The 122,881-nt window shown below is 43.2% G+C and overlaps 1 protein-coding gene across 6 annotated transcripts; it reads right to left on the reverse strand.

The window, feature by feature from the left end:
- Positions 1 to 28,254: 28,254 nt before the first annotated feature.
- BIN1 (bridging integrator 1) lies at positions 28,255 to 111,748 on the reverse strand (the record flags this gene model as incomplete). Of its 6 annotated transcripts, XM_079539096.1 has the most annotated exons (18): positions 28,255 to 28,362; positions 31,619 to 31,720; positions 32,454 to 32,564; positions 33,326 to 33,418; positions 37,303 to 37,326; positions 39,019 to 39,126; positions 41,869 to 41,997; positions 45,093 to 45,243; positions 52,096 to 52,178; positions 54,098 to 54,173; positions 55,056 to 55,141; positions 60,470 to 60,562; positions 62,677 to 62,784; positions 66,441 to 66,536; positions 68,382 to 68,476; positions 69,248 to 69,302; positions 75,331 to 75,411; positions 111,665 to 111,748. In XM_079539096.1, the coding sequence occupies 18 exons, from the start codon at positions 111,746 to 111,748 to the stop codon at positions 28,255 to 28,257; spliced, it is 1,683 nt and encodes a 560-aa protein (XP_079395222.1). The 6 variants fall into 6 exon arrangements, with proteins under 6 accessions (XP_079395222.1, XP_079395223.1, XP_079395224.1 ...); XM_079539097.1 differs by lacking the exon at positions 60,470 to 60,562; XM_079539098.1 differs by lacking the exons at positions 37,303 to 37,326; positions 39,019 to 39,126; positions 60,470 to 60,562 and adding an exon at positions 50,115 to 50,159 and having other exon boundaries at positions 33,326 to 33,405; positions 41,772 to 41,997.
- Positions 111,749 to 122,881: the final 11,133 nt, after the last annotated feature.

A 122,881-nucleotide genomic window follows, 5' to 3' on the forward strand; every position in this document is an offset into this window, starting at 1 on the left:
AACCACCATTCTTCAAGTTGAATGCCCAAATGTAACAAAGCACATCCTAAACCCTATTCATTGATACCAGATGTAGTGCTTCTCTACTATCCACCATGAAATGTCTTCCTGTCCTCAGCATCTTTCTACGTCACATCTTAAGCTCCACGGTATGTGGACCAAACAATCTTTGGACAGCATGCCCTCAATATAACACTGCTTGTCCTACACAGCATGACAATGGCCAAGCACACCTATCCCATTCTTCGCTAATTTCTAGAGATGCCAGGTCCATCTGAGCAAAAATGATATCAGCTATTCAGAGTTCTGAGAGCAGCAGGGCCACGAGTTGATGTTTTTAGCATTGACTGCCCTCTCCTTCTACACTTACTGTAGCTCTGTGACCCAAAGGAAAAGCTCAAAAGATAATTTTTTTTTCACAATCTGTTTTTGAACTCACTCAGTTTCCTGACGCTTCCAACAGTACATGTGCACAAGCAACAATGGCTGTGCAGCAAAGATAAGACCAGGAAAAAACAGCAAAGGGAAGGGGATTTAATACCTGATGCAGTACCATCATGAAAACTTGTCTTGGGAAATCAAACCTGAATGTTCCCACCTGCTTCTGAGATTTTAACAACACATTCCTCTCTAATTGTTTAACTGATTTATGTAATTAAATCAAAGTAGGACAACTGTCCCTTATGTTTATTTACCTCAAAGTTTGCAGCTTCTGTTTTAGACCTGAAGAAAAGCTGCTACGCCCACAAGCTCCTCTAACTTTTTTTTATTTTTGGCTAGGTATAGCACTTGATTTATTAATTAAAAAAATATTATCCCTGTCTCCCAATTTTTCCTGGGATATTTATGATGATTACACTACTAGGTACTATAGAGTTATTTATGTATCAATATCTGCTCACTAATATATTTGTTCATAATAATTTTTTTAATATACCTGTAAAGCTGTTTTTCCCCCCTTCATTATTTCTGCTAAGTAATAGATCTTCCCTTACGACAATGATCCCAATCACCAGAAGGAAAGAAGACTCACCCTATGAGAGCCCTAGGTTTTGAGAGCCCCTGTGAGACTAGAAGCAGGAGCAATATTTCTTTTGCCTCTACGAGCACAGTAGTTCTTATGCCTTTGTGCCTTGCTTTCGTGTCCTGTGGTGTTGACTCACTGCTGCGCTCATCCGCATCTCCTGTTGGGCATGGGGAAATCTGCCTTCCACAAGGTAGGTATAGTTCATATGGCATGACAGACTGAGGAGTTTTGGTGACTGCCCACGAGTGGCAAAACCTCCCAGAAGTGTTTGGGAGCCACTTCAGATTCATAAGGTTTAGTACAGGGAATCAAGGAAGAATTCCATGGGAGGCACTGCAAACAAAATAGTACAGATACCACTAGATTCCATTCCAACTGGCTGTGATTTCAACTTCCCACACTTAGCTGGTTACACAGCTAAAAGCAGAGTCAGGTTTGGTGCAGAAGCAAAGATGGCCCACATTCTAACTGAATTGCGAAAGCACAAACACATAACAGCTACAGAACCACATTTATACAGTTGGTCTGATATCATAGTTTATACCTTCAGACATCTAAATACCTTCATAGAGCTGTTCCATTTCCAGCAGCTGAGAGAAGCCTACCGCAGATCATCCACCGAGTACCTCAGACAGTCAGAGAAGACAGCAGTTCCCTCACAGAAAAGATCTCTTCATAAAGAAGAACTGCAAAGCAACTCCAGACTAAATAACAGAGTGGCAAAATGTCTTCATTCTCATGTATGAGGAGAAAGGCAATATGAGAACCCTATGAGAATCCACTGGGATGACACTGGAATATGTGGTAGATCCCTTCCTAGATCTACTGGGAATCTTCCCTTCTGACATAAGGCAAGTCACGCATAGTGAGATGTGGACAAACAAGATTTATGATGTCAAAAAGCATTCCTCCACTTTCACTCCTTGGTGCAATCTGTACCATGCAAGGAACTCATAGGGCACTCATAGACCATATAGAGGCCTGCGCAGAACCCTTGGTTGCAGTCTTGAAAACATGGGAGGATGGGGGGAAAATCATTCTTCCAGGTTGCCTGCATTGTGCCCAAGGCAGGTACAGATCTCTCAACTGCAGGGAGTTCTATGCTCCATTCACCCTTCTCAATTCTCAGTAGCTGGGCTGCTGGCTCTCTCCACACATCCTTTTTCCATTCCTGTTTTTTCAGCCCAGTGTGACCATTCAATTATTTTTCAGCACCCTTCCAGGCCCTGCAAACTTAGACAAGAAACAGACTTCTAAACAAATCCAGCTCGGTGAAAATACTGTCCCTTTATTTATTTTTATTTTTATGGTTTATTTATAAACCAGAAGCCCCAAAACTTATGATTTGGGTTTGCTTTCAGAGGACATTCACAAAGTGTGTAAAATGCTACCTGAATGCCAAGGTGGGGAAGAATGAGTCCATACACTGGGCAATTACCCAACTGCTAATTTCTATAAACATATCAGCTTGATTTAAAATGCACTGGAAGCAAGGAGCTGCCCACCACATTCAGCACGTAACGGAGCGGTCATCCCTTTAACTTTACAGGAGCTGCTTTATCTCAGCACCCCAGCAGCAAACAAGTGGAGGAGCCATGTCAAATGTGAAATAAAAATGAGCATTGCCTATAAAAGAGAGATATCATGAGAATCTGCCACTTGGGAATAATGAAAGGCTCAAGCAGGTTGCGCTGATTGTGCAACCTACTAGAGGCTGTCAGCTTTGATAACAATGGCAGCCATCAATTCCTGTAAAAATGGCAACAGCATGAATTGGAAATTGTGAAGCATCGGTTAGGGTCGAAATGAGATTTTCTTCAAAATGCATTTGTCTGTGTGTTCCTACTCACTTGAAAAGCTCTGAACAGATCAGAAGGAACGTCAAGTAGACAGGGTTGCAAGCTTTTTTTTTTTTTTCCCCCCCATTCCTCCTCCTCCTTCATACAAAGTATTTTTAAATGCCAAAAGCTTTCACAAAACAACAGCAGCTTCAGACCTGCCAAAGGGCAATTTGAAAGTGAAAGGTATTCTCTTTAAATTACTTTGGAAAATGATATACGTTATGAAAGGCGCTTACTTTTGAGTGTTAAAGAGATACCAAAAATCCCATTTTATTGTCACATTGCCGAGGCAGGCAGCAGAGGGGAAACAGCTGTGTAAAACTGCCTGAGCTCCTCTCTCATGAAGACCTACAGTGATGCAGCAGGCCAGACTGAAATAAAGCAGCAACTTGTTTGGAATTTTGTTGGTTTTTTTTTTTTTTTTAGAATATTCCAAAAAAAGCCAGAACTTCCACAGATGATACATATTAATAGTTGGGAAAGCATGCAGCTTTCTACAATGCTGATTGAACTTCCTATTTAGGCAACAGTCATGATTAATTTTTGTATTGTCTAAAGGAAGGCTGAGCCAGAAGAAGAAAATTAGCGAGTTTTCTGCCTTGGTTCTAGATTAGAGTATTTACAACATATTTATATGTTTTACACCCCCCAACCTTTCATTATAAGGGTCATTATAATTTTTAATATTCATTTTTCTAAACACCATCACACCTATTACTCCCCACAGGAAAGAGCAAATTGAGTCAGCCTTTAATGCGTGCCTCTTATAAATGTAAGATGGGGTGGATGGAAAATAACATAAAGGCCTTTAAAAAAAAAAAAGAGAGAGAAAATACGAGCCTGGAATCTGAATAGGATGAATGCAATCACTGTGTTCAATGTAAGGAAGGCAAACGTTGGGACTAAATTTTCTCACAAGAAGAACAATGAAATGTGAGCCAAGGAATGGGTTCGGACCTGATATACAATAATCTCTTTGTTTATAACTCCCAGTTATGCTTTCTTTCTCTTACATGGTTTTAAATCTCTTCTACCTGACAGAGAAAGAATTGGTAAAAAGGGGGCACACTAAAAATCCTAGCATGCTTACTGTCCACCAATAGAACTTTTCTATTTGAATGGGACCTCGGTGGATGACACCCTCCTGTGGTTTCCAAAGGAAAAATTCCAACTCAAATAAAACAGAGCAGACTAATCAGGCTCCCCTTGGGGTCGGATTCTCCACCCATGGATGCTGGTCCTACAACAAGCATCATATAATCAGACAAGAAGGTAGGACTGGAGAGAAGAAAGACTTTTCCATCTCTCCATTCAAACTTCTGAAAACAGAAAGCAGCAAGGCACCTCTTCCTCTCAGGAAGTGGTTCAGGCTGAACAAAATCTCAGTGCCCTTTCCCCTAGGACTGTCCCCTGCATTCCCCAGCTCTGGTCTTTTGCCTGTGCAAAGTCACAATGCCTCCTAAGAAGTTTTTAAAGCTGAAGGACCGAAGTTGTCTTTGTGATTTCTTTGAGCTCTGAGACTTGCCTTCAAGGAACAGAGACTACAATACAACTCTGTGTGAGATACTCTGTGTTCTCAGAAACCAAGATATTGCAGATAACCATTATGAATGAAATGAGCTACAGACAGCAACACTCAGCATGGTACTGTACTTGTGTTTGACAGGTTGAGTTTATACAAAATGTACTGGCATTGACAGGAGGATTTCTTACTGAATCAGAAAGACCAAAAAGAAAGATTAAAAAAAAAAGGACAAAAATAGTTTACAGTTCCCATCATTTCCTGCTTCCTTTGCTATTTGAACTCCAAAGTTCTTTCATCAAGTAGGCAGCAAATCTGAGTTTTCCAAGTATGAAGTGCACATAGTCATGCATACATATACAGAGTTGCACTCCATTGCATCTGTCAACTTCTCCTGTGCTTCTTGGAGAAGGCTGGGGACTGTTATTCTCCAGGCTGCAGAGAAGTAAACAGTGATGTAACTACGATTACAGATTCAGAATAAAGGGGTTTGTAGAATTATTTGTGAATTTGTCATGTTAAAAAGTTGTGTTAAGAGAATGGAAAGTCCAACACACCAACACCAGGCCTTATATCCTTCTCTAAAAGAAATCCTGGTTTTTGCACAGGAAATATGGACACAGTTTCTAATTCCAGGATTATGTAAAGGTCTCTTCACAGCACCCAAGTCTCAATCGATACCCAGAATGGACGGCGCTCCTGCAGAGCTCAGTAACATCTGTGCACAGATTTATACAAGTATCTTCCCACCACCAGTTCTGATTGCACCTGCTCTTTGAAAGTCAAAGTTTGCCTCATCATTACTGCAAGAGAAGTTTCCAAGGAGAAACACAGCACATTGCAGGAAAAATGACATTCCAATTCACATTAGTGGCAAAATTTCTTCAGCTTGAGGGGTAGGGGCACAGAGAGATCATTTCTTCAGGTGGGATATTAAAAAGCAATACATTTGATCATTTGTGAAAAGCATGGCTTGCCAGGGACTTTACCCATGAGGGCCCCAGGGCTCCCAGGCTCCCTGATTATTTGCTCTCCCTAGCCTGCAGCTGCAACTGTAGCAATTTCTCCCCTTCATATTTTATCTTGAGATGCTGGCTTTTCAGTCATACCATGTGTAGGTAACAGATGTTTCTCTTTGTGATGAAGAATATGTTTGCCAGGTATAGAGAGCAGCCCAGGGGAAAAGACCAGCTCCTTGTCCAACAACCAGAGCTCTTGGGAAGCATTTGGGGCCAGCTAGAGCCTTGGGTACCCCCTTTACAGGAAAGCCCAGAGAGGCCCAAGTGGCAGAGATGGATCTAGGTGTTATGTACAACTGAATGCTTTGGGCTGTAAATGGGGATTGTCAGTGCAGCAGGCATGGAAGGGCATTTGCACACTACTCTGACTGCAACTGAATACAGCAGCCCTCTCCCAGCACATCCCAATATACCCTGGGTGCCCTGTAGTGTGCTTCAGTTGTTCCTTTCACTCTCATCAGAGTGATGGAGATTCAAAATAAGCCATATATTGGTGATTCATTTCCACTAGAATCAAAGGGTTTAAGTGCTCCTCCTGCCTTTGTTTCCTTATCTGTCGGCCAGCAGTTGCACAGTGACAGTGAATGCATTAGAGGTTGGGTGATATTCACACACTCATTGGATGCAAGAGAAAGCTGGGAAAAGCTAATTTTGGTGAACTGTGAAAGAAAAGCCTTGAGAACAGCTTCAGGCTCAGTGCATGCTTGCAGAACAGCAAGGGCACATGCTACACTACTTGCCCATCTTTGATATTCCACTTCCATCATCATCACAAAGAAATAATCGATTAAAAATTAATAGCCCAGCTCCAAGGTAGCAGTATTACTTCCTAATAAGTTTCTTCCCAGCCACTGCAGGGCAGTAAATCTGACATGACATAGCCATAAGAAGAAAAATATTAAATTTCAATTTATTCTTAAGATCTGTTCAAAATTCAGCCCCGTGCTTGCAGAAGTTTGAAGGCATGCCCTTCTCTTTTAAGCAATGTAAAGATCACTAGTGAAAAATAGCTAATTGTGTTATTTGGCCCAATGAAGCCTTCTCAGTGTTTAACAGCACTCACATATAAACAGAGACCTCATTTTTTTCCCCAGGGCACTTAAGCCTGTTCACTGCATCACCATCTACCCAATGCCTGACAATTACATTTATGCTAACCCATGACAGCTTCAGAAAGCTAAATCTAAAGTGAAAAAAGATCTCATACCTGAGGTTATCAAGTAGGATTCCCATTCAACCACTCTTCTTTAAAATTTCCTTTGAAAGAGCATTCATAATCTATAACACAGCTTCATCCCTCTATTTCTCTTCCCTAAGGTCTCATCCTTCTCACAGCAAAATTATTATGGGAGATTATATGTTCTTTCCCGAAAGCATGATGTTGACAGCTACAGCAGAGTGCTTATCTCTCACTAACCCTGCACTTCCCCAAATCCAGCTTCTGCAGAGCTTGGATGGATGGACTTACCTGCTGTGCTCCCCATGACCAGAACTTGGCATCTTAAGGCCATTTGCCAAGTAGGAGCACTCTGTCCAACCAAGGACAGTTTTATCTGGAAAGGGGATTAAACAGCTGAAGGAGGAAACAGTTGCAGTCAGAAGGAGAAAATAATGAGCTGTCCATTGTGAACCGCAAAGTCTGCTAATAAGCAAAGTCCCTCTTTTCCCCAAACTACAAATCTCAGCTTTTAGGACTAACTCATAGCTAGTCAGCCTAGTTGCCTTCATCCCTCTAATATTTAACATAGGATACTAAAGCAGAAAACTATGGCCTCGGCTCTTTTTCAGGAAACACTATGAGGTCAATTATATCATAATGCAGCTCTTCATCTTTTCTCCAAGGGAAGCTTTCCCTTTTCTTTCATAAACCTTCCTGGTAAACTGGAATTGTTGATGACCTCCTACTCTCCATTGGACCAGCTTCACCATTTGCTTCCATTTCATTTTATTTTTTATTTTACCATGGCCTTTGAGCTCTGAGGTTCAGTCCTCAAAGCTCTCAAAGACCAACAAATAACTACATGTTCAATTTCTTCCTGGAGAGAAGTACTGGAGACCTTTGTTCAGCCCCAACCTCCAGGCAGAGAACAAGATAGGAAATGAGACATCATCCATGCCTCTGAGGAGAGCCCTGACCCTTGACAGTGGTTGTGCATACATACATAGTGACATTTTCCACCCAACAACAGTGGGGGCTGTTCCCTAGCTCCTGTTCCACACTGAAAAGTGGCAAAGCTGAAAGCAAAGACAACCAAGGGCAGCACAAATACCCAGCCTCCCATGCGACAGCTGGGCTGCAGCACAGCAGCACATCAAGCCCAGACCCCCCGTCACTCAGCCCTCTGCCTAAACCACAGGGCCATTAAGCTAATAGGCATTAGTGTATGATTTTTCCCACAGGAGCATTTATTTCCTTGTGTGGTTAACAGCTCCGTCTTGTATTTCTCACTGCCATTGCTGTGTTGGCATTCTGTAAACCTCCTTAATTGTTGTTCCTTGCCCTTTCCTCTTGGGTTTCTGTCTGCCTTGGGACTGAGGTAGACTGAGACATGTTTCATCTTGCCTGCTGCAGTAATGATGTTTGCCATCAGAGAAAGGGTTTGATCGGGAAAAGGAGGGGGAGGATATAGAAGGAGAAAAGTAGCAAAGAAAACATGAATGAAAAGCAGCTCAGACAGAGAGATTGAAAACGTTGATTTGACATCTGATGCTTCAGAGAAATGCTTGGCCATGTCTCCTTAACCAGGGCCTTTGTGCTCCCTCTCTAGCTGCAGCAGGAGCAGCACAGCAGCAGAGTTGTGCTGCAGAAAGTCTATAGAATCCCTTATCCTCAAAAAAAGCAAATGCTATCTTTGCACCAGAAGATAAAATGCCCTGCATGGATTTTGCAGGGTTGCAAATCCTAGAAAACTGTTTGGCTCCAGTTTACACGTTGCTACTTTTCCTTATTCTTTGGGATTTGCCTTTTTTTTTATTTCTAGCCAAAGAGACTTCAGTGCCTTGATAAAATATCCCTGCTGGTTTTTGTTAAGATGTGACTATAGGAACAAAAATCGAATCCTCACTCTGATGGAGCCTTTTCCCCCTTAGACAACACCAGGTGTGACTGCACATAGCCACAGGGTTGGAAGAAACAGGACTGGAAGAAAGCGAAGATGATCATCCAACACTATGACCATTCTGCACTGCTGACACTGCTTTATAAGCACACTGTTTCTCACCTTCATGTCTCAGGGTTGCTAACCCACTGCTCATAAAGTACATGCAATGCTCAGCAAGAGGAAAGGAGGTGACTATGGAAGTCTCTGGCTGGATGAGGAGCAGAAGTCATGATTCAAAAGCCAACTAGCTGCTTTGAGCACTGCTAAAGCCCAGGGAAACCCCATACTGCCTAGAACAAGTGGAGATGTTTTTCTTCTCAAACCAACAAAGCTTCCAGGATATTTCAGGCCTTTAATCTGTCATTGCACTGGGATAGGATATTTCCTCTAAGGCTGAAATAATCCTGAGCATCACATTACAGAGAGAAAGCACACAGGTCTATATACGTACATACACATACCATGCCAGACTGCGGGATGCCTGCAATACAACCTATTTCTACCAAGGCTGCTGAATTTTCCTACTGCCAAATTGACAGCCACTGTACATGAGGATGTGTTTAGATATATGGTTCATATACAGATACATAAATGCATTACTGCATCTCTTTATGCATCCTGAGGGCTGCCTATATTTCCACCTAGGAGCTCCTTGACAAATAGATGTATTAAACATATGGGCCACATGTTCCACGTTACTTGCACACAGTTAATCTGGTGTTCAGGGGAAAGGTGCAGCATAGGTACCTAAAGACAGATCACACTGAAAATCCAGGAAAAGTAAGAGAAATTCTGAAAATCAACCCAGATGATAATTTGTGGACAAATGAAGTGGACTGCCCTCGAAAGAAAACATGATGTCCCATGGCCTTCATCTCTATTTATACCGCTGCATGTAATTAGGTAAGAAAGTGGATTATATTACATAGATAACTAGATCTCAAAGATAATAAATTGCACAGGAAAATAAATAAAACATATTAAGCAGGCAGATTCTGCATCTGCACATCAGCTGTTTGAAGCACTGGCAGTCATTCCTAAGGGTGAAACAGCTACCAGCACACCAAAAGGCTGAATTCATACCATACCCATGTGCCACTGCCACCTCCCAGCCAGACGACGAGGAACTTGAAGTGTCCTTAAAAGGCTGAACTTTCGTTTGGGACTGGGCAGCACTAACAGTCAGTGGGATGGCATTTTACACTGCTGCCTTCCGGATGCTTCCTGCAGCAGTAACACAATTTTTCTTTCTATCAATTGTAGCAGAAATGTGTGTTGGCACATGCAGTCTCTCTGAACACAGAAAATAGGAACAGCCATCTCTTCCTACAGTGCAGTGATTTAATATTTCCAGATGTGAGCCCAAGCTCAGCCTCGCTGCAAAGTCACTTGAATTCCAACACACTGTGACTGCAGAGAGGTGCTACTGAACAGGAATTTTTTTCAGCGTGCCCTTAATTAAACCCAGCATGGCAAGGCACAGCTTTCTGCAGTTTGCATCTGAACCTTATTCGCCTGAAACCCCTGATGCTCACTCTGGGGATACAACTCCCAGTGCGTCAGCAAGAAACAGAAATCAGCCCAGGGAAAAGCTCAAACCACAAGGCAGCACTGCCACCCTCAGCTGCTCCTGCAGATCTGCAGACAGGAAAGGCAGAGCTGCTGGGCTGATAGTAAGAAATTCTTCAGCATAAGGCAACAGAATCTGTTTCCATGCTCGGGCAGCAGCTCCTGTATTAATGAAGAAAGCTGTCAAACTCCTTCTGGCTTCAGGAAGGAGTTCCTCTCCATATCACCACAGAAGCTGCAGATGTGTGGGACCCCAGGAATGATGGTTCAGTCCCCAAGCACTCACAGCAATATGGGTGCATTCAGTTCAAGTGGCCACAGTTTGCACACTGTTTGATATCTGTGTCTATGGACTGAGTTGTGTCAGAATACTGAGCAGGAAGCTCAGTCCCTGTACGTATATCTCACTCATTCAAAATCATCCCAGTGCCATGCTTCTTGTATCCACGTGGCTGATCTCCTTCACTCTAAGGGTATGTGAGCATGACTGAATATTATATCTCATCTGAATAGATCACACAGCCAAAAAGGAATGTCATTGCGCTATTAGAAGTTATTTGTCTCCAGTGATACCCAAGAGAGCTGAAGGGGAAGAGGTCTAAATCTGTTTAGAATGGGATGGACCTGACAGATCTAAGTTCTGCTTTTGTCTTGTGCCCACAAAAGTAGTATGACCACGCTTATGTTCTGTGTGAACGTACATATGTAAGAGAGTATGAAGGTGTCATCTGAATGTGGGAGACTTGAATCCTCCTTTAAGCTCATGGAACAACTCAATTTCTGCCCAGATAAGGTGCAATTTGGCACCCCCCTACCTAACCTGGCTCATCTTGTTATATCTGAGCTAACTGGCTCAATCCTTCTTCAGTCAAAAGGTATTTTAACATACAGATCCTTTTCATCTCTTCTCCATCACCCTAGACTGATAGACATAGTGTATATGCCTTCTATTACCAGTTACTAAGGTGAGTTAGATGTATCTCATTACTAAATCCCAAGTCATACATCACTACACCCATATCTTCACTACCTAGATACAGCTCTCAGGCATCAGCTTATAATGTGATAAAAAGCACAGCAATAACAGCAGAATAGCAAGATCCTCAGCTACAACAAGTGAGAATTTGCTCCAGTGCAGCAGCCATAGGCACAGAAACAAAGGAAACAAGCTACTTACCCTCAGAAGGCCTCAGGTACACAAGGATCTCCAGCAAAGCACTCTCACCCCCACTGCTTACCCTTAAATGAGGTCTGGAAGGGATGGCTCCTGGCTCCACCCCTTCCGGTCACTCAATGCATTACATGCACCTGAGTTCCCCTGGGTTGGCCCTGCCTTCCCACAGGTGCTCAATCACTGGCTCAGGCCATGACTTAGCATTTCTGCTACACAGCTGTAACTGACCCATCAATCCACACTCTCTGGTTGTTCTTCACAAGCAGAAAGCAAAGAGGAATTGGAAATTCAGTAAAGGCAATATTGCCTTGATTCCATCTATGAGGAAGGAGAACTACCTCAAGGACTGAGGGAACATCTCTGTCTGATAGTTGAAAAAAGTATGGACAGATCTGCTTAAAAAATACTCATTATTATTTCTATTGCCACAGTTCCCAGAGATCAACCATTTTCAGGAACAAGTTTAGGTCATTTTATGAAGGCAAAGCAGGGTTCTACTGAGAAGAGCTTCTCACACAAGAAGGAAGCAGGAGAATAAAATCCTTGAGGGACAAATCACAACCTGCATTCTGCAACTTCCCCTATACCAAGTTGTCTTGCTGTAGTCACACTATCCACTTCTCAAGGATGATTTTGCACACTCGCAGGGGCTGAGACATTCAGAAGGAAGAAATAAACCCTTCCATGAGTGTATCAGCAATGCGTGCAGGCTCCCTGTAAGGTGGTCCATGTTGCCACCAGGATGCCCTGCCTGCAGTACCCCACACAGTGCCCAGCATTAGGCCGAATTCAGAAGCAAAAATAATGATATCCTTCAACACTCACAGGCCACTACCATAAATTTGTCTCTTTATAGACGGTTGCTTTGATCAGCGCATTTGCTGTCTTTCATAGTGTGGCTATAAGCAGTCTCGTGGCTTTCTTTGACCACGGGGTTTTGCAAATGGACTATATTGGACCAGCGGCCCAGGCACTTTTACACAACTGAAATTTGTTTTGTCACAGAGTCCATTAAGCGGAAACGGTTCTGCACTGCAAAGCAACTCTTTTGTACCCCTGTAAAATCCTATAAATCTACCAGTCTCTCTGCCAAGAGCAACTGCAAACAGGCTAAGGGACTTCTGCGGGAAGCCAAGGCTATTAAGTGCTACCGACTGGACTTTAAAACACAGGCTGCTGCTGGTTCTCTTAAACTCTGTGTTAATGACTGCTACACACTCTCCCCAGCTCCTCGTTTCTCTCCTTTTTATTGGAAAATATGTTCTCATCTTCTATTTTTTGCTGTAAAATGAGCACAGCTATCATTATCCTATGTCCTTCATCATCCACTGGCCTGGCCACACTCCTGGGGCTGACCCAGCCTCACATAACAAAACTCTTATCCTCTAAGGAGCAGAGGACACAACTTATTTCTTTATAAGCATGAAAAACAGAAGAGGTATTACAAAGCTGGCAGCTGTAGGGTTTTATCCTAATTACAGAGCTCGTTTCCCCAGCTGAGATGAGGCCTGTTAGCTCTCCTCTAGCCTATCCCGTAGACCAGTGACACCTGCAAGACGATTTCCAGCCACAGCATGAGGCTTAGTGTAGGGAGCTGTCTTTTACAGGGGCTTCACAGCCTCCCTCCTACTCTGCTGGATTATTTTTTTCCCCTAAAAACCCAGAGCTGTGCTAAGGCACTGCAGATCTGAAAGCTCGGTAGGCTATTTGTGCTGAAGGAAGGCAACCATGACACAGCAGCAGCACCAAGATCATAACAAAAGCCCTGAACGTAGTATTGGTGAATCATATACAGGCTGCAAAGGAACTATATGTAAGCAAAGACTCATATCCATTACAGCCCAGCTCCCAATCTAGCCATGCCCATGGCTGTAGAAAGAAAAGACCACCGAATGTTGGAAGCAAGAATCAAGCCTGAAGGACCAGAAGAGGAGGACACAATTTGTCAGATAACGCTGTCTCTGGTATTGCTGAAAGACATCCTTTCTGCAGTGGCATTTACAAGAGATGCATTTTTGTCCCAGCCTGCCCTCAAAGGAAGACAAACCCCAAGGAGATTTGTGTCACATGATTTGTGACATGATCTTGTGACGAGTAGCCTGCTGAGAAAGCACTGACTATCACTTCTGGAAATTACAAATTAAAAAAAAAAAAAAAAAAAAAAAAAAGCCAATCTCATCTCAGTGAAAGCCCTTGGCTACTTACCAGTGCCAGCTGGCAGAGAGTGAAGTAACCAGCACCCACAACAGGCATCCAGCATGGTAGTGGCCATTAACATGATGTCCACGTAGATGCAAACCTCCAAAAGCATCAGTGCAAAATGCCACACAGGGCTGCTCTGCAGGTATGTAGGTATCAAGTGTGGGTTCTGTATATGTCCACTTGAGCTGAGCCCTAGCATAGGGCTGGGCAGACCTCGGGAATGAGTACATAACAGGCCGGGCTGGATGGGACCATGGGCATCCTGATCTAGTGCTTGATCCAGTAGTCGGCAACTCTGCCTACAGCAGGGGACTGGAACCATGTGATCTTTGAGGTCCCTTCCAACCTAAGCCATTCTGTGATCATAACCTGTTTAGGGGACTAAATAGGAGTGAAATACCTCTAAGCCATGCTCAGCACCTACACTGTGTGGGTTCTGGGCCTCCACAATCTCCTGTGATCACACAGCCACTCTGAGGAACTCAAATTAGCTCTCCTGAAGCTTGTTTCAGCTGAATTTTATTTCCTGATCCACCTACCCACCCTTGCAGGTGATCTCTAAGACTTTGTAGGCATCTCATCCAAATCCCTTTTCAGTGATAAGGCACACAGATTATACATTTATGTTGTTTACCTTACCTTAGCACCAAGTATTCATGTATTTGTCAGCTCTCCATGACACACAGTATATTACCAACATTTCTGGGTATAAATAGAACTTAGCCAGAAGAGATCCAGAAGCATCTCAGCAGCTCAGACACCAAAACGCCCATTGATTTCAATAAGATTTAGGTATGGGGGTTTCTCAGGCACTGTCAATCTCCTTAGGTGCCTTTATGAATCTTTCAGTACCTGGGCACCTTTGAAAACCGAATCCAAATGCCACACTGCAGCCTCCCACAAGGATGTCTGAAACGTTTCATAATAGGTATGAAAACCCAGCAGCCTCCATGCAATTATCCAGCTGACAGCTGCTTCCACTACAGCAGTGCTAACATTTGTATGACTGAGTACCAAAGTGGGACAGCTTTTGTACATCAGCACAGAAATATTTGGCCAGAAGATGACTAGGCAGCCTATGAAAGCTGATGCATGTAACAACAGAGATAACAAAAGATAGTTTCCAAGTGTGACTCAATGGATTAACTCACCTTATCTTTCCCCTATTTTCTTTGGCTTTTTTTTTTTTCTTTTTTTTTCTTTCCTATGCAAGCAACCATCTAGAGACAATCTCACACCTGAAAGGAGGCAAACCAGATGTGCTTTTGGACTGCTGTGGGACCCTGCACGAGCGTAAGAAGCAGTGCTGTCTCAGAGACTTGTCTCACTGCCTGTCCTGCAGATAAGTGCTGCTGAAATATTGGTCTCTTTGCTACTTATAACATAGGAGGTAACAGCCTTAAGTTGTGCCGAGGAAAGTTGAGGTTGGATATTAGGAAAAACTGGATATTAGGAAACAATCTCAAAAGGAGTGGTGATGCATTGGAATGGGCTGCCCGGGGAGGTGATGGAATCAATGTCCACGGAGGTATTCAGGAACCTTGTAGATGTCAGACTGAGTGATATGGTCTAGAGCAGTCACAGGCATGGGTGGATGGTTGGTCTGGATGATCTTAGTGGTCTTTCCCACTTTAATGATCGTATGATTATCATGTCAGTGTGCCCGTTTAGCCATGGAGAGCATAACTTTGACATCTACAGCTCAAGATCTTTCTGCTGAGCACATGGTTTGCACCAGCCCCGACCACAACAACAACATCAGAGTTTTAAAAATTTGACTGAGTGCACATTCCTTAAAGTCAGCAATCTTCCCTGACACAAAATCTCCATGTCCCTGATCACAGAGACTGCCGTGTCAAAGTTGCTCAGATATAAAACAAACAGCACCGTTCACAGACTTAAGCAAGACAGAAGCAGGAATGTCTTCAGTGCCATCTGTGCATGGTGAATCGCAAGTACACAGAGAGGAAGTGTTTTAATTGCTAAAGCATCCATACAGAATAATGCAGACACCATAGCCAATACTTAAAAACATTGTATTCTGCAATATACCTCTGTATAAATGATGCTGTCACAGAACGGACATTCACATTTAATAAAAGAGAGATCTGCGAAGAACCACTCATCTCCATATTCAAGTGCTTCATCTGGTCCTAAATAAGGTATTTTAAGAGTTAAAGAGCACCAAAAAGGCAGAAAATTCAAGAGGGAACGAAAAAAAGTTATTACAGATTTAACCAGCTGTGTAAAACCCCCAAAGCTTAGAATTAAAAGCTTTTAAAAAGCTTTGGCTAGATTCACCGAGTCATCAAAATTCAAAGGCAAAAATATTCCTAAGAAGATGTTACCCAGACCTTTAACTCAATAATGGAGAAAGAAGTGGGACAGGAGAGGATTTTTTTCAAAATAAAGAGAAAAAAAATCCCTTCAAAGCCACTGACAGACTTGGGCTGGTCTAGTTATTTCTAACAGTACTTATAAACGGCTGTAAATCCCACATACTCTGCAGAGCAGAGTACAAGGGATATATATATGTGCAGGGCCAACGTGCAGCTTGTCCCACACCTGGTGTTTTGATTCTGCAAGGTCTGTGGGTATGTGTTTGGGTGGGAAAGGACATAACATGCAATTCTGGGACAGTAGATGCCTTCTTAAAGCTTTATGAGGAACTGAGCGAATGAGGCTTCACCAGTCATCTACGGATGAAAGCTGAAGCATCAATTAACTAGCAGAAACAGATAGCAAAAGCAAAGCTATTGCCAGAAGGCTGCAAAAATCTATAGGGCTTTACCCTGGCACAGGAGAAGTTCAGCTACTAAGCTCCTTTAAGTTGAAGCTAGAAAAGCCACTGGGTGACCCCATAAAGTAGAAACTGACTCTCTGAAGTAGGTCCCAACGATGTGGATTTTCTGACCATCCCCCTGTTAACTGGAGATTTCCATTTTCTTGCTAATTCTTGCGTATCAGAATAATGAAGTATTAAAAATAAAACATTTTCTGTTCACGCTCCAGCTGTTAGCAAGAAAATCATTACCGAATTATTGTAGCACTTGAAACCACCTATGTGCTTAACTCCAAACCATCTGGAATGGAACAGAACCTATTATCCTTCTGATCTGGATCACATCTTTAATCCAAGGACCAAAGACTGTTGTGGTCACTGAAAGCTGAGGATAGAATAACAGCATCTCAGCATCGTAGAATCATTAAGGTTGGGAAGACCAGTAAGATCATCCAGTCCAACCATCAACCCATGCCTGTGATCACTCAAAGCCATATTCCTCAGTGCCACATCCCCTTTTCTTGAATGGCTGGCTCCAAGGATGTTGTCTCCAGCACCTCCCAGGGCAGCCTGTTCCAAAGCATCACCACTCTTTCTGAGAATAATTTTTTCCTAATATCCAACCTGAACTTCCCCTAGAGCAGCTTAAGGCCATTCCCCCTTGTCTTATCTTGTACCTAGAAGGTCTGCCCAGGATTCATGCTTCCTACTATATTAATAGCTGTATCTAGGATGCATAGAGGCTGAGGACAGGTGCAGGCTGTGGCCCTGAACACTGGCTTTCATCAGTGTCAGAACAAGTTGATCCAACAGAATAATGAAGTTTGGTATAATTTCACTAATTTTGCTGAGAATTTTGGTTGTAAAATATTACATCTATAGCATTTGGGGGGTTAACAATATATATTTCACTTCCATATTAGTATCATGTAATTAAAAGTCAGAAAACGGATGTTTATAATAAAATGAAAGAGCTGAAACAGGAAAATAAAGAGAACAGGAGTTAAGTAGTAGCAGAGTGATATTTTGTGCCAGTTCTTCCAAACCAAATTTTAACTTTTCATCTGAGTCCACATTTTCGGAAGCACCAGGCAAGCCAACAAGTAGAAAACTAAACTTCTCTGTTCTCTCCAATCCAATTCATCCCCACACTGCCTTCATCATCCAGAATTCTTTTGATCCAGACAGAAATGGCAAGGGAGGACCTCCGTTTTGAATTTTGCCTACGCTTCCACCATTAACAGACAATTACTGTGGGCTGAGAAAGTCGCGGTTCCTGCAAGGGGACTTGGAGAATATCCGTACAGCTTTCTGAGCCTGCTCCTTTGGCTTGTAATGAACCCTTGTGCAGATCCCATGAAAAGTCCATGTTAAATGATGCTTCAGCATCAATGTGAATATAATCAAGTGTCAGAGCACAGGAATCACGCTGAAGGGAGGAAGCCAGCAGGTGGAGAAGACCTTGCTGGCTGTCCGTGTGGAACTGTGTGGGATGGCTGAGTGACCCATTAGAACTCCATTTGCTTATGTGTTATTATTATTTATGATAAATGTGTGCTGCAAATCCAAGACCAGAAAAGGCTAGGCAGATGGAATATGATCCTCAGATGGCTTTTCTGGGGAGACTGAAATGTTTCTGCAGAACTAATTGCCTCATACGTAGGTTTTATTCTCCTGGCTGAAGTTAATGTCTTCTTTTAAAGTTAATAAAAAGAACTCAATTTGCTGATTGTTCTGGACTCAGTACTGGCAAAAGGAGTACTCAAGGACTCTGGAGAGGCCCAGACAATTCCTCAAAGCAGCTTGGATGCTAAGTAGTGACAAGCAAGGTGTTCCCTGCCTGCATTTTAATCTCCTTTCCAGTGGATCCTGTCACACTGCGTGTCTTGGGTACCCCCATAAATGTCTGTAGGGAAGAGATTACAATTGGCAGCCCCCTGCAGCAGGCCTTGGGGCTTGGGCAGTGAGACAGCAGAGCACATACATAAGCCAAATGAGCTATCAGCAGGAACAAGACAAGCTACAGTGCCACAGCAGAACTGAACACCCAGCCTAGCCTCACATAGCCTGGTGTGCTGCGTGCAGCCTCATCACACCTTCCATTTCACAGGTCAGCCCAAAGGCCAAGAGCAAGAGAACACACCAGCATCCCCTTCATAGTCCTGGTTATGCGAGCCACTCCTACTTCTGGTCCATAGCCTGATGTCCAGAGGGTGTGCTCCTCACAACACAAATTGCCTTTCTAGCCAGAAAGAAAATAAATCCCTTGCCCAACACATACCTGAAAGAAATCTCCAGTGAAATGACAGAAAGCAGCTCAGAGTGGGTCTTCTTCTTAGGGGATACTGGGTCAATCACCAACACTGGCTTTAGATGCCAAGATTTCACTCCAAAATAAGCATAGATAGTAGGGAATGGTGGTCCCTTAAGTTAATCTTAAATGACTGTGATAGGAAATTAAAAGCAGGATCAGTGATGATTCAGTGATGTGACAGGAGAACTTTCAATAGGCACCTGTGACTTTCCCAGCACCCCAACCCTTTGGTGCCTTTTCCCTGGGGTGCCACACAGAGCCATTCGGGTGACAATTTGCAGTGACCTTCTGTAAGAGATTATTCTGTTAACGTCTGTGTCTCAAAGCTTGCTGGGGACACAGATGGACTTGTTCAAGTCCCGAGCAAGGATTGTGAAATCCTTTGTCTGAAAGACACAGATGAACAAGTCCAGGCAAGTCCTGGGCAAAGGTTGTGAGATCCTTTGTCTGGGGGACGCAGATGGGCAAGGCCAGGGGCAACGAGAGCGAGATGAGCTGCAGCTAAATAGCTGTGAAGTGCTCCTTTGTGTGGACCTATCTCAGGATGATGGCCATCTCAGGGGGTACTCAATGACTCTTGCTCAAGGCCCATCCTTGTCAGTAGGCAGGAGAACAAGGAGGATAAAAGAGGAACTGAAAACCATGAGGATAGGTTTCTGACAACAGATTCCTCATGAAGAAGAGGAGGGATTCCTGAAGATTGAAGTGATTCCTGCATACTGTCGAACTCTCCCGAGCCTGCTGCCTGACCGCTGTTGCTGCTTCAAGAATTGGCTCCTCGACTTCCTCGTCTACCTGCCTGCTGCTCAAGGCCGGCCACGCTGCTGCTCCCCGTCTTCTGCTGCGTCTGCTCGGGACCTTCAAACGCCGTGCAACGGGACCGCTGCTGGATCCTGCTGGTGACTATCCTCGCTTTACGCAACTCCTGCTTCTTTTCCATCTTTTCTATGGCCCTCCTTCCCTTCCCCGTCTCCCTGATTAGATTTTAGTAATAAACTGGATGCAACAACATATGAACCGTTGTTTCTTAATCTCACACCGGGTATACAGATATTAAAAGAACCTCATCTCCCTCCTCTAAATTGGAGCAAGACACCTGCCTGCAGCATAGCCATGGGGTCAGAAAGACCTGGAGGCAAAGGCTAAAGCAGCAAACACAGCGTGACTGAAGCAGTGGCTGGATATGCTCCACTCCACCACTGCAGCATCCCTACACCAGCTTCAGCCAACGCACTTAAAGGACCTCTTTGATAATCAAAGTGGTGTGGAGCCTACAGCTTCATGCACAGATATCACTAGAGTAAAGCAGTGGCTTACCCACTAGGGGAAACCTTAGCAGGAGGACAAGGAAATTGTTTGAAATTTGGGCTGCTTGCAACACCACTCCGCTCCAAACATTGGAAGGGTCAATTCCTCTCCTAGTGCTGAATACAAGGAATTCAGCTCTGACGCTGAGCTTAATTAAATAGAAATATGAAGCAAGAAACAAAAGCCAATTAGATAAAAATGCAGAGTTACAGGATGTGAATGCTGATTAACCTAATAATAGACAATAATGCTAGTAAAGGAAGTTAAATGGTTTGTTTAATGGATGAGATGATCTACAATATATAATATACAAAGTATTTAACAGTAAACATTTAATTGCCAACTTCAGATGCATTTTTCTTTACTGTGCAGAAAAAAATGCATTTTGTATAAGCATTACTGGCTAGGAGCAAATTACAGCCTTGAAAAAAAATGTTTGTCATGTAAAAAAGAGCATCTGCTTTGCAGACACAACAGAAAGTCTGAGACAGCTAGCAATACTGGGAGCTGTCAGACAACGGGAGGCGAAAATGGGGAGGAACAAAACAAAATACCTGTCCTCTTGCCTGGCACATCATTTACAGGGGTGGAAATGCAGCTTTCCCTGTGCCTGCCCACAGGATGGAGGGCTTGGGAGGCAGAACATGAGCCTCAGACTTACAAGGTAGCTCCAGGGTCAAATTGCTGAGGTTTTAGGAAGGTTATGAAGCCAGCCTCTGGTGTGAGTTGTGGGGAAATCTCTTTGAAGGCTAAAAGTGTCTCTAGTTAGCATGATCCTTCCTCATAAGTGAAAAAGAAGCTACGGTCCAGTCAGTGGCTAAAATACCCTGCCTGCTCCCAGCATGGATACATCAAGTGTGAGCTTTTTTCAAATTTCTTCAAATTTTGTATGTTTAGCATCTTCATCAGACATTTGTGACGCTTTGCATTGAGGAGTAACACTCAACAGTTTTCAGGAGTGTCACTGTGTGGCTGGATTGCTGTATACTCAACCACAGCATCTCCCTCAGCAGCAAACAGCACATTCTGCAAAATCAATAGTCAGTGCTCTAATGGAAATCTCTAATAGAAATGTACAGTGGCAACTCTGAGTGTAAGAAAGGGAAGTCGCACTGGGAGGCCTGCAAATAGACAGCCCTGCTTGATCTCAACATCTGTGAACTGGAGAAATGAGAAATTACTCCAGCCCAGAACGCAACACAAGATGTTTGTGTCACTCTTGTTGCTGGTGCAGAAGCAGCACCGCTCCCATCACATTCATTTCACACTTCAGACTGTCACATTGTGCAAACAGTGTGAAGGTGTGCAATTTAACACCTTGCACTCTCGCTGGAGCTCTGCACTGCACTGCACACAGCTGGGAGGAGATCCCCTGCAAGTGGTGGGTCTTAGCCCCTGCCTTGCACGGCTGCCTGTGGACAGACTGATTCAGACCACTTAAATTTCTCAAACCAGCCTGGTTTACATGGCATCTTTATGACACTGCTCTGCCATCCCAAGGTGCCGGGCACCACAGTCCTCTAAGTCTAGAAACACAGATGGGAACTTCCAAAAACAAACAGTAGAGAGAATTGGGTGCCTGTGGTCCCCCTACGAAAAACCTTCATCAGAAGCTTAACAGCAACACATCAGAACAGCCTGCAGACCCTGCCCGCCACTCCTGGCAGCTAGCTGCCTCCCAGCCCAGGGATGAGCGATGCCAACTCCATTACCTGCACCACAGGGCCTAGGGGAGGAGGCAGCCATTAGCTGCCCATGATGAGCTAATTAATCACGGGCATTTGCTGAATTCCTGTGCTGTTATTAATGGTTGTGTGGATTGAGGAGGGCGGGTAGGGCTCCCACACCTGCTGAAGAAGCAGTGCTGCTTTGTGAAGGGCACTACTGCACCCAGGCAGCAAACAGGACATCGTGGAGAACCACCCCAACATCCCTCCATGGAATCATGGAGGGGCTTCCCGCTCCATCAAGGAGCATCTGGGCTCAAATCAAGTGCCACAGGGCTGAAGGACAGCTCTAGTAGCAATTTCTCCTCCATTCATGAGAGGAGATTCACGCGGCTGAGAGCAGCCGCACTCAGCAAGTTAGGCTACAGAGACCCCAACCTTTTTCCATGCGTTTCCATGGCAACAGCACCCAAGACCCCGCCCGCCTGCTCCCAGGCACTAAGCCTTACCTTTCTCCATCTGTAGAGGCTTCCTTCTCCAGCTGTGCTCCCAGGGCAATGCCCAGCTCTCCTGTAGCACGTTGAGGGCTCCTTGGGGCTGACCTGAGGGCTCATGAGCCTGTCTGTGCCCCATTATGCTGCCAGCGTTTGTGCAGCTGCGGCCTATACATGGCCGCCGACCACAGCAGCAGTCTCAGCCTCTTTCCCTCCGCCTGTTGCAGGATTTGGTTCAGGTCCAACCAAGGTGAGAGGCTAAAGGCACTAAACCCTTCGAGCCGTCTGGAAATGTAGGAACCACACAAGTGCTGCCTGGCCCACTCCTCGTCCTGGCTCTGCAAATGCAGTCTGGCCCCGAGGTCTGCACATACACAAGCAAACTCAGAGCCTGGCAGTTCATTCATCAAAGTACTAATTGGGACCAGTTTGCATCAGGTCATGTTCCAATCCTTGGCCAGCACTGTTTACATGCCGTGCCCTGAGTACTGCTGCATTGAGCCTGGCTGTAACAGACAGAATGGCCCCAAAACAGTTGGCTGTGAACAGTGCTTGTCCTATCAACAAAGTTGCCTTCAGGGATTAAAACTGCATCGTCCTGGGGTTACTTGCTGTTAACAAGCAACAACCTCTCATCTTTCCGTATATTCTCAGAGAGTGGACAGGCACTGGAACAGACTGCCCAGGGAGGTTGTGGAGTCCCCAGTCGTGGATGTGTTTAAGGAAAAGATATATGTAGTACTGAAGAACGTGATTTAATGGGCAATACTGGTGGTAAACGGAACGTTGAACTAGATGATCTTAGTGATCTTTTCCAACCTTAATGATTCTATTCAATGATTGCACTCATTCGGTGTCAGGTCCTTACAACACACCAAAACAGACTGCTGCTGGAATAGATTCATCTCTAGGTCCAGCATTATCTTTTCCATCCCACTAAATTGAACAAAATCCCAGCTTTAATGGCATCTGGGCAGACCAAGCTCTTTGAAGTCACTCCCCTCTCTGAGGAGAAAGAAGTACTAAATTGTTCTCAATTGTTTCAGAGGTAAGGAAAATGAGAGAAAGAAAGAGAGAGAGAGAGAGAGAGAAAAAAAGAAAAACTGACACAGGACTTAGGATGACACAAATTATATTTCTCAACATCGCCAAGAAACAAAATGGGACAAATCCATCTAGTACTTGTCACTGGAACTGGGCATCACAGCTCTGAATACAATGGGAATTGTTCAGCTTTGTTTAAACAAAACAAGAATTAAAATATTTAAAAAAAAAAAAAAAAAAAAACACAACACCCAAAAACCAAACATTTCTCAGGTCGTCATGGTTAAATCCAGAGAATGAATTAACAGAAGGAAAAGAGATTGCCAGTACATTGCCAAAGTCATTGCAATTTAATTCAGTTAAAGAGAAGCAATAAGCCCAGAAGTGCATCTGGCAAGATTCATGTAAGGACCATCTACATGAAATGCAGACTAGGGACAGGAATAGTAGAATACACTGTAAAACACATGAAGGAATTATAGCTCTGAGACACATCGAAATACAAGCTCATACAGATCAGTCTTAACAGCTGTAGTTTCTCCACTTATTTCCATAAATATAATTCCTGAAATGACCTTCTAATTCTCAGCTTCCATGTGCTGGCACCTGTGCCAGCTGTGGCAAGAAATAGCTTCCTTTGGCAGCCCAGAGAAGAAAAGCTTTTGCTAGTTTTCCTGCTATCAGCATTACCAAGCTGCACTGCACAGGATTTGCTGACAGACACGAGTTTGTGCATCTTCTAATTCTGTGCTTCAGGCTGGTGGGAAATGCCCTACCCTAACATCATCCTCATAGAGAGAAGGAAGAGGTCGGGAAGCATTCTAACTGAAGTCAAGAGGACCACGGCACCCCAATATTTGTGGTAATTTTGCTCTCATCTATTTTGTAGTGTTTCTGCCAACTGCACCTCAAGGTCAGACTATGAGTAGGGTCAACAGTAAGGGAGCAGAAGGTGCCTTGGGCCTTTTCCCTTCAAAACACCATTGCAAAACTAAACTGAGTTAACACCTGATTCCAGGCAGAAAAATGGAGCCCTTCCAATGCTCCAGGCTATAAAAGAAAGACCCCTTTGACCTGGGGCTGTTTACCTTGGCTGCAGTCTTTGGACATTTCAATAGCAAAGTGTACTGCACCTGTGAACAGGAAAAACAGAGCCAGTGACTGGCAAACAGATCACTCTGGGCACCTAGAATGAAGCCTGTACAATCCTGTTTAATGCATGACCTCCACAGTCAAGAAATGCAAAGGTGGTAAAAGCAGGCAGCTGAGGAATGCCCACGGAAAGCAACACAGAGCACGCAGGAGTCCCATGTGGAACAATACATTCATTGTTACCCTGGGACCTCCTTCCCTAACTCTATCTAGTAAATGTCTATTACTGTTGTTGCTGAAAGAGAGAAAAAAGGAGAAAGAATAATGCCTTATTTCTCTTATCACTTGGGCAAGTGAGAATTCCTGCTGCACAATCAGGTTAGGCTCAAATTGGAGAAATGTTATAAATCTAAAGTCAGAAGTCTATGTCCAAACTGAGACTGACAGAGCAAGAATGTCTAAATCAAGTTACAATACCAGTCAATGGCAAGGGCTGAAAGATGCTTTTATTGTTCACACAGTAAAACAATCCAGTGGAAGATTATTAGATGGGGAAACAGCAGCTTTGTTGGGATGAATACCAGGTAATCCTTGAAATGTGTCCAGTGTACCTGTCATTGGAGCAGTACTGAGCAATAGGCTTCTTTGGGATCTCTTCAGTGGACAATGCATTCACCGAAAACAGAAATAAGGGTTAACTGAAACTATTTGTCAGACTAAGAAAAAAGGCAAAGGCAAAAAGACTATTAACAATAAAACATTTTTCTTTCAGCATTTTCAGAACAAGTTTCACATTTGTGCCTCAAATCAACTTTTTATAGCCCAAGTCATAACGTTTTTAAAAAAAGTGAAAAAGCAACCCTAAAAATGAAATGCTTCATTTTGGTTTGAAAGGATTTTTTTTTCTTAATGTTTTGATTTTTCTGTTTTTCATTTCAATGAGAAAATGAAAACAAAATAAACTTGTCTCAGGTCACCCTTGCAGCTTCAGGCCACCCTTACAATGTTTTTCCCCAGATTTTTCAGTTCAGCCTGCAAACTGAAAAACCATTTGTGGGCACAGCCTACTTTGGGAGTTTACTGTCCTTCTTTCTATTTAAATCAGTCCTAAGACAAAGGAAAATGGGAATTTTATTTCACCAGGTAATGCTAACCAAAAATCAAAGTATTTAGCAGATTAAAAAAAAAAACAATCCTGAAAATCGGAGGAGATGTGCCTGTTTATGGGCTGAACATAACCCAGGAGACAAAGAGATGATTCCAAAGAATACTGCCATCTACAAGCTTCTTGCTATGCCACCCTACTCTCATATAAGGCAACTTACAACCTGTGGGCCCAATCCTGCATTTTTAGAATCTGTGATGGGATACTGCAAGCACAGCAAAATCTAGGTAGCTCACACTATGTGCTCTGAGCAAGGGGAGGGGGGGAGGCATGAGGGTTGTGGGTGCAAGGAAGCAAATGGAGAAAGATGCACCGTCCTCTCCACTAGCAATACTTGAGCATCAATCACGTGACCTGAAAACAACATCCCTTCTTTGCAGAGTGTTACCACTTCTGCAGGGATAATACAGTACTGGATAGTTGCTTTGCAAGCTCAATTAAAAGAAAAGGCCTTACAAGGATTTCTGTTGGGACAGTCATCTGGTTCAAACACAGCAGAAGACAACATCAACAACAGCAAAAAACCCACAATAAATTAGATATCAGCACAGCTTTCTAAGTGTTCTAGAACAATTACTTGCAAGACAAAAAAAAAAAAAAAATCACAGCTCTAGTACTTAGAATCTTGTCTTTTTTTAAAAAACAATAATCCACAGGTTTTGCATAAAAATAAACATTTTAAGCTGACGTTGTTATGTTAATTGGATCAACCCGCTTTTTTATATATATATATTTCTATGTATATTTAAATGTATATCTTTCTTCTATGAATATTCTTTAAAGGAGTAATGAGAGTCACAAATGCATAAAAATAGATACTTTGGAAAGAAAAAGTAATAATAATGACGACAACCCTGGTGAAAAAAAAACAATAATCCAAATAGCGCAGTATTCTAAAGCAATGGCTCACCATACTGCCACTTGTGGAGTCCAGTCCTTCTGTATTGCGTGCAATTACTCTTAAGTACTACTGGGGATTTAACAGCGGTGAGAAACAAAAATTCCTCAAGTTTATTTAAAAAAAAAAAAAAAAAAAAAAAGTAGTTGAGATGGAGTTGGATATACAGGGAGATTTTGATGCTTGTTATATTGCTGTAAGAGAACTAACACAAATTATCTTCAGAGGTGAAAGCAGAAAGAACTCTGGCAATTTATGCATTTACAACAATATAGTTTTGATCAAAATCTGACCCTTTGCTCTGAATTAAAGCTTAAAAAATAAACAAAAACAAAACAAAAGCATTTTTGCTCTACAATGTATTTTTGCTTTTTTTTCTGTTGTCCTACAAGTAATTTAAGCAGATGAGAAAAGGTGGGATTTTCAGTAGTGTGTGTCAGCACCCTGCACATCTCTGACAAAAGCCAGCTCCTAATAAGATTATTTCCATGAGTGATCCTGTCCCTTTACAGCAGGAGTTAACCTTACTGTTAAAAATCCCTCCAAGGCAAAAAGATTGTGGAGTAGGAAGGGTGGGAAGCCATTAGAAAAAGAAGAGATAATAGCCTGACCTGCTTGCCAGCTGCATCAGTATTCAAGTAAAGTTTAAAGTACCTTTGTTGGACTTCAGAGTCTTGGAGGGTCAGACCAGCTTACTTTAACAAGTATAATATGCACTTTGAAACAGCTTTGTCATCTGCTTGTTTAAACTAAAAAACAAAACTCAAAAACAAACAGGAGCATAGGAAAGGTCTCAGCATCAGCATTAGACTGCAGAGTGTCCTCTTGACACTGACACTTTGATATTCTTGCCTTCCTCTTCTAACGCATTAAAATATCAAGAAGTCATGCAGTCGTTTTTAAATGAGTATTTTGAGAGTCCAGTTTTCTTAGAGGTTAACTTCATCACCAGCACAGCACTGGAGAAAGCTGATCTAACAATAGTTCACTGACAGAAATCTTCAAAGGAAAGTAAAAAAAAAAATATATCATTCCACAGATAACAATGCCAATTAAAAACACAGAAAGCAAATGGTTTTTCCTCAGTGTTTTTTCTTAAGACATCCTTTCAGAAGAATATTTTTTTTAAAATTTTCTTTAAAAACACATTTTCCTTTCAGATTTGACAGCTATCTTCCATCTACATGAATTTAAACTCTTCTGAAAGTGCCTACAGGGCTTGTGGGGGCAGGGCATCATTCCCATCAGGTAGATGGCATCTGCTCATTTTGTCTTGTTTGTCCTCTTCAATTCCTCCATTCCCTTTAGCTCTCACAGGCCAATACACTACTGTGAGAATTTAGATGCTTGCAGTTGAAAGAACTTTGGACTGAGCACAGCTTGACACATTTCACCTCCATGTCATTACCACGTAGTTTCTCCTTTCTCTACACGTATAAAATTAGTTTGCATAACACTGTCTTAAAGGAAGAAAATAAAATACACACACATACATTGTATTGGTGAACACTATACACTAAATATTTTTTTCAACAGCATCACAGGAAGTTTGGCCTACTGTAGGTTGATCTCGTGGGGAAGGCTGAATTTTTCTAGTTGCCATGCAAGCCACCTTCAAGACGAAACAGGTGAACCCACCCAAGAGCAAAAGCAGCCTTTGCTCTCAAGCCAACAGACAAACGCTGCCTTTCCAGGGGTCGGACTGACATCACGCCAATTCAGTCAATGCAGCATTTAAAGAACCACACTGAGTTGCTTCTGTGTCAGTCCTCTGAATTCAAACGCTGTTAAACCAAAGGAGGAAGAGCGTAATTGGTCTGCCTTAGTAGTAGTAGTATTTATATATTTTGATAACACTTTGAATCGCAATTTACTTCTGAAACCTTGCCCTTTGAAAAGCACACACCCTTTAAGTTGACAATTTTTTCAGGCTTCTGTTCCTTTAAAATTCTCTTTGTTTTTACTGCTCTTTTTCAATTATCTACCAGAAAACTTGCTTTCTTCCAGCAGAAACGTGGCTGGCAGGCTCATGCTTTCACTGCACCCGCTCTGTGAAATTCTCTGGGAAAACCCCTCGGCATTGGTCAAGTTCCTTATGCTGGATCCAGTCAGACTCCTTCACACCCATCAGCCATCCTTCATCCTAGAGGAGAAGACAGAGATAAGACGTTGAGGGTGAGATAAGAGTGAGGATTTTTTTTTAGAGTGCAGGCCAAGGAGATGTCAAGGCACATCGAAGCCATGCTCATGGTTGGCTTGGAGAGATCCAGGTAGAGGATTGAGGAGAGGGAGATAAGTGTTTTTGTTTCCTTTTAAACAGAAAAGGCCACATTCCAAAGTCAGCACTAAAACTTGCCTGACCCAGAGCATTTGGAAGCAATGAAATGTACACAATCCACAAGTGCAATAGAAACATTTCATTATTCACATCCAGTGCAGCAGGAGACATTCTCTGGAGCAATGGGATCCAATCATCTGCCCTACCTTTCAACTACCTAAACACAATGGGTTTGATGTTCTCCATCATCAGGAAAGAAATGGGCACCTCCACAGGGCACAGGTCTTCAGAAAGACCCATTTTCTGGTGCTCTGGAAGTGCTCATCTTCTGCTCCTGTTTGAATAGCATTTGACGCAGCTTACACAACAAAATGAGTCTTGCTATAACTCAAACATGGTCTAAGAAAACTGAGAGCTGAGGAGCTCAACATCTAATCCCAAAACCCAGCAAGCTGTTGGGCTTGATGCAAAACGTGGTTGGAAAAACTCCCCATACACAAGCATCCTCCTAGCCATTAAACCCACAGACATTAAACCCAATCCTCTATAAACAGGGATGACTTTTCACTGAAGCAAAATGAGTCCTGCCTGGTAGAACCTGCTCAGGAGGAGAACCAGTCTTCCTTCCATCCCGTGCTCTCTGCAAAGCATCCAACATTGAGATTTGTACTCAATTTGAAGAACATGAGGGAAGTGAGATATTCAAGGTGAGATGGTTGCACTGTTTGTGGCTTAGGTGTGCAGCTACCCAGTTGAATGCATGCCTTGAACTACTCCCACCTCTGCATGCCACCCACCCCTGCAACCTGCAAGTGCTCATGCATGCCATTTGCAGTGGGGCAGCCTATGCATCAAGACCACAGCATGAGGCAATGGAGCTGTATGAAGGATCACTGCCTTCAAACTTAACAGCTTGCTCTGCATCTGCTGCTCTAGGCAAAGCATACACCAGGTTCATTTAGAGCTATGTCAACACATTCAGCTTCATAACTTGCCAGAGCAGAAATACTCGGGCAACCAGATGCTCTAAGCTGTGGAGAAATGGGGCATGCTTGTATGCAGTTCACACAGTTGTTCTGACTCGCTCCTGGAACCAGCAGGAGTTACCTGTGAATTTTTGCAATGACACACACTGTCTCCCTTCAAACATATTCTTTAAAAACATACCTGCACAGTGCAGGAACAATGCAGCCCACATCAGGGGTGATCCATGGGGCATGTATTGCTTTCTACTGCCACGTTATTGCTTCTGCTCTCATGCTTGTGTGTTTCCAAGTGGCAGCAGCTCAGATCAGCCGCTGTACCTGAGTTCCCTGCTCCATGCAGGCTGCATTGGGTGCCTGCAGGCTCAGACAGCCCTTGCTGCTGCCTTAGAGTTGAGCATTCAGGGGATGTCAGGGGAACGACGTGAGTCAGGAGCCCATCTGCAGAAGCCAGCTGCAGGGGCTGCAGACAGACTGACATGCCATAAATCAGGAAGACAAACTACTAGGCAGAAGGCGCTGGGCGCAAGTGCCTGGAAGGCAGCTTCCAAGCTCACAGCACAGCAAGCACAAAAGCTCATCCATTTGCATCTAGTGTATGTGCCATACAGCATGCATCACTCCCACAGCATCAGGCTTCAAAAGGATCTCCTCAGCTACAGGGATCAGACACTGGGACTAGATTGACTCCTGACTACTCTTAACATCATATGAAGTGCCAGATTAGAAGCACTGCTGCCCTCAATACCTTCTGTCAAGGGAGATGACTCCAGGCCTGCTCAATGAACACAGACACCTAAGCTGCTAGATGAGGACATGGCTCACAGTCTATTATCCTAGGCTTTCTCCACCCACGTGCACAATTCATGCACATGTTAACAGCCAAGATTTTCTGGCTGGTATGGTAAGGGTTAGGGAAATGAGCTGTAGCACGCTATACACTGTAGAGGGTTAGAGGGCTTCAGTGCAGCTACAGCATTTGTTAGCAACACTCAGAGCTCACCCTCTGCAGCCTGGAGAGTCTCGAGTTCATGGCTGTTGCACCCACATCCAGCTAGAGTGCAAACATAGGGCATTGAAAAACTCTGTTCCATAAATGCCATCTCCTACCATTGAAAGCAGAGGAGCTGCCCTTCATTTTCCATCCAAAAAGTCTTATGAGATGGAAATGCTCATAAATGCTTGTGCAGGGCAGTCCCACCCACTGGAGAGTCTTGTCTGTGGAAGGAATCACTGCTTCCCATACAACCCTTCCTCACAGAGCATTCTGCGCTGTGGGAAATACCAACGTATTACAGATCCCATTTTGCAAGCAGCAGCAAGATCTCCCTCTGTAACTCACAAAGTCAACAGCTGAGCCACATGAATCACATCATCTTTGAACTACACTGTTCCTTTACCCCTTATGAAATCCTAATCTTGTCAAAACCGAAGAGGCAGTGACTTCTGAATCAATTGGAAGAATTCCCTTCCTTTTCCAAATGAAAATCTGAGATCTGAGCTTGATTTTTACAAAATCACCACTTCTCTCAGCCAAGATAGTAAAACTGCTGCAGTCTCTATCAGCTGGAAGCCCTCAAACATAGCAAGTGAGGAGGATTTACTTGAGGCTTTTAGAAATAGCTGAGATTAAAGAAAAAAAACCTGCCAATTAAATCCAGGCCAGAGAAGGACAGGAAGCATGTTCTCTGGAGTTGGGCATCCTGCTCCAGCCTGTGGTTCTGCTGCCATCTCCTGGCCACACACTATCTTTTGGAAAACTTTGGGTGGTTCCTGCCAGTGCCACGGTCTGCACTGCAGTGGTCACAGATACTGTGCACGAAGATCAGGAGCTAAGTTTGGGCTCTGTTTGGCTCCCTGTGAAGAAAGCCATTGCCTTAGCTCAGATGTCCCGATAAGGGCAGGACACCACGGCTGCTTCGCATGCTTTATGCAGGATAATGTCTCCACTTTCCAGTCACAAGCCGTCTTCCTCTGTTGCAGGAAGACGAGGACAGGAACAACTGGCTTTGCAGCCAGCTTCCAGCCACAAACTGATGACTCTGCGTACAGCCAGACTGTTAGTGGAGGAAGAAGCAGCTCCAGAAATCCCTTTGGCTCATCCCAGCCCAGGCACACACCCAGTCTTCCCTGCTCACCTGCTCCTCAGGGTTCTCAAATGGAATCACAAGCACCACATCCCCGGCCTTCAGCTGCAACTCATCACTGTCGGTAGCTGTGTAATCATGCATAGCCTGGACCTATAGCCAAAAAAAGAGGAGAGCGACACACGCGTTAATACCGACCAGCACAGTCACAGGAGCATCCTGGTGACTCACTCAGTTATGCATCAGCACCCTCACATCCTTCCTTTAGATGGCTGTGTTCCCAGGTGTTCCCATGGTGCAGGCCTAAGATTTGCATTCACTCAAGTGGTGCCCTGTGTTCTTTCAGCATCTGGACTTCAAGAGTATTAGAGGTCATAGCCTCCCCATTCTGTCACCTATGCTTACTCTCCCTGTTTGATACAAGAGCATCAGTTTGGAACTTCAAGTGATTTTCTCCTGTTGTATTTCTCTTTCTTCCATCCCGTCTACTATCAAGATCTGTGTTATAGTCTTTCTGTTTCAAGCCAAAGCCCTTCACTTCAACTACTACAATAATATGCAACTGCTATAACAAACTATAATTCCGCCCATAATCAGTCAGAATGCAATGACCCTCCTATTGTTCTCCCAAGTTTAGCCATCCTTTTGCTTTTGGTGGATTTCCCAGAAAAAGCCGTATGAGAACATAACTGAAATAGAATAAAAAAAAAAAGATCAGACAAACAAAAAAGGAGACTGTCACTTCATGGGGCATGATGCATTTGTGATGCCTTGCTACCAAGACCCTTCAATGTGACATAGCCCATGGTCACACTTAGTGAATGTAGTTAAACTGTTACTGGAACTAAATCACCATGAACTTGGTGTCCCACCAGCATGCATTCACCTTGAACAGAAATCCTGGTGGCATGTCAGCTCTTTCAGAGGAGGCGCCTCCTTCCACGGTGCCACTGACAGTAGCAGGGAAAGTCTCCACAACGACAGCGGGCAGAGAGCTCTGGTAGGCAGCAGCCAGGGAAAAAAAAGGACCATTGAGAAAGGAGAATCCAAGATGGGCAGCTCACTGATCCATATTGAAGGATTCACATCAAAACTATCCGTAACCCAGATGGGAATACCAACTCCATCCAAGTTTCAGTGGGTTTTCTCAAGTGACAAGAACACTCCAAATGACAGTAAAGACTGCTGCCCTTCTTTGCTTATGGCTGCAAAGTTCATGGAGGATTTAGAGCATTTTTCTGGGACCACACTTGCAGCATTTTCCATTTAATGCAGTCACAAAGCAGTCCTTGTAAAGTCCATGAAGAACAAGTCACAAGTGACAATCTAGAAGAACCAAGCAGCCATAAAATGGACCTACTCCAGCCCCTAAAAACATGATAGTGTCAAAAGAGAGGAGATCTGGTTATTCAGGAGGTGTAGGCAGAGCTCAGGGAGGTAAAGTAAATGGTGGGAAAGGAGGAGCCCATCAGACGATGCAAGCTTAATATAGAAGGGGCTGTAGGCTGGCTTCATGACATGAACAAATAGAAGGTTCTTTTTAAAGATCTTCCAGCTGAGCTTATCCCTAAGCATCACACAGGGAAAATACAACAGCTAACTCTGGCCTTTGAGTAACACCAGTGCAACTGCTGAAGCGGCAAGGGTGCATTTTTCCAAGCCATTGCAAACCTCTTTTCTCAGCCTAGTTTCCCATATGTCGGCTGTATGACAAAGAGAAGTGGTGGAGAAGCAACTACTTTCTCTTGAGGTACTTACCGATCCTGAATCACCTTCAGTTTTAGATGCTTCAGCTCCAGCTGCTGCTTCAGATCCAGCTGCTTCAGCTCCTGCATGGGCTGCTTCTGTAGGCTGCAACACAGAATCCATTCGAGTGGAGTTACTCTCATTACCGTCATATCTGTGTGCAGAAAGTACAGCTCAGTCTGTCCAAGTGCTCCCTACACGGTTGATTGCTGCCATCTGCTGACAAACAGGTGAAGAACTTCAGTTCTCACTACATTTCCCAATTCTCTGCAGCCTAGAGAAACCACAGTAAAGCCTGAATCCCCTCTCAGCCACACAAGAGACAATACTGCAGAAGAAACAATGCAATCCCCAGAACCTGTATGCCTTTTCTTTTCAGGATTTAACATACTGACTTACATACACAGTATCTGTTACTACATCTAGATTTCCACTTGCATGTGAATACGCAATGTGAATGCTTACATGCCAACAGACAGGGATCAACCAATAGGCTATTTCCAAGCATCAATAGTCAGGGAACATTTGAGCCTTCATATACTCCCAGAAAAAGAAGAGCATGGTAATAACATGTCCAGATGTGGAACTTTGTGTGGACCTAGCATCTTTATAATATTAGCTTTGAATGAAACTTAACTGAAAACTATGCTGATTTTAATCCAGTTTGATTCTGGACAGGCCCAAAGAGTCATGAATTTGGCTTGTTTGTAAGAATTTGCTATGACTATTCTGCATGGTGTCTGTGTGGTTGGTAGGGAAGAATCTAATGCACAGAAGCTACCTCCACCAGGAGCTATTCAGCATCACTTACAAACCACTGCCCAGCAGAGATTGCTCCTGGAAGTAGGAGCACACCAAAGAATGAGCTCTAGTACTCATCCAGAGCTTCAAGCTTCTGGTCTCTCACACCTGATGCCAAGCTAGCTTTGTTTTAATGCAAAAATACATTCATTTGCCCCTCCCAGAAACTGCGGCAGCATAGGAATTAAGTTGGATCTGGAAGCATTAATACTTCCAGCCAGACAGCATCAGAAAGACTCCTGACAAGAATCTCACGGGCCTAGTAAGGTCTGTTTTCTAATTTAATGCCTGGAAGCATTCACTGCCCATCTATATTTATTCAATCATAGCACAGACAACTCTTTATATAATCTAACTAGATTCCTGCTTCAAACTTGCACAATAGAAACTGCTAATACAGACACTTCCCATTTTTAACACGTGAATAAACAAGTTTTTACATGCCTGCATGATTCATACATTTGGTAAGCACACGTACCTCCAAATACAACCATTCTCAAAGCAAAGCACTGTCCAGATATCCCACTATTGCAATTCTCCTAGTCCCAGCTCTATAGAAGCACTCTGGCCAGGTTCAACTGATCACTGAACCCCCCAGCTTTCAGCAGTTTCCCTGGGAACCCAGATAACTTTGTTGAATCTGGGCTCTGCAGACATTCCAAGCCAACCAATGGTGACTGAAGCTCAGAAACAGTCTGTGGACTGATCCCAAACTCATCCTTCAGACAGGGAGGTCTCCTCATCCTCATAAGAACAACAAGAAAATGCACAGATCCACCAGGTTTTAAGTCACACTCTGAACATCCTTCCTTCACCATACCTTTCTTCCATCTTCCTTCATCAGACCTGGGCTGACACCAAGCCAAGCTCTGTGCCTTCATTGCAGCAGGTGTGCAGCACCAGTCAGGCGAGTGAACTCCAATGCTCTCTGAATTAACCTGGCCAGACCAAAGCATGCACACACTGTGTAAAGCAACAGCCATGCTAATCCCAGCTCCATACTCATCTGAGTACCAGATACATACTGGCACAACTCTCCAAGTGGTTTCCCAGTAACAGCAGAAACAATCAAGAAAGAAATACTTTTATTTAACCAAAAGCCATCACTTAAATTTCAGCTGTTCCAATGGTGCCATTTAACACACGCTTTCCTCTCCTGACACATCCTTCCTCATATTCCCTCATCAGCATGCCCACAGGCTGATGTTGCCAGAAGATATTATAAATAGCAGACCTGTTCCCATCCAGCAGATTCCCAGAGCAGCTTTGGAAGAGCTAAGGTAAATGTATGCATATTAAATGCTACAAAGGCTTCTCCTGTTTAATTAGATTTGCTCCCAGGTTGCCTTTTATCTGGACTCAGTGCAACCAGAATTGGGACAGATGCCAGCACAACTCTATCAAGCCAAGCATGGTTTTTATGTGGATAGGTGAAAAGCAGCTCATACTGAGCCACAGATTTCTTAAAGCAGCTGATTTGCAAAAACAATATTTAATAACTAGAGAAATTGGACTTAAATTAATTCCCCGTATTTCAACAAAAGGCATTTTCATGTCAGCTACTTATTTTTCTATTTTATGTACCTGTAGGCATGCCAAAAACATTTGCAGTCATGGAAAGAAGAGTGAGAACTGCTCACTGCTGCTGCCCATTTGAAAGCTTTGTTTATTCCAACAGCAGCATCACACAAACAAAGCACAAGTTTACTTGTCTGCAGAATTAAGCAAGTTCACCTGCATCCAAATTTCTATCGTTATTAACCCCATAACATATATGGGACAATCTTATCATCCAACAGACCTCTCATCACCATCTAAGAACAATATTAGAGCAAAAACGCTTCAGAAGGTTTGAGGAGACAAAATTTCCCAGATATAGGAAGCTGTGTCCTTTAACAGTGTATGTTCAGGTGGCAACTGGCGTGCTGAGAGCCTCTTGCTGTAACAGCGCTCCCCAATTGATTAAACTGTCCTTTGGACGAAATCAGTTTCCAAAATGGAAGAAATGACTTCAAATACCTTTTGCACCTACACTACACCACATATAGTTATACCTCACCCACTCCTGTCCACTTGAATGGCAATTCAAGTGCCAATGCACCGACTTTCTACTTTCCCAGACAGACTAACAATGCTCATAAAAGGGAATGACAGGTTAAACACTGATGGCTGATAAAACACTCAAGGGAAACATCTTTCAACAGACTCATGTGAAGGACAGCCTTGGCCGCTGTGAGTCCTTGGGCCAAACTCTCAGCAACGGTAGAGCTGCTTTCTTCCATGTACTTACTCTAAGTAGGGGATGTGGATTTTGAGAATCCAAGGATTTCCAGGACTTGATTCCCTGGTGCAAGCCAAGGACATGAGGCCTATATCAACTGTATGGGCTACAGCCAGCTCAAGCTGCAGGTATGAATGCCCAGATCACACATTTTCTGCCTACACTGCTACCTGTTTGTCCAGAGGGGCTCATAATCAGCAGTGCTTGATGCATCTCCCAGTGGGCTGTTTTGCAGTGCTCCGAGACCTTCCCAGGCTTGATACATCTAGAGGGCATAAATGAGTGCACTGTTTGGGTTCAGATGCAGAGCATGTAGGCTCTTCCTTAGTCAGAAAGCTCCAAAACTGGGGCTGTCACAGACAACAAGCAAGCCTTGGGCCTACACTTAAGTTTTTGCATGGACACAGGCTGGGTTATTTCATGTCAGCCTTTCTGACAATGATGGTCAACAAGCAGCAAATAATGCAGATAACCTCAAATATGCACACGTATACCCAACGGTACAGGCAGTAAGGACCAAGGACTCCTGAGACATTTATGCATCACACACAAGACCAACAGGATATACACACGGAAGGGTGGAGGGTGAGGATGATGCCACAGTGGGATTAAGTCTGGGAAAAAGGTCTCAGTATCGTGCCAAGGGAAAGATAAGCGAGTTAGCAGGGAAAGGCTGTGGCGTGGTTTGCTGCTAGAGGCATTAAGCTACAGTGCCAGACGTGGCAAATGTGGCTGCCCCAGGGCTTTATGGGCAAGGTATGTAAGTGGGCTCAGCAGTATATGGAGAAACTTTGGTTTGAGGTGTGCAAAGAGGAAAAGCAGAGAGGGAAATGAGACAGACGCAAGCAGGGATGGCACAGGCGTGCACAGTATGTGATGAGAGATGACAGCCATAGGAAGTTCTTACCTCCCATAAATCCCAAGGTAAAGACTACGCATGTCAAAGAGCAACAGAAACAAAACATGTTTATATGCAATTATTTCAGCAAGTACAAAATTACAGACAGTCTGAAGCAGGCATACACATTCAACAGCACTACTTACCTCTGCATGTTTTTTTGTTTTTTTGGGGTTTTTTTTTGTTGTTGCTGTTTTTAAGTGTGCAGATCTATACACTCATCCCCTTTGCATTTCCAAATTAAGCACTAACATATCCGAATGAGGGTCATTCCTTGCTCTGGTATGAAGGGAGACAGCTAAGCCACATTCAGTTATTAGTGCCAGTACTGACAGGAAAAAAAAAATCATGGATTTGTGGTCTATCAGAGTTAAATATTCTCTTATCTCCTCAACCAGAGTTACACGTTATTTCAGAGCAAGACTTCAGCCCATATCTTTGGATCAACAGCGAAATATTTTAACCTCTCTGCCATATCACCTGCCCTGTGGGAAATAAATCTGAATTCTTTGAAAATGGGGAGGTTTGTGCTAGGTTTAATACTGTGGTTACCACTGTAAAGTATTAATTTCAAACTCTTAAGTGACTTCTGAAACTAACAATAAATGCGCAACAACATGTTACTGTTGAACAGTTTTAAAAATCCCACTCAGCATAACGTTTATTGCATTTATTGCAAATAATTTCACTTTAAAATAAATTCATACTCATATCCAATGTCAACATACCCAATTATTCAAGTTATAACAGGTGATTCAGAACAACAAAAAACAAGCTTATTCTGGGGTATGTAGCAGTGATGCAGTCAAGAAATGCCAATCTGTCCATTTAAAGTTCCCCAAAGTGCAGTTTGGCACATTGGTGTGTATTAAACTATGCTAATAACTAGAATTTTGCAGACGCAGTATTTTAATTTAGAAGCATCAAACTTTTAACAGAGATCCTACTGCTAGAAAGATCAGCCATACAGGCCCAATTGACTTTATGATACTGGAAAAATACTGTAACATCCAAATTATATTACTACAAATTTTAGTGGAAAGCACAGGCCAAGAACACGTATTTCACACATAAGAAATGGAATGTCTGGGTGAAAGAAACCAAAGTGCAGCCCACCTGTCTCTAGTAGGACAGGAACAGGTACAGGTCAGCCAAATTATGAATCTTCCTTTTACTTCACTGTTAGGCAATATGTCCAGGGAGGAAGCCACTTCATTATCATGAACAGAGGCTATGTTATACTCAGACAGAAGTACCTCATGTCACTTGAGTATCTCTGCAGTTTTATTCATCTTAAGTAACTGCAGACTATCAAAGAGTCTGTTTACTAAAAATCTCTTTGAGAACAATTTACAGCAGGAGCACAGAGCAGAGGTTGAATGCCTACCCATGGTTTAAATCCACACAGTATATAGAGGATGTTAATCTATGGATGGAGATCTATGAACATGTTGTCAAGCAGTAGATCACCTGAGCAAAGCACAAGCACCCCACAGACAGCTAGTGCCAGACTGTGGCCTGGCTAACAGCCACGTTATTCTCACTGGATTTTCATATGCAGCAGAGAAGACCAAGGTGCCCATCCGCAGGGCATCAGAAGTTGGTGGCTTCCAGCTCAGCCACCCAGAGCTCAGGTCCAAACTGTCACTGATGTGGTTGCAGGTCACACCACCCCTGGCAACAACTCATTTTCAAAGAGAGAGGGAGAGTTGGATATTAACCAACCTGAGAAGCAGGTGTGGGGGTCTTCCCCATAGTGGCATCTGGTTTAATGGGATCAAAATCCAGATCCAACAGGCTGGCTCCCTCCTGGAAGGGCCCAGGGGCATCAAACTTGGCAGCAGTGAGGAAGAAAAGCAGTACGAGCATTAGACACGCACACATGTACAGTACAGACAAGGTATGCAACATCCAGGTGCTATGGCTGCAAGCGTAGAAGACAGTGTGGGAATGTGAACACTTGATGTGGCTCCTGACTCTGGGATGCCTTTAATCACGGGCAGTAAGCAGGGCTCCACTGAGCCAAACCTGAGCCTTTTCCATAAGGCTCACTCACCTTCTCATCTGACCAAATGAGCTCACATGGTGCAAGCACCTGACCTGTTATAGCCAAAAGGATCACTGCCACTAACCAGTTCAGGTGGTTTTTTATTTATTTCTACACCTTACAGCTCATGCAGCTGCCTTTGTGTTGAAAGCCCAGGACAGACTTACTCAACCACACATCTCAACAATGTGGACCCAGACAGAAAAACAAGCAAGGCTCAGAACTAACTCCCCAAGCTCCTAATTCCCTTCAGACACAGAGAAACATAACATAAAGGCTCACCCTAGTTATGGGACTCATATCACTCCAGTTCAAAACAATATTTACAATGCTTTCCATTTCAGGTATCCCAGAAACACGCATACACAAGCCTTCCAAAGCAGCATGCACGTGCTGCTCTCTTCCAAGTCAGCAGAATAACTTTCTGATTAATGCAGCAGCTGAAGACAATGACAGCACATTCACTAATTACCTTTAATAAAATAGTCACAACAAAGGAGTATTCAAAATAAGTCAATACGTCTGCTTTTAAATTTAGCATAACCACAAGACTCTCCTTGTATTTCTCTTCAGAGGAAGCTTAAAGTTCAGGAGGAGTTGAACCCATTTCCATTGATCTCTGAAGTTCACTTGCCATACCACCTCAGCTACCTTTCCAATAACACACCAAATCTGGAAGGCTGGCCTTCACAACTACATCATAGCCACACCATGAAAGAACATGGGGAGAACAGCAATAAAATTTAAGTGAAAGTCTTCTGCATGCAGCCCATACCATCACCGTGTTTCACCTCCTTTTATTTTCTCTTACTGCAATTTTCTCTTGGACTTTTCCCTCCCATAACAACATTCTCTCCTCTTTCTGATATCCACAGTTCCATGAAGACGACCAAATTCTCCCATCTCACAACAATAAACCTTGACCAGTATGTTAAAACTGGCATTGAGCACACTCCTCCAGTGCACTCAGGCCATCAGGAAGGTTCAAATCCCAATCTTCAGCTTTGTTTGGTGGTGGGATGGTCACGAAAGTATCTTACCTGTCATTCAAGACTTACATGCAAGGCCTAGCACCTTTTGCCTTTACCCAGATCTCCCACAAAAAAAGCTCACTGGAGCCAAGACATCTGACAGGAGCAGCCCTGGGCAATGCACTGAACACTAGCGCCTGTTGAGCGCTTCGGTGAAGACTGTTCTGGCAACCAGAGTCCTCCTTCAGAAATTTAATCTGATTGAATGTCACAGCAGATCCCATCCTGGGTCAGGACACTGATCAGGTGCAGAATACAACTGGCTAAGGGCAGGCATTCACATGGAAATACAAGATGCAAACCATGGAGCAGACAGAACTGTCCATTATGATATAAGAGAAAGAAGTATAGAGAATGAGAGTCGCTCAGCTGCCTGTGGTCCCCACACTTCCAACGTTGCAGTCAAATCATCTCTGCTCTGCAGGCTTTATCTATTGCAATGCAAAATCTGACATCATCCTTTCCTCTCCACTCTACCTTGACTCTTCAGCAGTGAGGTGGAAGGTGGCAAACCAGAGGCAACGGAGCAGCATGACATGAAGAAAAGTCAGCAAATGAGTCACAGATGAGAACTGCTACAGGCATTACTTGTGCTTTAACAAGCATTTAGGGTCAAAAAAAAAAACCAAAAAACAAAAAACAGTATATGTGCATATATATATAAAAAAATATAAATGCAGGTATCTCATGATGCAGCCAGAAATCTGGTCAGGCTCCTGTATACATAAGAACATCTGTTCTCCTAGATCCAACATAGAATGAATTCCCCAAGCGGGCATCCTCTCTTCCAGTGATGTTAATAATAAGGTAAGTAAAGATGAAAATTCATTGCTTGAAAATGCTGTTACCATTTTTAGAGCTTCAAAAGGTGTCACACCTCAGGAAAAAAATATTCTTATGGGAACTGCTGGCTGGTGAAAACAGTCTGTCAGGAGCCCTGAATTCACAGCAGGCACAGTCCTGCCTGTCTACGCTTCAGTCACCAATTCCTGTTGGCTTTTCCAGTGCATGTGTGGGCTTTAAAAGTTAATACAAAGAGCACCAAACTGCCTTCTAAAAAGGCAAAAAAGACAGGGTCAGAGTTTGGGATTGTACGAAAGTAGACAAAACAAGCTTCATCCACACCTAGGATCCCTGGGCCTGGAGAGAGCATATCATGGGATGCAAGGGATGCTACATTCCACATACACTGCCACTAAGCAAACACACTGATAATTTCTGAACTGAGATTCTGGCATCTCCCACCAGCTAAATTTCTCCCATTTCTTCTATGAGCCAAAGCTCTCACAGGACTACATGTTTGTCTAAGCTGCCTTCCAGCTGCCTTGCCTTCCAAAATAGCCCCCTATCTCCCTCTTTGCCTTCTGAGGTCCAATGCTGAGACTGCCTTCCTCCTTCACCTGACCAGGTTTCATGGCGTGACACCTCCAGAGAGAAGAAAGATGAAAAGAAAAAGTTCAGAGGCAGACAAATACAATGCAGGGCATAGCAGCTAACCTGCGAGGGGGTTGTCACACTTATCTCAGGGACAAAATTGTCATCAAACAGACTGATGATGTTCTCCTGCTTGATCTCCTTGGAAGGGGTGACTTTTGGAGGCGGAGGCACCGGAGGCCCTTTCCTCAACTGCATGCAAGTGAGCACACGGCCACAGCACAGACGGCGACACCCAAAAAAACCAGAGACAGGAACCAGGTTAGCCACAAAAATTGAAGGTGAGGGAAATCACAACCACAGGCACAGAGAATGGTCCAATCAACTCCATCTGGAGAGAGAGGAAGGGAGAAGGGGAAAATGAAACAAAATTAAAATAACCACACGCCTCCAGAGAAGGTTTGGCATCATTAGTTACACTTCAGCTATGGGCAAGTTTCCCTCTGCAGAGAAGAAGCGTAACAATTAATATGCATTGACAGGACATGCATACATAATTAGAACATGTGCAACCTTCCAAAAAAAATAAACAAAAAACAACCAACACTGGGAAGGAAGCAGACAAGTTACTAAGAACACAACTCAGTAGACCAGGCCAGTTCTGCCTCCATTCTCCATACTTACCATACTTAAAGGAATAAGAGCCCAGACTCTGTCTTACTGTGGGATGCCCATGAGGCCAGATTCTGATCTGCCCGGCAATGAGATAAACAGTAGACCATGAAGACTGAAGGAATTCTTCATGGCATCTTACCATGTACCTCAGTTTTGGGGAAGAACACTTGAATTTCCTGAGAAGCCAAGACTGCTGTGGGTCCCACCTTTGCTCTCAGTTTCACCAATGCACATCAACACTAATGAAGTCACAAGTGTAGCCCAAACGAAGACCCCAGAGAAAGCAAAATGAAGACTGACTCTAACACACCCTACTACTCTCTTATCAAGCTAAAAGACTCAGCCTCACGCTGCATCCAGCCCCAGTGGGAAGCTGCAGTAGACCCTCCCTAGATCAACTGATCCACACCCTCTTCACATTTTCTTGTGCCCAAGCTTCAATGCTCTCTTGTAGCTCCAACCAAACTCTGAAGAGCTGTTCCTGTGTTGGAACAAAGCAGCCATACAAGTTCCCTGCAGGCTGGGAGGTTCCAATTACAAACTCAAAACTAAAAAGATCCTGACATTTCTGTGATTTACTACTCTGAAATAGTCCCCTACCCTCTCCTGTGTGCTAGTATCTTCGGAGACTTACACAGCATGCAGCATCATCTCCAGCAGCAGTTTAACACCATCTCAAAGACAACGGAACTGCACACTGATGTTGGGTTGTACCTGAAACTGCGCAAAGCATGAAGAACTTTGCTGACTAGAATAAATCCCCTAAAGTCTTTTTGCTGATTTGGATCCCACAGAGCTTTATCGGTCTAAAAATTCAATACAGCTCTGCTGTTTTCAGAAGTGCCTTTACAGTATTTCAGTGGTGTAACTGAGAGCAAAAGGTGAACCTTTGAAATTTCCCAGATCCCTCAAGCCCTGTGTCACCACCAAACTACTCGGTGTGGAGTGCTGCAGCCAAGTTCCAAGACACAGAAACTCCAGAACAGCTGTTTTTCCTCCCTGTGGAGTCAGCCCCAACTCTTGGCACCTAGGAAGCACAGAATGGAGCTCTTGTTCTTTACTGTATTGAGGTCTAGAAAATGAATTAAATGTAAAGTAGAAAAGAGCTGCCAGCTGGTGGCAGCACACGCTGCTAAACACCATTTCAGTCTTGCCTTGACTCTCCAGAAGCTCTGCTGGAATATTCTGCTTGCTCAACATGGGGCGGCCTCCAGCCCCATTCCTGTGGGCAGGAAGGCAGCAAGTAAATGAGCAAGCACTTGCAGCCTGGCAAAAACAAGGTCTATGTGCGCTATTTAAAGGGAAGGGAAAACAAGTCTGAGTGAAGTCTGCAGTGAAAAGCTCAATAGATTTGTACCATTTCTTGTTCCAAATTTCCACCAAGTTGTAGTGATCTCAGGAAAAAAAAAAACAACAGTAAGGCAGTTCTAGAAAGACATACACTATTCTCTCCCTTTAAATATGCAAACTCCGCTCCAAGGTCCTGGCCTGGGTGGCAGCAGTTAAGTCACTCTAGGCTTAATGCTGGGTATGCAGAGACCCTGAAGAAGTCTAGCAAAGATATAGCCAGGTATCCTCACTGGAAGAGACCCTTTTGTCAATGTATAAAAATCCTTTTTTGTCTCTAGATTCTCTGAAAATCAAAAACATAATGGGGGAAAAACATTGTGAGAGGCTATTCCAGAAAAGATAGACAGCCCTAACAAACACAGGCCTGGATTGGGAATCATACTGCAAACTTACAACAACAGCAAAGAAGTCCTGTTTTACTTTAAACCTTTTTTAGCAGCAGTAGGTATTTCTTACCAGTTTGCCCAGATTCCTTATCAGATTTAATTTAGGAAGACTCCTCTTTGTTGTCCGACTTACTGAAATGCAATGACTGGTACCAGACATGAAACTGGTCTATTTGTTCTTTCTTCCCACCACACTTTTTTCTCACTTACGAATAAGGGGATGGGGAAAAGAAGCAAATATTTTATTTTCCTTAAATCCCAACATGTGATATGCTAAGAAGCAGCCGCTACACATTTTAAACCTGCTGCTGGGTGTCTCCCATGTAAGAAGAGGACAAACAAAGGCCTAAGAAATGCCACATGGAAGGTATCAAAAGCCAACTAACAGTTCTCTCCCTACTACCCAGCTAATTTGTTCATGGAATAATATAATACCCTTATTATTAACTGCAAGATCAAAATAATAGATTAAAAGATAGTATACTATATTAAAGTCAAGCATCATGCAAAATACTGATGTTCTGCTTATCCACATAAACACAAAACTTTCTTCTTCAGATTCTCCTCAGTAAGGGAAGTTCTTGGGAAGAGGCAGGACCATCGGATTCCACAGGTTAATTCAAATGTAAAGAGCAAACCTCCTTGCCTAGCTACATTTTCCCTGGATTTTCTTGACCATCCTACCTGATGGCAAAATACATTACCAGCCTCATCCCTGTGTACGAGCAATTCAGAGACAGCTTGGTTCTTCCCTGCATAATACAGAGATAATCAATTAACAACTTGCATTCTCAGAAATCTCATGCTTGCTCCGCACTGATGGAGAGCAACCAGCATGCTCTATTCTGTACTCCGTAGCAGGAAGAGGTTCAAATAAAAGCAACTTATGGATGTCATAATACGGTAGAGACATGATTAACATCATGGGGATGCTACCTGAGATGGTGATTTTGGGATGCTTGCCCCAGGTGCTTCCAAAGTGGATGGTTCCAGCTCATGGTTAACAGTCTTGGTCTCAGGGCTGGTGATGGGAGATCCATCTGGTGGAGGCGAGGGGCTTTTATTTGCTTTCGCTGGGGTGCTGTCACTGAAGGAAGGGGAGAGAGGGAGAGAGAAAGAAAGAAAAAAAAAAAAAAAAAAGAGAGAGAGAAAAAGAATAGTCTGAGCAAGGCCTAGGAGAAGTTGAGCTAACCAGCACAGACCATTGGTCTTCACTGCCTGTTTGCTCCACTGCCCAGAAATGTGATGACGATATCTGAAGCCTCTACAAGCTTCTGACAAGCATCTTTGCTGAATCACTTGCTGCCCAACTGCAGCAGGATTACTGGACAGGAGGCTACCCAATAAAGTCCCACTACATTAATATATTTTGCATCAGATATGGGTGAAAAAGGGAGGAAAAAAAAAAAGCACAGCCATCCTTAATTCTCACTGATTCTATATAAGTGCCTATCTTTAAGTAATACATCTCTAGGGAAGCATATGGGGAAAGGAATCTTGTGCAGGTCATTCTGTAACTTTTCCAGGTAAATATTTTCTGAGTGGTGTCATACTGACAGTTGTATGGGTTGTGACCAACAGATCCACATGCAGATCTACAACACCTGAACTACGGCAGTAATAAAAGATACGTGGTACAAATTGTCTAAGCTGCAACAGAGAAAAGCAGACCGAGGTTTCACAGATCATGCCAGTCAGCAAAGAAACAGAGAGATTTTGGCTAATAAGCTCCATCATGGAAAGTTTCCTCAGCCTGTTTTCAATGATGAACTCTTTTATGCCTTTGCCTTCCCAGTAAGTCCTTGCTCCTGGACCATTTCTGACACAATCAAGGAGGATTCCTCAGAGGATTAAGATGCAAGAAGCATATACCAATGGTGTTTTTGGTTCATAACTTGGTCAGATTTGGATTTTTGAAAGGAATGGCAACAGGCAAATGCCTCTCCCTAAAGGCATGCCCTGGCAGAGCGTCAGGTCTGTGCTTCAATCTGTGGAATCATGAGATATTTAGCTAAAAGCTGGTTATCTGAGAATTTAGATGGGGATAAAGGTAAATCCATTTTCCCAGCATCAGAAAAGTTGAAACACTTTGGCTCCCCAAAAAGCAACTTATCTCAAGTCATGTAGAAGCACTCAAACTATCAGGATACTTTATAGCAGAAGAAGCCTGGCAAAACTACGCAGAGTCAAAATGAAAATATTACAGAATATTTCAAAAGGGCTGTGCAATCTCATCTACAGGGAGCAATATTTGCCTCAATTTACAATGATAAAGTTGCAGCTTTTGTAAAGTTAAAGGTCATGCTTTCCTACAACCTGAGACAATAAATGGTGGCACAGACTCAGAACTGCAACAAAGTAGACCTGAGGGATACATTTTTTCTTTACTCTTTCCCAACAGTCCTGGAGACATACATCCACTCACACTTGGATGCAGAGGTGTGGTGGTCACTGGCTAACATGCATGATAACCTCATTCCTAAACACTCACAAATAGAGGGGCAGTAAGATGAAGGACAGCAAGGCACTTCTGAAAACCTCCCTTCCCAAGCAAGCGTATCACTCTGCTCAGCATTCCAGCTTTCAAGCTTCCCACCCCATTCACTTTGCCCTCAACCATTGCTCCCTCCCACTTTCTTCCCATATACATACAGCCCACACACATTTTCCCACAAAGCACTTGCTCTCAGGTCCACATGCAGGTCAGATGTTTCTGATAACAGTGACACCAGCAGCACACAAACATGATGCAACAAAATCAGTGATGTTCTATGCCAGCAGCTCTCAACCAGGGGCACGCACGCAAAGGAAAGAAATGGGGAAAGAACAGAGAAAAAGGAAGATGGACTGAAAAACACATACATCAACCTTTGCAGCTCTCCAATTTGTTTGGATATGTCTAGTGTCCTTCCTAAAATATCCCCAGAAATCACTTTGACACAGTGGGTTGCATGAAAGATCCTGTGGCATTGTCATGATGGAGCTACAGATTAAGTAGCAACAGTCACAGAGCAAAGGTAAGGAAGTCCTGCTGTAAGCGAGAGCTACCAGGCTTCACACAATTCATTCACAGCATGGAAAACCTGAAATGATTTCAGCAGACGTTTATCTTGCTGCTATTTCCATGGCAACACCATTACAGCATCATCTGAGGTGGACACAGTGACCTTTCTGAGCTCAGCCTCACTGAAGACATGGGTCTTAAACTTCAGCATGCCACTTCTGGGATCTCAGAGTGGGTCCTACAACACCTTATTGCAATGAGAGTTGCAGAAGAATGGAAATAGAGGACACAGTGACCTGCAACTGGACTGCTAGGACTTGTCAAATGCCCAAACAGTGCTGGGAGTCCTGGCTACCAACTGGCCTATCCAACACAAGGATAGGTTTCTCTAACTAAGCAACTGAAAAGATCATTTCTCCTGGTAAGAAAGGAGCTCACAATCATTTTCTAGAGGCCATGAAATGACTTTCTGGTGACTTACTTGTGGTGTCTGGCAGTGACTTAATTTGGAGATCTATTGGTGAAAGACTCCCATATGAGAGGCAGCCCAGTTTCTTCCTCTTGCCCTGCAAGGGCTGAGAGGGCCCCACACCAAAGCCCTCAGTAAGTCACTGCTATTTACAGCTTATTTGATGTGTTGGCTGATCCCCCTTAGGAAAATGCCAGTGCTAATTTTGACTGAGCCTTTTCCAGCTCCCTGAGCAGCACCCTTATTCCTGCACTTGTTGCTTTGCATGGGTTTAACTAATGTGACCAGTGCCAAATCACCCTGTCACCAGGATCCCGTGGCTTTCACAGGAAACCACACACTGTGTGCTGCACAGAGCAGGGTCTTGCCTCTGAATGGACTTCTTGCTCCAAAAAAACATAGGGAAAAGCATGAGTGTGAAGACTGACCAAATGTATCATAGAAGAAAAGTCAAAAGAAGAAAGTCAATGCAGCCTGTTGTTGCAGTTGCTGCTTTTTTTTTTTTTTTTTTTTTTTTTTTTTTTTTTTTTTTTTTTTTTAGGTTCCCATGAGCCATTGAGAAGCAATGCCAAATCCAGGAGTATCAGGCAGGGAATGGACAGGGGTGTCACCTTTCTTCTGTGAGTCGACAGCCAGGAACAAGGTCTAATGCAGTTACCACAGGTGAAGGAGAACCCCAAATCCCACCAGTTTCTTTTAGTGTTGCTGAGCTTCCAAACTCCTCACACAGGTCACCTATTCTGAAGAGCAGACTAACACCTGCACGTGGGGTTTCTATGTGCTTTTAACAATCCCACACTGAAAGATGGAACCAAATCTCCAATATAGTAGAAACAGACAGGCCACCTCCTGCCAAGTTCTCAAGTTAAAAAGAAAAAGAAAAAGGCATCTCAGCTAGAGCTCAGATAGGGTCTTTTAGCTAAAAGTAATTGGGTTCTGTTTATTTATTTATTTAAGCATCAAAGCTCACTGAACACTCTAGACTTATTCCCACATCAAAAAAGAGGCAGCAAGGGAGACAGAAAAAAAGCACCTATGTACTCAGGTGTCTCTTGGCCCAAATGTAAATTCTTGCTGCTGATCAAAGAACAACTAAGCCCTTGACCTTCCTTCCCCACACAAGGGGTCGTGCATTTCTCTGTATCCCTGCAGCTGCTCTGACAGCAGAACCCGCAGCAAAGCCTGGATCAAGCACCTTAACTGCTGCACTAGCCAGACTTTTAGAGCGCAGCAGGAGGATGTTGTGGTTAGAGCTCATCCAAATGAGATTTACTAGCCCCCTCTTTGCTGTAGCATCTACAGGGGCTGACAATGACTGGAAGTGCTACACCTCCTGGTGCAGTCACGGCAACGCTGGCTCATGGTCAGAGACAGACATACAGAGAAGCACTGTGAATCCTCCTTCACAAGACAATCATTCAATATTTTTCACTTGAGGAAAAAAATAGTATTTGCCCAACAGATTCCCTGTGAAATTACCATTCTCTTCCTTCCAGACAGGATGTACAGCAGAGACAAAGAGAAAGGTCAGTGAGAAGACAGGATCAGAAAGCAAGCATCTCAATACCAGCACTTGCTTTTATTGCTGCTGAAATATCATCTTGAGAAAATGTGGAGAAAAAAAAATCCTTATAAAAGGATACCACACAAGGAATATCAACAAAAAGAGTAGGAAAAAACATGAATTAGGGGAAATTTCTATGCCATTATGCAGCAATCCCTGCTTTGCCCCACAGCATATTCTTGTCAGAGTCCTTGACCTTGGCTATAGTAACTCTAGGCATTGTGGCAAACCAGTTATTCGATGCCACAGCTGTTTTGAAAGGCAAGCTGCTGATAGTAGCCTTTATACAGAACAACAGAGGCTTCCCTTTCCTGCAGCTCTGCACAAATCTTAAATGGATAGAATAAGACAGTAAGGATCCTCAGGAACAGAGCAAGTAAAGAGCAAAGCTGAAAGTGGCCCTCTCCTACATCACTGTCCTCTCACTGCAGGACAGGACAGACAGTAGGTAGACAGGAAGGACTGTGTGTGAGAGCTGCCTACTGGTCCTCCTGGGCCAGGCAGGGAATGAGAATGCAGCATTTCAGAGCTGTTCATAAGGGCAAGCCCTGCTAAGTAAAACTAGATCTTGTTAATCACCCAATTAGACCTTATTTCCCCCATACAACCCAGCATCATGCTTTTAGTTGCACAAAAATAACCAAGCAGACAATGTCTGAGCTTTCACACCACCTTTGTTTTTTTTTTTTTTGGAGGAAAGGAAGCAAGGATTCAAACCAGGCACACAAGCAGTTAATGGGATTATCCAGACACAGACCTCAGCAGGTCCCAGCAGGCCATGAACACACAACATCATGCAAAAGAGCCCTCTCCCATCACAGGGTTAATACGTGCCAGGCTGTTAAAGAGTCCAGCAACAGCCTCTCCAGTTTTAGGAACTAAATCAAACACATATTGAAATGCTGCTCTCCGTACCGGTACCTGCTCATCTTTTTCCTCAGCCTGGCGAACAGTTTAGTTTTCTTTCTGTTGAGGACGGCACGCAAGTCATTTCCGTTACAGGACAGCACAGTCAGACCGGGGAGGAAAAGTTAAGCTTCCAAGCACCCATTCAGCACCTTCTTTCCACCCATTTGTCAGTGAGATGCCAGAGTGATGCAGGAGAATAACTGCACCTCTTCTCACATCTTATCATTAACTTCCTGCCACTGTATCCATCTCCAATCCCTTTCCCAGCAGAGTAGGGCTAGGGAAGCATCTGCTCCTAATACAGGCCACAGGAGTGGTGAGGGCTATTTCCTCCTGCACGCTCTTGTCCTGAACCACAAGGACAGGACAGATGTAGAGATAAGTGCCTCATGGTATTTCCTGTTCCCTGCAAGGCATTATAGTCCTGGAAATCTTTTATATGCATCCTCCTGTAACTCCCCTGAGCAAAGGGTAACAATAGTCATTTTGGGGCAAGACTCATCTCAGCTGAGATACCCATTCCACCCTCAAATGAAACCAGCTGTTTCTGGGTAGGAATCATGACAAAGGTAATAAATTCATTGAAAACTCTTTCATGCCAAAAACTTGATGCCACAACAAGGATTCATCTAAGATCTGCTGTCACTACAGCAGTCACTTGCTGGAGTAAGAAAGGAAGGAGAAGGAAGGAAATGGGAAAGCAACAGCACTGGCTTTCACCTGTCTTGCTACCTTATCCTCTTCCAAGTGGATCATGGTAACACGGTGCACAGCAGCAAGGGGATGAGCACCGCTGCCCCATATAAGGCTTCAGTTGTTGAGGATTATAAACAGACATCGTGTGCTAACTTAAATAGAAGATAATACCCTCATAAGACGCATCTTGAGAACGTGGCGTTAGCAATCCAAAATGCAGGGGCCAAATTTAACTTAAATTTCATCTTTCTTTAAATCTGGCAAACACCACACATATTGCCAGAATGAGACAAAAAACTCGTCTATGCATGACTGCAATTGGAGGTTAGGCTGGGAGGAGAGTCAAGAGAGCACAAAGGTCTTAACAGCTGATGCAGCCCCTTCCAAACTAATGTGCCCTTACTTCTTACTGATTTCACCTCCTCCCTCCATTAATACACCAATTGAGGACACGGGCTGTGCTCTTGCTCAGCCAGCATGTGGGATTAGCAGCAGCTGGAAGCCAGAGTCCTACATTGTTTCATCACTCACGCATTTGGATGGGACCCAGATGCAGCCTCATCAAGAGCCTGACCTCTCCCTCCCCTCTTGGTGCTACAGAATGTGCAGATTTGCAGTTAACCTACATGGACTGGACCCAGCTGCAGAAAGAAAACTCAAAACTACAAAAAGAAATTCCAAAGACTGTAGAGGACCCACACTCCTTGCATCCACGCAGCTGGGAAGTACTCTGAGATCAGAAAGCCTCATAATATTGAGGCTACAACTACATCCACAACGCACACAGAGGCAACACATCCCCATTTGATGCACAGGAGGGACACAGGGCTTTGGTGAAGAGGATGTTCCAAGTTTGGAGGGCCAAAGGGAAGGCTGGGGAAACAAAGGGGCTCTTGGTCCTCAAGCTCAGAAGTTGCAGTAGGAAAAAAAGGGGGAACCAGACCCAGGAGGAGTGGCAACCCATTGTATGTCATTGGTTCATGGAATTAGACTTTTAAAACAGCATAGATGCTACTCAATTGCCTAAATATTGGTATGTAGTAGAAGTTGAAGCCTACATCTGCTATCCTCCAAAGGCTGGAGATATTGCATCATGTCTCCCAGCCCAAGAGCAATCTCAGACATGCTCCAGCAGTTTTCAAGGAGGGTGCTGGCTGGCTGTATGTAGGCAATCAAATCACTCCCCAGCTGACAACATGGAGATTTCAAGACCCCATTAGAAACACTCCCTTTTCCACAGCTTGTCCCTCCTCCTCTGCTGGGAGAAAGACGATGTTTCCAGTTACTAGTTACTGACCTGGGCTGTGCTTTAATGGGAAAGGCATTGCCTGAGTACTGCTTGTCTAGACCCAGCAGGACATCATGGAGGTTTTGGTTCAACTGTAAAATATAAAAACAAAAGAGAGAAAAAGAATGAGAAAAGTGTCCAAAAAGAGCCTGTGCTGGCCTGCTTAGGCTGACAAAATACAGTCTTGTGCCTATATGTGCATATACTTAGCTATCCCACAAAGGAACAGTTCTATATCTGTTGCTACTCCTTTGTGGGGAAAAAAAAAACCCACAATGCTGAAACCACTGAAAAGCTGCTGGTACCTCATGGGAATGCATTCTCCTTGCTTCTTTCTCACCTACTCCCACCCATGTGCTGCCAGGCACCATTGTAGAAACAGGCAGAGTGTTTAACTGAGAGTCTTCCATGTGCTCAAAGTGAAGATCCACTCTAGATTCGTAGCGAAGTTGCTCTTTATACTTCCTTATGAACGAGGGATATAGCAGCAGGACTTCAAGCCAACAGCAAGCTTTGATCCTGCAGGCTGCCTGGGCCACCCAGGTTTAGGCAGAACCTGGATCTCTTGGCAGAAATGCAATGTTAGGGGTTAAACTCTTCCTGACACCAAAAGCTGAAATATTCACTCTGGACACTCCTATCCTGAAAGAGCCAATTCACAAACAAAATTGGATGCCAAATTCCAAATCAGTAGGAGGAGGGATCCAATGCAGTCTGTATCAGAGGCGTCGCATCGGCAACACCAGCACTTAGTTGGATGCTATTGCAGTAATAAGAAACAGATGGCTCTTACTGAACAAAGCAGAAGGCCTGTTCTCATACAAAAGTCCTAAGGAAAGAAAAATCCACAACATGATATAAGAGGATAACTCCTGTCTAGCAGGCATTTTTCCCACCTTCTGCAGAATGTAACTTAACAGCAACAAACTGATAATTGTAATAACCTTCCCTACTCTTAACAATCAGTTCATTTCCCAGTGGAGAAGAGCAGGCCATTAACTGGAAAGGTCCCCATGAAATGTCAGCAGAGCTCAGAACTGATGCATTACACCATAGCAGTAGGCTTCTAGACTGCTGGGAATTTGATGACCATTATAAAGTTGCTTGTTGCTTAGCAGCTATCTTGTTGTTAGGAAGACAGTGACAAGGAAGCAATACCAAAGTTTTCCAGCTGGATTCTCCACTGCTCATCAAGCTCAGAGCAACATTTACAGAGAGTGCATCAGTCTTTGGTGCAACAAAGAGGCCTAAGGAACTCTAGGCTTCTCCAGCTTTTAAGAGTACTAACAGTAAGAACATACCTGCAAATGAAAGTGGCACTAGGAGGATTTCCCTCAGACTACTTCTGAGGTTCCTATTGGGTGCTGGCACACAACACAAATCCAGCTGCCACCAGCCCATGACACACGTAAGTAACGCGAGGTAACTCACGCAAAGGTCACACTAAGCAATCAAATGCCTTTTTTTGGGTCACAGGGCAGGAAAGAAGACAAAGCAGTGAATTACTGCTGGGAAGGGCCTTCCTAATGGTTGAGTTGGAGTCGAGTCTCACGTTGCACTGACATGAAGACTGACAGATTCCCTGATGTTTCTATCCCCACAGCTAGCTGAGGGTTCAGAGCAACTTGCTGCCAGGCAGTGGGCGGAGTGGACAGATGCCAGGCTGAGTGCCCTGGTTAAAGTTTACAGATCCAGATTTTGAAAGAAACAGAGAAAGGAAGCAAAAGAGGGCCAAAATTTGCCACACTCCCCTCTCTGGATCTTCAAATGAGACAAGTGACACACATTCTCACTGCAGCATGGTCCTTGTGGTCTCTTACCCATGTTCTATGCCTTCATATCGCTATCTCAGACAGATCTTCTCCCATGTTGTTAACCCTCTTTTTTTTTTTTCTAAACATTTTTCTTTTATACAGGGCAGCTGCTCTTTCCTCTCCAGCCATACCGTTCAGCTTGTTAAATAACAGTGAGGACAGAGTGTGTTAGCAGAACAAACTATTAGTTGCCTTACCTTGCTCATCTCTTTGTGGAAGTTTTCTTCTAGGCCTGCTATACTCTGGAATGTGTTGACGTAGAAACCAACACGACTGCCAAATGAAAATGAAAGAGAGAAAAGCTTAATGGACACAACGCTCTCCAAAGGCTTTCAGTTATGCCCCTCCTCACACCTTCTGCTCACTGTTCCCACATGAATTCAACTCTGCCAGGTCTGGTACATACAGGAATAGAAGGGCTGCAAGGAAGTGTGGACAGGGTGATGGAACAAAAGCCAGGCATGAGGCAAACATGCTCAAGGTGAGGAGGAGAACAAGTAGGGTAGAATCTGAACTTGTTCTGACAAATGGGAGAGGCAGGTGTGGAGGTGGCTGACCCAAACAATGCTACTGCATTTGAAAATAAGCAGCTAGGGCACTCCTAGGCAGATTTTCCCTGCCTTCCCTGTATGTCAGCTCCTATATTTCATCCTCAGAGCTCCCTGTTGCTTTGTCTGCTTCTTCTCTCACCTTTTTATCAGCACAATCATAAGTATAGCAAAATTCCAATCTCTCAAGTCTTCATCCTCTCTCAGCCAGGCTGTATTTTGTTAAATAGATCACAATAGGAGTACAGTTGCAACCACCAGTTCTTCACTGGGTCTTATGTGGAGCACGTTTAAGGGCAGCCCACATCACAATCCCTCCATTAAGTTTTTTTTCACCCAACTGTATAAACCCAGAAGGAGCATCCAAAGAGCAGCAAACCATCTTCTCACCCTCTCTGTTGTTTTAAAACTGCTGCTTCGGTGGGTGCTCCCTAGATCTCCCCAGCTGGAGGTAATCCCAGAACAGACTCTCTGAGATGATCCAGAAAGCAAGAGCAGAAACCAGCCCAAGAGAACAACTGAGAACAGTTGTACAGGAAGGTCTGTGGAAAAGCTGAAAGTCTTCACGTCCTTCCAACCAGCTGTTGAGAAAACTTCCAGCACTCACCTATTCCATAGTGAAGGCAGCTCCTCCTGCAGATCAATGTTCATTTCTTCAAACACCTTCTGAGCCTTTACTAACTCTTCTTCAGCCTTAATAACAGAGAAGGGAGAGAGTAAGCTCCAGCACAGACAGGTATTTCGGAGGGCTGGGATAATAGTGACTCGACTTTTCTTGGAGAACAAGCAAAATACTGGGATGGGGTAATCCCCATTCCAAACGAATCTCCCAGGAACAAGAGTTGCATCACTAGCATGGGCCCGTTCAGACTGCCTGGGTTACCCTCAGGGTTTCTTTCAATGGAGATTCCTGTTCGGATACTCAGAAGATAACTGAAACATCCATTAACGTGTTCCAAGTTCTATACATTTCCCTCATTCCAAAAAATGAATGGACTTGGTCGGGCAGTTCAGCCACTGGTTCAAATGCAGATGAAGATAGAGTGGACCCTGCCCCTTGCTTGGTCTCCAAAAGAGCTGAAATCCATCCCAATAGGTGTTGATGAAGAGTCCTTCCTTGTGAGGACTCTGCTTAAGTAAGGTTATTCCAAAGCACTGCCTCTTCTGAGGAAGGGAAGAGGTCTGCAACCTTGACTGAGATATCTCTCTCACAGATTAGAGCAGAGAAGCAAGGAAGGGTACGTAAAGCATGAGCTGCAGCAGCAGGAGACTAGGCAGGGATTGCTTGAGCTGCAGGTGTTGGTTTCAGCAGCCTAACATACTCATACTGGTAAAGAGCTAATACAAGGGCAAATCCTGGCTGGCTGTTGACTACCAACACCAAAGGAAACTTGCCTTGCACAAGACCTCTTAGTCCAAGTCAAAAGTTTAAATTTGATCTGATCTATTTAACCCCAATGATACTGCATGAACTCCTCTGCATTCCAGAGTCAAAAATGACGATCCTGGCTTCTGTTGATGACAGCAAGCATCAGCAACAAACACGTTCCCCTTCCCATATTTGTCCTGGGTAGCCTCTTCCTCTTTTCAGTGTCCTGGCTTACAACCCTAAGCTTGCTAAGTAAAATGTTTGTATTAGCTGATTTGCAACAGCAAAAGGAATAAAGAAAGCTGCTATGACTGCCTACTTCTGTGTGTGACTACAGCAGGAATGTCACAACACGCTCCAAACAGCGTGGGAACTGGATCTCTCTTTGTGCCTCCAGTCAGATTCTCACCCCTTCTACGAAATTGTATTTTATCATCTTTGTGTCACCTTAAATAAAGAAACCCACAGCTTACTGCTCTTTAGTGACTGGTCTACACAAAGATAGGACTGACGGGAGAAAGGACTTAAAAAACATAATGTGGTTCAAAGTCCAGTTTCTCACAGCGCTGCATAGAGTCTTCAAGCTCTCAATCTCTTGCCTGACTTAGAAGCCAGCCACAGAAGTTCCCACTTTCCATCTAGCTCCACCTTTCAGAACATCACGCATTACTGCCAAAGGCTCTTTGTAGTCAAGATTGGAACAGATTGTTTGCCCCAGAAAATAACACCACGAGTGGTGTAACGTTAACTGTAAAGTTAAGCAAACCCTCTAAGAAACAGGCATGGGGAGAAGGTATCAGGATGTTTTTATCCAGAATCCCTTGTAACATGCTGCTATACTTGCTGAAAAACAGCACTTTGAGAAAGCTTGCATAAAACAACAACAAAAGAGCCCATTTAAATGGAGACATAGTTTATGCAGGATCAGAAAAGATTATCATAAAGATTTACTCTTCTTTAAACCCCCCTCACGACTGAATGTTTCTAATTCAGCCATTTTAAAGAGAGGGGGGAAAAAAATCTCCCAGTCCATCCTTCGGTTTATCTTAACTCTAGACTAGAATCAGAGCCAACACAGGAGATGGACTAGCTGGGAGATGAGGCACCACTGTATTCTGTCAGCTTTTCAGATATGCTGAACATTAACCAGTCTTTCCCCCTCTCATTTACCTGTTCAGAAGGTCAAAGAACCTAGAAAGCAATGTATCAGTAGCGACATACCAAGGTAAAGGCAAAATCAGCAACAGGCAACGTTCACTCCAGAACAGCTGTAGGAATCAGCAACCCCGTGGCTCAGCCAGTGCTTCTTCTCAGACACTGCACTCCCTAGCCAGTTCTGGTTGATTTTTCTTAGATGCAAGGGTCCTGACACTGGATAAGGCAGACAGCTTCTAGTGCATTCACTGATCATAGATCTGCTTCATTTCCTGATCCTTGAGAACAGTTTCCCAGAGATTTTTGCTGACTAACAGCTTGAAGAGTTGGAATTTAGCTTTCCTAAAATTTAGCATCCTATTTTTACACCCAGTATGTCTGATATCCCTCACTAGCATGAACTCTCCACCACTGCATGGTCACTACAGCCCTGGCAGTCTCCAATTCTGATGTCAGCAATCAGTTCCCTTGTGTTGGTGAGCCAAAGGTCCAGTATTACATCCTCCCTGGCGGGGCTGTCTATTACCTGGCTCAATAAATTATCCTCAATACATTCCAGGAGCCTCCTGGGTTGCTACTGTGTTACTTTCCTAGCAAACAGATGAGGCTGACTTGTGAGGAAGGAAGGAAAAACATAGGCTTCAGAGGCAGAGCTCATCATTACACATCTGTGCTCTTTTGTTTCAGTTATCACCTTTGTCATCCTGATGGAGAACTGAGGCACAGGACCGAAGGCCCAGGCGCATGAAACATGATCTTAAAAATTCTTCCTCTTCTCTCACTGTCTGAAATTGAAAAGGTTTGAGCAGGAGCTACACAACACAGACGCTTTCCTGACATTACCTCGAGCTACAGCTTTGAGAGCTAAGCACAGCCAGCTCAGCTGTGATAGCAGGATGGCTGTGTTGCGTATCCCATCACCGTGCATCTCATGAGCATCCTGCAATTTCCAGCCTGCTGCTTTTAGCAATCTGGCAACCACTTCTCCTAAAACACCACGCTGTGGTAGTTATACACTGCTCAGTAAATAGTTCAGACAGCCTCCAAGAGGAAGGAGGCAGGAAGACCACAGGGCATCCACCTCAGCCCCATCAGTCTCTGCCAGACTTTCTTCTCCCCAGCAGGGAGCAAGGACCAGGACCCAGCTCAATGGCTCTCCTCCATGGAGAGAAACACTGCTCTGCTATCACTACAACAGCACCCAGAATGGCTTTCCTGGTCTGAAATCAGCATTTCAGAGTGCTTAGTAAAAAGGCAAGAATTTGCTGTTCTAAGCTATTTTCCTCTTTGTTTCAAAAAGTACTGTCACCAAAATTTGTAACTGCGAGTTTGCAGTAGTAAGCCTCCCAGTAGATTTTTACAGAAATCCCTCGCAGACCTTCTTCTAAAAGCCCCAAAAGCCAGCAATCTGAATGCTGAAAGGAGTTGCTTTTGTGTGTTTGTTTTTTTTTTTTAAATTTAATACTAGAAATAATAAGTATTGCTGCCCCCATTTTTGCTTAAAGGTTGTAAAGTAAGAGGAATTAGAAGAGAAAGCAACATAGCTGCTGGTAAACAGAAGCAATCTTTGCAGGACTTAACACTCTGAGGCTCTTCAATAAATGCAGTGTCATCAGCCCTCTTGCTTTTATCATGAGCTTAATGAGATTTAGGGTTGCCATTAACATCTTTAGTCTGAAGAATCGGGTGAATACAAAAACTGAAGCTTTTCTCTTTTTTAAGCTCTCTGCCTGCTAAGCCTGGAAACCTACAGCTTCAGAACACAAACACATCATCCTTCTTGAAATTTGCAGGCTACACATAAAAAAATTAAAAAAAAAAAAAAAAGAAGCCTCCCATAACTGGAAAGCCAAAAATTTAAGGTTAGCAATAGTATTACGTAAGGAATAAAAGAGGAACAACTTAGAGGACTTAAATAGATTTGAAAATATACAGGGTGACTGAAAATATTAACACTACCTAGCAGATTAAAGCCACTACAATAGAGCCGCTAGAAAGATGACACACATCCCTTCTTACCTGCTTTAGGGCAAAGTCACCCAGCAGATTAAAATTATCAATTAACTACACAGCACACTGAGATCACAGTGAAATGAATGAGGAGCCCCTGTATATGCTGTTTCTGCTAGTAATCTGTGGGAGGTGGTATTGCTCCCAGTCACACCAGCCAGCTTGAGAAGAGGAAGAACCAATTTATCTGTGGCTTCTAAAATATCCTCTACCACCTTTCTAGTCCTCCAGAAGTACCACCAGCTAAACAGATCAGTCAAGAACCAGAACCAAACAGATTCTTCCCAGCATACCCAAGGCACAGGGAAAGCCTTGGGAAGCCTGCCAAACGTCCTTCTCCCTTCCAGCGAGAATGAATACTTATTTCCTCACTTTGCTATGCAGCATAAGCAGGACTGCTCACAGCTGTTCCTTCCCTAGGCATTATTTATGTGGTAACCTAGTATTTTCCTAGATTTTCCATCACAAAGTGACTGAAAATCCCAGGTGCTCTATAAGGTCAGTTTTCTTATTTCCTGTATTTCCAAACTGCAATTCATTTACTGTGACATGGAAAAAGTACAAGCATTTGACAAGACCAGGGCCTTGTCAGCAGGTAACTCATGCTCTCTGTCTGAGTAACGATCTTCTATTCCTTTGCCTATTGATAACATTTTCTTCTCACTGCTTTCGTTCTTGTTCTGAGCTCCAAGATAGATACCAAGGGAAATTTCATCAGGAGACTGTGCCTCTCCAGAACTACTAGGAAATTTTCAAGCTGAAATCTGGACTACTCTTACTTCCCTACTCATTTCCCTCAAGATGCTATAACCTAAACGTTTTCCCAATTTCTGCCACGTAATGCAACCATGACATCCACCTGGAGTTTCCCAGGTATACTGTGAGGGGTACAAATTCCCTGGGCTGAATCCACCTCTTCTATGCAGACTGAACCTCTGAGTTTTTGGAAATGGCTTTTTCAGACCAGCAAAGCCAAGCCAGTGATGATTTTGGATTTTACCATAGGAGAGTACTGCAACCTAACTCAGCTGCCACAGAAATTGTTTTTGAAGCAATGCTTTATTTCCGGCTTTACTCAACAGCAGAAGTTAAGAAGCCAGTTTTTCAGTGTTTCCCTCTTTTTTCTTTCTTAAACAGCAACAGTAAAAATCGATTGCTTCATTTAGAAGAAATGAATAACTGGAGGAACTACACTACACCCCCCTCCATCTTGGCATTATTCCATAGCCTTTCTCCATCCTCATCTCATTTTATGGGGGGAAAACAATAGCCTAGTGTTAATGCACTTGGTCAGAAACCAACAGGGCAGGACAGATTCAGACCAGTCACTGGTTAGCAACTTCTGTGTGCCCACTGCCGCGCAGGAGCATTAAGGACAGGCTTAACACATGGACCAGAGTGAACGTTGCCTAGACATTAGTAGCATAGTACAATCTAGAGCCCAAGACAGCGCATGCAGGGTTAGAGCCAGGTAAATCAGCAGTCACCTGATTTCGGAGCAGATTAGTTTGCGCAACGAGGTGAGCTTGTAGCTTCCCTTGACACCACTGAGGCGCAGCTTTCTCAAGCAGCGAAACAGGCTTGGGGATGGGAGCATGTTTGAGTGAAAAGAGAAAAAAACAGAATACAAGAGAGAGACAAACATATATTTTGTTTTGGGGATTAAAAAAAACCAAAATCACAGAGACTGTATTGAGAGGCTGGGTCAAACCAGTATCACCAAGGCGATAGGAATAAAACAAACATCCTGGGATTGATCAGTTATGAATCCTTTGAAGCATGCCAAGTTTAGCAGTAATTAATGCTCCAGTGTGGGCTGGGATACTGTAGACTAGCCGGGCAGCTGCAAAGAGCAACAGATAATTGTTGTTAGTGGCCTAGCACACAGACAACTCTACTCCAAGCCATGGCTGTGAAGTGGGAGCTCCTTGAAGAGAGGTCAGGATTAATTAATCGTGTCATTTATTTACTTGCAACAGTTGAAAGTCCACAGCAGTTTATTTTAATGGCATGTTGTGAGTTTAGCAATAAGTGGCAGGAGTCCTGGCTGGGAAAAGAACATCGTATATTAAAGAACAAGAAGAGACTGCATATCTCCAAAAGGCATTCCCAAGGCTGCTCGTGTTACTATAATACCATGAAACATCACACAACTAAGTTTGCATTCGTATGCTGTGTCATAAACAAAATTTATCTTCCCTCTGGGCCCATCATCACATTTCAAAGTACCTTACACTGAAACATCCCTACTTCACAGGTTGCAAAACTGCAGTCACAGGGATGAAGAGGTGAACTCCCTACAATCACAGTGCACAATTTGCCCTGGCAGGCTCAGCAGAGTTGAGCAGGCGGCAACAGCTGTGGGATCAAGAAGTTGGGCTGCCTCTTTGGGAAGAGCACAAGCACATAGCTTTGGGGTACTTTCAGTGTTCCTGTCTTTACAGGATCAGGCTACAATGATGCATCACAGATGATACACTGCCTGGACTTAAGGCCTACAGCACAGGAGGGAGAAAGATGTGATCAGACACTCATTTTTGCTCACAAGAAGTCTAGTAAAGTATTAAGAGGCACTTGCATGGGCTGAATCAGGAACAGAGCACCATCTCCTAAACTGCAACACTTCACTCTTCAACCTGTACTACTTTTTCCATATGTTAACTGAAGAGCAACAAACCATCCCTCAATAAAAACATATTTTTTTTGCAAGCAGTTGTGGCAGCATGAGAGAGTGCAGCAATGACAAAGATCAGTGCAGACCACCAGCTACCAATCAGAGTAAATGAATTCCTACCACACTGCCACTGAAGCAAAGATCCCAGAGGCACATACCAAAAACAATACCACGCCCCATGGAAATACCCCTGAACACACTGCAGTATGGCTTTCAACAGACAACGTGACTGGCTGGGCCTCATGCCTTGCATACATAACCATGAATCACTTTGCCACACAAATGATGCAATGACACCTGAGCCATCAATCATTCTCCTCTTTGTTTGTCAGGATTAATCACAGTGCATGTGCTAGGAGAGCAGGTGACTGATGACTGGCAGCATAAAAATAAAATACTCTCAGACATTAAACACAAATCTTTAGCCTGGGGAGAGAAGCATCTTTATTCTTTCCATGTTATAGATATACTATTGCCTCTCACATAGCCCTAATCTTTCCTACCTGAACTGCAAAGCAAAGGGTGCCAACACTTCTCAGCCTGGTTAAAAATACAGGTTAGAGTATCAAAGGACTTCACAAATGCCACCAACCTCAAGAAACACTCAAACTCTTATAGTCACTCTTGCTTTAATATGGGGAGACAGAGCCCTAAGAAGCAAACAAGCTGGCAAGTTTTACTGTGGTATTGCAAGGCTTTGTTTCCCCCAGAGGGGCACATGCTATTCCAATAGAGGATACTGGTTCTGCAACACCTGAGAAAACACGTCAGGGCCTTGCGGTGATGCTGACAAATGCCCAACTGATGATGGTGGGTGTGATCTGAGACACCAGAACGCATCCTGCCTTCTAGGAGAATTGAACAGGTGAGAAGGAAACACCTAGCCAAACCTTACCACAATACCTCTCTGAACAAAGAATACCCAGTGAAGTGGTACATGCTTGCTTTACACCTGCTCATTAAGCAAAAAGCAGACTTCCCAAATGAAAGGACAGTTGCACATCCTTCTGTTTGCTTTACCTTCGCAATTTTGGTTTCATCCTTCTTCTTTGCAGTTTGCAGGGCTTCAAAGTGGTGTCTGGCACTGTCATAATCCACAAGCTTCCTTCCTCGCTTTGCTATGCGAGACTACAAAAGAAGGAGAAAAAGAGTTATGACAACCCAGCAGCCAAAACCACAATCTTAGGATCCCCCTCTAATCCCCCCAGCTTTCCCTGCTTGTACCTGTTCACCCAGCTTCATGCTCTGCCTGCACGAGGACTTCCACTGGATATCCTACAAAAGCTGCCCTGGAGCCACGTATGGCAACAACCACCCTGGAGGGAGCTGCTCAGGAACATCCAGCCAGGGAAGACAAACAGATCTATACAACAACAGCCCCACCTCTGAATGACATTAATGTTTTCAGAGCTGTAGTTCAGGTGCTGCTTAAGTGCTACCAGATGCCTGCAACCTGCAGGTACCTGTCTCTTCATTTTCAGGGCCAAGAGGGCTGCTGCCACTCTCTAACTAACCAGTCCATAGCCCCAGCTCATGCGGAAGCTCAAAAGATGGTTCAAAGAAGGCATCTCTGCTGCCAGCACAGCAAAAGCATTCTTCCACATGCTCAGGATATGCCTATGACAGCATTTCAGACCCTGCGACAGGAGATCCAGACAGAAGTATGGATCAGCTGATGTGACCACGGTCATGACCAGTGGTCCTCTGTAACTAGCTATTGAGCAAGAGAAGTGCCAAGAGACTCAGGCCCATTAGGCTGCTCTGCTATAAACCATCCATTGCCCTTTCCCCCTGTGCTCCCCTACAAACAACCCAGATGATATAAGTCAGAGCACAGGGCTTCCCAGCCCAGCTGTAGCACAGAGAGCCAAGTGCCCTGTCAGTGATCAGCAAGCTGAAGACTAACTGAAGAGCTTGAATGAAGAGGACACAAAGGAGCCAGGAAGGTTTCAAATTAATCGTACAACTCGGGGAAATTGAAATTGCAAGATGAAGAATCAGCATCAAGGATTTACTTGCAAAGCAAAATCTTCCCCACAGCCCTTGGCAGGGAGATGTGGTCTCTTCTCCCCAGACTCCTGCAGATAAACTGCAAAACCACACTCAGGGTTGATCTCTTTGCCAGACCAGCTGGGACCAGTTTGCACGTCTCCCACACATGCTCCTCTAAGCTTTCAGTGAACACTGCTGCAGCACTGCGTGAGTCACAGAAATCTGCAGGATCTCAGCCACACGCAAACCCAGACAATGTCAAAGCACTCAGCTTGCTCCAAGAATGGAATCACGAAGAAGCTGATCCAGTCCTCAGCCACAGCCAGCAAAAGACACCTTCCCATGGCGGCAGCCTGCACTCCTCTTGAGAAATGTTGCCAGCTGGGCACCGAGATGGGCTGTAGGAGGGGGCTTCCAGCACTGATGTCTCCAAGATGCAAGTTAACGCATCTTCCACACAATCCAGATCAAACACACGACCAAGAGGGAGATCTATGGGAATGAATGCCTCCCTTTGGTCAGAATGGCACACATGGAAGTGCTGCAAGGAATCAGTATCCAGCAAGTCCTTCTGGAGTACTCACTGATTGTGCAACTGCCTGTGATGGCAGTAACAGGACTTAGCCCAGTTCTGGATGCCTGCAAGGTTCTCTGTATGACTATAGGACAGCTGTAGCTACTCACCACCAATGACAGAAGCTGAACTTCAACTGATGTTTTTATTTCTTACAATATATCCATCTTAATTTGAACCTCAACTTTAAAAATATTTTTTTCTTGCTGATATTTTTTTTCAAACCTGGTAGAAACAGTGCACCAGTTTTAGTGTAAGACAGACATTTTCCAACCCCACAGCTAGTCAGAAAACAGGTTATGGTTCATATTCTCTGGGCTCACTGCAGAGACCTGCACTGTCATTACGTGTTCCACAATCACAATCAAAAACTCACTCAGAAACACTAAACAACAGACTATACAAAAGTCCTACTTCAGAAAGCTAGAGATATTGACCTGCACAGAAAGGATCCTGAATTTTTTTGCTCCCATTCTTCAAGTTACAAAAGGCAGAGACTGTTTTGTTTCCCCCCAGCAAACATTAAAAATGTTTTCCTTACTAAAGGAATAGTATGTTTTCACATTTCTGCTGTAGATCTTGTAGGAAACCTAAAAAATTCAAGGGAATTTTTCCAGCCCCATCAGAACTGCAGAAGAAGATTCAGAACACGTTAGAATTTAACAAACAAGTAACACATGCATGATCTAGCAACACACATTTGTTACTGGGCCATTAACAAAAAACAGGCCTTCACTTAACTAAATTAAAATCATTTTCTCTCCATCATCTTTCTTCATCACGCTAACACCAGAATTCCAGGAAAAGCAAAAGAAAAAAAAAAAAAGCTTTTTGTGTCAAACAAAACAAAACTATTACCACAGCAACTGAAGTATTTCATTAATTATACATGACTACTTTTTCTTTCCTGCATGCCACCCTTAAGAACTTTAACTTCTGATATTCTAGAGCATCACCTGAAGATTGTGATATCAGTAAGAGTTATCTCTTGACCCATTCCAAAGTCAGAAAGGATCAGTGAGTGTTCATTGGATCATCCCTTGAGTTTTGGTGGAATTTGGGTGGTCCAAGTTTCACACTCCTTTTAAAATCACACTGTACAACCTCAGGATTATGAAATCCCAAAGATGCTAAGCATGGAAGAAACATGACACTGCTGTTACTAACCAATGCACAGTCACTAGGACTGGTAAAATGCAATTTAGTCAGAAGCACGGCAGAAGTCTGAACCTACAGAGTGCCCACTAAAGAAGCAGCAGCACACAGGTCTCTGCACTGCTAAGATACATATGGGAATCACACTACAGGGTATGATCAGCACTACAGCCTTTAACAGCTGGAAAGCAATAGCCCTTCCCCACCTCACATTTCCAGGAACAGAAGAGGTTGGAAAAATGAAACAAAAACAAGGAGCCCCAGGAGGCAATGACATTGCTGTCAAGGGCTCATTTTACAAGCCTATGTCCTGCCTCCCTTCGATACAGCACGATCCTCCTGAAGCAACAAATACTGACAAACTCTTTAAGAACCATGTGGTGGGAAAAGGGTTGTATTCATTGGAAAGAAGCCAAGCTGATACTTCCATGTGGTGATATCATTACTAGTGCTTCCATATGGTGAAGACATTTCCTGCATAACCTTCCCAAAACAAATGGAGAGATGACTACAGGGGAAGGGGAATTTACAGGACACCATTCAAACCCAGGTTGATCTCCCACCAAAAGGCCTATATTCAGCATTCCTCCTTCCCTGCAAAGAGCTGATTATATGCACAGCAGGACTTCAGGGAACACAAAGAAATCTGTCCTTCACGCTGGCCTCTATCTATAAAGTATATTTGCCACTAACTGTTTCCTCAATGTTTCGTACTTACAGGGAAATTAAAAAATAACAAAGGACTGAAAAAAATGAGAGCTTGGTGAGCTGCTCCTGACACCACTCTCCTACACTGTGATACAATCATAATTTTTTTTACAGGTTCTCATTATACATTTAAGGGGTTTTTTTTTCAGCATCTTTCCCCTGGATTCTTCATTCAAGCCTAACGGAGAAAATAGTACTTTCATACGACCCAGAGCTGCAAAGACTTCGGCTGCTCTAATAGGAACTTTTGCAACAGCACACATACCTTCTTAAAAAACATGGGGATGCAAAGAACTAATGTTTATGAGATTTCATCTGCAATGACTCTAGATCAAAGACTTAAAGAGAATCTTACTTTGATATCTGGGAATTGGCCAAGGTATGTATCCATGGTCAGAAGAGCCTGATCCACCAGTTTCTGATGGAAATCTGTCCAGAGGAGATCATTGTTCTGAAAAACAAAAGCAATGAGTTAACTATTCAGAGCACAGAGCTTTGCATTCTGCAAGTGCTACAGTTAGTAATTTCAGACCCCAGAGCTCTTAAGAAACAGTCATTTCTTTGGAAAAACAAAGAAGCAGAAAAGTAAGATGAAAAGTGAGGTCATGGCAGAAATGTAGAAACAGAAAAGGCAGCTTGATGCTGCTAACTCAGGGAGCCACTCGGAGGATACAGCATCCTTCAGAAACCTTCCTTTTAGGGTTTGCCTTTTCCCCAGCAGTGCTAGCCCAAAACTAGCCCAAATCCATATAGCAGAAGGGAAGATGAAGGTCAGGGCTCCGTTCATATTCTCCTCCCAAGTCACTTTCCTCCAGCAGCAACAAAACTGGGACACCTGACACCACTGCACTGTTTTCTCCTTCACTGTAATGCAGCTCTGGAATATAATAAACAGCAGAATGCTATCACAGCACTCTTCAGCCCTCACCACCTGCCTCCATAGCCTCCTGGAGGTTCTTTTCAAAGCTAGCTCTCTAACCCACACATACATTATCCTTTATTTTTCTTAGCCAAGCTAATTTCCCATCAACAACCAGGATTAAGTGGAAATTACTTCCACTTCCTGTTTTTCCATTTGCCCAAATGGTTTTGGCAAAACTACTCAGAAAAAATGCCCATGTTATGGAGAAATTTCTGGGTGTTATTTTTCTGGTCAGGAATAGTACTTTTCTTCCAGTTCTCTTTTCCCGAAGGAGAGAAGCCAAGACAGACATTAAATGGGAAGATGGAGGCTGAAAATATTACTGCCTACTCTCAGAGGAGTTGCAGTTAGGTCTCAGGATTCTTGCTCCCTTTAGCCCCTCTGGCTCGAGTTTTCAGAAAGACAGTCCTCTAGGAGGCACCATGGTAGCTCAAGAAGAAACGAGGCCAATAGAGAATGTGAAGCCAAACCAGCTGAATTACATCTCCATTTACTGCAGTAACACCTCATAATAGAAAGTTTCTGTATTAATGAAAGAATTGACCTGGAAACATCCTGGTTTTCCTTAATTCTATCTGCTTTAAAGACAGTATTTCCTGGGTAAGATGGAAATATTATTTCAAGAGAGAATTCTGCAGGGAAAACACAGGGAAGGGAACAATCTTTGTCTTGCTTTCCTCCCTGTGCCTTCCTTGTTGCCACAAACAGCTGCAGCCTCATGGCAGAGCTGAAATGCCACAGCTGCTATTCAGTTGAACAGCTGAACAAGACAGCAGAGGATGTCTGTCTCCAGCTGGACCACTGCACGTAAATGCCAAGGAAGATCCAAGCTGTCAAATGATGCGTTGTGCCCCACACTCCACAGAAAACACCTGGGCAAAGTTGGACAGGCATCACCTCACCAAATGATGAGCAGGCCGTGGTGACACATGGCCCAGTCAAACAAAGTGGCAAGTAAAATACAGTAGCTGGTGCTATGAGTGGGAGGTTGATCGCAGCTACACAACAGCTGCTCTGATCATGCTTTGGGAATCGATTTATATTCCCATTCCTCTTGCAGAGAGAATGAAAAACATACCCAGGTACTTAATTACAGGTTCTCTTTTGGCTTATTCTGCCCCTTTCTAGCCATTGCTGAGAGAATAAAGTTGTTTGTATGCATAAGTACAGGGCTCTTCATAGTGTTCAGGAGTCTGGGAAACAAACACAGGCCACATCCCCTCAGCCATCCCTTCTTCCCAACACCTTGTCTCTTTGATTCCTACTGCATAGATGCACATCTAAAGGAATTCAGTTCACTAATGCAGTTTCCAAAGCTTATCTCCTGTCCTTATCTCCAAGCCTAGTGAGTCTACATCCTCCGTTGAGTCTTACCTCTGCTATTTTATTTGTGTCATCTCTCCCAGGCCAGTCCGGCTCATAAACTTCCTGCAAACACTCCGTCAGCTTCTTGGAGGCTTCATGCATAGCTAGGAAAGAAGAGACAACTGCCTCAGAAACAAGGAAACAGTTAATCCCTTATCCCTTCATGAAATTCAATGCAAGAAGCACTGAATAAGCTTCAACAAATGCTAAGATGGGACTTGCTGAATGTCTGCCCCTTAATAACACAAAAATGGAAGTAATCACAGGAAAAAAAGGAACTAAGAATGCAGTCACATTTACTATTCTGTGTTCATTTTACCCAGGCAGAAGATATGAGAATCTATCTGCTAAGAGAGCACCACCAGCTCAGCATTAAAGCACAACCCCATCCTGTCTGAGAAACTCTTGAAGCGACCCCCAACCAGACAAGGATGACCTCTTCTGCATTTGTCTGTACAGTTCAAGTCCTCACTCAGGACCATGAAAACACTATCATGCATTTCAGTAACTACACACACTGTGAGCACCCACACAGCATTGCCTCCAGAGCACCATTTCGGAGCTGGGTAGACCTGACTACCATTTGCAAGCCATTGATTTTGGGAAACACTATGTTCAGACCAAGCATTAGGAAAAATGTCTTTACCATGAGGGCAGTCAAACACTCAAACAGGCTTCTTTAGAGGGAGAAGGCTGATGACTCCTGCCTGCCAGTGTTCAATAGGCAATGCTGTTCTTAATATGCTTTAGCTTTTGGTTAGCTCTGGAAATGTCAGGACTGATTGGCCTTTGAAGGTCTCTTCCAAATGAATGCTCTTTCTATTCTAAAACCCATGCCTGAGGATAGGAAACACCTCTGCATATGCTGATCTTACCTTTTACAGAAGACAAGTAAGTTCGGAGATCCTTCTGCAGCCTCGTGCCTTCAGACTGTGAATAGCAGGAGAAGACCATCAGTTATTTTCCCATTTAAAGAGTAGGAGGGAGGAATCAAGCATTTCTAAGGAAAGGAAATTCATCCTGCAGATGAGCCAAACATCAGCCCTGAACCAGCCTGAACAAACATTAACAAGACAACCACACAATCCTCTGATCTTCTTGGTAGGTCCACAACTGGTAACTTGCATGCATGTTCGGCCAACAATGCCACCAGACTACTGATGAACTTTGTGTCAGTGAAGCTGTGAACTGCTTTTGAAGCTTTAATGTTTCAATACAATAGTCCAAAAGACAATAGTTAGTTTGTAAGAAAAAGGTTAGTAGTTCTGTGCAACAAATCTAACTGAAAGGAGTCTGCAGGTTATAGGAGACACATTTGTCTGGTACTGCTTTGGGAGAAGTTTAGTTCACCACTTTCCTGTAACACTCTAATTAAAAACCCCTGTGCAAAGAGAGCACAAGGGGTCTCTGACCTGACCAAATATCCTACTTAAACTGCAGGGCTTGCAAATAAAGAAATAATTTTCTTCTTCAGCTTTACTGTCTTAGTGGCCTGCCAACAGCAGACCTTGCATACTGGGAAACGAAAGATTAAAACCAGACACTAGTCTGAGTTTTGCTTGCTTGAGCTTTCAGACAACAGATAAGCGCTGCAGAAGAACTCAGATTAGAAAGAACTTTTTACAGCAAAGTTAGGCAGACATGCATACACGTACACCTTCCTCAATACAATCCTTTTCCATTTTGAGCACAGTCAGATCCATATCCCCACGACCATTCCTCATTTTCCTTCCCAGTTTGTACTTTGAGGGGGCCTCCAGTACAATGAATATTGACAGCTGAAGACAACTCCAGAGATGAAGAGCTCACAGAACTTCTCTGACAGCTGCCTCAGAGCTAATAACTTCACAAGCAAATGTTTCCTATCAGCTCTCCCTACAAAAGAGCCACCTCTTCACTCAACTGAGTTCCTGCCCAGATCCTTTGTGTTTTTGGTGCAGCTGTGCTTTCTAAGCAGAAGCTAAATCTGTCCAGCTGTTGAAATGGCATTGCTAGTATAGCATTGTGAAGAAATCCATCTGCTTCCAAACAGTGTTTCTGATTTGATTTCCTTGCCTCAAAAGTTCTGGATGAATTCACATTTATTATTTTTCTACTTCGCCATCAGCAAAGAAAATGAGGGACAGCAAAAAGCTGTCTACCTTCATAAAAGACAGTTGGACCTTAGTTGGCAAAAAAAGCATAGGGAAGTGACCCAAAGAGCATACAAGAATAAAGGAAGAGTGGCCATAACAGCTGCTAAAGTCCTAAGGGTGTCTTACAATATAGAGCAAGTAAACAGAGCTCTTTGCTAGCTTAAGGTAAATGTGCAAAGCTGGGCAGATGAAACCTTGTAGTGGTGCAATTGCAATCAGAAAGTGTCAGAGGGGAGATGCCACAGTAATCAAAGACCACACAGAGAGGACCACCAGTAGCTCCATCAATTATGCCCACGGCAAGAAAACAGCACTAGAATTCATGGACTAGAATTAGCAAATGTCAGTTCAGAAGGGGAAATGGTACAAAAGAAATGAGTATGTAAATTCTCTCAGTTCTATATATTTTCATAATGCAGCTGTATCATTTTTAAGAGTCATTAAATTTGAACACAGTTTTGAGGTTTTAAAAAGCTCTAAGGCAGGGAAGGTCATCAGTGAAGGTATTGAAGAACACAAGGTTTAAGTGCTTGCAGAGGGAAGTTACAGAGGTATAGTTGATGCTCAGGAAGAAACACCATTGCACAGTCATTTTAAAATGTAGAATGTAAAGATATTAGAAATAAATAGTATACATATTTCACAATAAAAAAATCCACAAAAGGAAAGAAAAACTAGGACCAAAATGGCAGGTCAATTCTATCTGACCAACATATTAATTTCTCATCCTTTCACTGATGACATAAAATCTTAGCACCAGAATAACAGCACTGACTTTTGATGTGGAAGTGAGCACAGTGAGTTATTCTAATCAAACACAAAAGAAATGTGCACTGTGAAAAGCCTGATGTGCTGCAACACATAGGTGTAGCCATGTTTGAGCAGATACTGCCATGCTAGCAACCAGTGTAATTCAATCCTGTAAGCCTATAACACAATCAGGTAAAATACAAGGGCAGTATATGCAGGAAGATGCTTATTTTAAAAAAGAAATGCTATGCTGGGAACACTGGAGAGTTCTCTCTTCAAAGACCTAATGAATCACCTATAACTGTGAGAAAAACCACAACAGCATTTTTAGGAGTTCTTCACAATTTTTTGTTTTATTGAAGGAGTGTGTGTGTGTGCTTTTATTCACCATACCTTTCACTCAGCACTATTCAAGGATGCAATTTTCAGTAGAGCTGTTTCTTAGTAGTAGTCAGCTTTCCTAAAGCATTTCCCCTCCCAGCTTCAAAAGAAAAAATGTCATAATTCTCTTCCTATGATTGAGTTGGGGACATTTCTGTATGTTTTTCCAATGTGTCTTTAGATAGATAGATAGATAGCCACAGCCCTTATCACAGGGCTGAAGAAGAGAACATCCCAGGTTTTCCAGCTCTAAGTCTAAACTTGACAACTGCACAGGAATTAGCAATTGTGAGCACTGTACCAGACATCTTGTAACCACGGAATACAGTACTGCCATTCTCTGCAACAAACCTTGCACTCCATTTGCAAGGCCTCAAAAGAGAGGCATCAATCCTGATCTGTCCAAACTTTTCTCGACCAGCCAGTAGCTCTGTTTTGCATGGCTTAGCAGTAACAGCAACTTCCCTAATTGAGTTGGTAGCTAGTGCTACTTTGTGTTCCTTCTAGTTACTTTTGTTGGTACAGCATCATTGGGTTTTGTTTAGTTTTTGTTTTACAAACATGGGAATAACAAGCAGTTATTTTATGTAGAATGGGTTATGAGTCTCATAATGAGATTCATGAGAGGAATACAAGTCTCACAGGATAGCAGAGGACTTGAGAAATAGAGACATGGAATGTAGCTTAAAAACACATTGGAAAAAATACAAAAACGACCCCAGCTGGATCCTAGAAAGAGAATGATGACATCATTAAGATGAGCATCATACTGCTGGCAGTGCTGGATGTTGGCAACTCACCCTAAGACCCCACTACTGCCAGAACAAACACTGACCTCAGGACACAGAGGAGCAGTGAGAAGGAAAGCACAATGCCAGGAAGTGGTGTGTATGTAACAGTTGTAACTGCATTCTTATTCTTTCCTTTTCAGTAACAGTTAGACATGGACTAAATAACAATTTCAATTTTACAAACAGTACTTCTTGGGTTTACTTACGTGTATGGCACCCTCTCTGCCCATAAAGAAGCTTTTAGGTGCGACACAGCCAAACTCACAGCACAAGAGCAAAAATTAAACCTGCAACCCCACAGGGACACTCAGAGCTGCACAGCCTGCCCTGCTGAGGCTGAGCCAGGCAGAGATGGATGCACAGCACACCAGCAGCAGCTTCTCTCTCAGGCAATTGGTGTGAAATGCTGAATTTCCACAGGACTGGCAACTCCTGAACGGTATCAAAACTCAGCAGCTCTGCCAGACAGAAACATGAGACAGTGCCAGGTGTAAGGGCTGCCACCAGCCTCCTGCTCGCTCACTCCTGAGAGTATTTCAGATGCAGGCAAAGACAAGCCAATTCTTGGCACGTCTCAATCATTGCACTTTTGCCTCAGGTGTTTTGCTGCCAGGTCCCCAAGGACCATTCTATGTGTGCTGCTGCCTGGGAACAAGTGATGTTGGGATAGAGAAGGCCTTACAACGAACAAGCTGGGAGGTTTATTGCCAAAGAGAATCCATTGTGAGGGCCAATTGTAGGCCCTGAAGCCCAGAAGCACGGCTATGTTCAGCTCATTTGTCACGTAGCAATCCAACGTGCCTGAGCTAAAAAGCTCTCGCTACTCAGAGCTCAGAGTGATATCTGTTACCAACTTGAATGGAGAATGATCTGGAAAATGCAGTGCCTTCCCTTCACTCATCCACGATCTGGAAGGACTATAAGATGCCTTATAAAATGAGTAAACTATTTTTAGACCTGCTCACCACTCACTGACAGTCACCACCAGAGAATGCATGCCAGCATGACCCAGCACAGCCTTTAGAATCAGAGGAGCCTCTAACCAACTGAGCAAACAAGGCTACTGCCATAAGGCTATTTTTCAAAGTCCCTTCCTGTTTCAAAAACTTTCTGGTTGCAACCCAGCGAGTTCCACAGAACAGCTATTCTGTTACAGGTCTGCAGTGAAAGATCATCTTTCCTCCAGACTTAATGCTTCCGACTAGAGCACATTCTGTATGGAAAGGACACTGAGATCTCACGCACAGCCATACCACACCACATGTATGTAGTATATACATTCAAAACAAAAGTAAGGTTGTATATACACACATACAGTTAAAGGATTTTTCCCCTTTCTTATCAGCATAACACCTCTTCAATCTCAGATGACAATCCAGATAACTCACTATTACGATCCGCACTGTGAAATAGGTATTGCTTGCATTTATTTTACCAACAGGAAAACCACATGTCAAAACAAAACCAACAGACAACATGCAGAAAATGCCCAGCAGCCTCCGGATCCTCCAATAAATTGTTTGGACTGTCCTTGCAAAACAGGAAAACAAACTGAGCTGTAAGGAGTGTAGAGGCAGTAGTTCTTTGTTACGCTTCTCAATGCACCATTGGACTGATGGCTTTGGAAACTGAAAATCCATACCAAACAGATTTGAATCTAAGTTTTTCAGTTTTCCTTAAAAAGTAGATTCCCTAATTGTTGACAGTCTCAATAATGATAGGGAACAGTCACATCTGGTAATGTTATGTCCCCAGAAAGTAGCCAAACCGTATTCCTATGTGTACTAGAGAATTCCAAGGGTAGACATGCTGCAGAGATGTTACATGTAATTCTGAAGTAACAGCAACTATCTCTGCCAAGAAAATGATCATAAGTCTCCAGGAATCTGTAGTGAGCCCTGGTTAAATACAAGTCCAAGTCAGACTGAAAGATTTTCATTATATTCAGCTGTGGATAATCCCATCTCAGACAATTTTGGGACACAGATCCACATCTGCTGAGTCTAAACAGATACAATGCAGCTGCCACTAACAGCTCCAGAAAAAAGCCCCAACTATGCCAGGGCACAAAGGGTCTAAAGACCTTCTCCAGCACCACCTGCAGTTTGGGGTGGCACACACTTCCTGCTGTGAGCCAAGAGCAGCACTTTTCCTAGCATCAAGCCCACCAAGTTACAGTCAGCCTTGTAAACTCCCTGGGGCAATTGATGTAACCTTCCCTCATCTGGGTGCCTGAACATTACAGATACAACACACACCCAGGTCAAGAAGTAATCCTACTCCTGTCCATGGGAGGAGGGATTGCTACACTACTGAAATATTTGTGTGCTAGAATGTAAGTCAGAAGCAGAAACATAAAAGACTAAGGATTCAAGCTTGACTCAGTGATTGTGCAAAGATGGAGAGAAAGTTGCATATAGATCTTATCCATGGAAGGACATTTCTTTTTCTCCATTTGCTCTGTTCATCTCTCTTCCACCTTTTGTTGCACTTCAGGAACTTAATTTACTCTTGTTCCAGTTTGTTTTTTCAATTCTAATGTTTCCCCTCCTACCCATCTTTCAGAAAAAAATAATGTTTCTCCCTTACCTATGCGTCCAGCCCAGCAAACCAATTACACTGTGAAGTAGCTGTTAACTGAAGGAATTGTTCTGGCTGAAGTATTTTTTTCCCCTAAACTTTGGTCCAAAATATGCATTACTTTTCAGCATATACTCACTCCACGATAGGGGATTTGGAAGAGAGTGTGATTTCTCATGAGTGGACCATTAAGAATTGTGGGTCACTTCAATATGACTATGGCATCATTTAATGTAACATGCTCTAACTGCCTATTGCAGCAGATAATTAAAAACTAACGCTGAAACCCAGGGTGAAATTACATATCTCTAATTATTTTACCAGCTGCTTGTTGAAGTTCTGCACACACTGTTCAAACTGCTCATCTTTTGTTTCGTCTGCTTTCCCAAGCTTCTGAAGGACCTGTAGAAAGAGAGGGAAAAGATTAGAGACTTAGAACACAGAACAAAGATAGAACAAAGCAGACAAACAGAAGCCACTGCATGTTCTTGCTCATGAAGCTGTAAAGAAGGAAGGTTAAAAAAGTCTTCCTTATTCTTGTACTTAGAAGTTCTGCAGTATTTCTTCAAATAGTCACAGTTTGAAAAAGGATTTATAGATGACTCAGGATGAACTCTGACCTCTAATACTTTCCTCTACAGAAGAGCATGACTGAGGTTTGCTCTTCATGGGTCTAATGCACCTCCTGGACCAACATGAGACAAACCACATCCCTAACATGCTTTCATTTCTGTGGTTTTGCTCTTTTTGGTTTAACACGAGACTGGTCTAGACAGGGTGGGTTTTTGCTCTTGGAACAGCTGGACTGTGCTGCCCTAAAACACAGAAAGCTGTGTAGAGATGTCCTAGGAAAAAGACAATGGAAGGAGTAGTGAAAGTCTCATATTCTTCCCCCCTTTTCTCACAGTGCACATGCTTGGCAGGAACTGGCTGTTGAGAATATTTGGGGCCATGACACCATGAGCCTATGTGACACTATCACATTTGAGAGTGTCAGCAACCAGCCCTTTTCGTTTTCACTACAGCTCAGCTCCACACAGCCTGCAAAAAACTCCTTATCAGAGTACTTCCCTTATCACACTTCACTTCTAATGAACTCTGTGCAACTAAGTGGGTCACACTGGTGCCACGAACAAAGCACTTCACTTTCTGGGCAGGTCCCAGGCAAACTGCAGCTGCAGAAGAGGGCAGCAGTATTTGCTGTGCCTTAAGTAACTCCAGCAGCAGGGAGACAAGGATACAAACTACAGCTGGTTAAGCTTCATTACAACATCATTGTTAATCAAAAATAAAGCATTGTCTTATACTGCCAATGAAAAACACAGAAAAGTCTACTCAGTCCTCAATCACGTGAGATTCTGTAGAGCAAGAGGTGTGCAATAAAGAGGGAATGTTGAGGGAATGCTTGGACAAGAAAGGGAATGCTGGCTGCTAAGAGCGTGACTTCCAGAAAGGCAAAAATCACTGGAAAGCAGAAGTATCCTGCTCTGCTGAACACAACCGACCTTTATCCATAGATCTCAACCATTATGTTCAAAGGACTGAAGCAAGAACCTGCTTCAGCTTTTCTGTCATCAGTCCCTTCAGGGAGACCACCTGAATCAGCTTCCTCCAACCCCTTATACTACACATGGATCTTTTCAGAGAACGTAAAGAGGATTATGCTCCTGCAGGGCAAGGATTAGACTTCTATTTTCAGTTCCCAAAATGGCACTGTGAAGGTCCACGCAACAGGATGCAACATTCACCTACTGGCCCGCTCTCATCTTACTGCACAGGCAAGGAGGAAGGCATTTGTGTTAAGTCTGTGAGACTAATCTCAATTCCCCACTCCTACATAAACACACACATTCCCCAGCTTAGCCATGACTGCAGTAACTGACTCTAGAGCTGGGCACGAGTAATTAGTGCAGTCATTCAGCTTATAAATCCCTTTATTTAGTCTGGGATTGAATGTCCAGGAAGGAATCACCATTTTTTTTCCTGCTCAGCAGCCCCTCCTCAGCTCCAGGATTATTTGAGATATTCATGTGTAACCAAAGGTGAGAGGGAGACTCATATATATATATATGAAGACCACAGCTTGTGACTGAAAACCTTCTGAGTTAACTCAGGTGACAGCAGCAAGCATTGCAGCTATAAATGCTTAATGGGCTTCTAAGCTGTCTACATAGCAAGATGCAGACAGCACGATTATTCCCACCTTCCTCCAAACCCTTGGTACACACAAGTTTGCTGGAGACCAGAAGAAAAGCTGTCCTGTTTGGACAGGCAGAGTCCAGTACGTCGGCTACTAGTACCTACTTTGCTCACCTGCATCAGTGAAGGTGGGTATATGCCATGGGAACGCTGCTCCTGCTCAGGCTACATGCTTCTTTGCCATTCTAACAACTAGGAGAAGAATTCAATATGGATTCGTATTCCAGAAGCAGTATGGTGAACCTCTTCTAAGAACACTGCTCAAAGGCTTCAAGCTCAGTACTTCCTTATGCTACCAGATCTATTAGGGCAAGGACTGCCCAACAAATGTGTGACTTTCTAATTTCTAATACATGAAAAGCACCATCATACCAGAAGCGCCATCAGCAATGTTAAGCGCCTAGCAAAAACATAAGCTGCAAAGCCTGAGGAATGAAGTTTCTAATGAGAAGATCAAGAAAATTGCTGTGAATATAAAGCAGCTTTGTATGAGACAATACATCTGTCTGGCTAATCAGGAGACAAGATGCTTTCAGGCCTGGAGGGAAGGAAACTTTAACTTGAAGGAATCTGGAGTATGTCACTGAGGGTCAAAGGTTTAGAACAGCCTCAGTGCACCCATACCCACAGACTATTCTTTGAGATGGCCTGCCTTCCCGCTTCCCATACGTGTAAGGAGCTCATCTGCTGCCAGGGGGACAAGCACATCAGTCTGGGATCATCCAATCAGCTGGGAAGATCAGGCTCTGCACAGGTCCTACAAAACAACCAGGATTAGAAGGGGCCCAGCTCTCAATTTTCCTCCATTGCTACACAGAGGCTTGCACGCCATATCTGCAGGCCCTGTACAAAAGTCTCAGCTATGCAGTCTTCTGGTCCTTTTATTACATGCTATGGCACAACCCACACAGATGTCAAATCCAAATGCAATTTGAGCTGTATAAAATGATGGCTCCACAAGGCTGGCCCTCAAACCTACTCCCAGCTCTTCCAAGAGAGTAGAGCAGGCAAACTATAACAACAGATTCCCCCAGAGCCCCTACACCAAGCAGATGGTCCTGGGTGTGCTGCTAACTGAAGGCATGCCTTTTCTCTCTGCTAATAACCTGTGAGCTCACAGGACAACTCCCGTCCCCAGGCTGGTACATGCCGTCATAGGTCAGGCTATTCCGAGTGAGCCACGGCTGCTCCCTCCCTTCCCCTGTGACGGTCTCTAATCCCCCAGCTTGTTGCAAAGCCAGATGAAGTTCGGATGGAAACTTCAGGCTCTTTGATAGCTATTAATGGAGCAGATTTACCAGGGTAGGAGTCAGAACCCCACTGTGGCTCCCAAATCTCGGGGCAGATCAGAGATGGTGTGATCTGACAGCTGCTGTCTGGAGGCAAACCACACTAGGCAGCAGCATAGACGTGGCATTTAAAAGATTAAGCAGCAACTATGCTGGGCTCCTTGGTCTGCCCTTGACCTGAAAAGTCCCAATCCTGCATAAGGAAAGTAGCCATTTCAAGAAGATGCAAAGTTGGGTGAAAGAGGGAATACTTTCTGCAAATGAGGTGATTTTAAAAAGTACATTGTGGGATGAGTTTGAAAGGAGGTCCCCAGCCTCACTGCGGGCTCTAACCTTGGCTGTCCCAAAAATTCACAGTGACAAGATGAGGATGTCATCCCAGCCAACGTCTTTGGCCTCAGGCACCCAGTATATATTTGAACACAATTTCCTGTGTTACTCAGAAAACATGCCCCTTCTGACCATTCACTCGATCTGCAAGTGCCTGGCATTTCTCATAAACTAGGACTACAGGTGCCTGATCAACTACCACAACCTCTTCAAACAGAGCCAAAATTCCATTCCGTCTCCATTTTCTCTGCACTTCAATAAAGGCAACAAGGACCATGGGATTCAGATTGCAACTGAAGCTTTAAATTAAAAGCACCCAAGGATCCAGGGAGGTGAGATTAAGAGATAATAACACAACACATTCCTTTCCTATCAGGAATATATCTGTAATCCTGCTGTTGTGGCAAAGCTAACTGCAGTCAGTTTTGAATTGATACAGTCCAGGAAGAGAGATATGACAGAACTGCCAAAGAAGCCTGAATTCTTCTATATAAAAGATCTGACATTCTGCGAAGAAAAGGTATGGAATAGCCTTGAAAAACAGCACGTTTTATAGCAAGATGTACAGTTTGCTTAAGGAAATCTGAGCTGCAGGTTATTCTCAGCAGGAAGAATGTAAGATTATGACTTGACTGAGCTTTACTTAAGCAACCCAGTTTTGACAGATTTGAAAGGAAGCATCTCATCAGCTGCAATTCAACCACTTTTTCCAGGAGCACAGAAACAAGCACTCCCAAGAAGCAAATGGCCACACTCCATATATTGGTTCCCAGGCTCCTTTTTGAGCACAGGGCACACGGAATAGAGATCAGTTCCATGAATCAACTCTTCAATGTAGATCAGCAATCACCAATAAATCCAATCTATGAATCCTTAATTGAGCTAAGTTTCCCCCTGAAACACCAGAATTTAGGGTAGTCCAGCCCTGACAAAGAACCATGTTGCTAAGCCCACAGCCAGGGGAACTGAACCCTGCCAGACAACACCTTACTCCATGCTGCATCAAAGAAGCTGCCATCACATCTTACAGATACAGGCCCTCTGCTCCTAACTTCTTTCATCTCCTGACCTCTCCTCCCTCACAAATGCCTCTGACTTCTGCTGCATCTGTCAACCCCAGTGCAATACCTTCAATTATGAATAGGGTAAAGATCCAGAAAACAGTAACTAATTCTGAGTTGCAACAAATTGCACCCGTGGGAGTGGGTTAACTAACAACAGAACAAATCTTTCATCTCCATTCTCAGCCTTTTCTTCCATGGAGGATACTAAAATGGGTTTGGAAGAAAGCAGTCAAAAAGGAAAGCACAAAGCCACGTAACATAAGGTACAAAGGAAATTTCAGGTGCTGTTGAAGCATCATTTCCCCTCTGCCCCAGTGAGTGCCACTGAGCGACTTGCTCAGCCAAGCAGGTTAGCGCACAGAAAAGAACTTGGGTTTTGTGCTCAGGGAGAGAACCAGCAGGTAGGCCCAGCAGGGCAAGACCTCCTCTCCCTGTTCAGTACAATCAAGTCTCTCTGGAACAAATGGACAAAGGAGGCCAGGATGGACAGGAAGACACTCCCAGTGCCTTAGCACTGCATTTTAAATTGAGGAAGTTATTCCTGGGGGCTAGTCAACCAACAAGACCCTGAGATCACTGGACAATGGGAAAGGGCAGTTTCACGAAAAAAGGGAAGTTTAGCACGAACAGAACACCTCTTGTGTGCTTCTATATGCTGGCAAAGTTTAACAGATCCTGCAAAGGCAGGACGTGGGGAAATCAAGGTTCAATACAGCGTTTTGTTAGAGACTTCCTGTGTGGCCTTGGAAATCCACATCCAGTGTCACATCCATCCAGCTGGAAAGGGGAATGTTTGTTCAGCATGTCAGAGTGACTGAATTTATCCCTGGCATCCTGAGCTGGCAAATGGGAAACAGAAACAGAGGTGAGACAACCAGGATTTTGAGTGCTCAGCTCAAGTTATCCTGTTTATGATTTCACAGGTGTCCACCTCACTGAAGTCTGTGAGAGTTTGCATTTATTTGCCGTACTCTAAAACTGAGTCTAACTAGAAAAAAAAACATCTAAAAACATTTTGGTCACACTGTATGTCCTGAGCCTTCAACACTACCAATATAAAAATATGGTGACAGTGAGGAATTTAAAGCGTTACCACAGACTGAATAGAAATCCATCACTAATGACAGACCTCTCCAAAAAAATTAGGAAGTTAGATGACCATCTGAGGTGTGATTTGAGCAGGACTGATCCCACTCTGCATAGAAGAAGGATTTTCTAAGACCCTACCAGAGCTAGAGTTCCTGAATCTTGAAGATGACAACAAACAAAAGGTTCATCACTCAGTCTCTGAACGAATACTCTCCAAAAACACATCACTTCTTCCATATCGCTGCAACATACAGATAAACATGACTAGATAACAGCAAATACAGCTAGTCACAGAAACACACAGCTTTGCCGCCACCTTCCCTAAATGGCACTATATTGCAAAATACCCACAGCAAGGGTCATACTGCATGCCTTCGAGGCTCACCTCAAATATCTACCTCTGACAGCTGCTGAGGAGCACTCTCACCATTACCCACACCTCTAGGAAACACCTTTCAAATTTGACATGACTCAGTGTGGTCATATTGGATTGCCTTACAGCATCAACTCTCTTTGCTCACTCCACAGTCAATAAGGAGGAAAAACAAAACAAAACACAGATCCACTTTCTCATTCTCAATTACTGCAACTACCCCAGAATGGGCTCAGAAGCCGTTCAAGGCAATCACTTTCACCAGGCTGAAGTTAGCACCTTACAGATATACCCATGTCTCTGATCTCTGTGTGCCAGGTATAAAATACAACGTAGAAAAATGTGCAACAGGTGCAAGACTGTTTCCAATCTTGTAGCTGGAAATGATGGTCATCCTTATGGCTGGGTCATAAGTGAGTAGTGTCTGTAAAAAAAAAAAGGGTACACAAAAGACCTGTTCTAGTTTTGTAGCTTCATGTTGCGCCACCCTCGTCTAAGAATGCCTGCTTTATTTCTGTATTTTCCTTTGAATACTCTGCTGAAGGCCTTTTTTTTTTTTTTTTTTTTTGGTGAAGCATAAAAAGGGGATTGTTTGGCTTCAATAAATTCTTTTTCTGTAGCAGTTGCAATCCTCCATCCAAACTCAGAGGTTTTAACTGAAGAAACTGCAGGGCAACAACCTGCAGTGATAGCCCTTTGAGGATGAGCTATTCCTGACTGCACCATGCACTTCACCCAAGATTTCAAACAAATCAAAATCACTGCGCTCAGTTTCTCCTTGTGGGCTAAGGCAGCTAACATCCATCCTAAACTGATGAAAGAGTCAGCTAGCCGCTGCACAGAACACCTTAGTGTTCAAAAACAAAAGTAGGAAGATGTAGAAACACATTCATCAACATTGGTACAGAGTGGATATTCTGTTTTCTTACAGTAACAGCACCACAAGAGACGATTTATATTTGCATTCTGCATGTCTGCACTCTTTATATTGCATTCTGATTTATATTTGCATTCTATATTTGCAGAATGTGTACATCGGTTTACCTTTGTGTACAAAGGTACATCGATTACCTCACAGTATTTGTTAGGAAAACTAACTGGAGCAAGCTCCTGACCTCTCCCCTCTTAAAACTCTTCCTCCAGTGATTGGCTCCCTTTGGATTGGGGATGCTTTTTTCAAGTTACAGGCTATAGACCATGGGATTGACATCACTCATAGTGCTCACTGTTCGTATCACTATAAAGCGTCCTAAGACCATAGGCAAACACAATGAAGAGTTACTCCGAACTCTCAGACAAGTTCAGCCCAAGCCCAGTCAACCCAGATGATGTCAAGCTGCTCCCACACACACAAGAATTGCTGTTCTGCCATACCAATGGGCAGAGCTCTGTGCACAAGGTAAAGAGCCGTCTTGGATTCTCCTTGCTCACTGCCAGGATTATTTTCATCACCAAGGTTACCCACTCCTCTCTTCCTATTGCTCTGTCAGCACTTAAAATAACACTTGCTGACCCACTCTCCATCCTGGAATGACCAACATCTCTGAGAATCAGCACAGACAGCCTCTTTGTCACTGCAGTCTGCACCATGTTCCAACCGAGCCCCATTGCTACCTCACTTACAGTAACCAACTCTTTCTGAGGGTGGTACTTTGCTTTCATTTTCCAACCTGTGATCAAATCACTTTTCTAAATTGGGCTTTGACATTTTCCTGCCTTAATGCCACTCACTCCAAAAAAGCCTTGGTTACCAACATCTGCCAATGTCTCCAACTATAGTATATTGTCAACATATTTACTAAAAGAAAAAGGACCACTATCTTCTGAGGACAGCAGAAGCTGAATTTTCCATTTTCAGAGAGATCAAGTATATCAAAGCACAGCACAAAGACGACAGAATAATTTTCACCAGCTTCATTCTGCTTCCTCTGAGTCAGGAGAGCAATTTCATAAACTCATCTGGGGTACTTCGAAGGCCCTCCTTCATCACTAAAAATAATGACATTCAGCCTCAGTAGCCTTTACACATTACCTATAGGACAGGCAGGAATTCACTAAGTCCACAGGTTATACTTGGTGCACTGATGTTTTGTCAGCATATATTAGCACTTTGATGAACCCAAGAAAGGTTATGTACACTGTTATGGAAGGCAAAGCCACAAAATTGTTTACTGTACAGAATAATGTCAACATTGATAGTGTTTCAACATAGTTATTTTATCCATCCAGCCTACAGGTTTCAGAGAGACAAATTCTCCAAAAGACTGCAGAACCCACCAAATCCTCACCATCAAGAAATAAGCAGTTATATATCGAAAACGGTAAGTTAAAAAGCCATTAAGAAGCCTGAAATCTCCTGCCTCCAAATAATTAACAAGTCTACTCTCTCCCTCTCTTTGCATGCAACTATAGGTTACTATTTATGGGAGGCATAACAGCTCATCTGTCTACAGGTCTAAGCACTAGAAATCCATTGTCCATGGTTCAAAACATAACTTCAAAACATAAACCAAGACATAGTTGCAGCTTGCGTTTTTAGCTGCTACCCACTAGAGAGCCATTTGGGTTGGTTTTCTTTGTAAAGAAATAGGGTGTTTCCAAAATAGCTGCCTGATCTCTGCAATCCTCTTCTCCAGGTGGAGGCTGGAGTATTCCTTTGTTGCTTTAATACACTGCCGGAGTGCTCCGAGAGCACGAAGCCAATAGCTTCCACCTTGCCTTTCTCTGACAATATTATGCTTACAGCTGCAGTATCTCTCAATCTACTACAACAGAGCCCTTTTTATCCTCCCATCTTTGACCATACAAGTACAGCATGTCAACGCTATCTGGCAGGCATTACACAAGCAGGGAAGAAGGCAATGTTAAACCCATCGGGCTACACGTCCTGCCTCTCATGGACTAGATCTCCCTGCAACACCTCTGCAGTTTCCTTGCATTACACACTAGAAGCATGCAATCAGTGAAAAACACACAAGAAGACTTCTGAAATTTGCCTTTATTTCAATATATATCCTTTAAAGGAACAGTGTAGCATGTAGCCGGTATCTGGGGGAGATATTTTTGAAGCACAAGGCCATAACTGATGATGACCTCTTCAGTATTCTACATAAGCTCCTAAGACACTTTCAGGAACTTGAACTAACAGTTTCTCCTATACTTCTTACAACGGTTTTCAAGTGCTGGCATGCAGACAGCTCCACAAGCACAGTACTGATATGCACCTAGCACACTATTAATGCCCACATCACTGAGCTACATGTGTAACTTAGCAAGCTTCATTGGTTGATTCTCAGCTTTCCACAGATGAGCAGTGGGACTCTTTCTCCAAGGCATGGAATCGGTTCTGAAACCAAAGGGCACAGGAAATACCAGGTAGTAAATCTGTGCTAATTCCTGCCTCATACAGACTCATTAAGAAGATAAAGATGACATTCAACTGTATGCAATCCGTCAATTTTTGTGGCATCTGCCTTGGCAAAAAGCCTGTAAATAACATGATGTTTTGAGGAAACAGATAAGTTCTATAGGAATTGCTTTTATTAGGGAACAGTGTCACTCACAGTACTTTTAAACAGCTACATTTCAAAGAAAAAGTTCAAGAAAAAAAAACAAACAACCCTGCCTAGAATGACAAGCTCAGATCTTCCCAGTGCTATTGGGAAACTCTACCATGAGCACATTCTTCACCTCAAACAGTAATTAAAAAGTAATAATAATGAAATAATTGCTCCTTTAAGAGTAGGATCTCCAATTTTCTTTTATTAAGTGTTCTAGGAAAACTCCAAAACATTATTGCAAAGAATGTTAAAATTGGGAACCTTTAGGTCTTCTAGGACACCCTACAGCAACACTCTCTCAGTGGTCAACTCTGAAATGACACTGCCCAGAAGTCAGCATTATTATTATTATTATTATTTTTTAAGTTGCATGACCAGCCCCTAGATTTTCTAAAGTTCAAGAGCAGGTTATGAAGCATAAGTCCATTCTTCCTAACAGTGATTACTGCTAACATAACCACAACGAGGCAGGGTTGCTCTATTAGCTAACAGTAAAGTAGATACTGCATTTGATGATTTCTGTAGGGCAATCACACAAACTCTATGCCAGGACCACCCGACCAGCCTGAAACCAAATGCTTCCAACACTGCAAAGGCCAGATCCAGAGTGCTTCACTGTCTTTTGACAACAGCACAATTAAAAAGTGAGGGGCACAAGGACAACTGGTATACGCAAATCAGGTTTGCTACAAGCTACACACTGCTTGAGGTCACAGCTGTAGAGAATGGGCTCCCCCATACCACACTGCCCTGCCTATATCAGGCACACATTTACAGGCAGTGTGAAAGGGGAAGCTGGCTCCATGTTGCCAGTCACGTCTGTGTGCCCAGAGCAGGTGGTGACAACTGAGTTCAGCTGCTCCCTCTCCCCAGCATAGTTCTGGGCAGACTTCTCAGGTGTCATTTTCACGTGTGGCAGAAGATGGAAAGGCCAAACTCATCCAACTCAGCTCCTTCTCCTTTGATTTTAGAGAATGCTCTGACAACATTAATGAGGACAGAAAGAGTGCTGTGCAGCAACAAGTCACACTTGCACCAGACAACGGGGTTTGCTGTACCTCTATCTGCTAGTCTGGCACATTAACAAGGCAACTCAAAGCCTTATTTTCCATAGAAAAAAAGAGGAGCAAAAAATAGAGGGCTTCTTCACACTCTAGCTCAGCATCAAATCTGCAAAATCCATAAGTAGGGTACAGAACGCAGCAATTCAAGGAAAGACGTTTGTATTGCTTGTCCTCCCCTCTCAAACCTTAACATCAGCATCTCCCAACCAAGGCGAAACATGAAGTACGCCTACTTATCAGCCCAGTCGCTTCTGTCCTTCATGCAGTTTCCAGTTCTCAGATAACCAAATCTGATTTGAGCTCAGCAGCTTTTATTTTTGACAGTGGTCTCAGAGCTCACTTACCAGTTTAGGCTGAGAAGGCTCTCTGCCCAACGCTGGGTGCCGACAGATGATGAATATACGACAGACAAGTGGATGTGGACACTGAATATATTACAGACAAGTGGGCATGAGCTGTCACTCTCAAAGGAGAAGGAAAAGGCACACTGAGGAAACTTTCCACTGTGCTGATAGACTCCCTCTTCTCCACACACCTGCGTACCATGATCGAGAAAATCAAAGACTACTGATGATATTATGAGTGCCACCGCATGCTTGGTGTGCTTGCATCACTGTTCACCACATGCAGCTTCAAGGAAAGAGGCTTTCTTGTTCCAGATGTTTGATTACAGCGGGATTCTGAGCCTGAGGTTTTGCCTTCAAACCTGCTGCAGCACTGATGCACAGCCATGCTAAAAGGAATGAATCTGGACCATGTGTCTGGCTTAGCAAACGGCAACAGGTTTGCAAAGCACATGGGACTGAAAATCCTCGAGTCTGCTGCAGATAAAAGATGCAGCTCACTTGACAGGTATCAAGCAACAGCATAAAACGCTGTTAGTTCTGCTTACGTAAGTGCAGCTTTGCAACTTGAATGGAAGGAGGAAAGGAAGTGTAAAGAGAGAGCAAGAATAGCAAAAAAAACCTTCCCAACAAATCTTTCCCCACCCAACACAGGTTGTCAATTGTTTCTGATGAGGAACTCACAAGCTTTCCTTCCCTATGATGGATGGTTGAAAGGGAATAGGAGAAAGAATGTTTTATTTCCTCCAAAGTCTGAAGGAAGGTTCACCAAGAAGCAAAGCTTTTGAAAGAATAATACAGATGCATGGAAAGACACAGTCTCAGCAGTCAGCTCAGATCATACTCTATTTCCAGATGACTTATGGACATACACCCATCCTACATGTCTTTATCTGTGCACAGCTGGGGCTAAAGCTACCAGCCAGCTCCAAGCACAGCTTGCCCAAAAAAAGACAACACTAAACAGTCCTATAGCTATAAGTATTGATCATATATTTTGTGAGAGTGAAACAAAAGCATCAAAATAGGTAATAATCCCTCAAACACATGGATACCTTCAACAATGCACAGCAACCAGATCATAAAATGCATGCAAGCTGAATGTCCCTCTCATCCACAATCTAGCCAGAGTTTGAAATTCCTCTTCCATTTCTATTTAGAGGTCCTCTCCTGCTTTTATATCTTATTAAGCACACGCAGGAAGGCAAACACAGAAATCACCATCTAAATTTAGACCAGAGAAGTCAGCTTTGCTGTAAATGTCATCAGATTTAACCACTGGCTGGGAGGAGAGCGAGTTTGTGTTGCTGTCAGTCAAAAGTCAGGCACAGACATATTGCTGTATCGAACACCATTGTCAGCTGTCTCCTCCAAAGCAAATGCAGAATCTATTCTCAGAACCCAATGAGTCCTTACTGCAGCCATTAATAACCAAGGAAACTGTCAGCAGCCTGCACCTCTCCCACTCCCTGCACTTCATGTCACAGCCTCAGAGAGAATTAAAACTCCATGGGGACCTGCATCACTTGTGAAAAATGGAAACATCTTTTATGTGAATTAGTGCACTTGCCTCCAGTCTGCAGAATCCTATGCAGAAGCAAACTTAGCCGAGCCTGAACTCAGCTCACTGATTCACTCAGACATCTACTGTGGAGCTGACATTTGATTTTTGCCTCCTCCCCACAAACTGCATCCTACTACAGAGTGGGAGAGAAGCTGCCTTTCACCTGCAGCCTTTCATCCCTCAAAAGGACCCGTATGACTTTTTAGGAAACAGATTCGCAGACACTGGGAACAAGTTCCATTGCTTTTGGCTAAATGATCCATGTTTATGAGAATGCTTGCAGACAAAACCCAGCCCCTTCAACTTGGCCTGCACCACAGACACAAAAGGCTGCACAAAAGGCTCAAGAGATGCCACCCACATCCCACCTCCTGGCTCACTGGCACTGATCTCTCTATTCACCGTACTCACACACTTCTATCACACATCTAGGGCACTCCAGTATCACCACTTGTTACAATCACCACAGTTGTGAGAGATCCCATCTCCTGCAAAAGAAGTTGAGCATGCACTTCTCACCCTCTCTACATGGATAAATCAATCCTTTGCATGTTTTCTGAAGGGTTTCAAGGGGCTTTTTGGAAATGCAACAGGAATTAGAGCCTGGACTTGTTTCCTCCTGCAGCAGTCAGTTGTCAGAGCCCCTTTTAAACCTCTTGAGCTGCTATGAAGCAGACCCATACACTTATCACAGACAGATAATAAAGAAGAGGAGAGAAATCAAAAGTTATAAAGAAGCTAAATTGCCCTGACAGGAATTATTAACCCCAGTTACATTCTCATTAAAAGTGAAGACCTTGACTTGTTAAAGTGCAACTCCCTGTTCCATGCCATTATTGGATAAACTAAAGCCTGCTGGTACTTACATGGATTACTGTTTTTCATTTAAAGAAAATAGGAAGCTTGAAATAAATAGAAATAAAGGTATTTTAGTCTGTGTCTAGAACAGTGTGCACACCAGACTTGTAGCATCATCACTGCTTAAGATCTGCTTAAGAGAAAGGGGAATGTCTGTGTTGCAATACACACCTCTTTAGCGTGGATTCTGTTCATTATGGGGACTTGCCTACCTATTAACACCATAAAGCATTCAGTTCTCATGTTGAAGCAATCCTGAACTCAATCAATAACTGCAATCTATAAATTCATGAGTGAAAAAAAGTCCAAGAGTCAGAAAGGAACCTGCCTTACAAGAGAAAATTTGATAGACTTTGTAGCTTCAGCCATGATATCCATAGTCCTCACACCAGAAGCTCAGGCCAACTCTGGGTTCATCACAGAGCTAAGTAGAAAGCATTCCTTTCTCTCTGCTACAGTGCTTTCTTTCTGTAGAAAGGCCTGATTTTGACAAAGTTTTCAGCCACATTGTCATAATAGTGAAAATGCTTTCATATCAACCCAGTTAACACCAGATTAAAGACCACCTGACTTGTTCTGTGAGTCATTTGGTGCTAATCTTGTTATATGTGCTAACAATAAAGTCAAAAGCTTGCCCAGAGCCTAGAGGCCTTACTGACCTTCTGTGGTTAAACCATGCATATTTCTAGAACCAACAACCCCCATGGGAAGAAGGCCACAACTGCATCTTGTTCCTGCAGTCCCCCTCTTATACCAGAGCTTGTTTGCAATGGATAATCAGCCGCCACAGTGAAAAAGGCACCAGGTTGTGATCTTGACGTAGAATCACTATAGAGCATCTGAACTGCCAGAAATCCATCCTGTTGTTCAGTTGGCTCTACTGTAGCTCTGGGAGACATACATCATCATCATCATCATCATCACAAAGTCGTATGTGAAATCCAGACAGTAAGAAAGAAAACGAGCTTTTGTGCTGCTGTCAAACAGGATACATATATACATTTTGTTCAAGTTAACGACACAAGTGACCTATTACACATTAACTGCCTCCAGACACATTATCCACAAGTACAACCTTAGATAATCAATGTCTAAACAGCTTTTTGACAAGCTTCTGATTATGACAATGGAATTTCTCCTCACTGTAAGTCAACAATTTAAGTACCATTATTCCACATTATTATGTGCAAGTCAGTTTGTTCGTTCTTGTCCCACAGCTTAAACACAACAGGGGCTTTTTCCATTTGCCTGGCCCCTTTCAGAAGAATTGCTCCATTCTTACCATGAGATCTCCTTTCTGCTTTAACATAACCAGCTTTACCCCCAAGATTTTCTCATTCAGTTCCTGTTCTTCTGCTGCTGCAATATCAGGGAAGAACCAGCGAAAGAAGGGAACTAAGATTTCAATAACCGAAGTGATTTAAGGTTTTGTTCAGCTACTCAGAAAACTGAATGCCCAGAGAAAAAAAGCTAAAGAGCAGAGTCCAGATCTGTGTGAGCCCCACTCAGGTTTTAGCCCATCACCACAGATGTGCTTCAGCAGGCACGGACCAATTCAGACCTGGGCCAAGAGGACTCCAGTCACAGGAGACTCCTAAGAACCAAATATGAGTTTGAGCCCACTTTGCCAGTGCCTTGGTCAGTTTTGGGGTTTGTAACCCCTAGAAACATTTTCCTGTGAGACACCACAGACCCTTCACAAGCTTCCTGTATGCAGATATTTGCTGTGCAAAGAGAAATACATTCAATTGAGTCACAGTTCGCAGATCCCTTAACAAAATTATCCATCAAATAGCAGGAACTGCTAACTGTAGTCACCCCATTTCTTGGTTTCCCTGCCAGAAAGTCAGGATGGCTGAACTAAGCTGATGTGGAGGGATAATCCTCTCAAACACAAAATATGTTATCTTGCATTATTCACACACCCAGGAATATGGGATTCACCTTCCACTGGCTCTGCATGGGTGGGAAAAGGAAGGAGGAAGGAAATATACTTATATTGAACTAATGTATAAGTTACCAGACACATCAGAAAATAAGGACTTACACTATATCATTAAAGTGATTTTTATTTTGTTTTGGATTAGAAAAGCAGAGGCTTCAACACACTCCCTGTGGCACTGTAAAATGAGCTCCTAGGAAGGCACAGCATCACAAGCTTCATACCTAGGCCCAAGAGGCCCACAGCAGAGCAGAGCCAACCCCAATGCACCATCCAGAGTACAAACACACTGCTTTCACATCCTGCTCATTGCTGCTCCTCCCTAACCCCAGACTGACTCAGTACTCATCAGGACAGCATCTCTGCCTCCAGTCCAGAAGTTGCCATGTCATGGGAGCTGGACATATCTCAAAACTTTCTGCTGATGGCAGGACACCAAACCTGACACTTCCATTGCTTTTTTTTTTTTTTTTCCTCCAAATCTGAATTAAGAATGCTGGATTTATGAGAAAAGGGGAAAGACATCTCGGAGGGGAAAAAAATTGGAAGTGAAAGCAGCAATGGAAAGAAAAGCATGTCCTTCAGGTCCTCCTGCATGAGTAGCCAGGTGCTTCAAATGATGCAGAAGCCATCAACATGATGATGCCCAGCCTGACACACTGCTACCTACTCAGAATCTCCAAGTGCAGCAAACACAGAGGAGATATCTAACTAAGCAGCAAGGCCGAAAGACCACAGGCTGAAATTACAGATCTGGCAATAAACACTGGAGAATATTCCTTGATTTCCAGCATGTGGTCTGCAGACTTCAAGACCCACCATGGAAAGCATGCTTCTTTTCCCAATTCCCAACCACAGAGCTATTGCAGGCCAGCTGTCTGAACAAAGCACATCCTAGGTTATGCTTCCAGTGATGCCCTGCACCAGGCATTAGGCCCAGGCATTAAGCCCACACTCGCACACACACGTGTCGTGGCAGCAAGCAGGCAGGGAAGCACCTCCCTACTCAGCACGCAGTGTCAGCAGGACACGTGCTAGCCCACACAGATGTCTTCCCAGCACAATCACATCAGCCTCCTGGGCAGCTCCTACATACTAATTTTGGCTTGCCATGATTTTAATGGATATGAATAATGACAGCAACCAGCAAGTGTTCCATAGCTGCTGTTATCCACACCAGTAGCTCAGAAAAAATAAGTGCTACGTATGCACACTGCTCCGTGCCTTCATCCCCCATGAGGCAAGTGCCATCTCTGCATACTTCTATTATCGCCTGTGAGGAAGTACAGGCATTGAGGCTACTCTCAGAACCTGCCTGGTTCCTCAATCACAGTGGATGATGCTGCAGTACCTGCTTGGCATGTGAGATGGTCTTTCACAGGCTGAACATAAGCTTTTGATATTTTGTTAGCAAGAATCACGCTCTGCCACTTCCCTTCCCCATCAGCCAGAGAATAAAACCTCCCTTCTGCACCCTACCCTGCCCACAGCTCTCACTTCCCCCTCCTCAAAGAGCCCTGTGACTGCAGCCAAGCACAGAGAGGAACCAGGGGGCTCCCACCACCAGGCAGAGCAGAAAATTGAGCAGGATGAACACTTTGTACCTGGGGGAGTTACTCAGCTTGTGCCCCTGCTCCCAAGCTGCTTCTCAGCCTCTTCACCCCAGCAACCATTGGACTTTGGCATTAGTGCTGTGCAGCCCGCAGAGCACTGAAAGTATTAAATGCTAGGACTGCTTGAACAAAGGCAGGTTTTAGGAGAAAAAAAAAAAAAAAAAAAAAAATAAATGAGATTCAGCTGCACAAAGCACTTTAACGATGAAGACAGAAGAGAAATGAGGAACAAAGTCCATTTGCTCGCTATCTGCATCTAGCAATAGAAGGTCACATTAATACAATATTTACCCTCCTCCTCTGCAAGCTTCCCAACATCAGTATGCTCACTGCTCATTCCTCTTCTCTCTCCCAGAAGACGACAATCAGAATTCCTCCCAGTTGAGGCGGGAGCCCTGAGCTGAGGAACAAACATCCCAGGAGGCAGCGCCATCCCTGCATGATACCCCAGAACCAGGCAAGTGTGGAGAAGCACATCCGCATTGGGCTGCAGCTCTCAGCACAAGCAGCCTTTGTCTACAGGTGGCTTCCATCACAGCCATGCCACTGTCAACAGGGACCCATTCCAGCAGCACTCAGAAACAGAATTAAGGAAAGAATAGGCTGTGCTGCTCCCAGCTCCCAGGCACCACACGTTGAGGGATGAAGACTCTGAAGGTCACCATCTCAGAAACCTTCAGGAACTTGCTAGGAAACCTAGCAGAAACCATCTTCTGTAGAGACTTTGTACACATAAAACATTCAAAACTTGCTACCTAACCACTCCTGGGGAGAAGGCTGCTGGTTACAAGTTTCCTGTAAGAAACACCAGGACTCTCTTTAGAAGTACATCCTCCAGCAGAGACAGGTAGAGCATTATCTCAGCCCTCACTTCTAGAACAGAACAGTCCTGCTTGGTGGATAAAATGAAGCTTAGCCTGGGCTTGCAGAATTACAGAGCATGGAGGAGACCATGGAGGAGCCTTAGCAGAGGCCTCAGTTTCAGGAACACTTGGAGCTTTCCCAACACAGCCACTGAAACAATATTTCCCACTCGTTTCTGCCTCTACATACCACTGTCTTCCTTTGTGCTAACCCAAGCATTTAAACAGCCATGGACTGAACTGGATTGAGAAAGAAACCTTAATTAAAAATAGCGATACGGACCAGGCTCAGAAGAAACCAGTTGTCTCCCATTTCCCAGTCTGGCTAACAAGGAGTGGAAGTGATTTCCTCAGCAGCAGTGCCTACTCACACTTTCTCACAAAGCACTGGGCCATTGCTTTCATTAAGTTGCACCAACTGAGAAGAAGTATCTTTGGCTAATGGGCTAGATGCAGTGCCTGCACTGACTGAATACAACACCCCATTTCTATTCATGGAGGCCCTGGAAATTATCAAGATTTAGACTTGCCAAACTTATATTTGAACAGAACTGAAAATTCACTCTCTTTAGAAATGAGGAAGAACCACAGCCAAATCTTTTCCTGTTCAAACATAAGCTGATGAATTTTGGCATTTGCGTTTAAATTATTCAAAAAGCCACTACCAACAACAAAAACACCCACACTCATTTATGCAAAGGAGATGGAAATAAATTAGCTAGCCACATTCTCAGGTTAACCTCACTCAATCGTTAAGTGTTTTAGGAACAAGTTTATTTACTGAAAACTCTGGTTTCATATACCAAGAATTTGTTTGTTTGTTTGTTTTAAACCAAACCACAGCTTTTGCACTTTCTATAATGCATCAATGTTTCAGTGAGGTCCAAACGAGGGGAAAAAAAACACCACGGGAATCTCCTGTTCTAAACTACATACACTATGACCCAAAATTATAGAGATAAATCTGTAATGGCAAAACTCCAAAGCACTTCTTTGTGTGTAGCTTACATCTAGCAGTTCCAGTTAAAATTAAAATAAATAATCATACAACTTCAGGACAGACAACCCTGTTTGGATCATCTACCAGAAAGCCTAAAATCCTGCAAGTAAGAAAGTATTTGAGAGAAATGCAGAATCCAGAGGCTTCACAGGCATTATAAACTCACTGCTTCAAGGGTCATATCAGCTGAGTCACCTAAGTATCCAAGGTCCCTAATTTCATACAACCACTCCAATGCACAGAGACTACTGTACACTGCCCCAGTGTCTCTAACTAAAGTTCTAGATGAGAGAAGAGCCAATGCAGCTCAGTAAGTTATTTCCTCACTAACAACCAGAGGCCTGTTATTAAATGCAAGCTAGAATCAGAGAGACAGCCTTATTTGGATTCTGGCCTGGTTGCAGAACTGCCACAGGCTAAGCTTAAAAATGCTGGGAAGAGAAAAAAAAGTATAGCAAGATGAACTTAAAACAACTATTAAAAACACTACAGTTGAACAACATGAATGCTTAGAAGCAAGTGTTACCTTGAAAAAGGTATGGTTGCCTATGTTTGCCTATTTCATGTCTAGAATGAGAGAAAGGAAAATCCAAAGAGCAGCTGTCACCTCCAACAGCTCAGTTTTTCCTCAGAGAAGGAAAACTCCCAAAGCAGAAGCGCTACAACAAAAGGCAGCCAGCGCCTTAGCAACATGAGCAGGTTCTGTGGGATCCCTTAGATATCACTGGGGAAAGCTCTCCTTGCTAGCTGCCTGGGAAGGGCATCCAGGCTTGGGGCACCTGGCTTCCTACCATGTGCAGCAATGGCTGGAAGTTACAGTATGGGAAAAGAAGGAAGTGGCTGAGGAACCTCCATGGTGTGCAGGTGTCCTGATGTTAGCAGGAACTCAGGTGCTTTGCCAAGCAGATATAGGGAAAGAAACATATGCAACTTCAGAGCTGACCACCAGTACCCCATGTCACCAACATCCATCTTCAGCTGCAGCTACTTTTCCATGTACACATGCACCCATAAGTTTAAGTGAAGTATAAAGATGCCTTCTTCCGAAACGAGCACAACTTCCCTTCATATCAGAAGAAACAATGCATCACACAAAACATTGGTACTGCCCCAGTGCACTGCCAGCACAAAACAAACCAAAGATGCTGGCTGAAGGCAAGCAGCCTGTTTCTGCCAGTCTTCACTACCACAAACAACACAGGCATAATGAATTCCTGCTACAGAGAGCAGGACAGCCTTATCTGCATTGTAACAATGCTGCCAGGAGAGTACTCAACATATGACGGCTTGCTGCACCAGGCAGCATACACATATTCAAGGATTTTTCCACTCCAACACAGAATCACTTCCTCTTTACCCTTTGCAGATATCAGAGCAAGACCACCTGAGAACAAATAACTTGACTGTGGCAATGTAACAGCACTAAGGAGTAAACCTAAGTTAAATTATAGGTCAGTACATTAACCATCATTACAGAAGGAATGGAGAAACTGACACAGTCCTCCTTAAAATCAGGAAAAGGGGCACTGAAAAATTGCCTGCGTCACAGATAGTTTGGGTTTGTACAGTTCACAGTGCCTTTTTGTATCATAACCTTGCCCTTCTATCAGAATAAGGTTTGTGTTTACACATAGTGCTTGAGGAAGCACGATAAAAATGAAGTGTATGATTTCACAGCTCCTGAACATTGTTCCTTACCACTGCTGAGACTGTTGTGTTATCAGTACACATTTGCAAGATAAGATTTCTGACATACAGTCAAGCCCAGCCATTGCTGGAGGAAACAAAGATGTTGACTGTGTTCTGACTCTCTTTCAGCCTTCCAGGTTCCAAGAGCTGGGTGATGGCAGAACAAAAAACATAGCATACTTTGCTAACCTCAAGGCAGCTTTGCACAGGCTGAATCTCAGCCACACAGGGCCTTTTCCTTCCAAAAAGCAAGGACACCAACTGTGCAGCAAAGCCAATCTAACAGGTTCAAAGGCATTCCCATATAGTAATTCTCATGGTGAGACTTACTGCTTGGCAGAAACAGGATTAAAACTTACAGGACAAGTATGTCTTGGGACTGGTCCCAAGATACACTAAGACAGGTAAATACAAACTAACTCCTCTGAACCCCTCTTTTTTTTTTTTTTTAAACCCTTCTCATATGGCTACAAGAATTAGAGCCAAAACCCAAAGAACCCAGTTACATCAGTCCAGCAAACTGACAAACCGAAGGACAGGGGAGCTGACTGATCTCATTTCCTCCTCTTTCCCTGCAAGACTCTCCCAGAGTATTACAGCCAAATTCACAGAGGATTCCCTGACTGGCACTTTAAAAAAAAAAAAAAAAAAAATTTAAAAAAGAGGTAAAAATCAATCCAACCATCCCTGACTGACAGCTAGAAGAAACACTAGAGAGAATGACAGCAACAAACAGAAAGCAGATCAAGGGATTTTTAGGAAAGCAGCAGTAGAGCCAGACAGCATAAGCAACAGAAAGCATTACACTTGAATTTCCATCTCTCAGTCTGTCACCATGAAAATAGATTGTTTTCATACATCTTCCTGAAGTTTCCAGCCACTTGTTAACAACCCTGCTTATCCTGGCCACAGCTTTGGAATAACACATTCTAAATCTATCAAGGTTGGTACACATTCACAGGTTTAGGAGAAGAGCAAACATTATCACTGGAGATAATACCCTCTGATTAGAAGTATAATCAGAAGGTTGCTACGGTGTCAGAAAATGAAGGAGGAATGTCTCATTGCATACACCCTCTCCCATTTTTTAATCTTCTAATCCACAGACTTTTTTTTTTTTTTTTTACAGGTGAGCACACAAGTAAAGCACAAGAGCCCATATTACTTCCAGATTCAAGTTTGCCCTTCCTGTATCTTCCCGATGCTTCACTACAGAGACTTTACCTCAGAAGGGGGAAGAAACAGAACAGGCTTAGATACCAGTGCTCTCAGTCTATCTCTGATAAGCAGCCCTACAATAACAAAACAAAGAAATTTAATAATACATTTTTCCAGAACAGGGTTCATCTCATCCCTTTTTTTGTGTTTTTGTTTGTTTGTTTTTTGGTGGTTTTTTTTTTGTTTGGTTTTTGTTTTTTTTTTGGTGTAACATGCCTTTAAAAAAAAAAATTTTTCATTTCAGAGCATACAAGGGAGCTGAGGCTTACATGAAGATGACATGCCAGAGACCCAGTAACAGCGCAAAGGAGAACAGAGAAGGAAGCTGTGGAAGTAGCAGGTACTGAGCATGACAAATTCACCTCTAAAATGAAGTACATGCTTCTTCCGATAAGGAAGAAAAAAAAATGCTTAACTCTGTTCTTCACTCCATGAAACAAGGAATTAATAGTTTATTGACGAGGACCTTTACTTCCTTAGCAGCATGGAGCTGAAAATGCAAGAAGCACTAAGTTTTTACGGCCCCTTCAACCTCCTTCCCTCCTCATTCTGCCTAAAAATATCTATCAACACTTCTGATAACCTTCCTTGCCTACAGCATGACTGAGGGCAGAGCCGTGCCACCCGCTGGGCCAGAAGAACACACTGCGGCTGCCCCTCCCAGCACGGCCACCAGCTGTCCCTGGGCCTCAGGCTGCCCATCAGCAGGGCTGGCAGGCAGCTTCTGCAGGCTCTCTACCAGCAGTTCATTCCCAAGCCTGCCACTCTTCCAGCCCCCACGCACAGCCCCCCACATCCTCGTTTTCATTCACTGCCCCATTCGTGATGGTGAACTTTAAGTCACCCAGGAAACCTTCCTGTCCTACTTTTACTTCCCCAGACCAGGCAGCACGTGTGTTTGTGTCCCAGGGCCACAAGGACAGACACATACAGCACTGCATACTCCGGCCCTGCCAACATGGGGGTCAATTTATGAGTCTGTGCAGGGTCTCAGGCCCTGCAAACAAACACATGCTCCAGAAAGACAAGGTAGCCCACCAATCTCCCGGGATTCCTTTGGCATTTCCCTTTCTTTCCTGCTCTTCTAAAGCAGCATTCTGACATAAGCACTGGCACTAGTGTCACTTCCACTGCAGAACACCTTATTTCCTCTCTGGAAGCCCCATAATAGCCTTTGCTCTTCCTCCTTTACCTTGTTATCACTAATACAACTGGATTTTTCTCAGTTATTTAAAATCTCTTATCTGTTCCTTCTGTACTTTCAGTTACTCTCCTGCAACCAGCAGGACAAGCCCATCTTGTTCTTCACCACACAGTCTGTGTAACTCCCAACACATTGCTATATTCTCACCCGGTAACTATCAGCATTTCCTATAGCAAGGCCATTCCTTCATCTCCCTCTGCCACATTACCTCTTCTGAGGTGCCAATTCCCATAACAGCTCCACCCACAGCTTGCAGGTATGGAGACTTCTGTACACCTTCCTAGCCAAGGGAACTGGAAACAACTGCTATCACATGTGATCCCAACATCCCATGGTGTAGGACAACCTGGGAGAGGACTGGAGCTAAAAACACATGGCTAAAATGATTCAGATTTAGAAATCAAGGTATGGAGTGGCCTTTTACTTTATCCACGTTCTATTCCAAAACTGTTTCCCACAGTACTTCAAACACCACTACCACTCATTTATGAAAATGTAATGACAAGCTTTCCATGTGAGAAACCTCCTTGAGCTCCTCAAGCAGGTCATTCCCACCAGCCCAGTGTCTTTGCTTATTTTTTCATGAGCAGGCTGCACTGCTCTGCATAACAAGCCTGCCTGCCCAAATTCACCTCAGCTCTCCATCAGCTGCCATTAATCCACCACCTGGCTAAGCAGTGTAATGCTCTTTAAACATACGGTGCAGCGTTAAGAGTAATTTGGGGTGGATCATTCAGCCTGTGTGGAAAAAAAAAAAAAAAAAAAAAAATCAGCCTGAGATCTAGCAGCATAATTTTCCCCTCCTCTCCTGGCAAGTTTCTCATATGTCATTGGCAACCATACTGCACTGCAGATGTCAAAGCTGATAGTCTAGGATACCTAAAGAGAAGACAACTTTTAACCATCACAAAAGACTGCATTTCTGAAGACTAAGCAGTGGGTGAATAATTCTCATCTTTCAGCAGAAGCCCAAAAAGAGGCTTGAGAGAAAAAGGCTTTGGCATCCATAGTAGGAGAAACCACACTGCTGTGACATGAACCAGTGGAAAAGATGCTGTTAAGATAAAGGCAAAAAACCAAAGCATCATTTTCCTTTCTCTTTTAAACCAAAATCTGCTGAATTTCATTTATCTGTGTAGCCGTACACTCACTCCTCACTTCTCTTTAAGTGCATGAAATCCCAGTCAGTTTTCTCTGTGCACGAGTTGAGGGGGGGGGAGAGCATTTTCTCACATAGCCAGCTTGAGCTGTGAGGTTTACTGTGAGTACAGCTAGGAGTCCAGCAATGAAAGATAAAGATGAGATAATTTCATCCGAGCGTAACAACTTTTGCCGCAGCTTACAGAAGTGAAATAAAGCAGAAGGTGATGAGACAGCCTTATCTGTAAAGGTAGCTGACTCTACGGATGCGGTATCTTAACTACAGATGAAAAAACCTCAAGTGACTTCCCCAGTGACCAAGATGAAATAGTGAAGCTGCTCTCACAATAACATGAGAACGATACAAGTAACTGGTGCAAAACGACATGAAAACACACAAAATAGTCAGGTGTGGAAATACATCAATATTTGTCAGTCAATTTAAACTGAAATTTGAGTATCTGTGAAGAATAAGTTAAAAATCTGCATTTGTTGTTGCAAGACAAAATTAACCCACCTTCTCTGTTTCTATTACCAACCCTTAGAAGGACTATTTCCCACATGAAAAAAAGCCATTCTCATAGTAAAGAAAAATACACAGTGCATCTCTAGGATGCAAGAGCTATTTCCCTCATTTACAGAAGCACAAACAAATAATCAATTCTCCGGACACTCTGCAAGCTTTATCTCTCACCACCTCTGCACACAGCAAATCAATTATGCAGAGGTTCTCTTATGCATATGTAATCCCAGGCTCCTCTCCCATGGAGGGCATTTACCAGAGAGTTAGATCTTGGATTGGGGTCCCCAGTGTGCACACTGCACTGATGCAAATCCCAAAGGTAACACAGTTCTTTAAGAAAAAATTCTTAGCACAATTCTTGGCTCTTTTCAACATTCCAGGTTGTTTCTCCCTTCTCCTCTACCCACAGTTTTTTGCATTTTTACTTCTTGCATCATTCACATCGAAGTTAAGTCACAATACAGCAGGAGTGTGTGTTGTATTGTGATATGACACATACATGACAGTATGGAAAAAAAACATTTCTCTTCTCGCTGACATGGCACAGCTCAGCCTCTGCAGGCTCACTATGCTCTCATAATTAGGGGGGTTGGACTCTATCTCTGGAGGTGCCTTCCAACCCCTACAGTTCTGTGATTCTGTGATAATTGCAGTCAGCTCAGCATCTATTTCTAAACCACTCAAACACCTCCAAGCCCAGGTTCCTTATAAAGGCCCCTACTACATTAGCTAAGATTTAGCCTTCTTATCTTACCTCTGAATCTCTCTCATCTGTTTATATGACATCCCATTATATCAGTTCAATGCAATAGCTACAACTCACATACCAAGCATTACCTTACCATAAATCAAAGAGTGAAGGATCATTCTTTAATATAACCAACAGTAGGTTGGTTATATTAAAGACAACAAAGGGAAACAATAATTGCTTCTTTCTTTCTCAGAGCTATCGATAAACCCATTCCCATACAGGTGATCAATACATCATTTCCCTTCCATGTATGATTCAGTTTTATTAAGCACATTTTCCTCCTGTCTAAAAAGAAAAAAATAAAAATAAAAAAAATCAAGAGCCTTGCTTTACAAGAAGTCATTGGGAAAACACTACATTTTTATATTTTCCTTTGTTTGATAGATTTTAGCAATTAAAACCAAAGCACAAATATTGCCATCTCCTACCTCCTTATTCATCACTAACTATTGACTTTAAGGAGAACCTGGGGATGTCCTATTATTTTCCACCTACAAAGTTTCCAGTAATAAAAACAAACTAGAAAATATCATTTAAACTTCAGTTTCCACTTTTTCCTCACCTACTTTACATCCTTCAGATAGTCAGGATGCAAAGAGGAGGAACGTAAAATTGATGTGCCACATGCTACCTACAGGTGTAATAGAACTGAGCTGGTAAAGAGGTTACTCCCCCAGCTCCATCACCACCCCACCACCCTATGGGTTCTGCCTCGTCAGTTTTGCTGGTTCACCATACATCAGGTCAAAACAGGGCTTAATTCCCCTTTTAACTCTGCCTTAGTGGCAGACTACTGCTGGTCTATTTCCCATCCCCATGCTTGTTGCTGACCGTCAGTCTCATAGTTCAGAACTTACTATCAAGTGCACCTATTTGTGAGGGTAAGCTTGAAAGAAAAGTAAATGAGCCCAACTCATCACAGGTAACAGGGCAACAGTATACAGACAGAAAGGGGAAGGAGCAGCTGGAGATGACTCATGTTGGTGGCAGCTGTGTTGTAAGAGCCCAGTCCGATTAGCTAGGTCAGTTCAAATTGTTGATCTGAGAAGGCCAAGAGCCAATCGAGAGGTGAGCAGATACAGATGCATAGGGATTGTTCCAGCAGCACGTAAGTAGAGAAGAAACCACAGAACCGAAGGACTACCATTTGGAAGTGGTGACTTCTTTCATCAGAACAAATCCAGAGCTGGAAGCAGGCAACTAACTCAAGAAGCGTGGCAGATGAAGAATTTTAAGAGTTCAAGCTACAGCTTTCAGATTATGAACACTTCAACCTTGACAGCTTTTGGGCTGATTTGAGAGATGCTGAAAATCCACAGCCTCGCTGGAAGATACATAACCTCCTCTCAAGCACTCAGCCTTGGCTCATTGAGTCTGAGGTATAGGACCTGCACCTAGACATCTCAATGCATAACGGAACAAGCAGCTGGCCACTGCACACAGATGTTAGAGATGTATTTATACAAGCCACCTTAGTCATATGCATTCGTATGCCAAAACCACAACTTGGTGGGTGTCCTCCTCCCCCCACTTAGCTTGCTCTTTTTCAAACCAGGCAGGTAAAACAATGAATTCCTCAGAGTTCAAGGCTTTTACCAAAGCACAAGTCAGAAAGAAGGTGTATCTATCATTACCCTGGAAATAAAGAAGCAGGTAACTTCAAACAGACTCCAAGAAAGCAGGTAATTTTCCACCCCAGCTTCTGTCTGTCTCAGCCTTTGCAGATATCAAATCAGGGACCAAAAAAAGCAGATAACTACCGAGCTGGGCAATAGCTACACTGAAGCTGAGTAGCTAATAAGGCCAAATGGCATCTCTTAATTCATCTGGCATCAATGTGACATTCCAGGCAGCAGGACTTGAGCAACATCAATGTCTATTACTTGGGTAGGCATTTAACATCGCTTAATTAAACCCTATCTATAGCTGACAGTAACACTAGTAAGAGGAACACATAACATAAATAGTTCTGTTTGCATAAATCCCCCTTCTCATGTCCTCCACCTCCTCCCCTGCAACATTCATTTTAAACACTGATACATTTGCAAGAAGTATTTTTATTTTTATGCAGGCACTGATGCAAAATGAAGTAACCAAATCAGGACAACACACAAAAGGCATCTGGGGCCATGCTGAGCTGAAGAGAGAGATAAATGAGCAGGTGCGTGCTAGAGGAGAGCAGTGCAGAGGAACTCTTATAAGGCAGAGCCATGAGCAAAAGGACTCCAGAAGATACAGGAGATGCAGAGTCCTTAAGAGGCTAGGAAAGCTCCTTTAAGGGCTCATGACTGTCTTAGCGAACAAGGATTGAAGTTTCTCAAATGCAAGACAGATCTAGAACACACACAACTGTGAAAAGGGAAAAGACACAGACTTCAGTTGGGACTGTGTGATTGAAGAGGGAGACAGCAGCAAAGGATCAGGCAGGGGAGAAAGGCTTAGCAACACTTTCCTCCATGGAGAAGTTGGGTTACTGAGTGTGGCTTGTCTCAGCAAAGTTGAGAGATACGGAACAACACCATCACTCGTTGATCCTTTTCAAGCAAGTCAAAGGTCCTCTACTAGTGGAAAAAAAAAAAACAAACAACCCTCTGACTGCAAAAATGTCTGAAGGAACCTGCTTGTGAGCAGCTTATTTTTTCCATTTGAGAGGACTGCCTCTGCTTCAGAATAGTAGAAAGAAGAGTAACAGCAAATAAAAGAACTTGGCTTGATGGGCAACGTTCCCCTCTGTGAATAGGTGTAAGCCCACTGGTTTCTGTGACAGCGTGCTTACCAAGAACCTGGGCCAGGCTGTCTTTGCAGAGGAAAATTATCACAATGCTCTTCTGAAAGGGACTCCTCAAAAATACAAGTCTGAGATGGAGATGTGGGACAGGCTGCTTAGAAAACACCCTAGTTAAATACAGCCTGACTCTAATAAGTCTTCATCCAGCAGAGCAACTCTGCTCTTCTCACCTACTGATATCCACAGCCACATCGTAATGGCATCCAGCCCTGACAACACTCACTTCTTCCCTGAATTATGTATGTTCACTGAAGATCAGGGAACACAGAGTAAAAGCCTCCAGCTTGGCAAAAAGTTCCAGTCCAGCAACTGCCCCTAATGCCCAGACAAACCCTAGGCTGTGAGGAGTCCGGATGCAGCACAGCAGTGCAGGATGCACAGTTGACACATCACATCACCCCTGACTTTCTTTGACCTTGCCCTTCCTACCATGGTCACACTTCTAATTCTCCCCTCTCAGACCCTGCACATTCAGCTGCTCCTCCTCTCCTAAGAAAGTCAGTCTCTCTTTTCAATTTCTGAGCCTTCAGTGTATTTTAATGAGTTTTCCAGGGTTCGAAAATAGCCTTGTGCCCTTGTCTATAAAAGCATCCTCACTGAACCTCTGCACAAATTATCTAAGAAGCCTTTTCAGCACACTGGAACTTGGAATTCTACTGAAATAAAACAGCGTCTCAACTGAGGCTGTCTGATATTTGTGTTGGAATTGCTGCGGGATAGCAAGTATCCTTTTTCAGTAACATCTAACACGATCACACCACTGGTGCTAACAAACAATCATAATGGCTGTATGTCACAATGAGGGAAACATTATCACATGAGTATGCTCACTCAGTGGCTAAAGCTTATTAAGGCACAGCTAAACTTGGTCTTCTGCAATGATACTCAGTCTGAGCCAATAAAGAAGAAAAATTAGTCCAGAAGAGAAGTCAGTTCAATACACACAAGTACAGCAATTCAGTTCTACACTGGGGAACCCTGTGTTTCCATGCCACAAGTGTACCCAAGTGTATTTCTACATCTGAACAAACAAACAAACTTTTCCTGAGCATTGTTTTTGCCTCTAAGCTTGGCATCCCTCTCATAGCATGTTTCCAAAATAATCCTTGAAACACGCTGTCCCCTGCCACACCAGCTCGCTCCCCTTTTCAGTGTCATGTTGGAACAGTATTTGTTCCACCCAAAGGTGGAGTGGGATGAAAGGACCTCCTTCAGACACTGCCCTACTGCCTGAAAATTCAAACTTCATGAGCTGAACATCCAAATTAAACAAAATAAATTCCCTACATGTTTTTTAAATCTAATGCTTTCCCCTCAAGTTTTTGCCCTTTTTCCCCTCCCATAACAGCTGAGGAAAGAGGAATGGAAATAAATGTAGTCCTTCTACACCCAGAGCCAGTACTGTCGCAAGACTTACTCTCATTTACAGGAATGTGCCACATTACTTACAAGGATAGCAGAGAGCTACAGGATCAGCAGTTCTACTAAAGAAAACTGGTTCAGAGCTCTACATCTCCATATCTCTTAATACCTTATATATTATGCATGTGTGCACATCCCTCAACTGGCACCATTCCAAATGAATCCAATGGGATGTCATCACTCATTCTGCAAATACCTTGACATTCAGCTCTGAGTTGGTTAAGTCAACTGTTACTGTTTCTGGCTTTATCAAACATGCAATCAAGACAAGCAACATGAAGTAAAAAACACAAACATTTTAGCTCTGTTTTCAGACGCACTAGTTACTGTAGGACTGAAGCTTCCTTTTCCTTTCTGCTGGCAAGTACTGCTGTTCTGCCTAATCCAGTTTCAAAGCAGTGTTAAGAAAAGCACAGTGAAAAATGTGTTTCAACTCCAGACAAGACAACTTTGAGGAGAGCTCAGTAACTAGCACAATTCTCGTGCAATTTTGACAAAAAGCTCTAAACCTACTTTAAAAATTTTAAATTTAAAAAAAAATAATTTTAAAAAAATCAATCCATGATTGGTGAAGTACTGGCAGAAAATAAAATCATTCCAGAACAGGTTACCAGTTTTCTGAGTCTGCACATCAAACCTCGGCAGAGGCCAGTGCTTCAGACTGTGGTATCTAAGTATCATCAAGAGATTAATGGCAGCCCAAGGCTTTTACAGCAGGATTAGCTACTGTTAATCACTAGTTTCCTCCTTCCCTCCTTATTGGTAAAGTTTGCACCCTCCATGCTATCTGGCAGCCTATATTAAGAAACTGCCATCCAGACTTCTCCTTTCTTCTAAGCAAAGAGACAGAAAGAAACAGCACTGTCTGGCTCTCGTGAATCTCCTAAACATTGTCCCAGCTACCCTGCCTCTTTAGAAATGCTTACTTCAAAAAAGGCTTTAAACCACCAGCTCCAGATCTGAGCAGGTTTGCCCCCCATATTCTGTACAGACAAAAAACTCGTTATGCACGCATACGTGCATATGTGCAAACATCATCTGATCCTCAGTTCATCAACTGTGCCACAGCTGCTTCATAAACCTGTCTAGGTCCGGGCAATGCCCTGAGCTCTAGCTTCCAATCTTCCCTGTTACAACCAGTGCCCCAAACCCTTCTGAGGGCTCCCAACAGTCATGGAGAAACTCAGGGGAAAAAAAAATGAATTAAGCAACTGTGAAACTTGTTCACCTTGCACTGCTTCTATTTGCATTCATCACAACTGTTCCTTCAGAGCACAGAAGTACAATTTGAAAGAGATTCATTTTCTGAGTAGCAGCAAAGAAACAAACAACATAATCAAGTTGGCATAATAAAACAATCCTAAATCAAGAAAAGATCCACTGATCCTGCTTTAAAAACTCTATTTTCTTATTCTAGGAATGAGGGACTGGGCCTATCCTGCAGTACCTGCCAGCTTGATGAAGGTCAAGCAGCTGCAGAGGCAGCAAAGCCAGCAGACGTAGCACATGACACCTGAACAGAGACCAGCTACTTGCACCCACCTGCTGAGACTGACTATCCCTTGCAGCATGGCTGATAATGCAAGCATTCCTGCAAAGATTTCTCACTTCTGTCTTGATAAATAGTAAACTAAAGCCATATTTTAAACAGATTTTAACTACGGTGCAATATAAAATGACATTCTTCTCTTTTCCAATCCCTTATCTGAGGATTGGAGGGCAGTAGCTCAGCACAAGTACCAGAGCATCACAGGTTTGCTGGTGCTCACATACTCCATCTCACAGGTATCAAAGTAAACAGTCCCTCAAGAGAAATCGTAAGTAGAGGCTGACGTCAAACTGGACCTCGGTGCTTCGCTCTATTCCACCTGCCTGCAGCTCCCTTAGGAAGCTTTACCCATATTTAAAGCAGAAGCTGCTCTGTACACGTTGGCTTTGCTAGCCCAACTAAGTAGCCTGTTATGCTTGGGCAAATGGTGTGTAACACAGGAAGCTGCAAGATGATCCTTGAGAAGCTGCAGAATTCACACAGTGTGCAGCTCAGGTGTCCTATCACCACCACAGGGAAAAAATAAACACTCTAATACCTGTAAACCAAAGATACCATCCTGTTATGCATAAAGTTTGTAGAACTGGGGTTTTACAACACATTTGGTTACAAACAACAGGATCTTGTCACTCAGTCTGAAGGGTCAGGAACTAAAGAAACCAACCATAACTTTTACTATTTTCCTCCCAAAGTTATGATATTGCAAAAAGCATTGGTGTCTGGAAAAACCAGCATGCATGATGAATGGAGAAGACAGACACTAGTTTGATAGCACCAACCCAACCAATGAGTTCTGCAACACTAATTATATCCTGCCCAGAGCCTCACCAAAACCCTTCTTCGAAAAGAGATCTTACAGCCACTTCAGTAACATGATCTCATAAGAACTGCACTGAAAAGGACTGGCTGTGAGACTAGAACTCACAGGGAAGATAAAGCAACCAGAGATAGGCCTCAGCTTTTTCTAATCAGAAAATTCATCCATCCTTGAGATTCTGCTTGAAAGAAATCTGTTGCCAACACAACAGGCAGAGGAGTACCTTCAGCAGGGCAATGATGGTTTCACTGGCAAGTAAACATGTGGAGCATGGTGTCCTGTTTCACCTCCTCCCTGCCCCATGCAGATTATCCGATATCCAGCAATACAGTCTGAGCTCATACTGGAACCATCTGCACATGAGGGGCATTAATTCAGCTCTCCCTTTCTCTCCATTGCCTGCTTTCCAGCAACACCTGGACACAAAGTACCTCTGAGATTCTATCTGTCACATAAGCCTTATCTTCTTGATAAAGTATGAAGTGCTTTCCTAGGGAGTTCTCCAGAAAAAAAAAAAAAAAAAAAAAAAAAGTTAAGTCAGATCAGCAAAAGAACATCTGTAGTTTGTCAGGCTTTATCACTCCTTGTACTTCACTAGTACCACAAGGCTCACAGCCACCAAACCATCCTAACCCCACTCAAAACTAAGTGAAAACCATAAAAGCTTTGAACAAAGATCCTAAGGGAAAAAATAATCAATATGGATTTTCCCTCCTCCTAGATAGGTGACTGTGATGGTTCTTTCTTAACGAGAGAGCTTTTTCCATCTACTGTTTTTTGCTTGAAGCCTGCCTCCCTACGTGCAGAGGTTCCACAGAGCACACAGCTCCTTTTTCAGTTGAATCCTGAAGACATTTGCATTTAAATTTAGCTTAAGGTTCTCGGTTGCCGTTCCGTAGAACAGATTCCCACCTGCTTCAAAACGGCTGAGATTTCACTCCAGGTGTTGTCACCTGCCATGCTACAGCTACTGGCAGCTTAAAAAAAAAAAAAAAAAAGAAAAAAAAAAAAAAAAAGTCTTATCAGAACAAGCTCCAAATGCAAGCCATGCCTTCTGCAAACTGTGTCTGTGGGGGGGGAGGGGGTGGGAAGTAGCACAGGCAGAGCCCAGAAAGGATTGTTACATGACACAAATTAATGGGGAAAAAAAAAAAAAAAAAAAAAAAAAGAATTGAGAAACCACAGCCAAAAAGCACTGCCAAAATTACTCCTCTGCCTTCCTTTTCAAGGCCAACGTCCTTGGTTATTTTTCAGTGCTGGGTCACAAATACTTTAGTGAAACCTCTGGTTTAGTGGCATAGAAACGCTTATTTGCACTGAAGCACACTTCACAGAAAGTGATCCAGATCTTCCGTTTGGTCCAAATGAAAAGAGCAAGAGACCACTGCTCCAATCACAGCAGCTCCCAGACAAAGCCTAGAAAGGGAAATGTAAATTCATTCCTTTCTACTCCACACACACACACACACACACACACACAAAAAAAAAAAAAAAAAAACTCCTGAGGAGAACTCCCTTTCCAACACCAAGTTTACAGTTTGTCTCCTGAGAAGTGTCTGTTCTCCAGGCAATTCACATCCCCCAGTCCCAGAGCCGATCCTCTCTTTCCACTCTGAATCCCTGGGATGAGGATTCGGCCAGACAAGGAGCAAAACCCCACCCTATGAGCTCAGCCCACTCCTAGTATCTCCCGGAGGTTCCTCACACCAGAGCTGCCCTGTAGCACCAAGGTGCTGCTTCATTTTGCTTAAAGCAGAAACTCACAGGTACGCAGATTGATACATTCAAAAACAGGAGACTCTTCAAACCAAATGAGAACTGTGCGAGCGTGAAAGATTTTTAAAATTTCCAAAATAGAAGATAAAAATGATGACATGGAAACAAATTCTGAGATTCCAGATATAAAACAACAACTTTCAAACCTTTATTGTCAAATGCTCCATGGCAGAGTTTAAAGAGCGTGCAAACATAAGCCTCTCCCCAAATACCACAAAAATGGAGGCGTTACAATTTTACCCCATTTTACAGATGTTGAGAACCTACAAAAGGTTCTGAGCTCAAAGATACGGTCTGCTTCAGCAAACTGTGGGATGACAAAGTGCAGCTTACAGCCTAAATCTTCCAGCTGCTGACAAGGATGATATGTTTGCAATAGTTGCATGGGTCCTTTCTGCTAGATGGGTTCCTTTCAGAGACATCAACTTCCTCCATACGTTTCACCGGACAACAGGAAGACTACTGCTAAGCATTACGCTTCAGGCTACTCTTGAATAGAGAAGAGGGATTAAAAGTGTGCACAGCCCATTTGCAAACAGCACAGTCAACCATTCTGCCCCATATTTCCTGCTGAACTGAGAAAGCGCCTTCCAAAAATAGCCAATAGTTTTGCTGAAAGGCTCAAAACAAACAGTACTTCTGAAGGAATATCTTACATACTTTACATAATAGCCATCTCAGAAGGGGAAAAAAGGATGTGTACAGTGTTCCAGTGTGAATTCTGTGTTGAACAAAAAGACATCATTCTTTGCTTAACACAAGGCTTAAATTCACCATGAAGGAAATTGCTGAAGTTAAAGCCTTTGGGCTCTAGCTGGGAGGGAAACATCCCTCTGAAGGGAACCATTTTTATCCTAAATTGAAGTTGAAAGAGGATACGTAAAAGGAACGCTGTCAACTTGTTTAAGCCTCAATTTGTACTTGCCTCAAAAAAGGAAAGTTCAATCTCATTCAGCTTCTATCAGAAAAATCCGAAACATCTTTAAGCACTTGGATTGTTGGGCACCCAGGTACACCTATACAGGCTTCTACTTAAGGACTTTTTTTGTTTTTGCTTTAAAACCTGGTCCTTATCCCTAGACATATGGTTTACCCTTCCTGTTAAACAGTATGCCTACTTTAAAAGGAAATGACATAATAGTAACACCGGTATCACACTATAACTGCTACCTTCTATCCCATTCAGCAGTAGCTTTCCTCACAAGCTAGAAATCTACATCCATGTGCTTGCTCAGTGACACTCTGCCCCTTCAAGACAAAGGTGAAACTCCACAAAAGAGGAATTGTTACAAGCAAAGCAACAGCAGCATGAAGGGGGCAAAGTCAGCGATCAATGCCTTTTATTCTTTCTGAGAGCCAGGAGAGAGAAGTTGCACTGTTTGTACTAGGATAATAACAGCTAAAGGGCCTAAAAATTGTGTTCACTTATTAAGTTCTTTATGGTTTGCTTTCCTTTCCTCCTCGAAGGGAAACTAGCTGTCTGTTTTTTGTGTAAAGCAATAAAAAACTGATTTCAGATCGTGCAAATTCCCTACAAGACACAGCTATGCTCTCAATTCTTACTGTCATTCCCATATCCCATGTCACCATGGGGGAAAGAGCTACACGTCCTGGTGGGAGCACTTGTGGAACGTTCTTCCCCTGAGGAACGAACCTGCACATTAGGAGCAGGGAATGGCCCGGCAGCCAAGCTTGGCTCAAGCTGCACCAGTAAGCACTCCATCAGCAGGCCAGGAGCTCAGCCTGCATCACCCACTTTAAGATTAGCTCAAAATACGGTTGCCACCTGGTGGCTAGCAGGGAAGGAATACGGCATCCGCGAGAGCTCGGGCAGGTCTGCTGTAGGCGCCAGGAGCTGCGACAGGGAAAGCCGCAGGGAAACCGAGCTCCGCGGAGCGCAGGGAGGGAAGCAGGAGCTGCGGCCAGCAGCCCCGCGCGGCCATCCGCACGCGTGCTCCGCAGCTCCCAGGCTGCCGGTCCCGGCCAACGAGCCCGGGGCAGCGACAACGTTAGGCCCGACGGGTCCGGGCTCCGCTGTGACCCCGCGGCGTTTTGTAATACCGTCGGGGCCGAGGCCAGCGCAGCACCCACCCCCAGACCGCCAGGATTAAATCCGGTGCTAAAGATAACCGCAGGGAACACGAGCGGAGCTCTGATCCGCTCACCCTCCGCCCTCGGACGCGCACCCGTCCTTATTCAGTCAATGTCACCCCGCGGCGGTGGGCTGACAGCGGCTGACGGAGCGGCCGAGCCGCGGCCCTGCGCGAAGCTGCACGGCCCAGGGCACGGACCCGGGCATCGCGTGCCGCCGGCACAGGGAGCACAGAGCTGTCCTCCCGTCACCGCAGCAATCTGCCGCTTCGGCTGCAGCCGCTCCGAGAGCTGCACTGAAGGGCGAGCGGCCGCACCGAGCCTCCGGGAGACCATCAGGAAGCGGCTCCCGTCCCCTTCGCTCGGTGCCTCCGAGGTTACGTTCGCAACGCCACAGAACGCAGCGGCGCTCGCCAAGCGCGCAGCCGGCTCTGCCTCTCCTCCGGCAGCGCCAGCGTCGCCTCCCGTCGGTGCTCAGCCCGGGCCGCGAGCGACGGCAACCCGGCCCCGCGCATCCCCACCCATGCCCCCTCACCTTCTCCTGCGCCCGGGTGAGCTTCTTCTGGACGTTGCTGGCGATCTTGCCGGCCGTCACCCCCTTGCTGCCCAGCTCGGCCATCTTGCCTGCTCTTTTAACGGGCGGCTGCGAGCGCCGGGCCGGCGGGAAGGGGGGGAAAACCCGGCGGGAGACAATGGCCCCGGCCGCCGCCGCCCGCCCCACGGCGCCGCCTTTTAAAGGGACAGAGCGCCGCGCCGCCTTAAAGGGGCCGCGCCGCCCCGGGAGGGGGCAGCAGTGGCACTGCCCGCAGGAAGCCTTCCTTAATAGTACCATTGCAGAGGGCTGCGCGGTAGCGAGAGATCTTAGATGATGGTGTGATCTGAGTGCTATCTTTCCTCCTGCTTTAAGAGATTTGTACCACTGATGAAACCACATATGAAATTGGTAACGCTGCATCAATACTTTTCAAATTATTCCTGGACCTAAAGTGAGAAATTTACATTCTTGGGGATGGCGATTGTAACAAATCAAGGCCCTGATTTAAAAGCAAGCTGAAATGTCAGCAGATTTCATTCCATGCTTTTAGCTGCCCACTGTGGCACACAGGTAAATGCCCTCACCTGGCTCTTATCTCTTTGAAAAGCGGGGAAAAAAAATATCAACTGACAGAGTGTCCACGGGAATAATGGGTTGGCTGATTGGTTTGCATGGAAGTCGGGCATAAGCTGCTAGCACAGCGCAACCAATCTCCTCTATTTTCACTTGTGCACAATAATTTGGATTCAGCATAGCTGAATGGTGGTTCATTGCTCCCATCAGGGAGTAACGTGGATGTCAAGCACCACCACAGAAGATGCTGCGCACCTACTAGAAGAAACCAACTGGGGCTGCACAGCGCTTTGCACACCTAACTTCCCTGGAATTCTCAGTGCCTTTGCCCACATGGTATTGTTCTGTAGCTGTGACCAGTATTTTAGCACTGGCTCAGGTGCGCACCCTGCCTCCTGTCTGCCCTTGACCCCTGCCCTGCACTCCTGACTGCACAGCACACACTGCAGCTGTGCCACAGCCTTCATCCAGCCAGGCCTCCATCTTACTCTCCTATACCCACCCGCTGTGCAAATACATTTTGTGAAACTGCTCCTTCACAACACAGGACAAAGTTCTGCTTCCTGAAAAATGGGAATCCTAACATTCAGCCCCAAAGTTTCCTCCAGTTCCTCTCACTGGGTCTTGGTCAGGTTCCTTCCTAGCTGCTTCTGTACACTGGTCTTACTGCTTGTGAGTTGGCATCTACTATATGAATGCAGCACCCAGCACATCAGCCAAAACACTTGAGAGACAATTTACATACACATTAAGATGGAGATGTGCATCTCTTACACTTAATTTAATAGAAAGATGGTAGTAAAACTGACCTGTGTTTCAAGATGACTTCACAGTCTTTATTTTGCCAGATGAAAAAAGCTACCTCCAGAATTTCATGCACACAGGGAATTAGTCTAGTACTCACTGTTGCAATCTGAAGCAAAAGAAAAACAATGACAGTGATTACTCGAGAGAGCCAAGACAGATTATTCAACTTGTATTTTACTTATTGTTTCCCATATCTGCTTCAGTACTATTTCCACTCATTCAGAACTTGAAATAAAAACAATTGTTTTGCCAGGGCTCTTAGAAACTGCAAGCAAAGAACCCACCAACATCCCTTTGTGAGGCTTCATGATAGAGTACCTCTGCATTTCATACCTCTCACGTCAATGGCTTTAAAAAAAAAAAAAAACAATTCAGAAACTTGCTTAAATCCATGCTGTACCGCAGTTATGTTAGAAGGATGCCACTCAGAATCATACCACAAAATGGCTGAGGTTGGAAGGGACCTTAGAGACCATCCAGTTTCAACTCCCTGTCATGGACAGAGCTCCCACCCACCAGGTGAGGCTGCCCAGAGCCCCATCCAACCCGTCCATACCCATGTATCATCTGAAAACACAAGGAGATTTTCTTTGTTTCTTACTCCTCTCAGAACTCTTCCTCTCCAAACAAAATTTTAAGAGAATGATGTGGTTAAGTATTTGTCACATCAAATATAAAATAGCAGATGCTTCAGGGACAGAACACGTTCCTCTGCATCCTACCTCACCTCACATACTTGCTTCTCCTGTCTGTGTCCTCTCTTCTGTAACACTGTTTCTGAAGGATTTTTGTTTATGATCTTTCAAGTGAAAAGAGGTTGAGTCTGCAGCACATAAGCTGAAAAGAGAGTCCATAGAAAATATCAGACAATTGGGAAACAAAGGTGGCCAGACAACCATATTCACCACAATGAAAACTGATGACAAACCCAGTACATTTTTAAAGCTAGGATTAACAGCAAGCATCCATTTCACAGCATGAGTCATTTCCCAGTTGTTCCTGTGCTTGATTGGATCAGCACTACAGCTGCAAAGCCTTTGTCAGGCTCCAGGTGTGGCACAAGATGTAATCCCCTACCATGATGCAGTTGAACACCACCATACTAGAACAGGCCAAGCATTTGAATTAAATTTATATAAGCCATTTTTAACCAGCTGATATATGCTGAAATATTTTGTTTTGCGGTCAGTGTTTTGTTTTCAGTCTCATATCCATCCACCATTGTCTGATCTCATTTGTATAAGTTAGATTCTGCACAAATGGAGTTTAAAGGCATAGAACTTCATACATCCAGCTTCTGCAATGAGATTCATTAAATTAGACAACTACGCATGCGTCAAACCTAATTTGATAGCCTTGGACACTTCATTTCTCCTAACTGTAACCAGCTGAACATGTCTAGACTGATCTAAGCTGAGGTCAGATAGGCATCTATAGTCACCTGAGAAATCAGTGCTTCCAAAGCACCAGTTAAACAGATAAAACATCTTCCAGCAACATCTCCCACCCCCTTAGCTACAGAGGGAGATTAGATAAATAGTTTAGATAGCTGAAATCAAGAAAGCCAGGTGGGTTATGAAACCTGCCTGCAGTCCATCTCCTGGGTGACAGTATGACTCACATAGTTCACAAGCGAGAAAAGTATGACAAACACAACACCACAGTGCACATTTTTACAGGATATACCTAACAGTTGTTGGGTTTTATTGTTTGTTTTTTGTTTTGTGTGTTCTAAATTGATTAGTATTCTAATCAATCTATGCCACATTAGTGCATTTCACTTCTCATTCATCAAAGACAGATGAGCTGCTCATCTGTTTACAGTTAAGCATACGTTTAAGTGCTTTGTGGGTTGGATTCTATCACTTTGTAGCTCAGATAAAATTTAGTGCCTTCATGGCACAAATTTTCACTTTTTTTTAATTCTTGCTTTTGCCCAATCTGTCCATCTGGGAGCAGAATGTTTTTTGGAATCATTCCTAAATATAAATTAGTGTAAAATATTTTCTAAAGATTGATTTCAGCAATACATCTTTCAGCATCTCTGACTTGAACCCTTTAATTGCAGCTTGCACATTTAGAGCTACAAGCTGTGATAATCAAAATCTATCTGCTTCCCCTGCTGTTGGTGGCAACACCCTTAATATAGAATCAGTTCATTTTAATGACAGATTTTTGAATTGACTGTTTAGTGGTTTCTAACATTCATACAACTAAATGCTTGTGTTTCTTGTTTAAGTAATTCCAAGTAAACGTAACGCATTATAGGTCTGTCTATAGGTATCATGATTCTTTGTTAATATTCAAAGCTGAGGCTCACCTTTTAAACTACCCCAAAGACTGGCTGCTTGGAGCCGTGGTCTTATTTTGGTCTGACTCTGGCCATAACACTAGAAGTCAGATGGCCTGAGTGCCAGCAGCACTTTCTTGCTTTATGATGCCAGTTGTGAGATTTATTTAAAATGCTACATCCAAGCCCTCGAAAACAAGAAATAACACAAGGTACACTAGGTAGCAAAATATCATCAACTTAAAGCAATCTTGCTCTTAAGCAACTTCTTTACTTCCTTTTTTCCATTTGCAATCATGAGCTTTTCTGGGACAACATTCAGAAAGAGCTAGCAAACCTAACTTCTATCTTTGCATTTAACTTGATAACATCATTTGCCAAGGGTAATTCAGACATCACTTCCACCATTTCTTGGTTTGTCCTAGCATTCCTTTTTGACTGACTGTATTCTTAGGCAAACTCTTCCTTTATTCTCTTGCAGGAAGATGGTGGGAAGGATTAGGAAGTTTCTGCCCTAATATAAGATAAGACTTTGCCTATTATGCTTTCTACTCCTTAAAACAAAACCAAGATGAAACTATTTTGATTTTAAAATACTGTCTAGAAGCTGTTCTCTCCCACAGCTTTCAAACTCACAACTAGTTGATTTCTCTTCACTGTTAACAAGGATGAGAAAGAGAAGATGATGCTTAAGCAACTCTTCTTGTATCCAAAACACAAAAAGTTATCTACCGCTACAGCAGGAAGAGCTCCAAATTCAGCTCAGCTCTGAATTCTGAGATTTCATCTACATATTAGTAAACTATCTAAGAAATAGAAATTAATAGATCGCTCTACATATTCCTATGTCAGTTTACAACTGTAGTAGAATAGGTAGCCTACCTCATACAATCTCACAAAAGATATCACCAGCACAAAACACCAGAGAAATACAGAAATATTTTTAAGAAACACACCTCCACAAGGTTCACATTGGTGACAGCTATACTACATAGACCTATAAAATGGTAACACACGGTGCAGCTGCATTGTCTTCTTCCCTGCTTCCCTTTACTGACAGCCTCAATTAATTTCCTTGGCAACAAAACTGAGCAACTCCTTCACTACAAAGAACTTATGAGCACTGTATCATCAGCACTAGCATATGCCTAGAAAATCAAGAGAGATGCATTGGCAATTCTGAGGAGAAACAGCCATCAAAATGGCTTCTAACATCAATAACTCTTTGCTATTCCACTCTGGAGTCTAACCTAAACTCTAAATACTTTACTTAATTGCTGCCAATACGTAGCTGTTTCTGAATTTGGTCAAGAAAATTTTCTTTTATTTGTAGATAAATATTTGATCCATGATTGACAATGAAATAGTATTGAGAGTTAGATTTAAAATTAAAAGTCTCCTAATTAGCGTTTATCTCTCTTCACAAGTGGGCTATCTGACATTTGTAGATGTCATTGAATCCTCTGACATCTTTAAGTGTCCCTACCAAATTTAACAGACAATATTGTGACTCTTAAAGTAAGCATCCTTGATGGTTTAATGAGTCACCATCTTGTGTATACAGATAGCAGAGTCATCAGCATGCTAGAAGGAACAAACATGTCAAGCTAAACTTCTGTTTTGTTTCAAAACCCTGTTTTGGTTTTGGCAAACTGAAGGCAACTCTATCAGATAAACCTACCAACTGACCATCTAAAACTGTGGAAATTTTTCTTACCATATCATTGTATAAGTGACAGAAATGCACACTATTTCTTTTTTTCTATACTGAAAGCCAAAGAACAAGTCTGGAAATATTGCAGTATCTCAACATTTTTTACAAAGAATTTTACAACAGATAATCTCTAAAAGCCCCACCTTTTGGAGTAACATAGATGTGTTTTAATACAGAAAGAAAACTTCTTTCTGTAAAAGTCTGAATAAAAAAAATCTAAACCAAAGAAGGCCAATCACCATTTCAACTTTTTTATGTATTTTAAGGCATTCATGGTAGCTTCCTTGCTGGCATGCTTTGATGATAGTGACATTGAGTCATAAGCTAACAGAAGACATGAGACACAATGTTTTTTTTTAGAGGTGAAGAAAAATTTAGCCTCTGAACTACAAAAATGTGCTGCCTGGAAACCACCAGAGCTCTTCTGTACCATACTTTTGACCTGCATAACACCAGTCAGTTCAGCCACAGGAAGAAAGAGCAAACTGCCCCAACAGGTATAATCTAGCACAGCATTATCTTCTGAATGTATACATGCTATCAGATCTAAGATTATAAATTAAAAATAAAATATTCCTTCCTAGCATGCTAATGTATTCCAAATTTATCAATGCTTAAAATGGTAAACATTTAGAAAACAAGGTAAGCAATCCTACATTCCCTAGACAGAGCTACAAATGGGTAGGAGCCAGTAGCAAATCCTACCAATACTGCTACAGCTATTATCAGCCTTATAGAGATGTGATAATCCGAGAAGTCCTGCAATCATTCCGTACTGAAATTTCACATTCCTTTTCTATATAGAAAAATGGTGCTTTTTTGTTCTTGTTTGTTTTTGAAGTAGTGGAGAACAAGGTTTTACTTTGCCATTAATGCATTATTTCCTTGGAAGAATATATAATTAATAACCCTATTTACAAAGCTCACAGCAAGCAAGAAATCATCTGTATAATTGTAAGAAAAGATATATATCAACACGTGATTTTTGGTTTTATACCATCCAGGATGGAGCTCTGCACCAAGTATATTCTCATGAAGCCAATCAGATCGGTTATGCTTTTTGAAACAATAAAAACAGTGAAACAATGCATTTTTATCAACAGAGAAAAGCTGAGCAAATTCTTTGGACACGAATACTAGTCCCTCATTCTCTCACCACTTCAGGTTCCTACCCACTCCATAGGAATGCCTAACTGGTCATACAGAACATGCTGAATCATTGCTGTCTTTGATATCTGTTTCCCTTAGACACTTGTGTGCAAGAACACCACAAAAACCAGCAAAGGAAAATATCTTTTAAGTAACAGTTCTTACTCTTTTTTGATTTGCCATCCTTTTAATAATTACTTTTGTGAAAACATTTAAGCATGCACAAGAGGCATCTTGGTCTCCTGGTCCTGAGGCTAAAAATCACTCTTTCAGTCAAGTAGTCCAACATTTCCAAACTTTAGAAGTAAAAACCACATTGACAATTTGTAATTTGGAGGGCAGTTTCATTTGTTGCATTATCTTAAGATACGTAAAATTAATGAACTTATTTCTTTTATCTTTTTTTCTAACAGTAAGCAGTTGCAAATATTAACCATAAAAGTGAATTGGCCTAAGAAGGATTTTTTTCCATTCCAGTTGTTGACAAAACAGTGGAAAAGCCTTCGGATCTTAACCCAACGTATCAGGAAAATATAAGATTATTCCTCACCATTCACTTTTCCTTCATTTAATTCATCATGATTTTTACTTGAATTAGCAAGAGACATATTCCTGCTTCCTAGAGCAGGAACTGAATAATAGATCACCATTTTCTGTGCCAGCAGACTAAGCATAGTTCACTATCTGGAATTTTCTCTAGCCAAATACCAAATAAGATTAATCTGCTCTCCATAGTTTTACAGGGTGAAATGCCAACATCAGGTGTCAGATAGTTACAAATATACTTCATAGCAAATCAGACATCAATAAAATTATAGTAATTACAGGTATTACTCTTACATTCCTCTGTGGCACGACATTAATCTCTACTATAGTGGACTCATTATCAGAAGATGCAGAAAGTGCATTTCAAAATTCTGAAATTATTGATGGGGCATGTAAAATCAGTCTCCCAAACACACAAACATTAAGAGACATTTGCTTTCTTAGAGTCGCACGGTTAAATTAGATCTTTCATGTTTCAACTTAACCTCACATAAAAAATGAATGGGCAAATGCAGACATTCCCTGCAGTCCTAGCTGGCGAGCTGATTAATCTCTTGCATCACGATATGAATTAGAAACCTTTGCCAACAAAGATTAGCATCTCAAATCTGCATCTGATGGGATTTTTTTGAACCACCTTTAAAATATGACGTCAGAAGTGAGACAAGTGGCTGCCTGCTGTTTCTGGCACCGATGACCTATATGCACTGCAAAACTAAGCTGACTAGCATCTGGCAAATGATTACTTCTTGCACAAATTTGGTGCAAAAGGTGTTATCTCACACTGCTTCATCTGAAAATGACTGATGTTTGATAGAGTTATTGTTATAATGCATTTTAGTATCTGCGGATTTGAGCAAAAACATGGAAAATGCATCTGTTCACGTCATAGCGAAGTACCGGTTTACTTTCCAGTACTATCTTAGACCAAGCCACTCCAAGATACCTATTACTAATTCCTCACTTACCTTTCCTATTCTCTAATCAGCTAGAGTTAATGTTTCCATTCTCAAGCGGTATGAAGTCTTCATAGCATTTGGGAATCTTGCAAATTCAAGTGGTTACCTGCCTTTATAAACAGAGAAAGATCTTCACAGTTTGAGCTACTGAGAATAAAAGAATCTTGTTCAAATGAGGATTTTTATTCTTCCCATTGTCCACATACTCAATTGTAAACTAAGGTAAGCACTAATTCCGTTTAAAAAACAAAGAGTTGAGAACGAGTTGCTAAAAAGAACCTGGTTTGCTAATGTAAACATAGCTGCAATCTGAAATGACACAAATTAGGAACTTCCTTCAGGAAAGTTCTTCAAGCATCCCTTGTTATCAGTTTTCCTTAAATCCAGGTCAAGGATTTCTCTTCTAGCATATGTTAACACCTCTAATGATCACTATATGCATTCCACTTCATATACATCCTAAATTTTCCATATTACAATACTATTCTAAAAAAAAGTGTTTTTTTGTTTTTTTGTTTTTTTAAAGACCAGACTAACGTAATTGTAGATGCAATGAGATGTAACTTGAGCAAAGCTGGGTAATTTTGCAGCTCATGTCCTGCATATCAGAAAGCACAAAAGTTTTTGCATGCTTTCAAATTTTTCTGTTTTTACCCTCAAAAATATAGAAGCAATGCAATCTGAACAAAGTTGTTCATCCCTTTCATCCATTGATTTATGCAGACCTTCTGGTTTTGTCTGACTTGAAATATTAAAATGATACAAGCAGACCTTATCCTAAAACTCAACTGCAGCAAATATTCTCTTGGAATTGTTTATCCCTTAGACACATCCAACATCCGTGATACCAACTTCCCTTTTATCTCAGTAGGGGGAGCTGCTTGAGTGAGTTTACACTTCAATTTAATTGTTTCCCAAGTAGGTAAACACTTGGCAGCAAACAGTGTGTTTCATGCATTGCCAAGATTGGTACAACATCCTTCAAATGTTGTCAGAAGTTCCACTGCTTACTACCACGCGGGACTGAAATTCACAACGGAACAAGCAATATATCCCTCTCACATATTTCCTGCCCTCCTTTACTCTTATCTTACCTACAATGTAATCTCTTCAGAGTAGCATCTGTCTTTATTTCCAGTTCTGCATGATAACAGGTTAACTTCCAAAGCTTAATAATTAACAAACTCCGTTAAAGTGAAACTTCAGCAGAAGGCACACAGGACTAGAAAGGCTGGATTTTCTCTAAGGAGACCTACATGAAACTTCGAACATACCATCCTACAAGCTATTTACAAAGCCCTATTTTAAGCAAGTATTCACAAAAACAAACACCATTTGAGTACATCTACACACCTGCATATAGAACAGCTGAGAGTTTGAAGCATTTAACAGAAGCCTTCTATCTTCAGGGAACTATAGTAAGTTCATGGCTTTTAGCCATTTCTACTATTATTTTTCCTTAGGTACATAACCAGTCTTTTATGAGGAATACTAGAAAAGCAGCACCATCTAGTGGTACTAAAACCACACTGTAGGATTTTCAGAGCTGTGAGAAAAATGGCATGGACAGTAAGTGAAACTCCCAGATTAAACTCTTTTTAAAATAGTGGTATGACAATAGCGGGTTTTTTCTTTGTTTTGTTTGTTTTTCAATTCAGAATGAACATGAACATGGGAAATAATCGGGCATCTGCAAGCTTATATATAGCAGATATATTTATCTTTTATAGGTATATGATAGCTTTTTAAAAGAAAAAACATTATGAACTTGTGAAAACATAACATGAGAAGGAAAAACTGCATTATAAAAAAAACACTGGGTCTTTGTATTGGTGTAAATAGCACGCACACTACAGTGCTCTCTCACCTTATTCCATTACTTTCTCCCTCATCCTATGAGCAAACAGCCCATAACTCACCCCTACTGTTCTTTAACTTCAATCTCGCACACCTTCCCACAGATCGTCTGCCTGGCACAGCCCCAAAGCCTTCACGTTGCATGGCTCTCCTACTTCCCTTACCCAATCCTGTGCTCAGCAGAACAGCTCACCCACCTACCTCCCAACATCCCCCCATTGCCTACTTCTCTCAAGCTCAGAGCTGCCAGCCATGCTACTCTCCATCTTCACAGCCACATCAACACTGGGTACTTAAGGAGCTTGTAAGTTTCATTCACCACTGGCATAAAATTTTGCTGCAGTATGACTACTTCACCATTGCTTTTAGACTCCTTTCATGCCTGTGTACCTACAATAAAGTTAAAAAAAAAAAAAAAAAAAGACTGACTGAATACAGTGATTCTAATTTTAAACATATGGATTATCATTTAAAAAAGTAGTAATTCTGTTAAAAAAATAAAAGAGGAATTTATTACAGAGACTACAAAGGAATCTATGTTTCTTAACTTAGCCAGTAGCAGTGTTTTCATTCATTCAGTTTGCTACCTGGAGATTTTTACCTGCTTTGGGCAGTGCTGCCCTTTACTTTAAGGGATAAACACTTGCAGGTACTTGAAAAAGAATGTCTTATCTCCTCTTTCCATTTTCACTCTGAATTGCCCAAAGGCATTTTTCAAAAAAAAATTTTTTAAAAGATCTATTTAATTGCTAGCAGATATCCATGGCTCCTTTATCTCCTACCAAATCCAATTGGAAAGTGTGTAATCAAGCTAGAACAGATTCATGCCCAAAGAAACAAGTACTAATAAGCCTGTAGTCACATAGCCTTCAGATGTGCCAGGGTTGGATCTGCAAGCTTCTGTTCTGGTCTGTTTAAACCACAGGAGGGCAGAGTGAAACGCATGATAAATATAACCCTTTCTCCACACACAGAAACTTTATTAACCTGAGAACCCTGGTAGCCGCATTACCTATTCAACTCAAACTCCACAATTCTTAAACAATCAAACTGTACACAGCATGCCAGATGCAGTCTCACATACTTTTTTCCTAATCTCTACCAGTCATGTTCTCTGATACCTTCTAGGCCACATTTTCCATCATTTCAACATACTTAAATTCATAGCCATGTCTACACACTTCATTTTCAACTGAGGACCTCCTCAGATAAATCTTTTTCCCTAAAAACACATTTTGCTATTGAATTCCATCCCATCTTTATTATTAGTATGTCCTATGCTGTTTTTCCCTACTATTTTTTCCTGCAATGTTTATATCATT

The sequence above is a fragment of the Tetrao urogallus genome (genome assembly GCF_951394365.1).
Source record: "Tetrao urogallus genome assembly, chromosome: 8".
Taxonomy (NCBI): Eukaryota; Metazoa; Chordata; class Aves; order Galliformes; family Phasianidae; genus Tetrao; species Tetrao urogallus.